This window comes from Oryzias latipes, chromosome 22 (assembly GCF_002234675.1).
Source record: "Oryzias latipes chromosome 22, ASM223467v1".
NCBI lineage: Eukaryota > Metazoa > Chordata > Actinopteri > Beloniformes > Adrianichthyidae > Oryzias > Oryzias latipes.
This window is the reverse complement of record NC_019880.2, coordinates 6,047,335-6,172,853: the sequence shown is the minus strand read 5'-3', so window position 1 is coordinate 6,172,853 and position 125,519 is coordinate 6,047,335. Positions and strand designations below refer to the sequence as shown.

The window sequence follows — 125,519 nt, the reverse complement described above, 5'->3', positions numbered from 1 at the left end:
TTTATCACTCTTTTCGGACTTGGACGCCTCTTTTCTGCCTTACCAGATATTGAATGATTGATGGTAATAATAATTTGGGATACACATCACATTTTTCTCCCATTTTCAAAACAGTTTGGCCTCACTCGAGGGGCGTGTTTTTAGGATTTCTGAGGATTTCCTATGCCACTGTTTGTTGTATTTTGTGTGAAATCCTTGCACAGCAGTGTCTTGAGTGTGAAGGAGGGTTGTTCCTGGAGGGTCTTTGCCGCTGTTGTTCGCATCTGAGGGCCCTTACAGACTTCCACAGACAGCACCTTTCTGTGCAGCAACGGGGCGTCGCAGCTTTTCTCCACCACCTATCAAAGTCCAAGCTAAGAGGCAGAATAGGAGGTCAGAGGGGTGTGTACAAGCAGGAAATGGTGTCAGTATAATAGATGCAATGCTCGACAAAACAGCAGGGCTTTTAGGCAGTAGCACAATAGCAAAGGGGACTGACTGGTCTTTGGGACAACAATTAAACTGTTTGCTTTTATTTTCGTATGCAGAGAGAAAGCATGCATTTGCATACATGTGTTCATGAAAAAAACCCTACATTTTGTATGGATCGTAACGCAAATAACAGCTTAGGTTGTAGTGTTTATGTTTTTTCCTAAATAAAAAGCAAGATCTATGGCATTGGGCAACATTTTGACAAAAGCTATTCCAATTAAATTAACACAGCACAGGTACTGTAAAGTAAATAAGAGGAAACTTTTTGATCGAATTTTTCCTTCTTTGTATTAAAAAAGCAAAAATTAGATAAATATACAAATATTGTTTTGTCTCATTAATCTACAAACTTATGCGATAACGACTAACCTTTACTTTTTTTTATATTATTTATTGAAGAAAACTAAAAGTGAAATGCAAATGCCACTTACAACTGTGCCGTGGTGCGGGTTGCTCAAATCGCACTAAAGAACGTCTCGCTGGATGTTTATATTTACTTAACATTAGAACAGACAACCCTCACCATGCTAGTAGCGTTCGGTGTGTACGCAGCATAAAAGTTAAAATAAAAATATCTTAACAATCTAAAATTAACAGTAAAATCATTCAAACAGACCAGAGTAAAAATAGCAAAAAGAGAACTAACAGATAAGATAAAACTTTATTGATCCTCAGAGGGAAATGATGTCACTGCAGAAGCATGACAAGAAGTTAGATATTACACAATACACTGTATTATTACTTGTTAACTGAAATAAAATTAAATGAGTGACTTCGAAGTATAAATATGAGAAACATAAGACAAAATAAAAAGGAAACAGAAAATATAGTAGGTTAGGGTATTTAGAATGTATTTTGCAGTATAGAGACTTAAAATTAAAGCATGAAAAAATAAGGAAAATAACAAATAACCACACAGACTGTAAAATGGAGTGTTGTATTCATGTATTGAAAGATAAAATGATATAAAAAAAACAGTGAATACATTTTTTTTGACAAAATCTCCCAAAAAAACTGCGGAAACTGTAAATGACCCTTGAAAAAACAAAAACTAAACTAAGATTGATGCTGTATCAAAGTAAAACTGTTTAATTCACCAACCGAAACTATTTCCAAGGAATGACTCGGTATTCCAGACATTCTGTGAAAGCCATCAATTTTCTATTAAAAGCTGAGTATTTCCTGTAGGTATTGTGGCCAGGAGGCAGTTCAGGAAGCTTTCTGAGTATTAGCAATAACAGCCACATGGTTCCTTCATTTGTAGCTTTGTAAGCAAGCTGGCTTACCAAACCACATTTACTCTCTTTGGCCAGATTTTTAATTAAGATTCAAGCCAGACGGGTTATTGTCTTCACTCTGTGGCTGAAAATAAGTTAAAACGTTTCCATCTCCCTGTCGTTATACAAACCCCATGAGGCTATTTGTAAAATAGTCTGGAGTTTTTATGATTTAGAGCGGCAAATTTCTTCAGACAAAAGGCCTGACTTGATTATTGGAGCAGCAAAATGACTTATTATGCAGAGTTGGGAGATGATTCAAAAAAGTTCTTTCTGGTGAAGAGAAAAAAGGCAGGCAAACTTAGAGAGCTTGCTGAATGACCCTGACCACTGCTTGTCACTTACTACATTCTTTCTAAAGGAAAACCTGGATAGTTGTTACCCCTTTGTTACTGGAAATGTCACCGGGGACACAAGTTACACGCTCTTCAAACTACCATAACTGAAGAGCAGAAAAGCAGCTTTGAACCAATACATAAGTGTTCTCTCTGCTTCATAATTCTTTGGAACTTTGAAAATTGCATAAGCATTTCATTCCTCTCAAGTGTTGCATTTCAGCTGTTTTCTTTTTCTCAGCTTCAGAATCTATTGGAATTATGTTAATTGTGTAAAAAGTCAAAGAGTAATGAGAAGTCAAGGAACATTGAAGCTAAAGCTTCGGTGTTAGAAGATTAAAACAATTGAGAACTAGACCGAGTGACCCCCTTTCCACATTCCAAACAGGAAGTACCAAAATCCCATAGAGTTCTATTGAGAAATAAACAGCTGTTACTCAGTCATATATTTGTCAGAACAACCTTTCTTCCTTTGCTACCTTTTTTTGCTACATGTTTTTTCTATTTTTTAATGAGATGTTTTTTTTCTGTAATGAAAATTATACATCATAAACTGAACAATCAGATGCCTTAATCGAAGTACGTGCCTCCTGCTGGCCCCAACATCCAATGTTTAAACATTTGGTTGAGACATTTTCCCGAGCCTGCTGTCAAGTGGTAGGGGTGTGACCTTCCAACAAGCTCACTCCTGATTGACGGGGGCGGATGCCATAGAAACCTTGACTCAGACCTACTCAGACCAAATACTGCTTACTAACATCGTCTGCCTCAAACATGGCGGTATCCATATTGTGTAAAAATGGTCACTGGAATTACTTAATTTCCCTGAAGATGGATGTATGCTATTTTCTGTGGTTGACGTAACTCGATCCAATTCTTTTATGCAGTCAGTGGTTAAAATCAAATGTATTTACTAAACCTCATTTACACTGAATCCGTCTTTTTATTAGCTCTTTATGCTGCAGACAGCAAACTGTAAGTAACTGATAAATTGCCAGATTGAAGACTCTACTTGGGTAGCAACAACATCTACTAATCTACATGTAATATATAACAACTTAAAAAGGTACATGGATTTTTTTTGTTTTTGGCAAACTGTTCCAGGACAAGGAAGGTGCAGGTGAAAAGAATCTGATTTACAGATTCTCCAAAATGTTTTCTGTCAATCACATTTACACTCAACCATTTTTTATGCAGTGTTCTGTCCAACTGATCACTGTCAACTGTTTGAAAGTGCTGAGGATCCTCCATAGATGAGGTCTTAAAGTCGGATCATTCCTGAGATCAGATCGGCTGCAGGAAAGGAAGATGGCTTCATCTGTGCAGGAAAGGAAGATGGCTTCATCTGTGGGCCAAAAAAAAAGATGCCGATGACAGCAGGTGTTATTAAAATGTCACTAAAAACTACAGTGGGAAGGAGAATTGCTGAACGGGGTAAAACACAATCTTCTCAGACCGATGGTCCTCAAAAATGCTGAATGGCGTAATAGAACCTGTGTGTTAAGATGTGCTCAGCTCAATGCAGTGTTTTATTTATTTTTTTAATATTCATTTCAGTGAAGAAGCTGAATAGAAAACTTCAAGCTGTTTCCACACAGACCCTCCTCTAAAAGTGAGCTAAAAGAGGATGAAAAACTCAAGTAGCACTTTAATTTCTGATAGGTATTTCTGTAAAAAATCTCATCCTTTATAAACTTGAAGGAAAAATAGGCCTTGATGTGTTTTCTGTCCTGATCCTTTTGTCTCATTTTACTTGCAGCTTTCTTTCTGTGTCCTTTAGAGGATTCCACCTGTTTGACAGGTGTGAGCCACATTCCTTAAAGTTTAATTTGAGTGGCACATTAATCCCATTTATTAGACTGTTCTGACAGAGAAGGAAAAGGTTTACCTAATCAAAAACTCTGAATGTGTGAACATCTCAAACTGATGACGTTCCTTCATAATAGTGAGTTTAACGGAAACTGTTAGGAAAAGCCAGAGTCCCAACTGCCTTCGTGGGTGGATACAAGCTGTCTGCAGGCAAAAAATGGTCAAATCTGTACTGGGCATGCAGGTGGTCCACACAAAATAACAAGGTTATGGGCCGCTCGATGAGCTTGTAGAAAAAATGTTCATGCACTATTTCTTCTGTGGGCATGCTGAAGGCGACAGGTCTGAGTAAACATACGACACGCAAGGTTAAGTAAAGGAAAAGTAACCCTCACCCAAGGCATTGGCTTTATATGAGAACTGGACCAAGTGAACTCTCCAATACAAATAGGAAGTACCCACTGGTCCCAAAAAGGCCAAATCCCATAGACCTTTATTAAGAAATAAACAGCTTTTACTCAGGCATTTTTTAACATAAACTTGCATAAATATTTTATTTCCTTAATATTTTTTCTGTAGTGCACATTATTGAAGTTATAAACTGACCAATCAGATGCCTCAATTAAAAAAGGGGGTCTCATGTCAAATGTTTGAAAATTTTAATTGACAGGTTCTCCTGAGCCCACTTTCAAGTAGAAAGGGTGTGGACTTCCAACAAGCTCACTCGTGATTGGCGAGAGTGATGGCGATAGAAATGTTGAGTCAGACCAACTCCGACCAATCACTGCTCACTGATGATCTTTGACTCCATCATTTGAACTTAATGACTTAATTTTGTTGGAACCGGAAACAAGTACGGTAACCTTCTTTAGGTGACGTCCTTCTCACTCAGTCCAGTGGTCTGATACAGTCAGTGCTCCAAATCCTGCACTGCCACAGAGCCTATAAGCGCTGTTCATGTGTGTGCTCCGTATGTGCAGCCTGACTGGTTGTGGGGGCGTCCTGTGGGTACTTGCGTATCACCTGCTTACCCTCACCATCACACAAACATTAGAGGTGCATGCAACTTACATTTGTCTTACAAATACTTCACGGTGCACTCATCACACGCATGACAATGGTACGTTTCATTTTCATGACGGCCCTTTAGGTGGCGGCATGAGCCTCAAGGAAACTGAAAGACACACGTGTGCTCCTTTAAAGACGCAGCTGTTCTTCCACAGGGCCCAGACAACTCAAAAACCTGCAGCACCCGTATGGGGGGGTTGAGGTCAACCCCCGCAGGTTTGTGTGACAAAGGTTTAAGAAAGTAATCTGCATTTGAAGTTGGATTGAAATGATAACAGGAAACCTTTTTCCTCTGGCAAAGTTTGTCTAAAGTTACTTCTTCAACCCTTTTATTTTCAGTTTGGTGCATCTGTCCTGCTCACAAACAAAGCTACGGCCTTGTGGCATTATGGTGTGAACAATCAAACCCTCTGTACAGAGTTGGCTTTCTGCCTGCTGGTAAACAACATGCCCTGCAGAAATGGCTGAATCAATTGATGGATGGTTAACATCGTCAGCTGCCGCAATTTGAATGGCACTTTAAAAACATGTGCCAACTTCCAAAACAAATGTAATTGATTTAATTGGCAGTCTTTCTGTTTCTGTGCTAATGGGCTTCACAAACAAACACATTTAACTGGAGCCCACCCCCCAGACACAAACATGACACAATATAGACACAAAACTTTCCAATATAAAAAAAAAAAAAACCACCTTTGGTTTTTACTTCCACTTGGAGGAGTTTGCAGACACCACCTGCTCACCTGGCACAGCTGGGGGTGCAGTAGCTGTTAAAGACCCACTCCAATGAAAATTTAGACTGAAACTACATTTCTGAGTATTTTTTTATCAGAATCGTGGTAAATCTGGAGCAGATGAAAAAATGCAGTTAGAAAAACCTTGTAGTTGTTACGTACAAACTAAAATTGTCAGGCCACAATCTTCCTGCTCTGCTCCATTCTGATGCATCCACTTGTAGTAGACAAATAGATCTATGTATGTCTTTGTTTTCCTCGTCCGAGCTGGTATCTGGCTTAAAATTGTATGGCTGGACAGCTCTGATATTGCTCGCCATTCTTTTGGAGTTGTGAGTGGCTGTAAGCTCGCGAAGACTGTAAGCACAGGGATAATGGGAAATGAGGGTATGCTCACTACCCGCCAACAGTCCTGCCTGCAAATCAGAGGCAGAAACAGTTTTAGTTTTAGTTTTTTATTTATGCTAAAAACAGCCTAATCATAATTAAACACTGGGAAAGCTTTTAAAATATATCAAAAGATGATTTGGAGTGTGACTATGAGTTACCTGGGACTTTGCTTAGAGTTCAGTTCTTGCACTCACAAGGTAAACATGTTTACAGGGAAAATTTCACAAGATAAATCTAATAACTCAACTTTCTTCTGGTCTGAACACCAAATAAAGTCATCAGTTAAATCTAAAGGAACACTGAGCTGATTAAAACAATAAGCATTAGTGTGCAGTAATGATAATGTTGTCACTGAAAGATCAACTATGATTGTTTGATCAGCTTACACGACTTCTTACAGTCTTGTGAGCTGAAGGAGCTTCAAAGCAACAGAGAGACGTTTGTTGGCAGAAATATGAAAACAAGTGTAAAGAGCTCTTAAATGGCTGCTTTAAGTGTATATAATCTTAATCGTGTGTACTTCTACACCAGCAATCATTTTTGAATCTCTTACACATTGAATGCTGATCCTGAATCTTCCTCGCTCCTCTTCACTTCTTTAGTATGAGTAAATCTAGATGATGCACTGATAACATTGAGGCCAGCTCGTCTGAAATGACGGATAAGATCAAAGCCAAGCTTCTCTCTATAGGCTTTATTTTAAGTAGCTTGTGTAGAGCTATATGGTACAAAGACAACCTATTGTCAGTGCCCTTACTCTCAAACAGTCTTTGCATGCCTTTAGACCATACCTTCAACATTTTTTATAAGTTTAATTAATTTATTTTGTCGGCTGAACGCAAGAAAAATAAAGGAATTGGCGAGGAAAAAGACATGTAAATGAACCATGGGGAAATGGGCTCAGAGAAATCAAAATCTAGTAAAAGAGAAGTGAAACTAAAGGAGAAAAAGCTCTTTGGTGTAATATGAGAAACAGGTGTTTGTCAGGACAGATAAAGAGGAAACAGCACAGCATGAATGATTTAAAAAAAAGGAAGAATGCAAAGATTTAAAAAACCACCTTATCCTGTCCCTAATTGCCCCTGAGACTGTGTGGTCATTGGTTTTGAATCCCTGTCACTGAAACTGGGACTTAATACAGAGTCAACGTCTGGTCACAACTGTAGGAGCTTTAATTAGAAGTAAACTAATAAAAAGAAATCAATAGATTTGCATAAAATAAAATAAAAAGCTGAAACTCAACCTGGGGGAAGAAAAAATGTTTCTTAATTACAGATTTGTGAATCGGAGCGTGATAAGTTTTTAATGAATGATTGAAAACCAATCATCAAGGGTAGAACATTAACATCGCAGCATGCCAGGTGACCTTCTCTGTTGAAGTGGGGGAAAAGCGGCATTTCATTGAAAAGTTTTAACCAGCCTCCCCTGTAGTTTTCAATTACACGGCCCCTCAAAGTCCTTTATTTATTTTCCCTAATCTCTCTAGTGCTAAAGTATGATTTTTGTTTTTTCTAAAATGCCATTTTCAATTTAATAGAAGTGTGGTAACGTTCACCTGTGTTTTGAATTAAAATGGGTTTTCTTATGGGCAGAGGTGCATGCAGGCATGGTTGAGCACCTTTTCATTCAAACTCTGTGTACCTTGAAGGTGAGCAGTGCAGTGACTGAACTCCATAAATTGAGCTGAAGTTTTTTTTTTGGTTGTTGTTAGGCCTGCACAATTAATTGCAAATTTATCGTAATCGGGATTTCAAGCTTGGCAATATCCATATCGCAAAAGTCTTGAACTATTTAATGAACTGAATAAATCCCTTTATCCTTGAGCCAATCAGATGGAGCCCTTCACGTCGTTGACCAATCGGATGGAACTTTTATGTTAGATGTTGCCGTCCTAGTTAGACGAGGGTCATTTGGACAATAATTTAAGGTATTTTGACTCTTATTTCAATTAAACTTTTGGAGTGAAATGGAAATGTTTTTGTTCTTTTTGCTATTTGTTAATTTATCGCAAGTTATATTGTCATCGTAATATTGATCACAAATATCCCATATCGCGAGTTTTCCTCATAACGTGCGGCCCTAGTTGTTGTTGAGACGAGGCTCAACATTTACCTTTGAAAAGTTGCACATGAATCATGAATACCATTAGTTCGGATGAGTCCTGCTTTAAGATGCAGATGATGGAAAGACAATTTCATGGCCACAATAAAAGACTTGGTGTAAACTAAGGATGTGTATCAAAACTCGTCAAGTTTGTTCTGCTACCAACATAGCAGAACCGTTCTAGTACAGTATAAAACGCGAATTTTAGTGCTTCTTTTTGGAAATGTCAGTCACTTGTATCCTATTCAATTTTGCTGTACATTTGACCTTACCTTACCTTTGCTGTATCATTTTACCTTTCCAGTGATTGTGGACAGGCTCTTACAAAAAGGGTGAGGCTATGAAAGTGGGCGGAGCTTCAGTCAAAATGCTGAAGATGAAGCGAGCAACAATTTTTTTTTTTAGGATTAGACCTAATGGATTAGAGTGACATGTGCAACAGCCTAAAAAACAACAACATTGTGTTGATAATAGGCGCAATTCGTGTTGACTTCTGCTTGTGTGAAAACGGAGATGCAGACTGTCAGAAAGAAGGAAATAAAGCATCTTAGGCACATTTTAGCGCTCTCCTTTACTCTGCTAAGCTGCTTCGTCACACTTCAGTGTTTTTGGTGAGTTTCTTATACATTTTTGAAGCAACGTTTCAAACACTGTTTTGGCACACGAACTGTTTCAAAATCACTGGTTTGGAACCGGCACTGGCTAAAATTCAAACCATAGTCCTAAACCACGTCCTAAAATCAGCGTATTCTTCTCGTGCAACCATGTTTTAATGCTTTTTTTCGAACAACAATCATCCACTTTAACACATTCCATAAAGACTGCTGATTTAGAGGCTGATGAGGACAGCCCAGGGATGTGTGGACGGGTCTCCACAACATGAAAAGATGCAGAAATGCCTACTAGCCATCCCCACATAAAAGAAGGATACTTTTCTGTGCCTGAAACACTTTTGGAAAAACTCAACATTCCCTTGGAAGAGATGCAGGGTTTCACATCAAAAGCCCCTACAATTTTTCTCCACTGCCGCACAGCTTGTGATCCGCTGTCCTGAAGTCTTTCTTGGGATGAGAAGAAGTATTGAGGAAAGACTAACCGATGTCTGGCATTGGGCTCACAGAGCCCGTTGGTAATCACAGCTGATTGTTTTGTATGTGTGGATGCACAAGTGTGTAATTATTGTCTAAAATTAGTACATGCATCTGTCAGTCTTCAGGCTGGTGCGGGTTGTCATTCATGGTTGGTTAGGCTCGGTTAGTTTGGCCTTCAGGACACATTCCGGCCACTTTAGCCTATGACTGATGGGCTGCCACCCTCTGCAGGTTTAAAGCACCTGAAAATCATATTTTACAGCAAATAAAGAATTTTTTGTTGATCCTTTTTTTTTTTCTGCACACAATACAGCAACAAAATAGAAAAATATCTTTTTTTTTTTTACAGGGTATTACTTTCCCGATTTGGGATATCTTGCAGATTTTAGCATCACAAAATACTTGATTTATACATTTTCAAGAAATGTAATACTTTTTTCAGAATCTAAAATTCCTCAGTGCACCATTATAATATCCCTCCTTGCAAATGAAGCTCTCAGACTTTCAGTAAACTCTCCCCAACTCAGAATGCAGACGTTTTGTTAACAATGCCCACAGCATGAGCCACTTAAGAGAAGTGGGAAAAACACAGAAAAAAACGGAAGACAAAATAAAACAGAGTTATAACACCTCATTTTCTAGGGGATTGACTGCAAACAAGTTTTAAACATGCCCACACCTCTGCACACCCCTGCTGGATCGCTTTGATGCTTTCCCAAGTAGAACTTGTGTTTCATGTCATTCAGTCAGACATGAGAGTGGCTGCCGCAAAGCAAATGTATTTAGAATTTGCAAAATGATTGTTTTCTTCGAATAAAAAAATGAAGAACAGGCTTCTTCTATCATAGAGCTCTGGCTCTTATAGGTTCAGAAGGCCATAGCAGTGTCATGAGTTTTTTGGGTTTTATTTTCACAGGATGAGATGAGATAAAAAAGGCTTTAGAGCTTCAAGTGGATTTGGGGATGGATACATGTAATCACAGTGTCAGGGTAGAGAGCAACACAAAATGATATTAATCCATAAATATTAATCCAAATCTAAATTATTTCATTTTTTTTGTTCTGTCCTTTATGAATGAACAATCTAGAGGTTCGGACCAACTCTTTTGAAAAGGGACAGAAGGTGGTGTTTTACTTTGTCTTTGAATAAAGACATTACAGTATGCTTTTAAACAGATCAAAGACATAAATAGCCCCAGGGAAACTTTATGTGTTTTTTTAGTATTTCCAACAGGAAGCAGACCTATGGCAGATCCAGAAAGGCTGTTGAAATTATAATTCCCTACTGGCGATTTAGGAAAGGCAGGTTGACCTGCTCCAATGAAAATCGGGGTTTTGGTGTTCTTGTGGCATTTTTCTGATGTTGGAGGACATACATTGAGAAAATTAAGATCAAAATTGCATTTCGGGGTAATTTTTCAATTCACATTGTTGTGAGTCAAGAGTAGACGCAAATAAATCGTTTTAAAAAAAAGAAGCTAATTTGTGACAAAAAACTAAACTGGGCGGGCCACATCAATGGGGAGGGTTACAGGTTGCTTCGTGCCAACAGTTCCGCCCACAACTCAGAGACAAATGTTTTAATGAACTCCTGCCACTCTTTATTCTTTTTTTCTCCTTGTTGTTCCACATTCAGCTTTGATCACTGAGGACTCCAGAATCAGGAGGGTTCGTTTTTCAAATGCCACCACGTGCTGTGGTGCAACATGTTGTCGTGGCGCCTCACTCACTGCCGACTCCTCCAGTTTCAATTAAAGGAACCATTTGAAGAATGAAGTGACCGAGGAAGACTTCAAACTTTTAAAACATTTTTCTCTGCCTCTCCCGTAATTCAATATGGCGCTAAATGTTTTAGCTGCCACAGAATTTAAGCCCAATGCTCGGGTCTTTAGAGACTTCAAACTTTTGTAGCCACATTTTATTGCAATATCCAAACTACAGCTGAAACCTAGTTTAGACAACTATTTATGATAAAGCCCTTTGGGTTTCCAAGTATTGCATGAAAGGTGATTCATACATGAATGTACTGACTAATGGATTTTAATGTCAAAATCTTTTGGCAAAAAGTATTCCGTTATATCTGGTGTTAAGACACTGTCTTCCATCCGAGGGACGACATGACACTGAATTGGCTTCATGCAGTAATAACACACTATATAATAATGTGAAACCTTAAGAGTAAAGTGAGATTACAACTGTAAGTAAAGAATTAGCCAGTCAGGCATAAGACAGTTGAACAGACATTCAAAACATAATCTTTACTCTTTTTTTTTTTTGCTGTGTCAGTTATTTGAAAAAGCTTTTTTACTTACAAGTGTTCTGCCCGCCTTGCAGACACCACAGAAAATTTAGGAGATTGTAAAAGCATGACTGGAAAAAATCACTGCTCATCAGATCTGTGAATCACACAAAGAGCCTGAAACTGAACATTTCCTCAAGCAGGCCACTTTGAGATATGACAGGATCTTATTTTTTCACTTAAATAAACAGTGAGTCATTTTAAAATGCAAAACTACAGACTGTCACACATCTTGTATAGTTTTACTGCAATAGATTCGAGGGGCAAAGCACATTTTACCTCCTATTCGAAGCATTTATGAGTCAGCACTGCGTTTGGCCAAATGCATCTGCCACAAAATATAGTTTTGCTTAGGATACATTTGTTTTTGTATGCTTTTTTTGTAAAAAAAAATATTTGGCAAAACAATTTGTCACATGAAATATGAGCCTGCCACATCCAAGGTGTATATTATGTGGAAAGATTAATATTCCCTGACAATTTCTGTGCCGCTGCCATAAAGTCAAGAATCAAAAGTCTTTTTGCCAACACAGAAATGATGCTCTAGTTTCATTTTTCCATCTCTTCCTTTGTTTGATCTGAGTGTCTCTGCTGAAACTGCAGCTTCTGTTAATGATTCTTAATCCCTGTGGAATACTGCTGAATTTCTTTGAAGCAATGGAGGAACGTTAGCTGCCATGGAACAAGACAGGTTTACAATCTGCTTTAATGAAAAAAAGATCTCACTTGACAAAGAAGATGTGTTTTTGTCTTGTTATCTAAAACACTTACAGTTTTACCCTTTAACACTAGCGATGGTGCTGGTAACACGTAGAAAACACCCGCTCTTTGACATGCCGTAAGTCCTCAACCGTTCACACGATCAACATGAATCAGCCGATTTTGACTTGGAGTAAAGTGGTTTTTCACATCTATGTAACACACTATTAAAGTAAAGGGTTGCATTTTGGCCACTTTTCTCTTGGAAACACGTTAAAGACCTACTCTGATGAAAACTGTGCTTTGGTGTTTTTAACATGTTCTCGTGGCATTTTTGACATCATAAAGCAGGGGTGTCAAACTTATTTTCATAGAGGGCCACATCAGCCTAGTGGCTGTCCTCAAAGGGCCAGATATAACTTCTACATGTAACTAAATGTAATGACAAATAAATGTAACTAGTTAATGTTAAATAACTCATTATTTATTTATTATAACATTTTAAAGTGACAATTACAGTATCATAGAAAATATGTTTGCTTGTTACTCTAGCATACATCCTTTTAAATTTTATTCTGTCAGGTTAGGTTATATGGACAGTGTTTAAGTCCTGATGTATAGTTGCCCAATTCAATATTTCAAGTCCAATTCCCCCTAAATATTAATAAATACACACCAATTTCTTTATTTTATTTCAAGAAATTAAAAACTTTTATGCTCTGGGGGCCACATATAACGACATGACGGGCCACATTTGGCCCGCGGGCCTTGAGTTTGACACGTGTCATAGAAGATATATATTTAGGAAAATTATGATTAAAATTGCATTTCTGAGTGTTACCCTTTTTTTAATCTTGAATTGGGAGCAGACAAAAAAACGTCAGTTCGAAAAATATGGTATTTGTTACGTAAAAAAAAAAAAAACTGGGTGGGCCACAAACTACCTGCTCTGGTTTATTCTGATGGATCCACTTTTAGATGACTAGATCCATGTATGTTATGGTTTTCCTCGTCTGAACTATCTGGCTCTAAACTGTACGTCTCAAAAGGTTAGGTGTTGCCCCGCATTTTATTGCACCGGTAATGTTAGGTTGGGGTTGTGAGGGGGTGTAAGCTAGTGGAAAACAGAGAGCTCTCAGTAACGGAGAGAGGAAGGGAGGGGAAGCTCCAAACCAACAGTTCCACCCATACCCCAAAGGTGAATTTCTAATGAACTACTGCTGCTGCAGAAACTATGTCCTTTAAAAGATGATTAAAAAAAAAGATTTTAACCAAAAAAGTGCATAATTCTAATTAAAATATGACTACTAACAATAGATCAAAAGATGATGAGAGCAGCTCTTTAACGGTTGAAGTTACTATAGTCAAAAGAATGTCAACACTGAAGCTAAAGCTCCAATGTAAAAGCTTTAAGAGGATGTGGTGATGCTGTTCTATGTGCTCTAAGATTTACTAAACAATTGAAGGAGGATCGTGAAAAACAGGGACTGCATGTGCAGGAGGAAAGGACACTGAGAAAAGGTAGGGCACAAAAGATCAAGCTGTGCCACTGAAACTGTTGGAACTCAGTGTCGACACAGCAGGAGGCTGGTGAGGGAAAAATCAGGTAAGGGAGTATCATGCTGTCACAAATCATATCGCCATCTCTCCACTGAGATTGAACTGCCAACCTTCTGCTGCACAGCTTTTACACACCCCGAGTTTTTCCCCTCCCCACAATGCAGCAAAGACATTTTTCCGACGCACGCTGTTGTCACCGGGACGGGACTGAGGTAGCAGTGTGAGATCACGAGGTCACGGCTGTGACTGGAAGTGGCAGAGGAGGATTAGCGGCCCAGTGGAGGGAGAGCGCGGCCACCCTGCAGTGGGGAACCAGCTGGTCAGCAGGCTGACTCCATCTGTCAGTCACCTGCTCGACCCGCTGGGAGGCAGAGCCATTCTCTCTGCCTCATACAGCTCCCAGAGATTATGTCATTCGGTTTGGTCGAGTCGCACTTCGTCTGTGGGAACGAACACCTGAGACTTGCTTGCCACTTTGGACAGGCCCGTGTGCATGCACTGACTGGAAATAATGGCTGGCTGTTATCAGGTTCTGGTTAACTCACGTCACATCTCTATTCTTTCCCTTAAAAAACAGGGTTTTTAGATAGATAGATAGATAGATAGATAGTCTTTATTGTCATTGCAACATTGTACAACGAGATTAAGGTGCAAAAATAGTCAAATAGTAAAAATAGTAAAAAATAAAATCACAATAAATAGTATAAAAACAATATAAAATACAGCAGACATAACCCACACACGCGTGAACATTCTGTCATGTTTCCATTTATGGCTTGTTCTTTACAGCGTTTAATGTAGTTATTGCTACGGGATAAAAACTTTCCTTGAATCTGTCAGTCCTTGTTTTGATTGATCTGAACCTTCTCCCTGATGGCAACAGTTCAAAGAGGGAGTGTCCAGGGTGTGAAATGTCCTTAAGAATGTCCTGGGCTTTTTTGAGGCAGCGCGAGTTGTGGAGTTCTTCCAGAGGGGGGAGAGGGCAGCCAGTGATCTTCTGTGCCGTGTTAATGACCCTCTGAAGAGCTTTCCTCTGAGCCACTGTGCATCTGCTGAACCACACACAAACACAGTACGTGAGGATGCTCTCAATAGAGCATCGATAAAAGGACACCAGCGGTCTCTGGGAGATGTTGTTCTTCCTGAGCACCCTTAGGAAGTGCAGTCTCTGCTGGGCCTTTTTTAGCAGCTCAGAGGTGTTTACTCCCCAGGTTAGATCCTCCTCTATGTGGACCCCCAAGAACCGGAAGTCTGGCACTCTCTCCACACAGACCCCGCTGATGAACAGTGGAGAAACAGCAGTTTTCTTCCTCCTGAAGTCAATAATGACCTCCTTGGTCTTTGTGGTATTGAGGAGCAGATTGTTCTCCCTACTCCACATCGTCAGCTGATCCACCTCGTCTCTATAAGCAGACTCATCTCCCCCCGAAATGAGTCCCACCACTGTCGTATCGTCTGCGAATTTGACAGTGGTGTTGCTGTGGTGAGCAGGAATGCAGTCATGGGTGTACAGGGTGTAGAGCAGGGGGCTTAGCACGCAGCCCTGTGGGGAGCCAGTGCTGAGTGTGAGGGCCTTGGATGTGTGTGGGCCCACTCTCACTCTCTGACTGCGATCAGTAAGAAAGCTCTTGATCCAAGAACAGGTGGAGTGTGGAAGTCCTAGTTCCATCAGTTTATTTACCAGTTTGTGAGGGAGAATGGTATTAAACGCCGAGCTGTAATCCACAAAGAGCATCCGCACATAGCTTCCCTGTTTCTCCAGGTGGGACAATGCAGTGTGGAGGGCTGTGACTATGGCGTCCTCTGTGGATCTCTTTGCCCTGTACGCAAACTGGTGTGGGTCCAGGGATGTTGGAAGTAGTGATGTCATGTGACTCCGTACCAGTTTTTCGAAGCACTTCATCACCACTGGGGTGAGTGCAACTGGCCGGTAGTCATTGAGACTGGTGATGTGTGTTTTCTTGGGCAGGGGGACTATAATGGAGGACTTCAGGCATGGTGGGACAGTAGACTGGGCAAGAGACTGGTTGAAAATCCTGGTAAGGACTCCAGCCAGCTGGTCCGCGCAGTCCTTCAGAACGCGTCCAGAGACACCATCGGGTCCAGCAGCTTTCCTGGGGTTGACGGTCCTTTTCTGCAAAGCTAATCACTGTCTGAAGACATTTTTGTTGCTGACTTATGACGTGATTGATAATGGAAGATTATACATTTATCACAGCAAGACTACTGTCTTTAATAAGCACAAAACGTAATGCAGATTGTATTTTTATAAGCGTCATTAACACACAATGGTAAACACAATTTTTATCAGAGTGGGTCTTTAAGTGAGCTAACCTCAGCTTTCACTACCCACTGGTTTAATTTGTAGGTTTTCTTAAATAGGTGATGTTGATTATTTTGCATTTATCTTTTTTTTTCCATCTCCAGTAGGACAATAGGTTTAAACAGTGAAAGTGAAACATTAGCTTTAAATTCAGCATGAGAACTTCTCTTACATGAGCTGGAACCTTATTACATAAAACAGGGGCTTGGTGGCTAAAGGCTCTACCTCTAACTGTGCTTTTACAAATTCAAGGAACCAGAAGCATATGGAGAGAAATTAGACTCAGTCGGCTTTGTGCGTGCGTAATTCTTGCTTTGTGCGTAAATTAGGATTTGTGCGTGATTTGTTACTCACATAATACGTTTTGTGTATAAGTTAAAAAATATATAAAATGAAAAAAATACAAAATGCAATTTATGTATGCACAAATTAAGATTACAACAGCTTGAAACTACTTACACACACACATCTTTAAAAAACATGCATGAACACGCACACACGAAGCCAAAGTTACGCACGGATCTACCATGAGACACGTCTCACAAATTCGTCCGTAAGCGCTGCATTTAAATACCAGTGGAATGCTCGGTCATTAGAATTTTCCTATCAGCAGTCCCAGAAAATGACTCAATCAGTACATGAAGACAGTAGATGTTAGTGTTGAACATAGAGGCTACTTACTTCGGGGCGCTGACCACCGAGATGGGCCGACATTCTTCCCATGACTTTCTCAGTCTGACTGCCTTTGATTTTTCCGGAAGAAAAAAAACAGTGCCCCCTATTGGTCGTTCCTGTTACGCATTTTGTATCAATTCGGTGTCTCGGAGAATAATATACTTTTAATATATATATATTAGCGTTTAAAAGTGAACGTCATATTCTCAGATAATAATTTTTATTTTCCTTTACAGTTTTTTTTAAGCCCTGCTACACCCACTGAAGGAAATACGTTTAGAAGGGAAAGCTGATAGGAAAATTCTAATGACCGAGCATTCCACTGGTATTTAAACGCAGCACTTACGGACGAATTTGTGAGACGTGAAAACAGTCTCACGGTAGATCCGTGCGTAACTTTGGCTTCGTGTGTGCGTAACAAGGGATTCGTGCGTGTTTTTTAAAGATGTGTGTGTGTAAGTAGTTTCAAGCTGTTGAAATCTTAATTTGTGCATACGTAAATTACATTTTGTATTTTTTTCATTTTATATTCTTTTAACTTAAAAAACGTATTATGTGAGTAACAAATCACGCACAAATCCAAATTTATGCACAAATCCTAATTTACGCACTCACAAAGCAAGAATATGCATACACAAATCCTAATTTACGCACAAATCAAGAATTACGCACGCACAAATCCGACTGAGTCTAATTTCTCTCCATAGAAGCAGTCCTGCATTTTGTGAGCAGGACTGTCAACTCAGGTCGATTTTTGCAACAGGCGTTTATTATATGTCAATGCGTGCCTTTGCACCATAACGCCATGAAAACTGTAAACGAAAAGGCCTAAAACATTCGTAGAAATAAACACAATTGGATAAAATGATGCAAAGAAACCAAAAACATACGGAGTACCTTGTTTTTTTGTGTCTAGCAAAGTCTCTTTGAGGCCAACGTTACATTTGCTGCTTGTTCTTCCAATGTGAACTGCTGCAGACATAAGGAGTTGTGGTCAACACAGAAGGCTCAAATTCTCGTGAGATTAATCATATTTGTCTGAACGTATTTCCATCAATATTCATATTACATTCCCTGGAAATACAACTCAAATGACCAGTTTTACAAATTTCACAATCCATAAAAAACAAAAAAAATTATATATCATTTTAAACAGCACTTTAAGTGTCAATATGCACATTAGGGGATAGAATATTAATGCCAATAGCCATAATGACCTCTTTGACTGGGAGGATGGTAGAGAGCGCGCTATAGTTTCAGCTTTATCAAAAATAATTTCCTTAATCGTTGCAGTATGCTGTGTTAATGGCCTTTGGGCAAACAAGTGGACCAATCAGATTTAATCTGGAGGCATGGGGGCATGTGGATGTTTTTCTGTGCACATCATCACAGAATGACCTCAGATCTACTTCCATAAGAAATAAGCTGTGTGTTAACTATAGAGTCGGGAAAACAAATGCTCACACACAAAAAAAACAACACTTATTTTTAAGAGCTAGAACAAGTGTCATGATTAAAACAAATATATTTCCATATTTTGTTTGAGGTTTGCTCATGCCTGCAATCTTTGGGGAGCTTCCTAAAAAAAAACAGATTTTCCCAAGCCTTCATTCACCCCAGTTCTGTCACAGCTTCTGCTTCTTAACCCAGTCAGGTACCACAAACAAAGCATGTTTCTCCCTCCCACTTTAAAACAATGCTGCATTTTGTTTCTACTGCTGAATCCCTCTGACAGCTGTTGTGGGTTGCTGTCAAAAAGTGTTGTTTTACTTTTTTTTTTTTTTTCTCCTGTATTATTATTTCCCAGTCTCAGTCACACAACAAAAAGTGAATTAAGAGAAGGTGAAAAAGCAGAAGCAGCGCCTTTGCCCAAGAGAGTCAGCAGAAATCGGAAGCTATAAGGGTAAATTTATGGCACAGCCTTCTTTAGCAGTTCTCTTCTTCACTCACGCTCAAAGAGTTGAGGAAAAAATTCTACAACACACCTCCTGCTGCAGGAGCTTTCCTCGACAGTTGCGCTGTATCTTCTGCTGCTGCCTTTATCCTCCATGCTGAAAGCTGCTGTCTCCCCCAAACAATAACAGATGTCAAAATCCTGTTCTCCTAAAAGTTCATAACAGATGAGCACTTATTGCACTCGCTCCTGCAGAAAGCCTGTTGTGTTTGATTGACTGTGACTGTGACTGGCAGAAACTAAACTCTATTGTTTGGCCGCTCATGTTATCACATTTGAGAAGGCAGGCTAGCCTGCGGCAATAAAAAGCAAGAGGGATATTGGCTCCTGAGTAGCTGGCATCAAGCCTCTTTTAGACAGGCAATTCCTTGGGAACAATTGTCTGGTTTAATTGCTCCAGAAAAAGAAAGACAGAGAGGCGGCGAAGCTAACAAGCTGTCTGCAGAATCAGTAATTTACAGCCTCTCTGATAAAAACAGATTTCTATTTTTCTTTTATTCCCACTCACTCTGTCTTTTTCTCTTGATGATCCAGTTATAAAATATTTACTGGGTGGGTGAGAGGGCTGGAACAATTTGTAGCTGCATTGTGCTCAGATGAACACATGCAAGCTGACTTCCCTCTCTGGTGTGATCGAGCAAAGCTTTTTATCATTTTATGACCTAGACATTAGGAAACTAAAAAGAACACAGTTGCTGATTATGCTCAAGAAATTACTTGTTTTTTTTCACTTTGATACTTGAAAAATGTGCAAACTGTGGAGTAATATTAAATGTAACATGGTTGGATTTTGATCTGATATGCAGTACTTGACAGTAGTAAAGTGTTTACACAATCAACATAAACATAAAGTGCTGCATAACGAGTCAAAGTTGCCTTTCTCCACGACAGAATCCGTTGGAATTGCATTAATTGTGTCAACGTTGGAAAAGTTCAAAGAGTGTGTTATTTTGTTGTCACCAATGACAGCTCCAGGGTTAAATGGTGAATCCCTTTTTGGGGTCACAGGGTTGCTGGAGCCTTTCCCAGCTACTGTTGAGCAGAGGCGGGGTACACCTTGGACAGTTACTTTTACACCCATATGGTCAATTCAGAGATACCAAAAAACCTATGAAGCATCTTTTTGGACTGTAGGAGGAAGCAGGAGTTGTTGGAGAAAACCCACACATGCACTGAGAGAACATTCAAACTTTACAGAGAAAGAACCCAGCTGGGATTTGAACTAGAGCTAACACGCTGGGTGGTGAGTGCCAACCTCTACACCACCGTGCAGCCCAAAAGTATAGCAGAGGTACACAGAGCTACAAGCCCCCTCAGCCTAGCCCAGCTATTTGTCTTAAAATGACAAGTTGTGCCTAAATGCTTTCTGGAAGTATTTACAGCTTGAAAATGATAAATGAAACAGTTAACATAAGTGTTATCCAGACTAGCATATCAGTTAAAGTTGCTCGTTTAGCAATGAGTTGTGTGCAGATTGTCACATTAGCCATCTGTGAAGTCTCCATCTTTTAATTCGAAATGTAGGAAACAAGCAGAAAAAACAATGACTAACTTCAATGATGAAGCTTTGATTTTCCTATTTAAATGCCCGTTTCCACAGTGTTGTGCCAAAACAGCAGTAAAATATGGAGAGTGAAGACACCACTGACCCATTTCCATTTTTTTTTTTTTTTATTTGTCAAATAGCACATTTTTTTTCCACTTTACAGTAAAAAAATAAAATCAAAATCCCAAAATAATGGGGTCAGTAAATTAGCTGCACTATGTCACACTGACAAGTCATTCCACATTCTGGTAGCAAATCAGCAGTTATGCAACCTATTTGTGCACATAAAGGAAGCTAGTCGTGTGAAATGGAAATAAATTAAAGAAAATAAGAGGCACACGATGTTCTGAGATGAACATTGTGTTCATTTGTGTGTGATACTTTGTAGATCCTTGGCCCACTCTTCTTATTTTGACTACAGCCTCTGTCCATATTCATTTTTGCAGAGACAATAAAAGTATAGAACATCTATCATTTTTGTTTTGTACAATTTAAAGAAATACAAAAAGAATATAAAATGCTGTTAGTACACGTTAGCACTGTCATGTCCTTTTTCTGACTGTGGCACAGAGGTAGACTAGATCTCTGATTGCAGGGTTGGTTTTCCCTCTGGATGCCCATGTGTTGAAGTGTCCTTGAGCAAGCACTCGGTGGCCTGGCCAACACCAACACATGACAGGTCTGCCGCCATCGGCGTGTGTGTATGGGTAGGATCAAGGCTTCTCTGTGATCTTGGCGGTCATTTTTCCGAATCCTACCTAACATCAAAAACAAACTCTTATTCAGCAATTGTAGCCTCCAATAAATGTAAAATCGAGACAAAACCATCATACAACTTATAATTTTTTTATTAAATAAACATTATCTGAAAAACAGAATATAAATTAGTAAATAATGACCTTTAAATTCTTCAACACCATGCATACTTTAATAAAATAAAGTTTCTTAATTCTGTGCCCTTGTGCTATCTTAGATGACCCCACCCTTACATTGACGTGTTCTCCCTACCATGACAAAGGTGGATAAAGGTGGAAATATTTCATGTGATCCATGGACACCAGTGAAGATCAGAAATCATTGAAGAAAAAAGGTTCAGCACACTGTCTAGTGGGTCTAGATGACCCAACTCCCAACGTTAAAGTGCCTAGGATAGCACAAGGGTTACTTTCCAAGTCTTATTTACAAAAACGTGCCCAAAGTTTAATTGGAAACCCAATCATCCAAAGCAATGTAAAATGTTGCTAACGATATTTTAAAAGGAAGCACTAACTTCCAGGATGTTCCTCAAAACGGGTTTAGAAAATGAATGAATGAATGAACGAACGAACGAACGGTATTAGACTGTTTACTCTTGGTGAGCGGTAAAATGCACTCCCTGTCTGTTTTTATCACAGGTGTAAACAGCTTTTGTTCCAAACACCTCGAAACCATCAATGCCGAGTTGACTGGAGTGATCCACTTATTAAAATAAGCTCTGGTAGCAGCAGCAGGAGAAACAAGCTGAATGCTGTTTTTAGGGTCCAAGGCCCTCACACGTCACAAAGTTAACCTTGCCTTATATAGCACTGTGATTTGTTAAGTGCTTTAGGCATAAATGGCAGAAAAGCAATATATAAGCACCACTTATGATCTAAGAAGTATAAAGGTTTGCAACAGTCTTGCAACACTCTTTTTTTAACCAGACTTAAACTTTAATGAACCATTTGAAATCTTTGAAAGCTCAACTCTAATGACTTAGATAACTGAAGGGATGTGAAGACAATGAAGAAACATTTTCAAGCTCACAGCGTTTAGCCCTGCAGTTAAGCTGAAGTGGATGTGAAAAAAACAAACAAGCAAAGCAAACATGGACCTGAATAGAAAAAGTGTATTCATTATTGCTAGCCTTGGGTGTTCTGTTCTGAAATTAAATCTATTATGCATAAAAATAAGTCTATCTTGTACTTTGGTTAAAAAAAAAGCTTGAGATGTATTAGTTCTTCTTTTTTTTGGGGGGGGGGGGGGGGGGCACTTAGGTCATTAATCTTTTTTTTTAAGATAGGAATTTGGTATCAATGTCTTCACAACGTGAGTTTTTGCCCCTTTTTAAATGCAGCAACAATCCCTTCAAAAGACCATAAATACAACTTTTGAAGCTAAGAAATGATATGAACGACCTTGGAAGTATTTCAGGCAGGCAACTCGAGAAGTGCGTTTACCTGGTTACTCCTCCCTGCAGGCGGTTCAGTCTAATCAACTCACCTGTTCAGCGTCCTACTTAAGTTCCAGGTGTGTGGTCCAATCCCTCTTCATCCATTTCCATGAGCTCTGCTTTCGTCACCCCACCTCCTCCCCGGCTTCCTCCTGTGAGCTCCGTTAGGGGTAGTTTAATACCCAAAGTTTTCTATGGAGATCTTTGTTTTATGTATCTGAACGGAGCCTTATGCCAAACTGAAAGAAATATGGAAATAAATCCTCTTTACTGCATGAGTTGTGTGACTGAAATATTTTTATGTAGAAATTGAATGAAATACAAAAAATAGGACACTATGCAAGGTTGGTAAAGCAAATAGGTTTAGCTTGTAAAAAGAACTTAAACTTTAAGAATATGAAGTGTGTGTCATTTATGAAATTGATCTTTAAGTGTTAATGTGGTTTTAGCCACAATATGGCAACTAATCCCAATTTCCACCACTAGCTAGTTAATGGTATAACTAAAGAAAAAAGCATTTGTGTGTAAAATAAGTGTTTGAACAGTAAATGATCTATGGTTCAGGTTACCCCAGACTGGATCCCCTCACTCCCCCAGTGGTCTGACCCCGCCTCTCTGATCTTCCAAACTTTCTTCTGTCCAGTCTGAAGCTGTGGTCAGTTCATCTACCTCCACACAGACAATTCTCATGCACACATAAACGCAGTCAGAGGGCTGTGCTTCTGCTGGTTGGGTGGGTACAAACACTCTACATATGTTAACACACATAGTTGTATAAGATCAGTCTACAATGGGTTGGAGTTTTGGGTATTGTCACTTGCCTGGTTTCTTTGATTTATTCTGAATACCCTTTTAGATCGTCTTCCTTGGGTTAAAGGACACAACCTCTGGTTCAGATCCTTTAACGAAAGGAAGAAGGCCTTTATAAAGCCTGACTCAAATTGGAAACAACTATAATTTTAGTGACCCAGCCTGTGGGAGGGGCCATCTCTTAGAAAAGGCCATTTTCCCAATGTAAAAAGGCAGAAGGTGAGTTTGTAATGTTAAAAGGTGGTTCCTCGTGCACTGTTTTTTTTTTTTTGGCTGGGGGGGGGGGGGGGGGGGGTCTTGGTTACATTGTTTAAGTTTTTGGATATTTCTTTTGGATAAACCTGCAGAGAAAACCTTTTTTTTCTGTTTTTTCCTTGGTCCACAGTCTGTATCAGAGAATGACAGAGTGACAGAAACATTTGCTTAAAAAAATTAGCAATGCTTGGTTCAATGTTACTGTGGCTCCTAGAATGCCACAGTAGGGATCTGTTCAGTCCCATTGCTCTACCCTCCATGTCTCCTCTGATTTGATATTCTGATGTTTTTTACCACCACACATATTTAGACAAATTTCCATCTTCAATCTACAGTAATAAGTTCTAGAGATTTATTTAGAGTTTCTTGCTGCAAAGGTTTCTTCCAAAGAATCCTGTCATTCTTTATCCTTCAGGCATTTGACATTGAGGTAAAACAGTATAACAAGTTTGAAGTTTATATAATAATTGGTGTAGAAGCATCACTTTTATCAACACAGTCGTTCATTTGAAGATAGTGTGCATTCATTTTAGCAGTAATACAAATGATTCACTTCCTCGCTGCATGGCAGGAACGAGCACACGGACTCTGACGCACACGTCTAGCCATGAAATTCTTAGTGGAGCAATTGATGTGAAGTGTGTGTTTTTGTGTTTAAAGCATTTTACAGTAGTCTTTCTTAAGGGTTTTAAGCTGAGCTGACTGTTTGATCATTCACTTGACACTTCAGTGGAGCTTTACTGAGCTTTAGCAGCCCACACATCCTACACCTAGCTCCGGACAACACACTACTTCTGAGATGATCCTAAGCAGAAGTCCAGCATAGTCCTAGATCAGAGGGTAGACAGGGGGGGGGGCATTTTTGCATCAATAGTAGTGTCAGTATTAACAAAGATTAAGAAATCCTCCATACGAGCTTCTTTAAGCATTGCAAAACAACAAAAGCAACATTTTTATATGAAATAAAACTCGTAATAATTATAATAATGATTGTAATAATATAATGATAATAATTATGACAAAACTGTTAGAAATATGAATTTTTGATCCTTTCATTTGTAATGACCTTCCGCTCTGGTGTTTTGCCCCCCTTCCAACGTATTCTGCCTCCCTCCCACTCTGCAAATAAAATGCTCTAGCTCTGTCCCGTTCTAGATAAATTACTTAAATATAATATTTCGTCTTCGCTTTTTAAATGTCCTGGTGATAAAAATGAACAAATGTTGGGATGCTGTTGTCTTGGAAACACATCTTTTCATGCTTATTAAGAATTCAAAAAAAACTATGAAAATGGTTTACAAGACTGCAATCAAGCCAGTATTTAGAGCACAAAGTACAATTGCAATTGAAATGTTTAGTGAAACTGTCCAGTGGTCCGTTTAACACAGAGGGGAAGGTCCAGAACCATCAGGAATGCAGGGTCACGATGATTCTGATGTGGAATTTCTGAGGCAATGATGGGAAAAAGTTCAAATCTTTCACTGGCAACAGCAACCATCATCATCATTTCAGCGTGTCTGATCATTTGCATGACATTGCACTTCTCTTTTGGAAAATTAAAAAATAACAAAAATATTCCTTTTATGTTGACTGCCTTTTTCCACAGATTTTGCTTCATATACTGTACTGTATATTTTGATCTGTTGCTTTCATGATTCAATTCCTTTGTTAATGGCGAATATTTCTCACCCTGCTGTCTGTCCATTCATCCCTCTGTCTGTCTAAAAGACGAGTGAAGGATGATATTGTGAAGACTATTATTTTCACGTCTTCCTCCCACCATTCCTAATCATTTTACCTGCTGAGCATACGCTCAATTAACTTTGTCAAATGCTTCAGGCTCCCTGTGAACCACACAGGATCCCAGAACTCATTGCACATGTCTCATATCAAGGCGAAAAAATACTTTTGAAGCAAGACTACAGCTGTGTGGAAAGCACCGTTTTAAGTCATAGCGGGACCGATCTCTCTCATTTTAGCCATGTCCTCTTTGAGATTTATTCCTTTAATAATGTGTCAGTTAGCTTTTTTTAATCTAGACCCAACAAATATTAACCCTTTAACATTTGTCATGTCACCTGCAACGCCTAAATAACACACAATCTTTGGCATACTGTAACTCTTTGACTGTTCCCGTAATCATTGTGAATCAGCTGGGTCGGATGTGGAGAAAATTGTCTTTTCATATCGGCTCTGCACCGCTGTGCTAAACATTACTAACGTAAAGTGTTGCACAACTGCGCAAAGTCGCTTTTCTCTGTGACAGAATCAGCTCATCTATGTTGACAGAGTAAACACTTCAAGTGTTGCAAGTCAGTTCATGGCTGCATTTCTGTGCTTCAGAGGCTGCTAAAACTGCAATAATTGCGTAAATGGTTGGAGAGTTAGAATAATTAAAGGAATTTAAACATTGGAGATAAAGCGTTGGTGTTTAAGGGTAAATAGGGGTTGAGCTGTGAGTTCAAACTTTACTTTACTTTACTAATATATTTCCATTGGTGTTCGTACCAAAATGAGGGTCTAATGCTAAAAAAAAAAAACTTTGACTTTTTGTTTAACCGAAATTGATTCAAATTAACTTTCATTAATTGTGACATGTTAACAATGTGGCCCGTGCAAACTAGTTCCCAGAGAAAAAAATTTAGATGTTTGCAAAAAATTCTTTAGTTATTGGTCAACTCATGGGGGCTGTATCATTTTAAGATTGAACCCGTCATTACACTACAGGTGTTACCAATGATGGCATATGAGAGCTTGACTGAGTGACCCCTCCCCCCCTTGCATTCCAAATAGGAAGTGCCCTCTGGCACTAAGTAGCCAAAATCCCATAGACTTCTATAGAGAAGTAACTGGCTATTACTCAGTCATTATATTTGTCAACATAACCATTCTAGCTCTGATACCATTTTTAACAGTCTTGCCAATCTGATTTTTTTCTGTAGCTCAAGTTATTCATGTTATAAACTGACCAATCAGATGCCTCAATAAAAGTATGTGGCCTTACGTTGAAAATTTGAGTGACAGATTTGCCCAAGCCCACTTTCAAGTGGTAGGGGTTTGGACTTCCAACAAGCTCACTCCTGATTGGTGAGAGTGGTTGTCATAGAAATGTTGACTCAGACCGAATCAGACCAGTCACTGCTTACTGACAATTTTCTTTCCCCACATGGCGACATCCATATTCTGAAAAAATTGCGACTGACTTGACGTCTTTGCGTAAGCCTTTTTCAATGGGTGATGTCATACTCACTCAGTTCTCATTTACAGTCAATAGGTGTTACTTTGGTGTCTTTGTTTTTTCGGTTTTTTAATACTTAGTAGAAAACAATTTGTGTTTGATGTTTTTGTAAGACAACCTTTTTGTGAGATGGGTGGTAATGGTAAGGTGCTAAAAGTAGGACTTTTTTTCAGGATTGTTCAGTCACAGGCTGCCTTCAGGAACCATGGTTTCCTACTCTTAAGTCTATGGTTTAACAGGAACCACCCTTCAACTGAACATGTTTTTTAAAATGAAGGAAAAAGCTGGAACGCCAAGAATTGCCTCAGCGTTCAAAATCCACAGACCTTTTTTTCTGTATCTTATATCTGTCTTTGTGATCTTCTGCTATTACAAGATGCCTGCAGATATTTGGCCAACATTTTCTCTGGGATCCCACAGTAAAGAGAGCTAGACCTGTATGCGTGTGGGATGTGATGTGCGGGGATCTATTTGAGGCAGCCGCTCTGACACCGGGGTTATGATTTATTTTATTAGCTCCTGCTCAGGGACTGTTGAGAGTCTCACCAGAGAACTCAGCTGTGACACTGTGGATCCTGAACTTCGTCGTTCCCTCTCATCTCCCCCCATCTGTCTCCTGATTTTGATTTTTGCTCTCTCAAATAGCTCAACCTTCATTCGTCTGTGCTCAACTCTTCCACACTTTAAGCCCTCTGTTATTCCTATTTTATTACTCTCGTCTGCTTGGGCCTTCTTTCTGCATCTTAAGGCACTGAATGTCTGTGAAGAAATCCCTTTACACTGTGCATCTCCTGTCAAACAGACTTTTCTCATGACACATGGCTAATTATATGTCACTACAAAAACTGAAAGGTAAATAGACAGTTGATGGAGCCATAAAGCCTTTTGACAAAAGAAAAAAAGACTGGGGTAAAAGGCAGATGAGTAAGTTACGGGTAGAGGTCAGTGAAAGATTGATGAGAACTGGAAAGAGGATAAGTGGATCCAAGGATTGGGCAGAATTAGGAGGCAGGCCAACTGTTGGATGGAAAAACACAAAACGGATTGAAAAAATGAGAATAGATAGATAGAAAGGAGGGGGGAAAGTAACAAAGTGAAAGAAGAGGCAAAGGCCACTGCTGCCCTTCCCTGTGGCCACTAATAAAATTCTCCAGTCAGACCTCTCGTGTACGCTCATGCATGAGGAAACACACATACAAAGGCCAGTTAGACTTCCTGATCGATTGAGTCGTACTCTGCTCTGACATCTCAGCAGGCCTCAAGATGAATGAGCTGACCTACGAAGGAAAAGAAGGAAAAACAAACCTTTGGCTTTTAAATCTCAGAGGTCTATGTCCCACCAGTTGTATTCCATCCACTGTTGCTGCTTTTATTTTGTTTTAGTGCATATTTGTAAAACAAACATGACACCAACTTTTTTAAAATACATGAATAAATAGAAAATCCTGGGTTTCCCTCTTCTTAAATCTTTCCATGCACCCAACCTGAAATCTTAAAAATAAATAACATCAAGTTGTTTTTTATTCTCAAACCCCAATTTTGCTAGTTCTAGTTTTCTTAACCCCTTCACACTGTATGTCGCTAATATGCAACCTACCATTTAGACTCCACTTAATTTAGCATAATCTTGAACAAAAAACAACAAAAAAACACACTGAAAAATATTATTTAATATAAGGCTGATGTTATTCACACGTATTTACGTATGACTGAGCACAAAAGCTGATAGAAAGTCATGTGGGCCACAGTTGGGCACAATACGTGCACCAAGATCGGCATTGCTGCATTAGTGCATCCAAGGCCAAATGTTGTTGAACGCAAGTATTAACCTAACAGTAACCCTTCCCACATGTCCGCAAGGACTCGCACACACTCGCCGCACCCTTTGAAGTCACGGCAAGTCATATGAGAAGCTGAGGCTGTAATTATGTTTCTATCTATCTATTCTTCACTTTTTAAAGATGCTCTCTGTCTGTGTTATTTTATATTTTCTGTCAAAGTGAGTTTTTTCTCTTCAGGGCAGGCCACAACCTGCTCTGAGCTCTTCACAATGGTCTCACCCACAGCTCAGAGGCGATATTTCAAACTCCCCACTCTTGCTAAGCAGAAACTATGGCCTAGAAAACCCAATTTTTATTTGAATTTGGCTAAAAACTAAAATCATAATTAAAAGACCACTGGGAACACTTTTACAATAGATCAGAAGATGCTCGGAGTGGGTTTTCAATTGTCCGCGGCACCTGATTGGGCAAGGATCTACATGGCAGCATTTATATTGAGAGCTCACACTTTTTCTGTCATGGCAAGCTTGGCGAGGCAGACCCAGACGCTGGAACCCGGAAGGAAAACACAGGTGAGTTATGAGGTGAGTAATAAAGTCTATTTTGATCCGGCGTGGCTTTGAGTCATGGCGAAGCAGGAGGCTGGATAATGGCTCGTGGCGTGACTGGAGGTTCGTCCGTGGCTCGTGGCGTGACTGGAAGTTAGTCCGTGGCTTGAGGCATGACTGGATGTTCATCAGAGGCTTGAATTCAGGAGGGCTGAAGGCTCAGGTGACCACTTGTGGTAATGATGTCCTAAAAACGAGGCATAAAACGAGATTAGGACAAGAGAAAGGATACATGAACTAAGTAAACTTAGCGACCAAACTATGCACCATCAGGGGCAACAAACTAGCGATGAATACTGGAACTGGATCTCCTTTTGAAGGCTGGCAGGTGATGAGGTGAGTGGTCACAGCTGAGTCGAATCAGGAACCAAGCAGAGAGGGGAGGGGGAGGAGAGCTGACAGTGGCACCATGACATTTTCTGTGTTTATGTATGTTTTGGTCCTTGTTACATATGTTTATTTTTGTAAATAATTGCTTTTTTCTAAAATAAATAAATACATTAATAAATTACGGATTTATTCCTGGGGTCTTTGTGAGAGATTTTGAATCATTACAACATTTAATCTGTCCTTCCTTTCTTTGTGCTTCGTCTTTTTGCAATCCTCTAGACTGGGATGTAACATGTTAAATGTTTACGTTTTTGCCAGCTGGCCTTTGTGGATTTTGGGTCCTATCCCACTGCTTCCTGACACATAGAAGACATTATTAATAATTAGTATTAGTATCTTAGTTTGGTCGTCGATCATGTTACAGTTCCAGTCTGAACAAATCAAATCTGATGTAGGAGGTGTCATGTGCTTTGACAGAGGTGTTTTTATCAGGGAACATTTAGCTCACAGCCCATTTCACAGGTGGGGAGACTTTTACCGATGTCTCCTATAGATCAACCTTCAAGCTGAAAAATGACACTATAGCTGACTCTGTATGTAGAATTGAAATCATACACTCTGAGTTGGATTTTTTATTTAACTCTTTGTCCTCGGATGACCTTTAGCATGAAATGGTGCACGCTTTCTCACTCCACTTCTGTCCAAGTGTATTTGACCATCAAACAGGCAGTGCACGGAGAGAAGGGATTAATCAGTCCATCCATTAATCATTTTTGAGTGTGCTATTTGCATGCCTCTGGGTCAACCAGTGTTGGTTTCTCATATCAGTGTCCAGTTGTGTGCTTATGTGCTGAGCAGAGTGTAAATATCTGGGTGTCAGAGGCAGAATGGAGCTACTCCTGTTCAACCCTGCACTTGAGAGCCATCCATCACCACTCAGCTGATGGTCCACCGCTGGCTGGCCTGTCACTGCCACTCAGACAGGTTAACACTCACACAACAGCCATGAGAACGACTGCTGTGAGCTGAAAAGGGCACATCGACTTATAATTGGAACTGCGCCCATACTGAGCTTGAGACTAATTAGCTGTGTATCCAGAAGTGTGACTTTCATACCAATGGAGGATATTTTGTTGACGGCTTTTGAGTCTGCAGCAGGTAGCTGAAAGCAGACCCCGCCACACTTCCTCTGGCGAAACAATGAAAACATGATATGATCAGTCAAACAAATATTCAGAGATGAAATTAATTCTTCATTAAGTCAATTAGGAATGAAAGCACCTAATCAATCTCATTAGTGTTTTTTTTTTTTTCATAGAGCTGTTTTTATCTTTGCTCATGAAGTGACGGGGCTTATTGAAGCCATTGCATCGCCATGACAATGCCTCCTCACGGATAGTTTCATATTCATGTTTTAAAATATACGTTTGCAAATATGATAAGATGCCGACAATTACACCCTTTTGAGAGAATGCCTGTAATTTTCTCTTTAGCTCTTGCCTAAGAAGAGCAGCAGACTCTGTGACTAATTCTTTTAGCTTTTTTTATTTTTATTTATTTCTGTCATCCTGTCTTTTACACCCACACAAGCACAAGGCAGACTGGACACAGCTGTGGCAATGTCATTAAAGCAGAAACAACAATGATGGGAAATTTTACATGAGGTTGTTGTTTTATTGTTGGAAATAACTTTTCAAAAATCTGCAGGTGCAGGTGAAGTCTCTCTTAAACATGTTTTTTTCTTTTTTTAATAAAAGTTTTCCAAATGCTTTTCATGTTCTTGTTATATGCTGGAACCAGTCTTGCCTGTCTTTAGATCCTCTTTAGTCTATCATCGGACTACATACAGGTATAGATTAAAATCCATTAGTTAAATTGATTTATTGCACACACATTGACACATTTTTTTAAAGGAAACATTTCTTTTCATTTAAAACAAATACAACTTCCAGCTAGCTGTTACACAAAATTCAGTATAAAAAGTCTGAAAAGACTGGTTGCCTCGGCCGGTTGGCCTCCTCGGTCCCGTCGAGGCCTGACCAGAGCTCTTCTAGGGCCGGCGTCTGGGGGTGGGGGCCTGGGCTTGCTCCGGGGGGGGGGCGACGCTTTCTGGCTCCTCTCTCTCTGTGTGGGGTGGGTGGTGCCGGGCCTGGGGTGTCGGCGCCTCCGGGGGTGGGCCCCTGGGCTGGGTGGCCCTGGCCCCTTTGCTGGGGGTGGGCTGGGGGACGGCTGTTTGACCACCGGGGGACAGTCTACCAGCTGTCCCCAACTTACCCCCTTCCTTATATAACCTCATATTAGGGTGAGGGGGTGGGGGGTCTAGCCTGCGATGCGCCTTGGGGGGGGGCTACTTGGGAGTGGCCCCCCTCCTATGGTTGCCGTATGGAGTGGGCCCCCCCTCTTTCGGTTTTATTTGCACCTTAGACATGTAGGGTCTTTGGTAGGGGGGGTGCTTGGACATCACTGCAAGCAAGCAGCAGATGTCCTCCTGGCACCCTACCCGCCAATTTTAACCGCACCTTAGACATTTAGGGCCCCTTGGTGTGGAGGGTGAGGGGACATCACTGTGAGTAATCAGGAGATGTCCCCTTAGTGCCCTACTCGCCAATTTTAACTGCACCCCCCTTAGTACACACACCCCTCCCCCTTCAATATATACATTCAAACATAAACACACACACATGCACACAAACACCCTCTCAAACACCCATACACGCACACACATTTTACAAGGAAGGTGGGACCTGGGTCCATCTGTCCCCTACCCCTTCCCTGGTGGGGGGTGCGGGCCCCTTGGCGATGGCGGCCGTGTCCCTTGGGTGCCGGCTCCCTGGGCCCGGCGGTGCTCTCTCCGCACGGTGGGGGGGTTCATATTACACCTGAGCCGGGGGTGTTCGTGTCCCTGGGGGGTGGGTCCTGGTCCTTGCCCCTGGGCGCTGGGCCCCGCCAAACTTCCAACATGGCCGAGCCTGGTCGGGCCATATTTATAACATCCCTTGTGGGCCGCCCTTTTTTCCCCGGGGTTCCCCCCTCCTGGGCGGGGGCGGCGGGCCCCTGCCTTGCTCCTACCTGGACCAACCGTGGGCCGGGTGGGTGGCTGCCTGGAGTGCGGAGCGGGTCTCCCTTGGGGGGTCCTGGCTCGTACCTGGGGTCGGGGCGGGGGGATGCCCGGAACTCCTGGGTGGTGGTGGGGTGCTCGTCTGGGGCTGTGGGCGTCCCTCTCCGGTGGGGCCCTGCGTTGGGCTCTTCCGGCGCGGCGGGGGGCTGCTTTCCTGGCTGGGCTGGGGCGGCGCTCTCTTTCCCTCTGCGCCTCCCTGCTCTCTGGCTCTGGGGGCCTCGCGGCGGTCCGGCTGGCCCTGGCCTGGGTGGCGGTCTTGGTCGCCCGGGGGGCGGTTGTTCCCTGCCTGTTCCCGTGTGGCGTTGGGGGAATTCCGGCTGCCGCTGCTGCTGCGGCGGGGGTATGGGTGTGGGGGTGGCTGGGCGCTCCTCCTTCTTTTCACATTCCACCATCCATTTTAGAAGAACATAAACACTCACCTGAGCACAGGTGTTAGCTCACCTTTGCACTAATAGTTTGCATGATTGAATGAATGAAAGATTTCACACTAGTTGGTTTAAAGGCATAGGTATGCGTTCGTGAACACTATCTGTTTTGTGTGCATGTTGACATGTGGACATTTTTGCGGCTAGCAGGTGTGTTGATAATATTTGAGTGTGTGTGAACAGGCCCCGCCCTTTTTGTACTACATTTGAACCGTACCGTAACGATAAACAACCAGTAAACCTGTCTGCTCTATGCTGCTTCATGGTCTTACCCCCCCTTCCCCTCCTATTATCACCCTCCTACCCCCCCTCTCTCTAACGTCCCTCTCTCTTCTTCCCCTCTTTCCTTTTCCGTCCGGTCCAACACCAAAGATTTTCAAACATGATTGAAATTAATACATTTTGGCCTCAATTACAAAAGGGGTTTATTCAGACATACCTTTGGTTTGTCTGAAGATGAATAACCCCTCTTGTTAAAATAAAATATGTCCAACACAAGAGGCCCTCAGCTCTCATCTGTTTGCCTAGCTGTTGGACAGGACAAGTTAAAAAAAAAAAAAAAAAAAAAAAAAAAGTCTGAAAAGGTTCAGTGTTGGAGAAATACGGTGCAACGCTTTAATCAGATAGTTCATTTTAAAAGACTTTCAAGGGCCTTTAAATTGTCTGTCCGGCTTAACCAGAAGACCATCAAATCATTAGAAAAACTGCTTTGCCCATGATTTGATCTCAGACGCCTTCTGAGGAAAATGTAAGGCACAAAAGGTCATTTCTAATTAGCTGTCCAGTCAGAGAGCTGCATCCATAGCTATTCATATTAACGGGAAGTTGAAAGGAGGACAAATGGGTTAATAAAGCTGCACAAGAAATAGGGGGTTAACTAAAGCTTCGAATGAATTGGCGGGAGCTGTCCAATTGGTGCTTCAACCATCAAACAAAGACAGACTAAAGACAAGGACGTCTGGTGTTTCATTCCTTTGGTCAAACCTGAAGCGTCAGACATCTCTACGTAGGTGCAGCAAAAAAATTAAGCCCTTAGTCTCAAACGTCCTTATAGCTGAATATGGGCTGTCTGGTGGCAAAAAATGGGCAAGGCCTACATGAAATATCAAGGTCATAGATCGCTCTGTCAACTCGTAGAGCAAATTGTTCATTCATGTATTCATGTATTAGTTGGATAGGTTTAAGTTATTGTCGGTGAATTTTACCCACGCTACCCTTTTGTTAATAGCAGTGTTACAATGTGTAATAAACATGTAAAATCAACCCACATTTTTTAGTTCTTAGTTCTAATAATGACAACGAAGGGCTGTTTCAGTGATAAGTACGTGCTCCTAGCATGCAGCCCATTGACAAAACCGAACCAAGTGAGTGTGTTGCCACCTATAGAAAATGGTTCCAACAAAATGAAGTCGATTCAGTCACCAGCTTTTCACAATACGGACGTCGTCATGTTGGAGCCAGAGTCCCAGTCGGTCTGAGTCAATATTTCTATGGCAACCACTTTCACCAATCAGGAGTGAGCTCGTTTACACCCTCTACAATTTTACAATTTGAAAGTGGGCTCAGGGAGTATTTATTAATTAAATATTTTGAAGGTTTGACCTGAGACCACATACTTTTATCGAGACATACTTTTGTTATTCAAGTTATTCAAGTTATAACTTCATCAACAGAATAAATATAAAAAAAAAACAAGGATTAGCAGGAACATGTTAAAAACAGATATCAGAGTAGGAATTATTATTCTGAGAAAAAGAATGACTAAATAATAGCTGTTTATTTCTCCATTGAAGTCTGTCGAATTTTTGCTTCTTGGAGCCACTGGGTACTTCCTGTTTGAACACCGGAGGGTAGGGGTCCCTTAGTCCAGTTCTCATATCCAGTTTATGTGCAACCCGACTGTTAGAAATGAGGAAATTAAACAATCAGAACGTAGTTTGTTTGGCCATCCTAATGGAGTCCCAGGGACTCTTACACCTCACGTGTGGCATTCAGAGTGACTAATGACTAGAGTGCAATGTAAGAGCACCACACAGCAGCGTTACCCATATATAATAAGTGCGAGCAACTTAGCCCTACAGATACTCAACAATACGCTGACGACCCCTCAACAAACGTACGTATTTTGTGTTTTTTCTTTTCCAGGAGGACTCTGTGCAACCTTTGGTTATCAGGATTTGGAACAGAGGCTCATCATAAGCAGAGAAAAAGGTGTGTGCCACTTTGTGAAAACCAATAGGGGTAAAATAATTGTGAGTCACAGAGAACATCTAAAGAGAATAAGAGGTAGACTCTCTGGTAAGTAAAGAAAAGTAGGTTTACACTTCATTTTTCCTTTCATTTCATAGTTTCTGGCCAAGCTTGATCTGAATTTGAGATGCAGTTTCTTTAGCACCTTCCTTCATGGAAATCAGCCTGTGTATAGGGATGTATATGGATGAAAGATCACCAAGTTTTGATGTTGTTATCCTCACTCAGCTTTACCTGTAATGTTGACCAGCATTCAAACTTCAAGCCTACAAAGAAATGTGGGGGGGAAAAAAATCAAAATAACAATAAATACTTAATGAGTAAGTTCCGTAACCTTACAGTACATAATGAGATACCAGAGGAGAGCGTGGGAGAAATTAGATAAATAAATCATGAAGTAATGACAAGCTCATCGAGTGTGTGTGAATTGGAACAGAAAAAAAAATTTAAACATACTTTATTAGTTGTTGGAACAAGCTGACTTTGTTTGGAAAGCGCAAAAGTAAAGCACTTAAAATGAAGCCTTTGAAAGCAAAATGCAGGTTAAAAAAACAATTATATAAAATCAGTGAAACAATAAGCAGCAATTAAAAAAGTTGTCAGGATTTAAAATATGATAAAGAAACTAAATTGAGACTAAATCTGGGTATTCTTTAGAAGTAGACAGAAAATACAGTTCAAAACACAGATTTTAATGAGGAGAAAACTCAGCCTAATTTAAGATTAAGGCACACACCATTTATTAACATAGTATTAATGGAGGTGAAGTCGAGAGAAGATAGGAGGAGCTCATAAGCCGAGCAGACTGGGAATCGGGTGGAGGCCTTGTACTCCACAAAGGGATTCTGCCAGCAGAAGGAGCCGGCTCAGAAAGTGCTGCAGGCAAAGGATGATCTGACATACAGGGTTTGGAACCGGGATCCCTGGATGAGGAGGACGATGACAGCAGTAAGCAGCTGGTGGTCTGGCCTCCCCTCCTTCACTCCTGAGATTTGCCACTCATGAAAAAGACATAACAAGCCCAAAGGGTTGAATGGCAGAGGTGATATCAGGTCACCTATTGGTTTTAAGTTGGGTCTCTTGGTGTCTGGTTATCTAAGGTTTTCATAGCTTGAACTGAATAACAGCTATACTGAGATGAACATACTACTGTGATCAAAAATCTGATCTTGTTCATTAAAGGTGAAGTATTAACATTCAGAAAGATATTTAGCATCACTGAACCGAAAAGTTCCAACTGAGCATCATGTCAGGCAGCACAATTTGCAAAAAAATAAGACATATTTCTTTTTTTCCTTTTGCAGCACTGCAATTGTTATTTTAAATGATCTCCTAAAGTCCAATTTCTGTGCACACACGCATGGCAGAAAGACAAAAGGTAACTGCAGGGCCACAGCGACATGTGCTCCTGCTCACTCGCAGCCCTCATCTTCCATCTACACTTCCAAGTACAGTAACCTGGGGGTAACATCACTCAAACTGCTTTAGAGCAACAGGAGGTGATTACCGTGATCGAGCCGCACGCTTCTTGTACCTCAGTAATGGAGCGGGCCACAGCGATGCCTGTTGAGTTCATGTTTTAAGAGCTTTAATGGACTGGTAAGCCGCATATGCCGAGTGCTTTCTGCTGCTCTATTTTAGTGATCCACAAACACACAAGCACACACTTCTGCACGCACTCAAGTTCAGTAACTACCATGAAGCAAGCTTACAAGAGGCAGAGTTTCATTCTTGTTTTGAAGAAAAAGCCCTTTTGTTTAAAATAAAAATAAAAAACTGGTAAAAAAAAAAAAAAAACCTGGCCCAAATTAAAAATTTACAGTTTTTTTGTGTTTATGTTGCCACATTCAGATTGTCTTTCAGGCTGAAGCCAGTTTTTATTTTTTATTTTTTTGGTCCTGTGGACACTGCTGCAAGCGATCTAGGCTTTATTTATTCTATTTTCTATTACTGATAACTCTGCTTAGTTTTCCCAAAGGCTGTATTAGTACTTTGACTTGTTTTGTTTCCACATTTCCACCTCTTCAGTGCTTTCCTCTGTCCACTTTGCCTCCATTTCCTATCCCCCTCCCACTGAGCACACGCTTGTGTAGCTGACTCGTTCAGCTGCTTCAATATTGATGAGGCGGATTGATCTGCGCAGCATCAGCCTCTCCGTCCTCTTACTGTAGGCCTTGGCTGATATCTCTCTCATCCATTATTCTGATACAAGCAATAAATGGCTGCAGTTAAAGATCTCCTCCAGGCTCAGATCACCGTCCCCGGAGCAAAGAGTTTTGACTGCTCAGACTTCACTAAGCAAGAAAATCTTCTACTAAAGGACATGCAATTGTTTGGCCTCTGATGGCCTCCTTCCCCAATTCTTCCACTCTTAGATGTTTCTGGATCTTCTTTTATGAGTTTGAGTTTAATCTCATTTTAGTCCCCGAAGGGACACAGAAGTGATCTGTGGCTCCACTACCTCGAGGATCAGTCATCATCACAGAGGATTATGTGACTGTCAGGCTAATATGGAGCAAGGTCAATATCAGACTGCTGCATTACATCTGCCTCACTAGAAATTTAACTTGATACAAGACACTCACATGATTGCAGTTCCCTTCAGAGGCTCCAAATGGAGTTATTCCACCGCTGAACCTGAGCACCATAACTTACTTTCAAAATGAAATGAAGCGGTCTGCCCTCTCTCCGAACTGAAGCTGATCTGTTAGAGGAGGAACTGCAGGAAATAAAGCTGGCCTTTGAAACTATGAGATGAGAATGACTGTGGATACTTTTAGTTTTGTAAATTAGTAAACAAAAAAAAATCCCAATTGGTTTCTGCACTTAAACCATCAGAAAGATACAGTAAGTTTGATTAAATATCTGTTTGCTAATCGAAAGGCCATGTCACACAGCCACTGTTTTGCAAATGTTGCACGGATGAAAATTGGTCACACATGACAAAAGTTGTGGTCGTTATGTAAAATTTTCACAGATGTATCACAGAAGAAGTATAAATAAACCGCGCAAAGAACACAAATATCTATGTACATGAACTGTGCGTGATTATTGTGGTGTTTATGTGGAGTTCATTACTGATTGAGCATCAGTTATGTCATTCTAATCTGTAACGAGTGCTGTATACGCAGTATAAAAGTTATACTTCGGTGTGACATACGTGGAATGGCCGTGGAAAGCTAAAACTTGCATCTCGCAAAATATCATGCACAATTGTGTTAGATTGACCTATTAATTGCAACTATGTAAAATATGCTTAAACTGCGTAATTCTCTACCAACTAAAAATTTTGAAACTTAATTCACGTAAAAGTCCATCGGCCGAAACCCTCAACATACATCAATTAATGACGAACACAAGAAACAATTATGAATTATGTATAATACGTATGTATCCCAAATGCCCAGAATTTCATACATGGAAAATGTTCACAATGTATGTAGTAGCTCTGTGACATGGCCTTAGGAAAACATCCAAGCGACAGATGTGAAAAACAATAAGTTACACTTCCTAAATGCACATACACACAGAAGGAGCTTGCTTTGAGGGCTCACAGACAGGAGGAGTGCAATGATGAATGGGTTGTATCTTCTGCCTCCAGACAGCTGGTCTGCAGAGCGGACAGAGGGGAAGAGAAGGGCATCGGTCAACGTACACTTTAGCCCAAGTTTTGGATTTGTGTGCACTTGTAGTACGTGTGTGTGCATGTCCATCCTGGCTGCTATCCCGTCTCTTCTTCTGACCGCGGTTTTTCCGATGGAGGACTCGGAGCCCCATTCTCCCTTCCCATCTGCCCAGGCCCCGCCTTTTCATCCCTCGGCTTCCTCACTGACAGGCAGAGTTGTCAAGGTGATGGATGACTGTGCGCTTGGTTTCAGTGTCAGAGTCTTGCTCCTCTGCTACCCTGCAGTGTGGGTCCCTGTCAAAGATATCCTGTCGGGTCAGCTATACTCTCCCAGCCTCCATCGTCTTTCTTTTTTATCCAGCTTTTTGAATACGCCACTATCTCTCCACTACTCTTCCTGCTAGTGGGACCTGTTCAGGAATCAAAGAAAACTTTTAAACTTTTTTCAAGATGGTACCATCATTTTCATCTAAATGACCTTGCAGATCAAAACTTGTATAGAAAACAAAAGTGATTATTGGTGATGGTAAAGATCTTGATGGGAAGCAGACACGTTTTTCCATTGGTGAAAAGCAGTTTTGTGTTCAGACTATTATGGGATGTTTAAACATCTTGTCTGATTGCTCTCCACTGCACGGGCATTGATTTTTATTAGTCATTCATTCATTAGTCAGTTCCTGGTTTAAGATGTCTGTTTTATTCACAGAATCCCCAAGATATTGCTGTGAATCCATTACAATATTTTTGAGAAAATTTGTCAGAGATTTTGACTGTATAGGAGCACTGGAGCGAGTAAGTGTGACATCACCCACAGAAAATGGCTTACTTCCAACCTCGAACGACATAAAGTCAAATCAGTCGCCATTTTTCCCCCCAATACGAACGTCACAATGTCAAAACCAGATGTTGTCAGTGCGAAATGGTTGGTCTGAGTTGGTTGGAGTCATCGTTACTTTGGCAACCACTCCTGGCAATCAGGAGTGAGCTTGTTGGAAGTTCACATTCCTACCACTTGGAAGCAGGCTTTAGAGAATCTGTCAATCAAATGTTTTGAATGATTGACGTGGTAGACAACATACTTTTATTGTGTCATCTGATTGGCCAGTTGTATGACTTGAATAAATTGGACTATTAAAAAAATGTTTAAAAAAAAAGGATGGTTATTCTGACAAGTAGAATAACTAATAGCAGTTTATTTCTCAGTAGAAGTCGATGGAGTTTTGGTCTCTTGGAATCAGCGGGTAGTCCATGTTTGGCACCTGATGGGGGAGGCGTCACTAAGTCCAGTTTTCATTCAGTCAATAGTAGCCACCTGATGTCAGGCCAAACTTATGCCCTATAAATTTAGCATTGCTGTGACACATGCACTGGGATGTTACCATTGTTGGTTTGCTTGTGTGGTCTAGAAAAATGCCCTAAAGGGGTCTTGTGCTGTGCAGATGGAATGCTCTTCTATTGTTGCTTCAGATATTTTTTACTTGCTTGCTCATAAACATGCCTGAAGGGGTTCTAAATGGCTTCCAAAACAAAAATATTGGTCTGTCGCTGTGATTGACTGACAAATGGTTAGGGGTTTTTGCTGCAGCCGTATCCTACCAATTGGTGTCAGCGGTGACATATCCTATGAGCGACGTTTATTAGTGGCAAGCTTTTGAAAATAGCCAGAAGATAACACATATGCTGATTTAAATATATATGTTATTGCACATTTTTGTTTTCTCGTGTCAGGGTGCAACTGGAAGGCAAAGCAGCTGCCCCTATTTATACAGCATTATTGCTGAGGAATGTAGATGCCCACATGCTAATCCTTACACATTCAGTCTTCTCTGTCGCCGCATTAAAGGCTGTTCTCTGTTCCTTCACTGAGAAAACCTGCTTCAAAGTGTTGTGGCAAAGTCCGCTTCCTTAATGAGCTTCATGATGGGAAGTCACCGCTCCCCTTTTTATGGACACACTGTGCATATTTGTGCGTTAGAGTCAGTGAGTGTCTGCGTGTCCGCCCTGAGTGCAAATGCATCTGTCAATTTGTGGCACGTCTTCATTATACACCAGGCTTCCTTAAGAGTGACCCCAGTTTTGCAGCACGCATTTTAAATGCTGGCCCTTTGAAATGAGGGCCGTTAAGAGAGTCACTCAAGCTTTGTCTTTGAATGTAATTAGCCAATTAGTCTCTTCTTTATTCGAGACCAGCAGTTTCAGTCATGCGTCTCTGCTACCAGGGACTAGTTAGTTTGTTCTAATGAGTCTTTAGCTCCCAACCAGAAGCCCCATCAAGCATTATTAATAAAGAGGCCATTTACTCAGGGCTTCCACTGCTGATACCATACAGTCATGCTCATTACGACGTATCAGCAAGAATAATGGGCTGTGGTGAGAAACAAAAAACAAGAAATAAACAATTATTGTTGTTTTATTATGTATGCATTTCTGTTCTTGTATCTGTGAGTCAACTTTCTGTTTAGGCTTGTTCTATTTCTACAATAAAATTTAATCAGAAGCATATTTTATGAGAAATAGCCTCCGGCTTTTTTCACTTTTTATGCGTGCGTCGCTTTTATGTTCACCACATTTGCCAAATGGGTGTATTATTCTGTTACACCGTCAGTGGAAATACAAACAGCAAGGGCGTGGAATTAATTTTATAAAAAGTGAAATAATTCTGTAGGTGTTGCATTGCAAACAGGACAGCCTTGGGGAAAAAAAGAAGTAAAAAGATTGTGAAATTTGATTTTCGAAGAATTAGGGTGTATTCAGACTGGATAAATCCAGTCAGCTTAGTTTGTTCCGGATCGAGTCCGCCTAGTTTGTTCCGGATAGAGTCCCAAACCTTGTGTTTGGTCTGTGTTCCGACTGGCATCAAGCGAACCATTCTGTTCTAGACCAAAGCTTGTAAACAAAACCATGTGAATAAAAGATCTCTTCAGTCATTGGCCAGAAACTACAAGGGTGGGTCAAAGAAACAAGAGAAAGACAGACATGCTGCACTTTACGATTCTTATCGGGACAGATAACTTATTCAAACTTTATATTTCGATTACCAGTTTTGAATGTTGGGAACAACATCTTTTACTTGTGACTTTGGTAACAAGTAAAAGTCCCGCAGCAGGGTCTGCTAGGGTGTATTCAGACTGAAAATGTGTTCTGGATTATCAGGGAAAATGAACTGTGGTTCCCTTTAAGCAGACCAAATGTGTCCAGTCTGCATATACCTTTAGTCAAAAGACATTTCTGACCTTTGAACATAACAGCTTATTGCTGTCAGAGTGTTGAGTGGCAAGCAATGGTGTGGCAAACAAAGCCAGATGAGATTTAGCAAATTCATATATCAAACTAAAGTTACTAATGGACTAATTTAATTCTTTTTTAGAGAAGTGAAACCACAAGTTGTTGGACAGCACATAGAACCCTCACAAGCAAATGAAGTGGTTCACATGGAGTTAGCATTTCTCTTTTCTAGAGCAAGCAGCCCTTTCACCTAATTAGCATTCAATCTAAAGATAGCACCATCACCCAGGTGTGACATGCTTTTGGCTTGGACTGAACGCCATTGCGCTGCTTTAGCCTCTGCGCTGGGAGAATTCCCATAAGGTTGTTTGGCAGCTGTTTTTAAGCGCCTGTGACCTTATTTTCCAGAGTATTTCTCCTAAATGTCTATTGTTGCTGCAGCACAAGCCACTGAGAGGAAAGCTCTATTTTTTGGAAAGCTTTGATCCTTTAAAGGTCACATGGGGTTGAGGGAGGAGGTTTTTTTTGATGGAACAAAAAATATTCAAGAGTGAGCCCCAAAGATTCTGGATTAAAGCTTGTTAGTAATTGGAACCAGGCGTAGCTAACTGAAAAACCGCTAGGGGAAATAAGTCAGTTTTTCGATTCCCTTTATGTGAAACACTGTAACTTTACATTTCATATACATATACATAAATTTCATATTCATATTCAAAACCATATAACTTACTTAGTTAAGATCTACAGGAATGTTCACTGACACAGAGATTAAGGAATCCTCAGTCACCTGACTAAACTGTGGGTCTGGATAGCTCCAATATTGCTCACCATTCTGTTGCACCGATAATGTTACGTTGGGGGGTGACGGGCTGTGAGCTAGCAGGAGAGCGCATAAATGGAGAGCTCTCAGCAACAGGGAGGCACCAACAGTCCCGCCCACAACAGTTTCTGCAAAAACTATCCGCGAAAGCAACACAGATTTAAAAATTTTTGGTTAAAAATGGCATGATCATAATCAAAAGACCGCTGGGAACGCTTTTAAAGTAGCTCAAAAGATGACAGAAGTGGGTCTTTAACCCTTGTGCAATCCTAGGCACTTTACTATTGGGAGTTGGGTCATCTAGACCCACTAGACAGTCCACTGAACCTTTTTTCTTCAATGATTTGTGATCTTCACTGGTGTCCATGGATTACATGAAATCTTTCCACCTTTTTCCACCTTTGTCATGGTAGGGAGAACACGTCAATCTAAGGGTGGGGTCGTCTAAGATAGCACAAGGGTTAAGGCATTATATACAATATGGGCTTGTATTTTGTAAATCCAGAGAAATACAAATTGTTAAAAATATTTTTTAAAAAGTGGGATAAATGGTATTTTAAATCAGAACCTGACATATTTCTGTGAGCATTTATACCTTCATCTGAAAACCTTTTTGAAATCTTTTTGAAACAACTCAAGTTTTTGCATCGTAGTACCAAAGCTCTAGATGAAGATATCACACATGAGGTTTTCCCAGACACTCAGGATTCCTTGTGGTTTGAAATATGAATGCTGCCTCCCATGTTTCTCCCAGTCTGTCTCCACAACACTTGAATGAGTGATGCTTCTGCTGACTGGCAGAATAAACACTATAACCACAACAGTAATACTGGGAGACAAACTACGAGCAACAGCAGACACAGACAGAGAAGCCACAATTGTGACAGGATACAGCAAAGGGAGATGAAAGTGCAGAGGTAAGTGTGGGTGTTCCTCAGTGAGGCATATGCTGATGGGAATGCAAGATTCAGATAGATGTGAAGGTTCAAGAAGAGGTCTGACCAAGGAGTCTTTAAGAGATACTCATCAGAGTCCTTGTGTGGATGTTTTACTTCTGCTTTTATCAGAAAGACTGACTAGTTTTGTATAGAAGACTGGCTGAAAACATCCCAGCATGGTGAGCTGCTGCATGTCTTTACCACAATGGAAATCAAAACTTACTCAAAGAGAAGTCTATCTGCAGATCAGAAATGCAAACAATAGATGGAAATGAAACTCCCGAGGCAAAGCTAGATGACAGACATGTGCACAATGACAATAAAACGTGGCAGAAAAACTGAACCCTAAACACCAGGGGAGAAACTCCAATTCAAAGGTAGAAGTAAAAAGAAGGAAGAGATTGACAGACCCAAAGAAGGAAATGCACAGCATCGCACTAATATTGTTGTTCTGTGCAGTAGCCCAGCTCTAATGTGCTGATTACTAGAAAATCATTGGAGACCTACAACCTTGTTCCTACACCAAAGCACGCCTAACACATTCCTGCTGCCAATCTTCATCTAACTTCGAGCTCACTCAATTGTCATTTGATGAGGACTGAATGTCTGGCGGAGCAAACAAGTTGAACTCAAAATAATCCCTTCAAAAAAATAAATAAAGAGGAAATAAAAGCTTGAGTTGAAAACGAAGAGAGCAATTTGAATGTGTGGAGAGCATAGACTCGATTCAGCTGCAATTAAGGGAGTGATTTTTGTGCCGGGGAATATGCTAATTCCTTCTTTGTGTGATCACTCGATTAGCCGTTGCACTGTACACTCGGCAGGGAGGGGAAAAGAGGGCCGGGACGCTTGTGTGTGGTGTGGCGTTTATCATGAGCCTCGCCATCACAGTTTGCAGCTACGGAGAAAAAAATGCAGAGTCTTTGTGGGAAGTAGAAGGTGAGGCTTGTACAATTAGCAGGCAGTAGAGACACAAAGCAGAGCAAAGACGCTCATTAAATCTCATGTATGACCTTTATTTATAAGATGATCCTCAATCCACCAAAGAACAGTTAAAACCGGAGGGATTATAGGAATATTGCGGGTATCATTTCAATTCCAAGGATTTGCTTTACAACACTTTCTGGATTCAAACATAGAACAATGACCTTTACTAAGTGCATTTTTTATATTGAAGATACATTTTTTTAATTATGAAAGAGCTGATTCTGAATTTCCACATGCACCATATGACTAATATGATTGTCATGGAGCCAGACATGATTATGTAAATATTATTTAAATGATGGTTCTTAATGTCATTGAGACATGTGTCATCATTCAGAGTTTTGCCTCTACAGCATCACATGTAATTAGACTATTGAGAAGAAATGAAAAAAGAAAAAAAAGTAGAGGGAAATCATTAGACGTCAGCCTGTCAGCCGAGTGGTTGGTGATTATCTTTTCCCGTGCAACATGCACACCTGTCTTTATCATATTGCACAGCGTGCACCTGAATGGTGAGATGAAGGCAAAAGGGAAATGCCACGCTGATGAAGCTCTCCGTGCTAATGTCATTCTGTGTTTCAGCATGTGTTTCATGCAACTTTGCTGCAACTTGTCTAAATTCAAGTAACACTTGCTTTCTAATCTATACATTAAAGCAGGGATGTCCCAACTATTTGCAAAGACGGCAAAAATCGATGAGGTGTGACACCGCCTGACACATTCAGCATACATTCTTTTCATAACACTAAGATGCAATCTATTTAATGAAAATGTATTCTGTATATTTTTCATTTTTTAATATAGAAAAGAATTATATGTAAATACGTTTTTTTTTTTACCAAAATAACAGTTACATTTATATTTGAAGGCCAGAAAAAATCTATTAAATAAAAAGTTTGTCTGGGGAAAAAAATCAATCTTTTGTCAACATTAAATGTAGGCTGACATGAAATGTTGGTTTTCCCCACAAAATCCTCTGTATAAACTTTACATTTAAATAATATGTAAAGGAAAATACCACAAACATATAGTTTCTTATGCAGAAGTAGAAACCAGTGTAGTTTTGATCACAAAAGTAAATACATTTTGTGCTTGTCATTTGGATCTAAAGGCTCTAAAGTCAAGTTGCCACAGGTTTGTAACGGCTTAGAACCTAATTCAGCATATTTATATCAAGAAATGGAGTTCTTAGAAAGTGCTCACAGCTTCTTTTTTTTTTATGACAGGAGCCTACTAGCCAGAAGAAATTTCAAAACTAAGCCAGGCATGTCCAAAGTCCGGCCTGTGGGCCACATTTGGCCACGGGCCGGAATTTGGATATGCCTGCCTTAACCCATTTGCGTATGGAACTATACATCATACACTTCTGCTCCAAAATTAAATTTAGTATTTGAAGCAAAAAATACTGGTGATTTTTTTTTTCATAGATGTAAATAAATTCAGCCATCAATGGGTTAAAACTATTTTTTAAGACATTTATAGAGGCATAATTTTGAGGTAAAAATTGCGATTTATATCTAAAAGGTTGGGTCAAAAACAACAAATGAATCTAGTGTGTCTGTGCTGTGGTCTGTACACAACTCGACAAGCGAAAAGGATACAGCAGGTTGGCTCAAGTATGTTTCACACGACAGAATGATCTCAGCAGTTCTGAGAATCTGGAGTTGTGTTGTTTTGAAAGGACTATTCAAAACCACAACCTCCTGTCTTCAACTTGTGGTGACTCAGCAAGACATGGTGCTTTAGAAAATCAGACATTCAATAAGTCACAGGATTGCATTCAGTTAAAGTAAAAAAAAAAAGTTAATTTACTATCGTATTGTAAAAATGGTAAAAACAGTTAATACAACAACAAACAAGTTTAAAACTGCAGGGCAAAAATAATAAATAGAATAAAAAAAGCTTTCAAAATACAATGGAATCTCCAATCCAATAAATGGAACAAGACTTAAAACAGATGGACTGTACCAACAGATAAATATGTAATGATGTTTAGGAAATAAATAAAAAATAGAAATGAAAATGTACTTGATGATCAATTAAAATGTAAATACATTTTAGTTTTTAATTAGGTGAACCGAGTTTTATTTTTTATAATTTGTTTTGTGGCTTAGTAGAATTTTCAGAGATACTGTTGTTGGATCGAACCATTCCGAAGACTCCAGGTAAAACCAACTGTTTTTGTTGTAAACATATGCAGCCTTTTGTGCTGTTTTCATTTTTATTTATTACAGTTCATGAACAAATACGCATCAATTTCAGATCCAGATTCCATTCTCCGACATACACCTTGGTGTTTACTTTCTTTACTGTCATTTTTCTATCTTTTTTTGTTATTTCTATTAAAAAAAAGCAGAATTGTGTAACATAAAATAAACAAGCAAACAAACAAAGTTGCTAAGCTAATCCAAATTTCTCAGCAGTGCTACAGATTTATAGAGAGAAAAAAAACGTGTTCTGGCAACATCCAGACCTGAAACATCTCGCTTATGCGGATGAATTACAACAAAGAGTAAAACTGCTGTTAGTTCAGTGTGTTGGCAATGCAGAAAGCTGCACAAACATGATATTTATCATTGTAAGTCTCCTAAACATAAAAAAAAAAAAATCATCAATCTTAAACACTGTGATATCTTTAAGGCCTTAAAGAGGAAAAACGAGTATCAAGAGATGCATTTTTCACCAGATTTAGCTTCAAATATTTATCCCTGCATGTGTTAAAGGGCAGGTGATGTGAATTACAGAGCTGTAGGGTTTCTATCATTTAAAATTTAATAACACTCTAAGTTAATCATTTTGTCTGTCTCGACTATAAATTATGCAAAATATACAACTTTGACAAGAGTTTAACAATCTAAGCAGGACCTTAAGGGAAAAAAATGGAACAGAAAGAAGAGAAAAAAGTTTTAATGTTTTAAAAACAAATGTAGAATACTTAATAGTAGAAAGTAAACTGTTTTCTTCTCGTTTTCCTCTTGTCTTTGAGTGTTTGTGTCAGAAACAGTCGAGAGGAGCCACTGGTTCCATCACCATCTGGTCCCCAGTAGAGGGAGGCACAGCAGTTTCTCTCACGATGCACACCCACTCACCAGCCCACCGAGCACAATCACACATACTCACCCACTCACGCAACTTCACTCTGAGGCCAAAGCCAAGATCCTGAGGTAGCACAGACATGGACAAGCACGCCAACGCTCATGCTGGCACCACCAGGAGCATTGAGAAGCACGCACACAGGGACAGGCGGGCTCTTCCTCCCACTATTTCTCCGAGGTGCTGTCCATCTGCTCTCCCCATAGATTTAGATTGCATTCCAGTATATGATGTACTTTGCCAGCTTGGGTTTATTATAGTCCCAGCAGGTGCAGGTGTCTCAAAAACCATAAGATATGGCTGAAACTATCTGTCAAATATTTTTCTGTTGCAGAAGATGGGAATAGATTCATATTCTAGGAAACATTGAACAAAAAAAAGTAATTTCACAAAAGGGAATTTTATTTTGTATCAACAAATTTGTCAGCAACTGTATACGTTACATACTATTTCCCTTCATTTGCATGTTTGATTCTGTTTTTTTTTTAATGCCACATACGAAGGCCGTGAACGATTTCTAATGATAAAGACATCTACTATAACGACATGTACTGATTCTCGTATAATAAAATGGATGTATTTATCACGAAATGACATTTCTCGTATACTAGATAATGAAGAATATACTTTTTTCTACAATCCCCAGCAAAAGAAAGCGGTTTGTCAGAGAAAATGTCAAAAACACCAAAAGAACTGATCAATTAAAATTGGTGTCTCACTCAAGTGGAGATGGTGTCAATCATAAACAATGTCCAAATCAGTCATCGTCATTTGAGGAGAAGGTTGGCCCAGCTGTGCAGGCGGCTGCAGTTCGGTGATCCTCAGTTGTTGTCAATTTCATCAGTGATCAGATAAAAGGACCAGTCCATCTATATCAGGCCTGCCCAATCCTGGTCCTCAGGACCTACCACCCAAACCTTTCCAGATCGCACTCCCCTCCAAGTTGCTAACCACCTGGAGCAGGTGTTTTCAGTCAAGCAAGGTGGTAGCTCTCGAGGACTTGGATTGGGCTGCCCTGGTCTACATGGTTACATATTTATTCATGAGAGGTGCATTATGGAGAGCATAGAAAATCAAATTTTCAGGGTTCTCGTGCTAACAAGACATAAAATCTCGGGGTCTAGTTTTCACGGGAATAAAAAAATGTTTTTTCTCGTAACAACAAGATACAAGATATCATTATCATGAGAAAAAAGGGGGGAAAAGAGGTAGGTGTCAATATCTCGTGACGATGATATAGTTATCACTAGAAAACCGGCAAAAGAAGGACTTTCGTAGGGAACCAAGAGCCACCACTTAAGTAAACAGAACGCTTCGGGGTTTGTCAGTCAATCTACCGGAATAACCGTTAATAAAACATCTTCCTCCTGCAGTAGTTTACTAGACTTAACCTCACAGACAAATGCATTAAAGAAAAAATAACATGGAGCTCAGAGCACAGATGAGAAATGCAAACCGCAATATTTTTAATTGTAACTCTTGACTCAAAGTGAGGCAGAATGCCATCAGAGAGCAGAAGAGATCAGCCACCGATGCCGAGCTCTGAGCGTTCAGGTTGCTGCTGCAGTTTAAAACATCACTGGTGGCTGTTTCACCCTCTGACTCACTAAATTAACTCCAAATCCATTTACCCACGTTGCCGCTTAAGCCCTCCAGTTTGGTTTGGGTCTTCAGCGGTTTCTTCTAATTGAGTTTCTAGTAATTACCACAAGGCTAATGCATTGTAAGTGCCGTCTAAATCAGGAGTAAAGATTTTGTTTCAGTCTACAGGCACACAGTGATCTTATACATCAGAATGTAAAAGGGGGCTTTGGGGCTGGAGGATCATTGTGCCTTATGTGGATCTGAACCCCACCTTTTGTTTTCCTGCTTTTCCTTTTAATCCAAGATTTTGGATTATGAAGGCTATCCTGATCTTTGTTTCTGGTGCCCTGCTGTAACGGTCAACAGAGAGAGAGCTTATGAACACATTTCTCCCTTTCACTTGTGAAGTTGCCTGAGACATCCACTCTCTTCGAAGACTCTTTTAATTAGGCTTTAATTGCCTTATTAGCTGCAGCCATCGATGGCGTAGAGAATGCCGGGAGAGAGTAAAAGGTCAGGCAAGGAAGACATGCATAAACAAGGGCGTGTAAAGAAGGACCGGAGAGCACTAGAAAGCTTCCACCTACCCACAGGCACACGTGTGTGTAAGGCGTTGTCAGGAGTACAGATAAAAGTGTGAAGTCAGGGGATATAAAACACAAGGATAAGACAAACTTTAGACACATTACTGCTCCTCCATGAACAGGATCTGAGGTCTAACCGAACAATTGACCCCTCACCCTGACCTCAGTGAGGCAGGGGAGATGGACGAGGTAGCACAGAGAGCTGAAGGCAAAAGGAGGAGCAACAAGAAATGATAAATGAGGGCGGTGCAGTAGAAAAGGAAATCAGCAGGTGGAGAGGGAGGAGAGGGGACACTTGTTCAGGCAGTTCTCTGCATGTTGTCTCTTAGAGGCATTACCAAAGGCCTTCTGATGACAGTCTTTTCACAAAATTTTGTCATAAATCAGAAGAAATTCATTATCAAATTGATCCAATAGTAATTAATCTACCTAAAACATTCTAGTTAAAATCTGCGTTTGCTGTTTCTGGTTGTTCCTATAACAATAGATACGGGTAGTTTGACAACATTGTGCACAGGTGGTTGTGGTCTCATCATCCACCCATGCACCCTCCGGGTCTCTGGAGTGTCTGAATGCTGGGAATCTAATAAAATTAGCATACTGCACACATGATTAACAAGACTGGTTTAGTGGCGTGTTTGTAAATGATTCGTGTAAACATTGAAAAACTCATTAAGATGCACTTTTACACGTTTTATCCTGTTTTAGTTTTGGGTGCTTGTGTACTTTTTGCATGCGTGTTTGCATTGGCCTCTCTTTTTTCCATCATGGAGGATGGAACCAAATGTGTTTGCTAATTTCATTCTCACTCTGCAAGCTGTTGACAGTGATCATGCAGACGCACATCTCCACATTTCATCGCCCTGTGGGGAGTATTTTAATTCAAACATTTTTTCATTAAGGGGGTAGTGTGAAGGATAGTCTGTGTCCAAATTCACTCACTACTACCTTACCCCCTGAAGAAAATGCTGGGAATATCCAGTTCCAACACAAGCTCACTAGTTTGCCAAATATTGCATCAGCTGAAGTAAAAATGCAATGCATTGTGGTTTACATTAGCCAATCTTGTGAGCATCTATGCACATTGGTCTTTTAGAGAGACTTCTGGGAAATTTCTGTGGCACTGGATTTTGGAATTGTTGATGCAGACACCCCACCAAAATGGTAAACTCCTCATATAGTGCACTAGGTGGAGAGTAGTGAGTGCATTCAAACACAGCCAAGGTAGAGTTAAGCATTAATCACAACTGCCTTTATGAGCAGATACGGGCAATCTACAGGCGAATAATGGGCAAACCTGTACGGGGTATGAAGGTGGCCCACACATTATCAAAATCGTGAACTGCTTGGTGAGTCTGTAAAGGGAAATTTTTTTTTCATATTTTCTACACGCCCGTTTCAGGCTCTGCTTTCAAATCATTCGCATTCACGCATCGTTTACGCATAAAACGCCCAGCTGTTGAACTTTGACCAATCAGGGACTCAGTTTGTAGTGATGTATGTTTGTATGTTTAGCATCCTTTACATTTCACGGGAGTGCCAACCGTTTGAAAATTGATCATAAAGGAGGAGTTATTAATTGCATTTTGTGTCTGGCCTGAGCTCTATTACACCAAGTGTACCATTTTTTGCAATAGAGATGGTAAAGAAAAAGCCTGGAACAAGACTCGCGAGATTTGCACCGCCTTGACATTTTTCACTGAGCCCACTTCCAACTGTAGTTACATACATTGGTATGGTATAACGACAGTCCAGTGTGAACACCATATGAAAAACGCCCGTTCAAGAACACGCGTTTTGTAGCATTAAATCATACATAAGGGTAATTAAGGGTGAAGTAGGTCAGATGCAAGCACGCTTTACGGATTTTTCATTTTTTAACCCTTTTCATGATGTTTCTTAAGGTGGCACTAAGAATCTCAAGGGGCTCCTCTCTATGACCCTCCTCAGGCCCGGACAACCCCACCCCCCACCCCCCACCCATAAGGATGCATGTGGCTAAGGCTTTGAGGGCCAGCATGCAATACAGAGATTTGAACTTTTTGGCCAACATTTCTTTTTATGACCGCATATACTTTAGCAATCCATCTGTTTCTGTTTGTAATGCAACTCCACAAGAAGTCAAGTGATACTAAAACAGGATGCAAGTGGGAGTAAAGCTTTCTCACAGGAATATCTGCAGAGGCAACTTGCCTTTTCACAAAAAAGATCATTTTAAGTGTCACCCATTGCACACGCTCGAAGACCTGCAGAGTACACCGTTCGCAGCGCCAACATTGAGACAGAGACTTTTGCCTCATTTGTGTTCACTCCATGCGCTCCTCCACGTTTATGCCGGTGTGAATTTACACCTTTGAACTGTTGCTGTCACCAGCAAGTGTGTCTGCATTTGCAAGGATCCCGCTGAATCAATCCATTGGGGAAACAGAAGAGAGATTTTTTTTTTCTCTAGCTCCTGCACATCATTCCCCAGTCTCATTAGAACCCATTCAGTCAATCAAGCATGAATCCCTAACACAATAACATGCAAAGTGCTTTGTCTGTGTGTAATTGGCCTTGCCAGTGCCGTTTTTCTCAAACGGTTAGCTTCACTTGCCTTTCCAAGTCTGGAGCCTGGAGTCCCTGCTTGAGAAATGCAGCTCGCCGATGATGGATGGAGTTATGAGGGGGAAATAGAAAATTCAGAAAAGAAAGATTTAAAAGATCAAAATTCATGGGTAAGTATGGATCATGAGAAACATGTAGGGTTTTCTGCTTGAGCATATTCACAGACTTGCATGGGTATTGTGAGCAGTCAAGCAAAGAACCTGCCTGTCACACTTGTTTCCAATGATCATAATAAACCAGTTAACGTGAACATTGAAGAGACTGTGCACAAATGAGTGGAGACGGGTGAGACATGGGGCGGAAATATACGTCTCCCATAGAAAAAGGTGTTTGTTTACTGTGATGGGTGACACGGCTGACTGACACCCCTCTCAGAACCCGCCGGCACATTGTGCCGTGACGCCGTTGATTAAACAGACGCTCTCTGTTCAGAGCACGATGGGTTCACTGGTGCAAGGAAATGTTATCTTAGTGTGCATGTTGGAGGCATATTTTTGTATTACATGTTGGCTCTGACAACATACGATTGCAGAAATAAGAAAAAACGATTGACTTTGAATCAGGGCTCGCCACCAATCCATCCAGGTCCGGCTCTGAGGGGGCAGATAAGCATCAGTGGTAGTTTGCTGCCACCTAGTGACAGAAAAGGCTGCATATTATAGAACAAAGACATTCTTTCAATAGTCACCTTTGCTAGAAAACTGTGGTTCAGCTTAGAGCTAAACTTGTATTGAACTTTAATTATTGAGGCAGTTTTAATTGACACAGCAGGAACAAACACCCCCTGCTCCTTAACAAGATTCAGATCCGTGCCCCCTGTGTTTCCCCCCTCGCTTTGCCCTGAATCCTTTCGCCTGCCTCAGATCGATAGCTTTGTTTGTTTCAGCAGCACCTCCCAGTGTTTCCACTTGTCCCTCTTAGCGGGAAGTGAATTGGATGTCCTGTCCTGTGCTGTGGTTATGCTGTGAATCAAAAAAGCCAAATTAAATTGCCTAATTGGTTTCCTTGGGAAGGGTGAAAAAGATTTGAATTGATTACCGGTAATGGCCTTTTGTGGTGCCGCATAGGCTTGTGCTGTTTGAGGAGGATTTAGTAAAACCAATTAATTTGACTCACCTCTTACGCGCCCTACTCTTGTCTTCCTTTGTCTCTGTCTTGGAGCTTTTTCATCACTCGCTTTTTCCAGTCTCTAATGTCCTTTTTCATACTCCTAAAAATAAAGGGACTAATGACATTTATGTCACTGGATAATGATCATTCAACCCTAAATGGCTCAACATTGCCCCCCTGGAGAATGCAGATACAATGGTCTAAATGTAATCCTTCTCAAACGTGACAAAAGATTATTTAAATTTCTTTCAATTACTCCACTCGTGCATGTTTGCTCCCAGTCAGTAACTCTGCTGCTCCGGAGAACAAAAAGTAAGACGTCACAATCCCACTTTGTCACACCAGCTGATTAAACCCCCGATACGTTCCCCATTTTTCATATCCATGCCTCTGTGCAGCTCCCATCAAACACTGAGACAACCACGCCGAATGTGGCTGTACATGAGTCAATTTACAACTATTTATTGTGATTTTTCCAATGCGCTGTAGGAGGAAATCTCTTTCCCAGTGATGATTATTATCAAAGCAATATTAGCTGTTTTATAAATGGCTTTTCAACAGTTAGGATCACTCTTCTATTTCTGTGTTTCCTAGCTGAGTAAAAGAGATTTGTGCACTAGACTCTTTTTTCTGCGGGAAAATTAAATGCAGTTTGGCGGAAAGGCCCATAACAAATGAACAAAACGATTTCAAGCACTGTAACTTTATTTATAGCCAGCTTGGCGGTTTGCTGCAGAATTTATTAACTTTCCACTGGCCAAGATTCAAAAGAGATGTGTGAAAAATGACTTAAGAACTCCTATTTAGTTGGATTACAAGTGAAACCCTTAAGCATCACAAATTACTGTAGAAAAAGGGCTGGATTTCATTATGGGATTACTCTACACAGCATTGGTGCAAGTACTGCCGTTTCTTTCCTAAATAGCAATAGTCCACAGCATCCAAATAAAGTAAGAGCAGCTTTAAATACGAGTGTTGTATGGAGAAGATGCGTGAGGATTCAAATGCATCCTGACTAAGCATCCTGACATTCAGTCATAGGATGACTAGGATGGAAAATCCAATAATTAATAGATGACAAAAAAACACACAAACTAACACTAAATACTGTCTAAAAATGTATGAATCCAGTTTAGCTCTCTGCCAGTAATGGACACAAATAGGTGATGCAAAGGCAGAAATAAAAGATGATCTTCAAGGCAAAAGGAAATCTACAACAATAAATTGACCAGATTACAACAGAAGGCAAAACACAGATTGTGACGTAACTCTAACACAGCGGTCTGCAACCTGGGGCTCCAGAGTCACACGGCTCTTTTATCTCCCCAGAGAGGCTCTTTGACTGAAGAAAAATAAAGAAATAGCAAATTTCAAAAGTAAACTTATTTTGCATTAATTTAAACAAGATTAGTTTAGTTTTTGAATTTAAGGCAAAGGTGCAGTAAAATGAAGTGTGTAATGAGGCCATGTTTGCTCCACCATTTCTCCACAATGCACAGATTTCAAATACTAAGAAAATTGTTGGTAAAAGGTCTGAGTCTGTGTGGTAGACTATATTTTTAAATGAAGCAGTGCTTTGTTATTATTGGATTAAAAAAGTCCAAGTTACTGTTGTATGTGAGAAGTTTTTTGTTTTTTTATTTTTTCTAACAATCTGTGAGGGTATTTTGCTCCGTCTTCAACCAAGACATGCCACATTTTTATGGTTTGAGGTTAGCAAAATGACCCAAATTAAATCTAGTAAAAATTTAATTAAATTTAATTAATGTCTATTAAATGTTACTCCACTAAGAATACCCTGACACATTCATCCAAACTGCATAATAAAAAATATAAAAGTTGTTCATGCCTCTAGATCGTTTTTGTTGTTTATGAACATGATGAAGCAGCATCACAGGCTGCAGGGCAGAACCTGATTTTTTTGTTGCTATTGTCATCTCTCAGTCCATCAGCAGTCTCAACAGTTAACACCAGACACACCCGCCTGTCACATGCACACACATAAATAAACCACTTACATTTTACCTCACCATAATAGTCAATTTTGTTTAATTTTATGGCTGCACACTATGAGTTATTTTCACAGTTCATTTTTCTACCCGGAAGTAAGATGATGTGATCTCTGAAAGTGGGTTTGTGCGTTAGCCTGGGGGTGGAGCTTGCGGTGCAGACTTTCCTGGAAGGGGCTGTTCCTCACTATGTGATGTCACAATGTAAGAACCTGCTAGTTTTCATGGATTGGGAGGGGCTGGTGCTCAGAGAGCAGGTTTTCAGAGGAAAACTCAGAAATGTGTGAATGGATCAAAATACAACATTGGGGTTGTTTTTCATGAAGAATTAACATTATAATACACTTAAAAGCTCCAAAAACGTTAATTTTGCATGATATAGGCCCTGTCAGAGTTTTGAGTTGTAAGGCAGGAATTTGTTCGGAACACGCTTGGTTAATTGGCCTGTGGGAGTGGCTAAGCCTTTTCACGTTAGAGATAGTGGTGCAGTTGCAGTGGTGGCAACCTATCCCAAAAACGGTTCATGTATTCCTTTTTTTCTGTTTTGTTTTGGGATCAATGAAAATCCCATTGTTTTTGTTCCTAAATTTTCTGGGTGCGCCGTCTCATTTCTGAATGTCTTAAATAAAAAATTAAAAAAAAAAAAACGACACAAACAACAAAACAGCTGTGTTTTGGATAGTATTTTTTATTTCTTCACATTTTTTCTCTTAAAAAAACATTTTTACATTTAGTATGAGTCAATTTGAATCACGATTATGCTCTCAGGTGTCTTTCAAAAATAAAAAAATAAAATATTGTTTCACAGTAGAATCAACTTGAATTAGATCTCAGTGTCCTCCTGCTCCTCACAGAGAAATGTCTTGAATCTGCAAATATAACAAACCTTCACTGTAAAAGTCTATGAACAGTCCAAATTTAAATGTTTTTAAGTTCTTTTCTCACCAGTTTAAACCAATGGGTAGCTAGCTGCTGTGGCAATCCCGCACTGGTTGCTTTTGTTCTTGGACATCTTGATATATCCCTGATCTCCCCATGTCAGACCCCAGCTGTGGAGACACACAGTAGAAGTTTTCTTTTAGTTTCATCAACTATAAAAAAAAAACTTAAAACAGCAAATGAGCCCATCTTATTGTGTTCACTGGAGAACCACAAAGAAGATGTTTTCAGAAGATTTAAAGCTAAAATAGGAGACCATCTAATTAAGAGATACCTGTTCTTCACCAGCCAGTAGTCTTGGCCATTTTCTGAACCGTATCCCACAGCCAGGACACCGTGATCCAGTTCTGAGCTGCTGCACTGAGGCTCATCATACAGTCCTGAAGCATTTTTGAAAAATATATCAGGAAAAAGCAGCATTGTAACTCTTCTCATTGTTTTATGGCAACTGCAGTGATTTCCCACCTGACTCATAAAGCTGGAAGGAAATGTGAGATGCATCGATGCCCACAGAAATTGGTCCAATGGTGGCCACAGCCTCTTGCAGCGCATCCTCGTCACCTGAACTCACATCAACATAGCCGGTGCATGTGGCGCCGACTGCATCTGGTTTGTAACGGCATTCCCCGTCCTAATGCAAAAACACAAACGTGAATTCTGTTAGTGTTGCAAAGAGACGTGTTCCTTTTTCCAGTGTTTCTTGTTTTTTCCACAAGATGGCAGCATTTTGCATGAACTTGTCCTAAACGCTTTCTGAATGAAATGATCAGTATCCTTGTCTCTGCCTTTGAGGGATGAGAATTGATTTATTTTCATATGGCCACATTTAAAGAGTAACATTTTTAAAACTTTATAGATGTTCACTTACCTCAGCCTCATAAGGGTAGGACTCCTCTGTGTCTATCCCTCCAGTGGCTTGGATGTACCTAAAGGCATCATCCATCAGTCCACCGCCGCAGCCCATGTTCCCATAGTCACCAGAGCAGTCAACCAGCTGCTGCTCACTCAGAGAAACCAACTTGCCGGTCTTCCTGAAGGTCTGGCCCTCCAGCGATCCAGTCTGAACAGGGACAGGAAGATTTAGGTCAGAGAGCAGCAAAGTCTTCAACTTTTTAACCTATTTATTGCACATACAGCACTGAAAGCCCAGCAGGAGCCGCACTGCTTCTGGTCCTTCACGTCAGTGACATATCCTTTGTCCCGCCAGTCAACAGCGGCAGGCAGGTCTTTGTTTTCAGGCAGACGGAAAAAGGTGGAACCTCGGCGGGGCAGAGAGGCATTGAAGGAGCCCAGGCAGCCCTGAGAGATCAGGCGCTTGTACTCCTCATTTTCCTGATGATGAAGAAACAGAGAACAGTCAATACATATTTATTTCAAGGTTATTCATAAATAAATCAGTTTTATCCATGCATACCATGTCAGCAAAGTAAGTCATGCCGAGGCGATACGACTTGATGCCCTGATCTGCCAAGATGTTGTGCACCAGCACCAGTTTACGGTTGTTCAGCCAGGTCTGCCTTCGCTGAGCCTCCTCCGTTGGAGAGCTGTAAGTCCTCCCTGAAAAAAATCAGAGTTTGTTCGTCAGAAAGAGAAGAGAACGCTGACACACAGTTTCTTTAGGAGCCAACACCACTCCAGATTTAAACTCGAGAATCCAAGCAAAACTCCTTGATGAAAAGTGACACACTCCTCACCAAACTTCAGCCTCCAGGCGTGGAACTCCAGGTCCTCCAGAGACAGGCTGGCACAGTTGGCCACGGCTAGAACAGCAGCTACAGCGAGCAGCACCTTCATCCTTTCTGAACACATGCAGACACAGAAGTGAGGCGCAGGAAATCGCAGAAGCGGTTCTTTCACTTTGGCTTTACTTGGGAAATCCTTTCCGAAAGTTGACGCTAAAGCTGCAGACACTCCTTTCCTTTCCTTTCATTTCCTTCTTATCTGTGTTAATATATAACAGAAAAACATCTTCTTATCAGCTGCCACTTACCTGCTTGTTTGTCAGTGTGGACAAAGAAGACTGCTTAAACCCCTTGCTGGTGATATGGAGCTGCTTCACAGAGGAGTGCTTATATACGTGAGTTCATAAATGGTGACAGCATTTCAGTCAGGTGGCTGTCAGGAGTTCATTTACTGGTCGGGTGAGTCAGCTGTAAAAAGGTGGAGAAAAAGATTTATGCAAAGCTTGCATTATGCCATAACTGCTTTTGAAGTCAGCAAAACAAGGAAGATCCGTAAAACTCCTATAGAGTCTGGAGTTCTTTATGATAAAAGCATGACGTGTTACTCAGCACTTTTGCTGCTGGAAACCAACAAAGTCATGTGCTGGTGTGAAAAGAACTAAGATGTAAGCACGATTCCTGAAGATGTAAAAGCAGTAGGTCATATTTGCAGATGTGGGTCACCTGTGTCTCCAAAACCAAAGAAGCAGAACGCTACCACCTCAAAAAAAAAGAAGAAAAAATCATGTTAATTCACTATAGGAAGAGGCGCTTTTGACACCCACTCACTGAAAGTTGAAAACTCAGTTTCATCTGAAGTGTTGCTCCAACTTTCCTTCTCTCATTCTCAACAATTTATTCTACATAAAAATTGTATTTGTGTGATATATATATGTATATACATATATCCCTGTGTTGACATAAGTTTGCAAATACTGACAATTTTATGGAATGATCACCTTTGATTGATGCTTGAGTGCTAAAATAGATGCATTTGTTTATCTTGTGTTTCCTTCTATTATGTTTCCAGGAAGACATTTTTACATGTTGCATTCAAAGTTTACTGTAAGAGTCATATGAGAGGCTTCAATGCGGTCAGGTATGTATGCAAAATACCAGACAGCATTTACCATAGAAAAGGAGAAACATTAACAGTAGAGAAACGGCTGTAGCTGTTCAACATATGTTCAAAACGTTGCTAAGTAGATGGTTTTTTTTTGTCATTATGACAATGGGATTTCTTTTGGCTTTAAACAGCAGGATTTCAGAAATGGATTGTTTGTCTGACAGAGAGTCACAAGGCTGTCGTGTAAAGCTTCTGACCATAAAGATGCTGAGAACAGAGTAAAAAGTTTACAGACGTCGTTAAACTCTTTGTGTCAGGCCTTTTGGTGTTGTTTGTCTCTTGGGAAAACCAGATCTTTGAGGATGAGCTTAGACCAGGACTTACAGCCTTCTTGGTGTTCTACGTCTAACCCACAGAATACATGACTCAGTAGAAGTCTGCATCTGGGTCACTTTAGCCCGGTTCTCCATGATGTCCATGTTGCTGAAACAGACCTGATTTTCTTCAGGTTTTGCATCTTAATATCCAACAAATCCAATTTCTGAAAACCCTTTTTGCATCCTTTCAATAGCTTTTTTTTTTAGTTTGAGTCTGAAAAAAGGAAAATATTCTAAATATTCATAGTTATGCCAAGGAATTTTGATAAATAATTTTAAATCCTTTTATTTATTTTCCTGTCAAAACTTTTATGATTTAAATTCTTCTTAATTTCGATTAAAATGTGGGTTCCTGAAAATTAAACAGATCCAAACAGGCTGTAGAATTTTAAATCAGCAAACAAGAAAAAAAAATTATATGTGTGTGCGTGTGTGTGGAAATATATACGGGACATGTATATACAGTCCCAGACAAAAGTCTTGTCGCTTATCCATTTTGTAGAAATAAAAGCGTATAACCTCACTTTTAATGAATCCATTGGTTTCAGAAATGTCTCATGTGAAAGCTAAAACCCTCCCAAATTATGTTCAATATACTAAAATAAAATTGCTTCACTGAAGAAAGATTGATCATTTAATGAACACAGGTTACATTTTGGCAAGACAAAAGTTTTGTCGCCTACAGAGAGTAATGTGAAAATTTAACAAATAATTTACTTCAAAAACAAAAATATGTTGCATAACATCAGTGAATTAAGTAGTGCTACTGTTAGATCCATATTTAATATCTTGTATGACTTCCATGAGCTTGAAGGACAGCATCCATGCGGTTTGACAATGATTCATACAATTTATGGATGAAGTCATCAGGGATAGCAAAGAAAGCTGTCTTACATGCCTCCCAGAGTTCATCAAGATTCTTTGGTTTCGTCTTCCATGCTTCCTCTTTCATTCTACCCCAGACATGCTCAATGATGTTCATGTCTGGTGACTGGGCTGGCCAGTCCTGGAGCACCTTGATCTTCTTCGCCTTGAGGGACTTTGATGTAGAGATGGAAGTATGCAATGGAGCACCATTCTGCTGCAGAATTTGACCCCTTTTATGGTTGGGAATGTAAGAGGTAGCTAATACTTCTTGATTTTTTTAGGCTATTGATATTGCCTTCCACCCTGTAAATGTTTCGCACACCCCCATTCTGGATGTAACCCCAGACCATGATTTTTCCGCCACCAAACTAAACTGTTTTCTGGGTGAATCTTGGGTCCATGCGGGCTCCAGTTGGCCTCCTGCAATATTTGCGGCGGCTGTGATGTAATTCAACTGAAGACTCATCTGAGAAATCCACCTTCTGCCACTTTTCCAGCGTCCATCCTTTTAGCTGGCTGTGGGCCTTGGCAAATGCCACACGTTTGTTCAATTGCCTTTTGTTTAGTGCTGGTTCCTGGGCACTGATTCGATTTTGAGACAGAATTCTACAAACTGTTTTGGTTGACACAGGGACTTGAGGTGACCAGGCCTGGTGGAGCTCTGCTGCAGTGGAAAAGGGATTGGCCTTGGATTTTCCAACCAACAAACGGTCCTCGCGAGCAGTTGTCTTGCGGGGTCTGCCGGACCTGGGCTTGTCAAAAACATCTCCAGGCTCTTCAAATCTTTTTCTTATTCTTTGTACTTGACGCTGAGACACATTGAAGGTGTCAGCCACCTCAGCAGTCGATCTGGTCTTCAGCCTCTTGATAATCAACGCTTTGATCTCAGGGTGAATCTTAGGCATGTTGTCCGAGGTCAAGTTACAGTTGATGTGAAGGCCTGGTGTGCTGGGGTTCTTTTTATACACACCCACTATTGATTGATCAGTAATTGATCACAGGTGAGGCTGTAATCTAGGATTGGGTGCATCATATGACAAGGCGACAAAAGCTTTTGTCTTGCCAAAATGTGACCTTTCTGTGTTCATTAAATGATCAATCTTTCTTCAGGGAAGACATTTTATTTTAGTATATTGAACATAATTTGTGACATTTCTAAAACCAATGGATTCATTAACAGTGAGGTTATACGCTTTTGTTTCTACAAAATGGATAAGCGACAAGACTTTTGTCAGGGACTGTATATATATGTCTATTTTTTTAACGTAACATTAAAATATAAATATGAAAGCAAGATTTTTAATTATTTAATTAAAAATGAATTAATTAGTTTGATTTAGATAAAAGAAGAAGTCCCTAAGTCAAAACTAATTTAGTAATAACAGACAGAATATATTTTCACTCTTAGAAATGATTTTGAAAATGCAATTTTTTTCAATGAAATACGTGGAAATGTGTTCATCTGTTGTAAAGAAATAAAGCTACAGGAAATAATTCTTAAGCATAAGGCCTGGGATTAGTTTTGAGTTTTGTACAATCATTGACTGCAAGTATCATGTGGGAACACTAAGTCATGAGTCAGCGCAAAAACACAATAATTGTGCACAGATGAATCTTTTCTGGATAAATTCCACATGTTTCTTTACATGATTACTGTAAAGTAGGTTAGGTGTCTGTGTGGAAGGAAGCTGATGTTTCTGCAAAATAAAAACTGAAACAGCAACAACAAAAAACATCCTGTGCTTTCCAGCACAACTTCTGCATTTTGCACCTCCTCCTTTTTTCTGTCATCATGGTGAGTCACCACAGGCCTCGTTTCCAGTCAGCGATCATTTGAAAGGTCTCTGAAACATTTCTGTTCTTGAACTTTGTGAATTGATTGTCAGTTTACTAACTATTGAACATTGTCAAATAAATATAGATTAACATTTTCCTCATTAAGTAGATTCAAGACGTCATATGACTGTTCATGTAATCCATTAAATGAGGGCCAAGTTAAATTTTTCCAACATTAAGTGACCTAAACCTGCCACCAAGGGATCCCAACCTGCTAAGAATTAGTGTAAGTAAATATATTGGATTTCTCCAGTAACTACCCAGCATTCCTCTGAAATGGTTCAAAGAAACACTTTCAAAATGTGCATTTTTCTTCAAATATAATAGAGCATCAGAAGAAGGAACTCATACACGTAGTTGCTTGTTTTTCCAGTGAGAACATTACATCATCTTAATATTGACATGACATTGTCCAGTAAACTGGGAAATTCAAAAGAAAGTACCAGAATGCCAAACAAATGTAGACTCATCGTGCTGTGAGAAATAGCCTCTTCTCTTTAAAGTTAAAAAAAAAAAAAACCTGGGACAAAAAGACTTTTTTGGAACAATGAGCGAATGAATGTTTGGGGAAATACAGCTCAGATCAGAAGTGATCATGTTTTTAGAACAGGACCTGAACTCTTGTATGAGAGTCATCCTGAGTGACTTGAAGCTTGTAAAAAAGCTTTAAAAGGGATAAGACACAGATGTTTGACTGTTTGGCCAAAAGGCAGACATCAGTCTGACTGTAATTCTGTGCCGGGACCTTTTCACTGTATGAAGTAAATCAAATTAAAACTTGCCTTTTTTCCCAGAACAATAACAGAGATTGTAGCTGTATTGGGTTCAGGCTTCGTTTATTTATTATTTATTTATTTAATTAGTTTTTTAGTTTTTATTATTTTTATTATCCTCATTAATGACTTTTTTGAATTAAATAAACCAAGACTATAAGACTCATTGTCATCAAATGATTCTAAAATAAATGCACACAAAAAAAAATATTTTTTTAATATTTCTTTAAATTTAAGTATCAGAGATTAAATACTAAAACAGTCCCATTACAGGGACTGTTTTAGTCTAAGTAACTGTTTTGAGTCATACTAGAATGGTCTTACAAATGCAATCAGGACAAGCTGCTTCTGATTATTTTTTTTCTTCGGAAATCACATTTTGCTATTGCAGTGTTGCAAACTCACCAGAAGATGGCAGCATTTTCAGAGGCCATTTTTTTGCCATCACAAAGCAATTACACACAAGAAATGTTTTCTTTTTGCTATAAAATTTATTTATCTATATACATACATGCAAATATCAAAAATGTATGCCAAATACATTGAAGGTGTAACATATTACAGATTATTACTAATTGTTTTACATCAGTCCTGTATTTATTTTTCCGGTATTATCTTTATTCATAATATATATAATGTTCAAAGACACAAATTACATATACATGGGAGATGTTTGATGTAAAATTGATTGCTAATAGCACACTTGAAGGGGAAACCCTCATTACCAAAGGAGATGATTAGTTATTCCCCTTAAATTAATGGAAATAACTTTCTGAGGCTGGCTTGCCTCAGAAAAAATGCAGCCTGTTAAAAGCAGGGGTTGTCATTTACAACAAGAAGACATGCAGCTCTGTATAAAAATAAATAAAATCATGATTAAACACACAGTCAGGGCCATAAATATTTGGACAGAGACACATTCTTTCTCATTTATTTTCTGTACATTACCACAGTGAATTTTAAATAAAACAACTCAGATGCCATTGAAGTGCAGACTTTCAGCTTTTATTCCATGGGTTGAACAAAAAGATTGCATAAAAATGTGAAAAACGAAAGCATTTTTAAACACAATCCCTTCATTTCATGGGCTGGACAATTGACTTTCATGCTATTGCATGGGCAGGCATGGGCAATTCCCTTGTTATGTCATTTTGAGTGAAGCAGATAAAAGGCCTGGAGTTGATTAGAGGAGTCGTGATTGAATTTTGAAAGTTTTGCTGTGAACAGACAACATGCGGTCAAAGGAGCGCTCCATGCAGATGAAAGGAGCCATCATTAAGCTGAGAAAACAGAAATGAACCATGCCAGAAATGGCTACAGTATTAGGAGTGGCAAAATCAACAGTGTGGTCCATCCCGAGAAAGAAAGAAAGCACTGGTGAACTCAGCAACACAAAAAGACCTGGACATCCACGGAAGACAACAGTGGTGGATGATCGCAGAATCATTTCCATGGTGAAGAGGAACCCGTTCACAACAGCCAACCAAGTGAACAACACTCTCCAGGAGGTAGACGTATCAATATCCAAGCCTACCATAAAAAGAATGAAAGAAATGAAAGTAGATACAGAAGGAACACTGCAAGATGCAAGCCACTCATAAGCCTCAAGAATAGGAAGGCTAGATTGGACTTTGCTAAAAAGCATCTAAAAAAGCCAGCACAGTTCTGGAATATACATTCTTTGGACAGATGAAACCAAAATCAACCTCAAAAGTATGGAGATGGCGTGCAGAAGGTCATGATCCAAAGACACTACATCATGAGTAAAACACCGTGGAGGCAGTGTGATGGTCTGGGCGTGCATGGCTGCTACTGGCACTGGGACACTAGTGTTTATTGATGACGTGACACAGAACAGAAGCAGCCCAATGAATTCTGAGGTGTTCAGAAACATACTGTCTGCACAAATCCAAGTGAATGCAGCCAAACTGATTGGGCGGCATTTCATAATGCAGATGGATAACGACCCAAAACATACAGCCAAAGCAACTAAAGAGTTTATTAAAGCAAAGAAGTGGAATATTCTTGAATGGCCAAGTCACTCACCTGATCTTAACCCAATTGAGTTGCATTTCACTTGTTGAAGACTAAACTTCAGATCTTCAGACCTTCAGACCTCAGAACTTCAGAAAGGCCCACAAACAAACAGCAACTGAAAGCCGCTGCAGTAAAAGCCTGGCAGAGCATTCAGAAGGAGAAAACCCAGCATCTGCTGATGTCCATGAGTTCCAGACTTCAGGCTGTCATTGCCAACAAAGGGTTTTCAACCAAATATTAGGAATCACCATTTTGTTTTCCGTTATTTCATTTGTCCAATTACTTACGAGCCTATGAAATGAAGGGACTGTGTTTAAAAAATGCTTTAGTTTTTCACATTTTTATGCAATCTTTTTGTTCAACCCATAGAATAAAAGCTGAAAGTCTGCACTTCAATGGTATCTGAGTTGTTTTATTTAAAACTCACTGTGGTAATGTACAGAAACTAAATGAGAAAGAATGTGTCTCTGTCCAAATATTTATGTTCATGACTGTAGATGGAACACAACAGGGAAATTAAAAGGCTTTGGGTCTAAAGGGTTATCAGGAAATTTAAATCATTATGACTTAAATAAAGGTTTTAAATTACCAATTCCAGGCAGAACAATGATTTTGTTTAACCCTTGTGCTATCCTATGGGCTCCAGATGATCCGATCCTTACATTGACAAGTTCTCCCTACCATGACAATAGTGGATAAAGGTGAAGAGGATTTCCTGTAATCCATGGACACCAGTGAAGATCACATATCATTGAAGAAAAAAGATTTAGCCCACTGTCTTGTGAGGTCTAGATGACCCCACTCCCAATGTTAAAGTGCCTAGGATAGCACAAGGGTTATGGCATCTTTGATCTTCAAATGCCACATAGTCTTAACTCTGAACAATAAATTTTGAGTCCATTTTTGGACGTATGGGAAGTAAAATATTACTCAAAAAGCAAAAGCAAAGTCTGAGCAAGTTTGTCATTATAGTAAAAAGGATGGTGTTACTTTTGTAAATGAATTTTACAAAAGTAGATTCTCTTATTCTACATCTAAAGACACAAATCCACTTAGCATTTTGTTTGTTTTTCCTTTGGTGTATTGCACTGTTTTCTTCTTTTTTTTAATTCTTTTCAGTAGCTTTGATGCTACCAATCATTTTTCTATCCATCTTTTATCAGCAGGGTGATGGGGTTTGCTGGAGGTTTTCCCATCTACTTCAGGGCCAAGTTTGGGGTCTACACTCACACTTACCGACAGGGACAATCCAGAGCCACCTATGAAAAGTATCTTAGGAAAAAAAAAGACGTGCCTGGGGAAACCTCAGGCATGCACAAAAGACAAACCTTTCAAAAGAGTTTTATCTTTAATAAAGTTAGAAAGCCCAGCAGAGATTCTGGAGAGCATGCAGACCGCAAGGAAGCGTCTTTGCGATGCGATGTGAAAACAAATTCAAGTGTGAAATGGGAGTCCTCTGGTTGGAAGTTGAGAAGGAAGTTATGCCTTATAAACTCTTCTAATTTCATTACCCTGCGTGTTTCCTCAGCTTTAAGCCAATCACATCGTTGGCTGCTCCCAAGCAGCCATCAGGGGCAGGGTCACAAATAATGTCACAGGCTGTAAGGTGTGACAGCGGCCCAGACCGGCATACCTTAGCACATAATCTGATTACCAGATCAATAACACTCCAGCATATGCTGCATAACTGAGATGGCTGGCTTTGTCTCTGGTTACACATTGCTGACATTCACCACTTGCTCCCACTTTATAGGTGACAAAGTGTGAATGCGAGCAGGAATTCAAAGCGAAGGCCCTTTAAATAAGATGAGTCGCACGGCGGAAGCCTCCCCACATCTGGCTGTGCTACTGTCTCTGAAACATACCATCAGATGTTGGCACAGAGTCAGAAATTAACCCCCATAAACTCTTCACATCCATTAGGGCAGATACTCAGGGTTCAACAATGTACCTCAAAAATATTTATTGACATTACAATTTTATTTGACACAAAAATGAGAAATGTCACACAGAAAAAAAATAACCCAAATATTCAGACATTTCAAGTTCAACACATCTAAAAATGACAGGGATGAAGAACTAGCAGAAAAACATCATTAACCTGAAAGCCCAGTCTTATTCCAACTGGTTTGGGCTGCACAGATTTTGATATGTTCTGGAGAGGTGAGGAAACAAACACAACGAACTTATGGTATGGGCACTTCAGTCAGCTTTTACTTTTAAAAGAGCAACTAAACCACAGAAATTACAAAACACTGGCCACCACATAGAGTTAAAGTCCCACTCCAATTATCTCTTGATCTGTTGTACAAACGTTCACAGTGGTCTTTTAATTATGATTATGCCGTTTTTAGCCCAAAACAAAAAACTGTCATTTCCTAGAATATAGTTTCTGCAGAGCGGCACTAAAGATTCATCTCTGAGTTGTGGGTGGAACTGTCACCCCAATTTCCCATCATCCATCTGTTCACACTCTCTCCCGCTAGTTTACAGCTTCTTACAACCACAGCCTAACATTACCTGTACAACCAAAATGACGAGCAATATCATATCTATCCAGCCGTAGAGTTTAGATCCAGATTCTAGCTCAGACGAGGAAAACAAAGACGTCCATGGATCTATTTGTCTGCAAGTGGATGCATTGGAATGGAGCAGAGCCGGGAGCTTGTTTTCTACTGACTGTAGCTCCTACCTCACTGCTATAGGCTTTTTTAAATGACTTTTTTTCATCTCCTCCCAATTCAACAATAAATAAAGAAATACTCAGAAATGCAATTTTAAACTTGATTTTCTTATAAATGTCCTCCATCATGAGAAAAATGCTACAAGACATGTTAAAAACACAATTTTCATTGGAGTGGGTCTTTAGAGAGGCACAATGACAACAATAAATTAAAAAAAACTACTTAGTTCTTTTAAAAACAAATAAAATAAAAAAAACACAAAAAAGGCTCACAAAAACCAGCAATTCTGCCTTTGGACATTTATGCATTTGTGAAATGCAGATAATTGGATCACAACTGTACTAACAGAGAACATGAGACAGTGATAATAGTGGTGGGAATCCCTGCTTGTTTCCATTCAGCCCACCGTTGCCTTTCCCTTCGCAGAAGTCTGTTGTGATCCTGTGTTTCTCAGTCCAAACAGGTCACTGTGGCTCCCGCCTCGCCAGGGCCTGAACTGCAGCGGGGCTGCGGGAGACAGAGTGGATGGAGGCGATGTAAGAAGGAGAGAGCAACAGCACGGATTGTTGCTGGTTCAGACCCCCCCTCCACCTCCTCTGCTTTATCTCCATGGTGCACACATGTCAACCTGGAGCAAGGCTGTGTAACTGGCAGGGGAAGGTTGAGAGCAGAGACAAGGGGGTGGATCGGCAGGGATGCAGTGCGTGTGGGGGGATAAAGGGACACGCTGCTTCAATAGCAGAGCAGGTCCAACGACTAATTGGATCTGGTAATGGCTGGTCAGTGTGACTGAAGGGCTCGTTAGAACCAGTAGAGCTCCTTCCCTTTCTTGTGCTGCTGCAGGCCTGAGGAAAGCAAAAGAAAGAGAAACAATGAGGAGAATAGAGAATGGCAGTACAGAGGTTGTCATGGAGCCCACTTTGGCAAAACAACCTGTTTTAAGAGGGTTTGGCATGGTTAAAAAAGAAATGATTGTGTTTGTGTGTTTGCACATATGGGGAGTGTGGAGTGTGTCAAAGGCATATTAATTCTATGCATTGAATTTACTTCAGACTCAGTCAAAGTTGACATGCTCTGTTTCATAGGGTGGGCACAAAGATTGTTGGAAAGCGATAAAATAAATTTACTGATTAAAAAGAGTTGCAGAAATTCTCCAAAGAATTAAAACCTTACTTTTGTTCTGCAAATTTGTACTGAAAACAAATCAAAAAGAAGTTAAACCTGCGTCCATGTTGAGCGCCAGAGTCTGGCTCACATCTCCAGAGGGGATCAGACCGGGCCAGGAGGCGGTGGGCTCCAGCTTGCTCACTTCATAGTGACCCGGTAAGGTGGGGAGGTGATGCGGCCGCACAGTGGGCATGAGCAGGGGCCCGTAGTGGGGCTCCAAAGCTGATGGGGAATACAGTTCATGAAGAGGTCTCGGTGGGCCATACGCTTGGGCTTGAGGGTATCCCCAGTTTTCTGGTGGGTGGGAGTGAGGGTGAGGCTGTGGGTGAGGATGAGTGTGGGGGTGGGGTAGACCTGCATGCAGCCCGGATGCATATGGATCCATAGAATATGAGGGTGCGCCCGTTTCACAGTGGGGGCGGCTTTGAGGTGAGGAGTAGTTGCTGTCCCAGAATGACGGAGGAAAGCTCCTCCGACTGCTCGGTGAGTTGGCATCTAGCAGGGGAGAAAGGAAAGGGGTAAAAAATAAACACAGATAAATCATTGACTGTATATGAGTGACTCCTCCCCCTTGGCGTTCCAAACAGGAAGCACCTGCTGGTGTTTGTCAGAATATCATTTTTATCTGATACCTTTTTTAAACACATTCTTGCTAATCCTATTTTCTTTTCTGGTGTTTTCTATAGTGCAAATCAGTCAAGTGCTGAATAATAATCTGATTGGTTGACGTTACAAGTGTCCAAAATGCTTGAGTGACAGATTTTATGTCGCCTGCTTTCAAGTGGATTTCCAACAAGTTCATTCCTAATTGGTGATGGTGGTTGCCATAGAAACGTTAACTCAGACCGATTTGGACCAATCACTGCTTACTAACAACATCTTGCTCCATCATGGCGGTGTCTGTATTGCAAAAGAAAATGGTGACTGAATTGACTTCATTCAGTTGGAGCCAGAAGTGACATCACACTCACTTGGTCCAGTTCTTGTCTATAGTAAATGGTATGAACCAAAACTGTTGCACTACTTTTTAGTGAATCACTTAATTTAAACAAACACACTGAGCCGGGGCTGTGCAAGAGGAGCATCACGTACTAGATGTCACTCACATGACTGCTACACCCTGTGGCCCAGATATCTTCCCCATTGGATCATTCTGTCACACATTCTGCCTTATACCCGCAACAAGACACAGAAATAAACACAACTGCTCTCTCAGACAGAGCCAGAGAGAAAGAGACGCAAGGTAAAATTTAAGGTAGACGCTGTAACCTGGAGGCAGCCCAAGACTCAGCAAGTCCTAAATCACTTCCACAGCTAGACTTTTCAGTCTCATGTCAGCCCTTCACTCCTGAAAGTCTAGCGGCACGTCACAGCTCAGACACATGCATTCAAACCAGCATTTCTGGCCCCTAATGGCACCTCTCTTCTTCTTCCTGGACCCCCACCTGTTGTTTTCTCTGCCCCCTCTCCTCGCCCTTGACAGAATGTCAGCAAGCCATTATAGGTTTTTAGCATTAACTATTTTAGATTTATTCCTTTGAAAACGGACACCGTGCATCACCTAGTGAGGTGGTGTTTCCCATTACCCCCACCACACTGACAACATATAACTCTGACAGACAGGCGGGCAAGAACTGGACCAAGTCATGGAGACGTTTGAAGGGGATACGCTGGCGAGGCTGTCCGCTTACGATCATGTATAAACATAGCATCTGTTGTGAGGCAGGGAGCGCGTGTTGGGGCTGAAATGAAGATGTCCAGCTGAACAAGAACAGCGGCTACAGCAACGGGTGCATAAAGGGGGGAGCAGAGTGCTGCAGGCCCCTACATGGATATTGAGGGAGCATTGTTAGGTCTGCCGCTCTAGATCGGTTCAGAATAACTTCAAGTTGTATTTTTCCGTCAAATTCAAAACTCAAAGTTAATTAATCACTTAATCTGAATCAAACAGGAAGACTTTTGGCTGTGAGAAGCTCCTAACCTGTGTGGCACAAAGCCTTGACCCCATTCACAGACAAAACGTTCTATGTCCTCTTACCACATCACCTGTCTGACCCTCTGCAGAGCTCCCAGCTCACATTTGTGGCATCAAGAACCAGTGACAACTGCAGTCATGGCTGCAAGGATGCAGCTGCTTTGCTTTTGGACATGTGAATGATTTAGAATAGCTTATGTTAACTAAAGTTACTAAACAGATTAGTTTCACTGGTTAGTTTATATTAACTAATTAAATATTGCAGAATCCAACATTTAAACAGTCCTTCAGCTTTGTTGATAGTTTTATTGCCACCTACATAAAGTGTGAGCTGTTCTTTTTAGTGTCAGATACCTGTTCCCTGTGGAGGTGCTCGACGTTTGCCCTCTCCATCCATGTAGGAGCTGAGCGCCCTGGAGAAGTGCTCATCTACAACGCTGCTGATGTCTCCCTGATAGTATGTGAAGAGGACACAGCGAGAAGTCAGATATTCTGCCTCAGGGGCCTCCTGCTTCTCCTTGGGGCCCTCCTCTGGCCTCGAAGTCGCAGGATTGTACAAAGAAGAGGACGAGCTTGTAGAAGAAGATGAGGAAGTTGTGCCTGGGCCCCCAGACATTCCTTCGGAAGCACTGGGATTGTCCATAAAATGCCGGCTGTGGGGTGTATTGCTGCTCAGACCAGTGGGAGCCTAAGGTGGGGGGAGAGGGGAGGGTGGATTTAGACAGGTGTTGCAAAAGACACTTCTGAGGCTGAGCACGAGACGTTTCAACACCATGTTTTCCATTGTGTGGCTGCACAGACATGTGGCAGCTAAAGTTGAGGACACGAATGCATGAGATTGGTAGATGAAAGAGGAACTTAACATCTATGATATGGAATAAACGCATCTCCTAGATAGAAACAAGAAAATGAGCAACTCTGCTTAAAAAGTCATTTTTACGCACAAGCTGCAAAAACAATCTGGGTTTGAAATGTTCTCATTAAGAAAATTTGTTACATGTCGTAACCCTAAAAAATATATTTAATTAATTTCCGAAATCCTACCTGTAATCTGTTTACAAAAGCAGAGGCGGTCGGTGCGTACGGTGCGTAATGTCCATAGGCTGGGTACATAACATCCAAACAGCTCATGGTAAATGAGCGGTGACTTCAATGTTCTCTTGAAACCGACCTTCTAGAGGGGGGGTGCGTCAACATTTCGTATTTTTGTCGAAGAAAATAACGAGCTCGGCGACCGCTGGTGAGCGCAAAAAGAAAGTCCGTGCCAGATTCAACATAGCCACTCCAGAAGGAGCGCGCCTCCTCGCTCCACGCGTGCGCCACGACAGCTGCGGTTGCAAAATGTTTGGAGGGTTATGAAGCAAGCATGAGTGGTGTTCTGTCCTGTAGGCTACATTTCTGTGTCAACCCCTCCCACCTTTACCAGCCCTCCACCCTCAATTCCAACAGCAGAACTTCTACCCCTAGATCTATTTAAAAAAAAAAAAACGTTACACGTTTCAGAAAAGCACCAACTATTTTTCAAAACATCTTAAAGGCAGATGATGTGTGCACATTTAAACGCAACATATGAAGAAAAAAGACTTTCCCAGATGCCTTCAGCGTTATTCTTTATGTAAAACCTAATAGAACATCATCCAATGACAAAAATAGATTTGGATGAAGTCATTGAGCCAACTAGCCACACAACAATGAGCATATGATACATGCAGTTCTGTGACATTTTATTTCTCTCCATGTACTTAAAAAACTTTGTGCTCAGTCCAAGCTGTAAGTCTATCCGTGCTCTTAAAACAGCCATCGGTTGCCAAGTAAACCTTCAAGTCATCAGAGGCATTTAGTGTGTTCCCAGAATGACACATAGATGTCAGCTATAGGTTGCATACACTGGTTACACCAGCATGGAGGAGAAAGGAACTCTGTACAAATCTATGACAAATTATCACCTATCAGCAGAGCAAACAAAAGATATTTTCACATGCACACGTGAGCATACCCGGCGGCAATCACAAACACAAGCTAAGCACTAAAATCATTGTTTTGGGCCACAACCCGCCCCTCCCCTGAAAAACCATCTGTCATGAAAACACAGGAGATTCAGATTTGAGACAGTTTAGCCCTTTTTATTTTCTTTGTAGGTGCAGAAAGTTTGGACATGCCAGTCTTTTTGACAGCCACTTCAGAATACCTGGGAGAATAGTGTGGAAAATATGTAGAATTCCATGGACGAGTGTCAGATGAGGTGGAATGTCTCTGATGTATGCGAGTAGACGAGCTCCTCTGGAAGTTACATCGCCGCTCTGCTGCGTTCTCTAGAAGGAGAACATGACCAACAACTTGTTATGCATACATCACTCATAGTACAAATGAAGACGGTATACTGATTCAACCAAAAATGCTCTAAATACACACTGGATGAAGCTGGACGAGTTTTGCATTGGTAACCGGCTGGGTAGCTCGGTTGGTAAGGTGGGAAGCTACCACGCAGGAAACCAGGGTTCGATTCCCGGAGGGGAATGAGCAATGGTACTGGGGGCAATTACCATATCAATGGCGAGCAGTTAACATCACCCAGTGAGGGTCCTTAGGCAAGACCCTTAACGCTACTGCCTCCCGAGCGCGGTTTCGGCTGCAGCTCACCGCTCCCCAAGGGGATGGGTCAAATGCGGAGAAAGAATTTCCCTTCGTGGGATAAAATACAGTGTATAAAAAAAAAACAAAAAAAACCACCCTGATCCCAGATTTAAGACCCACTCCAACAGATATTGTGTTTTTGCTGTTTTTATCATGTTCTTGCATTTTTCTCATGATGGAGGGCATATATAAAAAGCAAATTGGAGTTAAAATTGCATTTCTGAGTATTTCTTTATTCAAATTGTTGTGAATCAGGAGCAGATGTAAAAAGGCTAAAAAAGCTTGTAGCTGTTATGTGAAATCTACAAGGACACAAGCTCCCTGCTGTGCTCCATTCCGATGCATCCACTTGCAGATGACTAGATCTATGTAAGTCTTCGTTTTCCTCACCTGAGCGGACATCTGGCTCAAAACTTCACAGCTGTACAGCTCCGATACTAATCACCATTTTTGTTGCACCGCTAATGTTAGGTTGGAGTTGAGAGGGCTGTAAGCTAGCAGGAGAGTGTAAACAAAGGAACGATGGGAAATGCGTGCAGTATAGTTAAAAAGGTGACCCAAGTGGGAGTTTAGGCTCTGCAGTGTAGCCATGCACTGTTAGTTTTCAAGTATCAGGTTCTGCATAAATCTTAGGATCATTTCAATAATGCACAACATATTCACAACATTTCTGAAGCATAACACTTTCTTTATTCCATTCCCTCAGGAATATGGTGCAGTTTAGGACACTGGATTCATGTTCAGGGTAATGCAGGGCTGTGTGGGACTCATGAAGAAAGAGTGATGCAATGCTAGAGAGAGATCACTGTTACACCAGTGTGATCAACAGCTGCAACTGACGGAAGAGAGGCCTCTGTTAGTATTAATGGCTATGACCGCATTTTTCTGTCTTTCTGTCTCTCACTGGACTCCCCTGTGTGATGTGCACACCTTTACAGAAACACAAACAAGATTGAGAGTAGATTTCCAGCAAAGCAAGAGCCTGGCAGTGCTCTCAGAGTACCGTAATGTCTGTCAGCCTGGCTGGACGGTGCATTTGGAGGGTTTTGCGTGTGGACATCAGTTCAATCAGAAGTCCTCAGGTGGTCTTGCTCGTGTGTGCATCTGTGTCTGTGTGGAGGTGTCCACATTTCCTTGCAGATGCTTAAAATAAACAGTGGTTACATCATTCCTTGTGACCCCTCAGCACATGGAGACCCCGCCCCCTTGAAAGAGCTGTGACCAGGCAAAGTCTCCTATTGGTTGCAAGGTTGCGGTCTAGTTGGGGTTGCAGTGGCAACCTGGTTTTATTTAGATCAATATTCAAATTGCATCAACACTATTAGCAGTTTATAAACTCATTAACTTTAAATGAAACGCAGGGACGTTGCTGTGCCTCAATATTTACTTGCAAAATTAATACAGTTGGTCTTTAAAGTGGCTGTAACATGAAGCCCAAACCATATAAGCTCCCTCCTGAAACAACAACTCCTTTATTAAGGACTCAGTGTGTCTTGGTCCCAAGGGGCCTGGATGTCAGGATTCCATCGTTGTTTATGTGCCTCTGTGTGTGTGTGCGTGCATGCGTGTGTGTGTCTGTCTAAAGGAAAGATGTACAGCTGCCTCGCTGTCCAGTTCCCCACAAAACTCATCTCAGCTGTTAAAAATCCTCACCAAGTGTCATCAGGAAGACACTCTGGCACACACGCGCTCACAAAGGGCCGCATATGGACAGATCTGGCTCGTTCAACCTTCTACACAAATGTTGGTGATAAATCCTCCTTGATAGAATGTGCAAGTGTGTGGCTATTTTCTTCCCCAACAGCCTTCCTGTTGTCCTCGCGGACCACCAGCATTCCAGATGCCAGAAACCAGTAAAATATCAGAAAATCATCTTTATAAACACCATCATAAATTTAAAAACTTGGTATTTTTTGTTACTCCCTATATTTCACAGCCACTCTTCTTTATTTTAGCAGCTTTATTGCATGATTTTAGTGCATTTGGAAGCCTATACTTAAGGCAAGGCTGATTTTTGAAAAAACTGTGTTCTTATAATCTAATTCTGCTGCAATCACATTTATATTTGATTCCTAGTAAAACAAATGGATAATTTTGGATACCGAAACAGTGATTTTCTTTTCCAAAGGCCTGAAGGTATTGACAGTGTTAACACTAACCCTAAGCAATAGAAATATAATTTTGGATTCTAAGCCGGCAAAACAATTCAAATCTTAGATTGTGAATCAATCATTTCTGGATTCCTTTTCCCAGAATTAGCTTGGTTCTGCTTAGTGTCAAGGAGAACTGGAGCTGATCCCAGCTGTTGTAAAGCCACAGCTCGGGTTTATCCTGGACAGGTCGCCAGTCTAACTCTGGGCCACACAAAGACAAAAACACACTCTTAAATCAGGATCAGTGATCCACCTGGCCTGGGTTTGGAAACCATTGAACCGCTAGTTTTTATGCAGTTGGAGGATGTGCAAAGTCTGCACACAAGTATCCCACATACAATTTGAAGACCTGCTCTAATTAAAAATGTGTTTTTGGTGATTTTAACATGCTCTTGTGGTACTATAAAGAAAATCAAGCTCAAAATAGCATTTCTGAATATTTCTTTATTAATTTATGGAAAAAGAGCTTATTTGTGACACACAAAATAAACGCTGGGCGGGCCACAAGCTCCTTGCTCCGTGCTCTCAGCGGCAGGGAAAGGAAAGAGGGGCGGGGTTGTACCAAATAAACAGTCCTGTCCACAACTCAAGAGTCGAACTTCTGATTGAACTCCTCCTGTTCTGCAGACACCATGTCCCAGAAAACGACACAGGTGTTGTAAATTTTGGCTACATTTTGCATAATCATAATTAAAAGATCCCTGGGAATCATTTAACCATTCAAATTCAACGCACCTTTCCTGTTGCAGAACACCTCAAAGTACTTTACATAAAACATAAAAAGTGTGGTAAAAGCACTACAAAAAAACGCAGTCCACAAAATCAAATTAAAACTTGAAGTTTTAAAGTAGTTTTAACGTTTAAAGTGCATTTTCTCTGGAAACTTTAATTTTGGTAAGAAGAAACTTTGGGATAGAAATCAGATAAGATTTTGAAAACAGATTTTTTCTTTGAAATTATTTTGAATGACTAACAAAGCCTCTTCATAAAGCTGTGAGTCCATCTAATGCAGTCTGACCTAAAGATACCAATGAATGAGTGATTTCACGAACAAAATGGAAAATTTGGTCAACTTGAAACTTTCCTCTCTTTAAATTATAAAGAAGACGTTTTTTTAAGTTTTAACTTTCATCCAAAATCAGGAATCATGCCAAAGTGTCACATTGTTCAACAATGTAACAAAAGCTATTCATAATGTTGTTTAATTTCTCCAAATTTTAGTGGGAAAGACAGAAAAAAGAAGATGATTTTTTTTGTTATGTTTGAGCCTGACATCACATTTTGGGTTATAGTACCACAGTAGTTCATTCTGCGTGGCTACTTAATACAAAAGGCATATCAAACAAGAGCTCAGGTCTAAGAGTTTCATACGTTTTTGCACGATTCAAATCATAAAACCAACAGTGAGCCGTCACACAGGTGACTGTTTATTAACGGCTAACTGACTTGAAGGGACAGAATGTGGATTAACTGCATCCTTAGAGAGGCTGGCAAGTGCTACATTTCTGATGTCCTGTCATTGATATGGTGCTGCTGTTGGCCTCCTGCTGGGTCACTGAAGTTAGCCTCACAACATTTGCTCATATATAAGACAGAAATATGGCCCAGGTGATTGCTCTTTCAGGTTGTCCCATGTCTGGGTCCCAGCCGGAGTGGGGAGCAGCTGGAGGTGTCCTATGGGTGGAGGAAGGATGAGGTGGAGGTTGGGCAGAGGGCAGAATCACAAATTAGGCAAGTCACATGGTCAAACAGGGAAGATTTATGACAGCTCAGGTTCCTCATCGGCAGCATGGTGTTGTGGCTTCAGAATGCCAGGTATGGGAGTGAGATCAGACTCCAGCTTTAGGCTCTCACTCTGGCTGGTGACTGCAGCAGCAGTGATCAGCTGAAGATTGAGGCTCTTCAGTCGCTCTTTTGTTTTAAGCCTCACTTTTTCTGTCCTGGTCTCCATAATCAATACATCTACAAATGTATGCTATGGGATTTTGCAGTGAAAAGAAAGAAACCATAAAAAAGTTGTTTTTTCACAAATTATGCAAAACACCAAACAAAAGAGAATATAAACTAAGGTTTCCGTCATATTCATTTCTCTTCTTCCTTAAAATTCCAGATCAATGATTTACTCGCTGGTGACATCATGGAGACCACAGCTATTTTTATTGGCTGGTAAAAGGCCAGCTTCTTCTGCATGCTCTGCCACACGTCCAATCCGCGGCAGTCATTAAGGCCAGGGGGAAAAAAGGAAAAGTCAAGCACCCAAAATGATTGAGAGTTGAAAGGCAGAACATGATACATGCATGCCATACCACTGTCCCCCGCATGTTTCACAAGTCAAATGTCTTGTCACTGCTACTGGACTGTCGCCCTCCAGACGTTGTTCACAGTGCACTTAGTTTGTCTTCTATTTTCCATCGAACACTTACATCTTCGAACGATAATACTGAAAAATATTAAAAGCACCATTTGGTTTGCTAGTTTTCCATTTGTTTTTACAAAGCAACCTAAATTTTACCCGTATGTCTTATTTTGAAGAACAAATGGTTTGAATGTTTTTCTTTTCAACACTCTTGCTTTAAAAATATACTTTCAGCAAAAGAAACAATTATATCATCTTGGGGGTTTTTATGCTTCAAGTTGTCATAACAAATTACATAAAAATGGTTAATTTCCAGATTTTTGTTCAAAAGCATTCATGTGGGTGATCAAGAAAAGGGTTTCCGCTGGCTATGCACACCCTTTCAAAATAAGAGAATCTATGCTTTTGTCTTGTTTCTTTTTTTTTTTTTTTATTCTTTCAAGTCTGGCCCTGGCTGTCAGTGGGGCACAGAAATGCACTCCAGGCTTTGGACGTGCTTAGTGCGCAACGGGTGCGCCACCTTTGCGCAGCTACTATGCAAAAGACAATCTATGTGTTCAGCATTTACGGGACATGTCATGTTTCTTTCGTCCTTCGAATGTCATTAACAATTAGAAGTTGTGATCTTTTTTCATAATTTGTCAGGTGCGATGTAAGATTAGACGCTGCAGGTCAGCCTTGTAACCTGACTTCATCTGATCCTTTATTGCATGTGCAGTGCTGCAGGCGGACATCCGCACACTTTTTCGCATGCAAAAGGCTTCGTGTTGATCAAGACACCAAACTCCAGCCTCTTTCTCAGCAGCGCAAAACAAAAGCAAAAAAAAACCCAGCTTATTTCAACATGCAATAAGTCTCTCAATGTTTTCAAAGATTATTTTAAAAAGAAAGAGCAAAAGGGCCCAAACGCGCCAATACGCACAGACACTCAGCTGCTCAGCTTTTTGGTGGATTCTGGAGGGGTAAGTGAAAAACCTTTGGAAACTTTTTCCGTCAATAACACGCATTTTTCCTGTTTCTGTCCTCGTGTTGGGCAGCTCTCGCTTCATCATGAACCTCTTCCCTTTTCGCTTTGTTCTCTTTTGTTCAGATTCAGCAATATTCACTTATGAGTCACAGAAGCATCTTTCTTCATCATCTCAAAGTCAGCTCACATTGGTTTATTGTTTTAAAGCTATAAATTTCTTAAGCTTTTAAATTTTCCAAATGTTGGAAGGCTTGTCCAAGTCTTTACAATTTCAAATCAAATTCATGTCTGAGATTAAACTTTAAAGAGTTTTGTAACAAAACGGATCAAGGAACTAGATTTTTAAGATTAAACTTCACTGATGACTTCCATTCAGTCGAGCACTCATTGCTTATTATTTAAATGCACATTTTCCTGTAGTTCCAAGAATGTTTAAAATTTATATAAATGCCATCAGTGGCGGTTTTTGATATGGGCGATGTGGGCGGTCGCCCAGGGCGGCACTGCATAGGGGGCGGCATTTGCTGTGCCCGATGCGTAATGTGGTAATGTGGTACGTACTATATTCAACGAGGTAGCTTGAAACTTTTAAGATGAAATTGCTTCAGTAGCCGACACTTAATGCTTTTACTTTGACACATCAGACTCTTAATAATGTCTTCCTCCTATTTCCTCTTCACACTTATGGTGCAAAAAAAAAAAGAATAATTCAGAGTGAAACAACGTAAAACAGGCACATGAAAAGGATTTAGGCATAACAAACATTCGTGCTCAACCCAATTTCGACAAAAGCAGGCAATGGGGATTATTTCCCACAATTCTTTGCTCCGACACAGCAGACACGATGCGCACGTGACCACCGCCCTCTGCTGCAAGACGCTTGCGGCCACACCTCTTTGCGGTAGTCTTTGGAACATAAGTCAAAAAACTCGAGAGGGGAGCGCAATTCTCCGGTGGCTGGCTGAATCACACTAACAGGGGATTGGGAGTCTTTTTCTATCTGACAATCAACTCTGAGCCGCAGCTGCGCCTCCCGTCATAGAGACGGAGCCGCGTGTGTCAGAGGGAAGGGGAGGGGGAGGGGGGATGAGCGCAGACCATTTTTTATGGATTGAGTTTTTTTGGAGGATTTCTACTGTTGGTGTTGCACAAATTTAGGGAAATGCCAAATATTTTTGGAGTAATCCCACTGATGAGTTCTAAGATTTAGTCTTTAATGTTTTATAAGACCTAAACATATTAATCACAATAAGTTTTATTTTTTAGATCTAATCCCTCTGATATGTTTCACAAAGACACACACAGGGCGTCACACATTAAGAAATTATTGCTAAAAATTATTTGATATGTAATTTCTTATTAATATTTCCAGGCTTTCTTTGTTTTGTCCTGCAGCATGTTCATATTTGTATAATTTTGACAGAACATATTTCTATGGAGAACAAAATATTACAAGTTATTTAAGGTTTAACTTGAGTTATACTGGATTAATGTTCCTGTTTTTATTCATATTTATGTTCAAAAAGTTCAGTTTAAAAGGTTTAAAATTTTAGCTTTAGTGTGTTCAGTAAATGTTTATCTTCTTCGGCCCAAAACCTTAAGCGTGTTTTTAACTTAGGCCCCTGTGTGACTGAGTTTGACCCCCCTGTAATATGAGTCTAGAAAATTCATGCATTTTTTGAGTAAAATGGCTAAATAGAAGATAGGGAACACAACAGGATGTTGTCAAATTTTGTATGTGTGCGGGGGGGGGGGGGGGGGGGCTGGTGGGGTTACTCGCCCAGGGAGTAAGTTAGTGTAGAACCGCCACTGAATGCCATTTATAGGAACGACATAATTATTTTAATTTAAATATAGAGATTTAAAAAAAATGCGAGGCCTGAAAAAACAAACAAACACTGCCCTCTAGTGGACCAAATTCATATGACAAAATACAAAAATGTGGCTGGGAAGCAGAGGTCAGGCAGAAATCTTCAACACCGGACATATTTGATTTGATTTGATTGATGACTTCTATCATTAAAAATAAATTAATAAGACAATACAAAATTACAAAATACAAATATATCAAAACATTTTTTATATATACTTTGCAAAGACACGTGCATACTGGACAAATGATCTCATGTCCCTCAATGGATTCTCCTTGGCAAGCTTGATGTTGCATGTTGGCTCCAACTACACCTTCCTAAAAAAGAAATTTGCTGGGGGAAAAAAGTACTTTTTAGCTATGGAGTAATATTTATGCCACCACGTTGTACACAAAAATTTCTAAGTTGCAAATGAAGATATTAAATATTTCCTTTCAAATTTTCTTTTTTTTTTGCTTTCAAAAAATATTTTTGCGTTTGTAAAACAAATGTTTTAAGCTCTGTTGACTCCACCCACTTCGTGAATAAAACATTGCCCTGAATTTAGCAAATTTAAGCTAAAACAAAGTCAGCGGCTTAAAAATATCCTTCCCTCTACAGCTGTCATCAATAAGAAATAAAACTTATTGATGACACAACAATAAAACAACAATTCCAACAGGAAAAGAATAGAAAACACGGAAATCATGTCTCTACACTGTATAACCTATCAACGGTTTAACAGCTGTTTTGTAGATTTATTTACTTAAATATTTTCTGAACCTTTATGTGTTCATGCAAACATTTACCAGAGTTTCCTTCCACAGCTCCGGCTACAGACTGGGAAGAGCTGAAGCATGATGACATTTTTTTTCAAATGACCACAAAGAGGCTCTTCCATTTTGCAAGCACTCATATCTTTTGTATTCATCAAAAAAATCAAAATCTTGCTAAAATATTTGGAGATTTAAAATATTTGCATATATATATATATATTTTTTCCACTGGATATGAGACAGTGTGCAAATTAGTCATTACTGAAAAAATATATGTAGATTGGAAAGTGTCATAAAGAACACAAGTTTTAACCTCTAATAAACCCTTTAGAAATTCCAAATAAACAAAAAAATCTTTAAATAGAATCTATTATTTGAGTTCATTTAAGTGAAATATAGAAAAATGTGTTTAGGTTTTTGTCTTCATTTGTAAACATTGAAGAAAAAAGGAACAAGGGAGTCTGTGTATCATGTTATCTTTTTATTAATGTCATCTACTTCTCAATATCATCTTTTTTTTTAACAGCAATATCCACAAAATATTAACAGTGTGCAAGAAAACATGAGTTATGGCACATCAGAGAACAGTTACAAAAAATAGGTAAATCTTCTTCATAATCAACCAAGGCAATAAAGATACATATACTGTATGCATACACAGGAGATCAGAACGCAAAAGGTGACGCTCATAATTGGCTCCCAGCCAACCCAGTGATGTTTGATATGAAAGACAGACGGCGGGGAGTCTCGGCTCTCCCCACCAGGCCAGAAATGAAACGCATCAGGCTCACTCTGTCCCCTCAATGTGGATATCCAACATGGAGCCAATGTTCAGCTATAAACTTTTCATTTTGTTGGTCTGATAGCTCCGAAGCCCAGTACTAACACAGCATACGCCACCATATGGCAAACTAACAACCAATCCGTCAGAAAAGCTGTCAGCCAAAGCCGTGATCCAGGCTGGCCGTCTTTGATTGTTGCTGAAAGAGGAATGGAATGAAGGAAAACAGAAAAAAAAACATTCTAAAAAGCAAACCAGGCATTTGTGGGAAAACAGAAGTATTGTGTTGATTTTATATTGTCAGGCTGTTATAATGTTAAGTTGTATTAACTAAATTAATTTGTGAAGGTGCAAGTTTCTGTTCTTTTTGTTTTTTTTAACTCGCAACTTTTTTTTTAAACCCCAATTTTTTTTCTCAGCATAATTCAGATTTAATTGCGACCGATTAAACTGTAGATGAAGGAATCGATTTCTTCATAATAGTTACAAATTAGGTCAAGTTGTCAGCAGCATAACTTATAAGCATCTTTTAAAATATATAACAAAATCTTTGTTTTCTGAACAGTGACTGTTTTGTTGGCAAACATCAGATTATATTTTTTCTTTTCCAAACAGTTCACTCGACCCTGTTACTGATAAAAACTGGGAGCAGAGACCAAACAGGCTCGTCGTACTGCGTGACCTTTGCCCTGGTCAGACCAATCCTGACCTAAAAATCACAGAAGTGCGGAGCTGTAACATTACTGGAAGCTCTGCCTGCTCTGTTTTCTACTGCTCTGCCAAATCCTACTTATCTGCTACCAAATACCATCCCCCCCCCCCCCCCCCCAAGTCCTCAATGCAACCTTTTCCCAGCTGCTGTTTTGGAGGCAATTAGGAAATTAGGAGGATGAGTTTTCCTCACTTCTTGCTTTGATGATTTTAGGAGCCACAGAGGAACTTCTTATCTCACAGCTTGTAACAGCAAAAAAAGAAAAAATCAGAGTTGACATAGCAACAGAAGAGCAACAGCATTGATCAGCATGACCTAATGACCTCACTTTGGTTTGTCACTGCATGCACTGACTCAGCTAAATGCTCAACTCCAAACATGGCTGCTAAAAAAAGAAAAATCCCCTTTTTAAATCTTCTGCATCACTCGGAGAACCTGCAATTTCTTAAGCCTTTCTTCTCATCCCTCCTCAGGCATAAAGAGCACCTAAAGATGAGAGTTTAGCCGTTTGACAGATGTACAATGTTGTCCTTGTTGCCTGGTGCTTTAAAAAAAATCAGCACTCCTGCATGCACCCTCACATTCACAGAGTGGTGTTAAAGGACAGTTTAGGAGGCTGGTTTTCTGCCACTTGAAACAATCCTAATCAAAGTGTTTGTCAGTCATGCGACTGCATTGTTGTCACATTGTTCTGTGCCTAAAACCCACCTCCAGCACAGCAAACGCTCGGTGACACAAAAAGAAAAAAAAATGTGAAACAAAAGAAAAGAGAGAAGAGGACAGACTTCATTCTGGCAGACAAAACAGAAGCATTACTAAAAAGTCCAACATCCACAGGTGGGAGTTCTGTGTTTAGGTTTTGTATCATACAAACACTGTACAGGGTAATTATACTCAACTAACCAAGCTTTATGGACTTAAGAAAAAGGAAACAAAAAATTAATTTAAAAAAAAAGAAAATAACGGCTACTCTTCAACTTATCACTTGTGCACATCAGAAAGAAAGTTTATACAGTTTTTTTTTGTCTTAATGCCATGTTTTTCTTCTTCATTTTCCGTTTTTACAATCAAGTTTGGTTTGTCAAGAGAGGAGGAGCGTTGAGGAGGAGAGGAGAACACAGAGGTGGTGCTGCCAGCTCCTGCAGATGCAGGGTGGACTCACATTATACCAGGGAGAGAAACACCTCCATAAAGGCTGGGTAATTCAATTTGCTGCTTGAGTCATTAGGTGTAAATAAAATTGTGTAGACACGCATTTGCAGACTATTTTCAGTTGTCTTCGACTTACAAAACTGATGTAAAATGATTGAAATATGAGTAAAATGGCCGCTTTGTTGGTTCAGATTTTCTCCCCGCAGCCTTTGCAGGTTGATTCTCCAGTGTGGTCAGTCTGTGACCTCGCTCCCTCTCAGGGTAAAGCACAGGAAGGTTCGATGTACAGTAGAAACCTTTAGTTGGAGGTCAGGTTGGGTGTTAGCCCTGACTCTGACCTCTTGTTATTTTACGAACAAAAGCAAGAAAAGTAATACGTTTTACCCAGGGGTAACACCTTTACGTTAAAGAAAAACGATAAAAAATGTACAGTATGAACTTATCCTGTAAGTAATTCTTAAACAAAATATCTAAACATACAGAGTTCACATACAAGTTGTTGGTTTTTTTTTTTTTTTTTTAAGAAAAATGCAGTAAACGCGCCATGCCGTTCACTGTTTCCTCCTCGTGGATGCGGATCTGAGGTCAGCCAACATCACTGTGACCCGATCGTAGCTATCCTAAACGGCAGTGGCATCGGTGACAGCGGATCGGCACCCAGAGGAGACTTTTTGTACAGGTTGGCACAGCTGGAGGCTTGGCCAAAGGCTGCAGACAGCCATAGTGAGGCCACAGGCAGAGAAAATCTGTTGATGCAGGTTTGGCAAGGAACATGCTGTAGTCTGAGAAAGGCAAAAGGCTTTAGCCACTTGCTTGTAATGAGCCAAGGACAAAGCTGTCAGACTGGATTTAATATTCCCATGAAAAAGTAGCATTTTTTGAGCTTTAAATGCGACACCAGGTCTTTTGTTTCCTTTTTTTTTTCTTTTTTTGGCACAGTTGGCCTTGCACCCAAAACTCATTTTTGTGTCCATCTTGCACCCTTCTATTCACTGCCAATGCCAAACATCGACCCTCATTTCATGGCAACTAAAGGAGAAAAAATGGTTTCCAGCTGATTAATAAAGTCCAAATCCCTTTCAAGTCAAGCTGTGGTTCACCAGCACATATAACTATTACCAAAGCACCTTGGACTATACTCTGAATGGTCATCTAAACCCCTGTGAGCAACAGATACACCTGCCCCCTAGCTGCGACTCTGGGGTATGGCACAATTCCGGAGTGGCTATTCAGGGAATTAGAAAGGGCTGCTTGAAAAAATTAAAAAACTGGGGATCCTTTTTGATATCAGATGAAATCAGACATGTATGTTCAGGCATGAATCAACACAGTTAAGGTCAAAATTATCAGCTGTTCATCAAATCCAACAAAATCTACACATTTCCCAAAAAACCCAACGACACAGAAGGCCTTTAGGGTTTATTTGGTTCCAAATTAACAAAGAAAAGAATTCTACTGACTGTATTTGTGCAAGAACTGATATCAGACAGCCAAAATGATTCTAACAAGTTGACAAATGTATCCTAAAACTTTATACGCCAATACAGATGGTTGTGTCACCACCAGATCACTGCAGTATATTGATTTCTGTTTCTGTAAATTGTTTTGGATCAAGATTTTCTTTAAAACTCTAAGGTGTAACCTAAAGTGAGGCTGGCAACAGTTTTTTGGGGGATTATTTCTCAAAATATGAACACTATCCTGTTTTTTAGGATCCAATGCACAAAAAAAGGCCTAATGCCTCAAGATCAACGTTTGGTGGTAAAATACTTTGTTTTTACGGATTAATTCTATACATTTCCTCCACCAGATTATCCCACCATCCATGCTAGAAAAATGGTGTGAAAAAAGTGACAAACTTTGGTGTTTTTACAAGATGACCTTTGAAGCTATGTCTGTCTTGCAGGCCTAGTTTGTTTTCAACCGTATTGTATTTTTACTGTGATGAGACCTTGTATGCTTTCCAGAGACAGTGAAAATACCAGTATTTTCATAAAAGGGGTTTCTTTTAGTCCAGAGGAGTTTGTCCACAGTTTGATCTCTAGATTGACTTTTTTTCTGGTTTGCACGGCCAGGTAAAGTTTTACTAATAATTAAAGTTAATTTGAAAGTTAAGTCAAAGATCAACCGTCCATCTTTTTGTCCCTAGAGTTGGGGTTTAGATTAAAAATTTTAAAAAGTGTTTTAAGAAAAGGTTTCGCACTAAAAAACAAAAACAAATCACTGTCCAAATCAAATTTTAAAGATAAAAAAACAAAGCTTTGATATGTTAAATCTAAGTCAAATTTTGGGGGAAATGCTTCAAAATTCTTGTGTGGGGGTGATAATTTAGACCTTAACTGTTTGTGCATATGTGTGTGTGTTGGGAGGGGCAGGAGAAGCAGGGTGCAGTTATAGGATGATGCAGGGTTTCTTGTCCTTGAAAGGGTTTTCAGAGGTGGGAACCCCAACCAGCAGTGGGTCGCTACGAGCGTGCTGGTCACAGTAACTCATCAGGTCTGCTGCTGCTTTTGACACCTGATAGGGCAGGGAGAAGGGGGCAGAAAAACAAGGGAGTTGGGTGGGAGTAAGAAGAATGAAAGAAAATAGAAAGGTAGCAGACTTGGAGCGATAAGTGAGATGGAAACAAATGAAAAGATAAAACCAACAGAGGAAAAACAAAGAAGAAAAGTATTGCTTTACCTTAATACGCTCAATCCCTGCCTCAATCCTCAGCTGTTCCACCAGTTTCCTGGCCTGGGCAATGTTATTATTGGTAGACATGATGATCCATCAGAAAAGTCCAACACTGGAGGAAACTAAAGGACAGACAGAAACTTTTCTAAATATGCATGCTGCTTAAACAGTTTCAGGGCAGATCGATTTGGTGAAACCTGCTTATTTGGAGAAATGTGAATGCATTTTCCATGGTTGGGGTCACAGGGTTGCTGGAACTCAACTTCTAAAGAGCAAAGGTACACCCTGAATGGATTGCCAGCCCATTGCAGGGCCACAAAGATACAAATAAAAATAAATAAATAATACATTCCTATGTATTATATTGTATCCACACCTATGAGCCATGTGTTTAGACTGTAAGCCTGGTGAAAACCCATGATTGCACAGGAGCCACATGCAAACACAGGAAGGACCTTTCTGGGATTTGAACCAGAATCTCCTAACTGGGATGAAAAGTACAACAAAATTAAAACAAAAATCTTGGTCATAGTTTCTGCAGAGCAGCAGAAACACGCCTCTAAATTGTGGTCGGGACAACTCAGAGGTGAAGCAGAGGTGGATGCATACGAGGCAATCTAGAAAATTCCAAAGGAAAAAAAAGAGATTAAAATAATAGATTTTGGATAAGAGGCTGGAAAATATGCCATTTATGGGAAGAAACCCCGCCCCCTTTTACAAGCTATCCCTTTAGCTTACAGCCCCTCACACCTCCAACCTAACATTAGCAGTGCAACAAAAATGGTGAGCTATATTGGAGCAATCCAGTCGGACCGTTTTAAGACAGATTCCAGCTCAGACGAGGAACACAAAGGGTTTACTGATCTTCAAATGGAAGCATCAGAATGGAGTGGAGCAGGGAGCTTGCCTTTGCCCACAAGTGGCCGGGATAGGCTCCAGCAGCCCACTGACCCAGAAAGGGGCAAAACGGTTTTAGAAGAGAAATGAATTGCATGTATCTGTGCATCTCATTAAAGAATATTTTCAGAATTTGCACCTTGACATTTAACTCTTGTGCTATCTTAGATGACCCCCCCCCTTACATTGATGTGTTCTCCCTACCATGACAAAGGGGGATAAAGGTGGAAAGATTTCATGTAATCCATGGACACCAGTGAAGATCACAAATCACGGATGAAAAAAGGTTCAGAGCACTGTCTAGTGGGTCTAGATGACCCAACTCCCAATGTTAAAGTGCCTAGGATAGCACAAGGGTTAAAAAGATACTTGTATTTACTACCAGTAATTTCTGAAGTTTCTTCGAGTTTCTTCCAGATAATTAATGGTTTGAATGTTTTGTTGCTTTTTTCTTTTTGGTTATCCTGTATTAAAAACACCAATAAAAATAAGCAAACTATCATTTCCTAAAAATCTAGCATTTTTTTCTATTCAGACTTTATCTAAAAAGCCAGTTTAATTCAGATTGACAGCTGCAAAGTGCTTTATAGTAAAAAAAAATATTTAAAAAAATATTTCAAACTGTTATCAAAGATTCCTCTCGTTTATTTTATTTTACACATGTTCAAGGCCTTAATGTTTTATACAAGCTTGTTAATCACAACTTATGTTACGGGGGCCAGACTGATTTACCATGAAAAGAGTATTCAGATTTAATTCTACCTTTTGGATTCCCTGAGACTTTTCTGTCTGTTTTACTTGTAAAAGCAGAGAATAATTCTAAACTGAAATGAACCAAGTAAAAAAAAAACACATATTTAAAAAAAAATAAAAGCTGGAGGGCCAATCAGATAGAAACCATTAACCTCTAGTTGGAGATCTCATTTTAAAAGATGTTCTGAAAACAACAAGGAGGCCATTACTAAAATCTTAGGTTTGGACTGTAGGTTTGAGAAAACGCTCCTGTTAAGTTATAGCACCATAAAAACTGCAGATAAAACAAGTAGTTATTGTTGTCTATCATTACCTCATTACACTTTACACTATGTATTTTACTTTTAAGACTCTTGGATCGTCTTCAAACAAAATGAGTCATTTTCCTGCAGGAATTGCAGCTGTGGAGCCACGATTCCACTATGAGGTGACTCCTCAGTGATGCAACACAAACAATGAGTAAAACATGGCAGCTCTGCGGCGAAACAACGTTTACAAGTCAGAATTTGCTGAATGAATTACACAGACGCCACAAATAAACAGCGCGACACCCCACAAGTTCGTGACAATATATGAAGTAAATATTTGGGAGGGAGATTTTTTTCCTGCGGGTCACCTGACGAAAAAGAGGAGCCATGAAGGCGGTGAGGCCGCCACCGATGATGATGATGATGATGATGATTAACTAAATGCTACAAACGCGTCTTCACCTGACTGGTGGTGTGCAGACAGGACTCTCTCTTGCTGTTAATGTCAGCGGATGCGTCGGATGGTTTGAGGGATGCAGGGATGACAGCAAAGCTAGGCTGAAACGACAGAGCTGGACGCCGGCTTGGCTTTCATTGGCTTGTCTCTGTGGAGAAGAACAAAGATTGTAAATGAGAAACAACAGCTGCAAACGCTTCACGTATACTTATAAGTTCATTTTAGGGGAAATGTACACATTTCTGTCCAGTGGGAGCCTCGTATGTTACTATTATTACATCTTACATCACTACTACCTACCTCTCAGTCTGCCAGCTTCTCTCAGGAGAAGAGTCCTGCTTTAATTACTCCTACTGTGGAGTAGATCAGCCACACTGGTCTGTAATTAGAGCTTTTGTGTGCCCGAGTATAGGAAAAGACAGAAAAAGAAGTGTTTTCCTTTTATTCACTTAAACTTCATTTATTCAAACATTTTAAGAGGTGAGCTGACTTCAAATCTAGAGTTTGGTTTTATTTGGAAAGCAAACCCTTTTTAAAAATTAGAATGTATGAGAACAAATCTTTGATTTTATCTCGGCACTACATGGAATTTAAATCCCTCCCTGACCATGTTATCAGCTAAAAGCTCACTTTCAAACACTGAGCTTGTGCCACACTGAACCGATACCAGGACCCACCGGATCCAGTCAAACATACTGTATTCCTCTGGATATGATGAATCACGCATTAGTATCATTCAGGGCCAGCAGATGATACATATGGATGTGCCAGACCGATCACTCACTGCTGCTATGGTTTAAAACCAAGTGTTTACAAGCTGCTGCTGAACCTTTGACCCACAAAGAACATTTCCTTCAGGTGGATATTTGCCAACTCGCTCTGGGTGTGCATTTAAGGCATTATTGGGATTTCTGCAGCCCGTTGATTATTAAAAACTTTCTATTTCAGGCACAGATGGAAGTTTTTTCTTTCCCCACCAGTACCACTGGTTTCATTTCTAGCTCTCTCCGGGAGATTTACTGGAAAAACGATGCCACAAATAAAAAGAAAGAAAATACGCACTAAGCTGGTTTATACGTCTCTGAAGCTGAAAAAACATCACCAGATTTGGACAGGCCCCGGTTAGCCAGCCCAGCCTGCGCCCCAAAGAGGCGCTCTCAATACGCGCAAATATGCATCAACCTGTATCGATCCCGGCGCTGATGGGGCCTTCAGGATGATGCCATGTCCTCTGCTACAGGCCCTGCCTGCCGCTCTACCGTGTGAAAACACAATGCGGGTATTTTGATGGATAGAACAGCATGTCCTCTCTCCCATGGCTATCCATGCACATACACGCCAGCACACACGCGCAAACGCACAGGCAGACCTTGTGCACAAATGAAAGCATGAGATGTTTTTCTTTTCTTTCGTGTGAATCCAAAGCAGAGCGCAGCTGATCGGCACAGAGGCCCACGGCCGTGGGAGCGGACTGGTGACATGTTTAGAGGAAGGCGAGCTCCACCAGCGGCTGATCTGAACCCAACTAGCGGGCAGGGACCGGAGCGCACGCCGTTGCGTTCCGCTAATATGCAAATTGATACGCGCTCGGCCCATCACCACATCCAGATCCCGCTGCCTGCGCGTCCTTTCAGCGCGACCCGAACCGATAGAAATCTTCCACTGACCCTTTCCCCAGTCTTCCCCACCCTCACAGCCGACAGAGGGCTGGGGAAATCCGGATTCGTGACACTCCTGAAGCCCGTCTCGATTGCAGCTGCGCTCGGGGAGCAGACTACGAGCTCGCGGAGGCGCACAAAGGGGTCGCGGAGATGAAACACGGGGAGAATATAGCCAAATATCTCCAAACTCACCTCTAAACGCGCTGGATTGGTGATTTAAAGGGCCAGATCCGCTGGTTCCTCGCCCTCTCTGCTCGTTCGCTCCCCGTCTCCGCCGAGCCAAACGCCTCCCCCTCCGTTCCAGTCTGTCCACTCCTCTGCCCCACTCCCCTTCTTCCCCTGCGCGCGCTCTCTCTCCTTCCTCCAACAGGCGGCTTTATCGCAGGTGTTCCTCAAACACGATCAAACATCTGTGCAGCTCTCCTCTGTCTGGTTTTGCGTGATTCCAGTGCAGAGGATCAGTTTATTGAAAGCTCCTTTGTGTGACTGAAACCTCAATTCAAAACAGTCAAAAAATCGCCTCCAACTTATTGATAAGAATGTCTTTTCCGTTTGTAAATAAGCAGCTATTATTTACATTTCCTAAAGATGTATATAATGTGTCAATTTTACATGAAAGATTAATTCATTTGGTGCTTTTTTTCGCAAACAAATGTAAATGTAAAAACACTACCTTTTAAGCACTTGTCACTTAATTTTTCCATAGAGGGGGATCTTTATGGAACCAGATGGTCGCCCTGATTTACCTCGTGAGGTTTTTTCAGTCGACGTTAAATGCCAAAATGATGAAGCTCCTCAAACGCCATGAAGTCAGCTGGTTCCCACCGCACGATGGCGCCATCAAACCACATCTTGTTGCTCTTTTGCTCAAGGGAAGTGTGGGCCTCTTCCTCTATTTCTAACAGACCTCTGTGCACATGCAGCCTCCACTCCTCTGCTGCGCACTCATTGGCTGAGGCTTGTTCTGTGCCAAAGGTGTGACGCGTTGGATCTTATTTATAACCCGGAGCTTGAGGTGCGTTCAGCTCCTGAACAAGGCTGCTGTGATGATCTGAGCATCCACTTGATGAGATCTTCCTGGCCTTTTGCTGACGAGACACAGGAGATCTAATAATAACACGCAACCTGGCCTTGTTTCCACTGATGTGAGAAATGATGGCTGCACACATTTTCATTTCCTTTCATCACCTCACAGTTCTCTTCTTCCTCAGACTTACTGTATCTCCCTCATTACCCTTCATCTGCTCATGGGTTACAGTGAAGTCCATGAGTCACCACCCTGAAATTGCTTTCAGGGCTGGCATCTGTGCACTGTGTTCTTGCAGATTTATCATTAAGCCCATCTTAAAGGCGCACCGTGTTTGGACAAATACAATGGGTTTGCCACTCTGACCCAAGGAGCGAGAACCCAGATCCTCCTCCGATGTCGTACAAGCCAGCAGCAGGCTGGGAGACCTCCGCTTGTCATAACGCATCTGTCTCCACCAGAGTCACCCCACGCTGATGCGACATCCGTCTACGTCACACTGTCTCCATGACAACCACCGCCGGACACAGCAACATCCTCCAGCAGATGTTAGAGGGTTAAATAAGAAGTGAAGGGAGGAAAGGGAGACCGGGGAGCCTCGCCAGATCTGGGATTTTATTACTGCGAGTAATCAGGGCATGGAAAAAGATGTACAGTCAGGTTTTGGCAGAAGAGATTTTTTCTGACACAGTCTCAGAATAAGGCGGTGATGAGAATGCAGAGATGTGGAAGCACAGAAAAAGTGAATATCAATGCTACAGTGTTAACTCAGACTCACTAGAATAAATGCATTGTAAAAAAAATGTAAAATTTTAGGGCAAATCTATCCTAATTTTGAGCTTTTTTGTTTAAATTTAGGGATAACTTTTTTAATAGCTTGTACATAACAAATATTTGTGAACATAAGAGCAGAAAGCAGAAATGATGTCATGATGGAAATTCATCTAAAACCTTTTTAAAAACAATTACAATTTTCTCTTTCAATGCACACACTTATATATATATATATATATATATATATATATATATATATATATATATATATATATATATATATATATATATATATATATATATATATATGTATATATATATATATATATATATATATATATATATATATATATATATATATATATGTAATGTGGACGAACATAAGGGAATAAAGACATTTTTTTATCTGTTCTGGATGCTGGAAGGATGGAAGATGAAGATGCATTTTTGAGAAAAAGAGTGGCAGCTTGTCAGCATAAGATATAATTTTTAAAACTGTTTAACTAGTGAATGAGTTTGAGAGTCTGTCCATGTTTTTTCGAGACCAAACTCACACTGTTTGGTGCTGTGTCTGTAGGGGATGTGCTTTCCATCAAGAAAGAAAAGTTCAAGTACTGAAACACGGCAGTGGGAGTTTCATGAAGTGGGGCTGCTTTAATATAATACCAATTAAACAATAATTTCCGTAAACATAAACAAAAAATTGAGCTTTTCAGCAAGACCTTGACTCAAAAGAAAACTTAAAGCGGACACAGGGAGCTCAGATGTCAGATCAAAGAGGAGCTTAAAATAAAGAAAACTCTGCAGGTCAATAATAGCTGAGACAGTTGAAATGATATGATGAGAGAAAAAGCCAAAAAAATGCCGTTTTGTAGTTGTGAGCATTGACTTTATAAGAGAACTGGACCAAGCAAGTGTGGTGTCACCCATGGGAAATGCTTTACTTCTGGCTCCAACAAAATTTAATCAATTTAGTCGCCATTTTTTTGCGACACAGACACCGTTGGAGCCATATGACATCAGTAAGTAGTGATTAGTCCACATTTCTATGGTAGCCATTCTCACTAGTTAGGAGGGAGCACGTTGGGAGTTGAATTCCCTACCAGTTGGAAGCAGGTTCAGGAGAATCTGTCAAAAATGTCAAACTTTCAACCACAAACCACATACTCTTATTGAGGCATCTGATTTGCCAATTTTTAGCTTGAATGAATCGATCTGCAGGGGGAAAAAAATCACCTGAGAAAAATGGATTTGGCAAAAACATGTTAATAAAAGTATCAGAGCAAGAATGGCTATTCTGACAAAAACAATGACTGAATAATAGCTGTTTCTGCATTGAAGTCTATGGGATTTTGGCCTCTTGGAGCCATCGGGTACTTCCTGTTTGGAACGAGAGGGGGAAGGGGTCACTCAGTCCATTTCTTATTAACAGTCAGTGGTTGAGGGCCAACAACTCTTAGTAGTTTCTTTTCTTTTGTCATTTTAACCCTTGTGGTATCTTAGACGACCCCATCCTTACTTTATCGTGTTCTCCCTACCATGACAAAAGTGGATAAAGGTGGAAAGATTTCATATAATCCATGGAGACCAGTGAAGATCACAAATCATTGAAGAAAAAAGGTTCAGCGCACTGTCTAGTGGGTCTAGATGACCCAACTCCCAATGTTAAAGTGCCTAGGATAGCACAAGGGTAAATTCTGTTCATCTCTAATAAGCCTCTTTATTTCTACACAAACTTTTCAATAAAGTGAATTTGTTTGAGTTATTTTGTGAACAAATACAGAAAATAAAACTCTTTTGAAAATGCTCCCTAATGAAAACAAGCAGAACGGTGTTTTTTTTTTCTATTTTTTTACTTTCTATTTCTTAAAGTCTGAATGAAATGATGCAACTGTGGAGTAACTTCTGCAGGTTTCACTCAGTTCATCAACATCATGGGTATCTCTGAAAATCCGACACAGCTTCAAAAACTCTGTTTCATTCAGAATCTAGTAATCCCCATTGAGAACCAGTGACATGCATGAACCTTGTTCAAATTCAAGCCAGTTGTCGTGCACAAGCTGCAAAATATCACAAGCAAATGATGACAGAAAGTCCTCAGTTCACACTTTTTATTAGAAAAATTATTTTGCAGATTATTGTCATCTATGTATATATTTATATATAAATATTTATATATGTTAGTTTCCATTATTCAGAGGATGCATCAGCACAGTATATCTTAATAGGAAGACTATTGCTAGAATAAATATCTATACATTATAGTTAGTTAAAATAAAAAATACCAACAGAAGAAATAATTTTAAAAAACTGAATTAATAGAAACCAAGAAGTGCTAAAAACTGTTGGAAAACCCAGACAGAAATAAGATCAGACAAAGATTTTAGTAAAAGTACAAAGATGATTCACAGTTTGTGTCCTTGTTCTCATGCTGGCTGGAACACCTATGGGGACCATGCAGGATTGATGGGCCAGAGTGACAGGACCGTACCAAACTACGCTACCTACAAAGCCTGTGTGCCACCAATTCACACTGCGAGAGGACTCAAAGGTGTGAGGGGACCAGACAAAAAGATGTTTACAGATGACCCACAGGGGTCTGCAGGGTGGTTTTCAGTCGTCTGTTTTCATCCTGATCTCTTTCCGATTCTCTCACAGGAAGTGTGACAGATCTGGACTGAAACCTGGCAACTGTTGGCAGAAACAAGAGTGATGAAGGTGAAAATGCAACCTTTTCTAGTGTGTTTACCATTCTACTAACACTCTTTGCGCCATTTAGCTTGGTTTGGACTTCCTGCTGGGAAAGAACAAATATGAAACTGTGGCATCTCAGTATCAGTGACACCCTGTGACTTGATTGATGAGTACAAATCTGAGGTAATACTTTTATTGTCCCACTAAATGAGAAAGTCTATAGGAGGCCTGAAATGTTTATTGTGAAAAGAAAATATTTGGATATATTAAGCCGTATCATAACATACATAAAATTAAATACATTGAAGACATGTTTTAGCTAAATTTGTTCCAAATGGTTGGCTTGAAAATCTCTCTACAAAATGTGAATGATTATATATTTTTAAAAAGTTTGTTTGGGGAATCTCCAGTTAAACATTTTAGGTCTCCATACATTTTCTTGTCTCATGTCAAACAATAATAAAGCAGGGGGAGTAATCGCTGTATAACTTTTGAAAAAATTTACAACAAAAAATGTTTTTTGCCACCTTGTAATTTGATGCACAAGTAAATGATTTTTGCAGAATAATTCAAAGTGAACCCTCTCCTCTGATATCACTGATATAGTAAACCCTTTAGACAATATTTACATCTATCTACAATCAGCTGGCCTGTTTAGTCTCTTCACTAACAAACACATTATGATTTCTGATTGAATAAGAACAAGAACTTGATGAGCTGTTTAGAGAACAGTTCATGCTGACAGATGTGAAGGTTCAACAGCACAGAGCAGAGAAACATAAAATAGAAATGAATTTCTCTGATGATGATAGATTTCAAATCAAGGTTTGTGTACGGGTATCCGCGCAGACGTTTTTCTTCAAAAATCTTGGTCAGAATTATAAACAGTAAATGGAAAAATGTATGTGACTTCAGAAATGAATGCAAATAAATCCAGATGATCAAATCCGTCCTTTTATTTGACATTAAAAACAAAAAAGAACTGTGTCAGTGGAATAAATACAAACAGAAAATATAATTCCATGCAATTAGTGGCACTCTTTACTAATATTTTGTTAGTAAAAATAGATTTGGGCAAACTTTTTGGATTTTAACTTACATTAAATCATCAATGACACAATTTATGGCATGTCTGGTTTATATAAAAATCTTCAGACAGGTAAGCTCTCTCCAGCAAGATCTGCCCCATATTATGAAACAACCTATGCCATGCTTTAATTTCGATTGAGAATTCTTTTAGAGTGCGTTTTTACACTAATCCAGCGGACGTAAAATTTTATTGCTTCAGGCTTCCTTCCTGTAAACACAACGAGCATCTAAGAATCAGCGTTTGGTCCAAACCAGAATTTGTTTCAAAGCTCTGTACATTGGAGTTTGGTTTACTGGTTTATTTCAAGCAATCATGTCTATATTTTTGATTAACTGCTTAAAAGGGAGAAGGGAGAAGTGAATTTGTATAATTCCGTACCACTCCGATTAAACCAGCAAACTCTGCTCCCTCTGAAAAAGGAAGGTCTGGGTTCTCCCGCAGCTGAACTAAACTCTTGAGTGCAGTGAATGCACACGTTTAGCAAATCACACAAGTCAGAAAATGCCTTGTCTGTAAAAACAGGTGAACAAACTTATCAGGGCTATAGCTGGATGTCTGCTTCATTCTTTTTTTTAATCTTGTTTGCCGATTGATTGTTGGTGCAGCCCCTAAATCAGCAACTTATGTAACAGAATGACCTGATCAAGCTCAAAGAAAGATGGGAAATTTGGGATATTCCCCATACAATGGAACAGAAACCAGACAATCCAAATGTTAAAGTCCCTAGAAGGACTTAAATTCAAAACTGGAATTTAACTTTTTTTGCAAACAGGTCATGCATTTTTGTAAATCACTTACACATACACAAATATCTCTAGAATTAAGCTAGACTTTAAATTAAGAATGAAAACTACCCTAATTTTAAATGATCTTTTTAGAGATATTAACCTGTCTTGCTTGTTCTGAATATTTGGATTTATTTCTGAATTTGTGGATAATTCTGACCAGGACTGCATGAGTGAGGAGAAAACGCAGAAAAGTATGGTTAACGTTCTGCAGGCCACAGAGATTACAGACGTGGCTGAGCGTACATGCGTGGAGCTTCTCAAAGGCACGCAAAGACAGCAAGGTGAATATGATTCATTGATAGATGAGACAAGCCACAAGGGGGGGTGGGGGGTGGGGGGCAGAGGTGTTTGTCCCAATTCCTGCAAACATTTGACTCACACAGACCTCAAAGTCAACAAAGACCCTCTGCATGCGCGTCATCTCCTTACATTCAAGCCAGTCTGCCACAGCCGGCACGCTCAAACTGTACATCTTCACACAAGCTCCTTTGATAGTCCAGCTCCCCTCCTGCTGCTCCCGCCTGCTGCTCCATTGTTTTTTTTTCCTCGTGCTGTATCGTATTCCATGCAGGGACATGGACAATGACAGCCTCCTGCTAACGTCAGCAAAACACCAGATTGCACAAAGATACGCAAGCAAACTGGGATCTGCGTGAAGCAACCAGACGTGTCAGGCTGATATATATAAATATGCAGTGAGCACTGCATCCACCATCAGCAGCACATTAGATCAGACCGGGCCAGAAAACCATCACAGATTCCCGCACCTAAATATTTCCCAAATCAGATGGAGTTAAGTTTGTCGCCTTCCTGTCTGAATGAAACTAGCTAAAACATTTATAAATAAGTCATATCTGTATTTGACACCCTCTAAAAATGTATTTGAGAGTGCATCCCTGGCATCTAAAAGATAAAGGGTACGTTTACGATGCAAATCTCAGGATTCAACAGGACCTCACATTAGTGCAAAGTACAACACAGCAATAACAACAGATTCATTCAGTAACAAACAAACATAAAAAAAACACCCATGGAGTGAAACCTTTAGATACATATTCACATTTTGTGTCTATTATGCAATAACTGGATCATAGGAGTGGATGAGTTCAAACTGAAATGTTACTTTACAGTACAAAGCAACACTAAAGCTAAACTGGTACAGGTTTGTGGTGGAAGTTTCTAGTTACTTTTTCCCTAGAAAGACAGCAGAGGCAGCTCTCTCTAGACATGGGTAACATCTTACTTGAAGCTCTTTAGGACATTTTATTCAAGTACCGTATTCTTATTTTTACAATAATTACACCTCTGGAGTTGTTTATTGAAGATCTGCGACGGATGCAGGTGAGTAATTTTAACTTAAATGAGGCAAACCTTATTAATAAGCAAATTTTCAAGTAAAATGTCACCCGAAAGTCACCAGCTGTCGGTGTTGCCGAACACATAAGACGAGAGCAGTTCCTGTGCTTTTCCTGATTCTTTTTGTTTTTTGGGGTGGATATGCAGTGAAAGGGGGCTGTCATCTGTGTCTTTGGGTTTAACAGTACTGAAGCAGATTATCCTCCACACAAGTTGTTATTAAAACCGCCTGAGAAATGTAGAAAAGTGGGCAAATAATCTGAACCTCCTCCGCTTGCCATGCAACCGGTCTCACCGCCATCATACCCTGTTGTTCAGCAGAGCCGCACCTTCATTGTGCTGTGGACCAGACCCCTCCCTAAAACACTAAAACTACAAACTGTAGAGACTGAGCTCAAAACTGGGCGGAAACTGGACGGAAAAGACAACCAAAAAAAAAAGATAGCAAAAAGCTTGCACATAAATGAAGGATGTGTGTTAAAAAGTTGTGCTTCTGGCTGTCTTGTGTGTAATTTGGTGGGAAGAGGGTGTTTTCTGCACCCTAGAACTTTTTGGTGGCTAAAAATGGAAACGTTCTCTCTTCATAAATGTAGAAAATGAAAAGTATGTCTATAAGTATGATATAAAGTGCAATGTGAGGGCATTTCAGTTGAGTGAGCCCTGTTTGTCTTCATGCAGTCAGTCAACAGTAACTATGTTTGCATGGATGCATTTAGGTGCATGCTTCCTGTGCATGTCTTTGTTTTCTGTTCACTAATGGGTGGCTGAGAATACAAGAGGATATGCAACTAATCCAACCGAAGAGAAAAGAGAATTACCAGTTTGATGAATAATCTGTATATAGCAGGTTTACTTGGAGATTATTTTCTTCCTTGTGTGTGCTTTTTCATTGATTTTTTTTTCTAACACATAAAATTAAAGAGCATCTTCAAACAAAAATACAAAATGAAATAAAATAAAAAAATAACAAAAAAGGCATAAAGAGAAACCTCCAAAACAAGTTCTCAACCTCAGAAGAATGTCCCAGTTCCCTTTTATTTTACCAGATTGGCAACGATAATCCAAACGTGTCATCCTTTTTGACAAGGCAGATTTGCTTCTTCTGTTTTGATGAGAGTCCAGCTTCCCTCTGTTCAGAGTTACTCCCCGCTCCACCAGAGTTTTAAAAGGATTGTTGCGTCATATCAGTGTGTGCATACCCTGCCGCTGGATGCCTCCTCCCACCAGATGAGAACATCTGGAGGCTTCAGTGAGCAGTTTTTCTCATCATGACAGTGGGATGGATGTACAGAAGGTTTTAATCTTGGAATGATGGGCTCGGGAATGTGGGTGAATTTGTACTCTAGCGTCAACTGTCCGTTTTGGAGTTGGATAGATGAAAATATCGTGAACAGGGTTTATATACAGCTGAATCTTCTGTTGTAGGTCGATAGGTCGTGGGATTTGTTGAGTGCCGTCCATGCAGTCTTAAAGGTTTGAAGCTCACTAGAGTGACAGACACACCAGGGTGCGAGAAGTGAGTGGATTTAGCTGGGATTTTCAACTTTACATCTACGTAACTGTCATCTATGGTAGGAAAGCAGAAGATGGAGGTGACGGGATGATGAAGGAGAGTTCAGGTTAAAGCGGATGGCCGGGCTACCAAGAGATGGTTTAGAGCACTTGAACGATTCAAACATCCAGATCCTCCTTTTTTGTTGTTGTTGATGTAATTTCGGATATTCTGGCAGCCTTTAACCACCGGTCCGCTCAGCCACCTGTGGATTAAGCAAACATATATGCTCCAGCCTGTTCATGCGCTGCAGTCGTGAAAGAACCAACAGAGAAGGATCCAAAAGTTGAGATTCCTGGTGTTGTCCAGACATTTTTTTTTGATGATACATTTGGGGAACTTCTTTTTTAATCTTTCTGCCACGTTGCCTCTGATGCACCGCCCCCCCCCCTCCCAACCCCCTCTCCACAGCCCTGACCTCCTTCCATCCTCCTCTTCTGGATTCACATCAGGCTGCATTTGCCCTTCAGTCTCTCTGCGCGGGATTGCTTTCCGGAACGTTTACCGTCAATGTTGAGGCTCATGTTCCTCTTCTTGTCCAGGTTGAGGAGCTCCTGGAAGAGCTCGGTGACGTTGTGATTGGTTTTGGCTGATGTCTCCATAAAGGCGCACTTCCACTGGTTGGCCTGAGCCTCCCCGTCCTTGGTCTCCACCTCTCTTTGGGTCTCGTCACTCTTGTTTCCCACAAGCATTATAGGAATCGCCTCAACGTTGCCTTTTATGGCCAGAACCTACAAAGGAAAGCAGAGAAAGCTGACCATCTGTGTTTTCTAAAAGGTCATGTATTCTAAACTGCTCTAAGGACATAGTTTAGGGAGTTTTATGGCTGTGTTTACCTGTGTAAAACCAAAAAAAAAAAATTAAACAAAATTTTTATTTTTTATTTTACTTATTGCAACTTGTGCTCTGGCTTTTTTCCACATTGACCTTGCAAAATGACAAATATTTATATCTTATGTCCATCATAATGACTTCACTTCACAAGTTTATCCACAGAAAAAAAAAAAATATGACATTCACTCAGCATTTTTTACATCCAACTGGAAAATACATGTTATTTGATATAAAAATTAGCCAAATTAATCTTCCATTTTCTTGATTAACCCTTAATAATCTCTGAAGTCACCAGTGTGTTTGCTAATCCCATCTGTTGTTAACGAGGATTTATGACTCTGACCCGCCATTATTATAGTTTTAAATTGAATGTGAAAGTTTAAAAAAAAAAATTAAGGTATAAAACAAACATAACAAAAATAAATGTGTTACCCGTTAGGATAAATGCTTGAACATTTTATAAAGTTATGTGGAGTTTTGCCTGTTTTAAAAAAAAAAAAAAGTTTTTCAAATTACATTGCTTTATTTTTGAATTTATACATTTTTATTTTATCAAAACAATTTAAGTTATAAAACATAAAACAGTTTGATCTCCATTTTGTGATTTTTTTTTGCTGTAAACAATTACGTTTACCACTCGGACTTTAGGTTTTTGAACAGTTTTAGGGTATTTTGGAATTATTGTGTAATATGCACAAAAATGTATAAAAAAAAAAGGAGAAGAAGAAAAAGATGAGTATCAAGCCACAAAAATCTGTGTTAAAAGCAAATTACTACAGCCATATATGAATTTGGTTAAAATCAATAAATAAATAAATAAAAACTTTAAAAAGGCCCCAAACTACTAAAAACGGGTTCATAGAATAATTAAATTCGAAACACACAAAATTCAAAATTAACATTGTTTTTTAAACCCCATCCTTTAAAGGAATTCAAATTCTTGTTTCTAAGTTAGTTAAATAAAAAATGTGTTTCAGCATTTTGAAAACGCTTTTTAAATATTAAAACTAACATTACAATTTATTTTTATGAGTTTATTTTTAAAGTAATTTGAAATCAATTTCTGTTCGTGCAAACATGTTTATAAAACTCCCATGCTTTCCCTTCACATGTCATCATGATTTTTGACGCAAAATACGCATCTGAATCTGTTTTGACCCGCCTGCACCAGCTTTAGATTGGTCAGTTAGAAAGGACCTGCATATACACTTATAAAGCCCTTTGCTATGGAAAAAGTGCTATATAAAGTTGAATTTGACTTCAAAATTACACTTTGCCAAACTGTGGATCACTGCTACATTTCATCCTTACAATACAAGTTATAAAGATTTTTTTCATAAATCATCTTGTCCAGCTTCACATCAGTAAAAGAGATTTAGTATGAGCTGTGTTTTTTTATATTTTATTGACAGAAGGGTTTAAAAAAATCAAAATGTCACATTTTTATGACTGTAAATTACTTTTAATAACTTATTCTCATGTAGGGTGTGGGATTTACAAAAAAACACTTTTTATAGAGTCATGCCGACATTTTCTTCAATGTACAGATCTTTTATGAAGTAATCTGTGTCATGGAATTCCTAAAATAAAAATTCCAAAAAGTTTTAGGATTAAACTTCCATACAGTTGATGTTAATCAGCTTTCTTCTTTTTGTGAAAGGCGTTCCCACCTGTTGATAAATTGGTTTGAGCTCCTCCAAGGACTGCTTGCTTGTGATGGAGTAGACCAGGATGAAGGCGTGGCCTTTGGAGATGGAGAGGCGCTGCATGGCTGGAAACTGGTGGCTGCCAGTTGTGTCGGTGATCTGGAGGGTGCACACGCTCTTATCGCAGCTGATCACCTGGCGATAGGTGTCCTCCACGGTGGGGATGTAGGTGTCCCTGAATGTGCCCTTCACGAAGCGCAGAACCAGGGAGCTCTTCCCCACTCCTCCCGCCCCGAACACCACCACGCGGTAGTCGTTGCTCTGCTCCGGCATTCTGCGCTCTCAGGCTCAAGAAAGTATAAGACCTAAAGGCAGGATGAAGGGAGGAAGTGGTCAGAAAAAGAAAGAGAAAGAGATCCATTTAGAGAGGACTGAATTTTAAACAATTATCATGAATCAATCTATCCTATACGCATTTTTATAAAAATAATCATTTCTATTTGGCTACCAAAATAGAATAAAAAAATTAAATTCTTAATGTTGTTTCTTCTATAATACACAATTAAATCAATGAAACAGTAAGCTTAAAATTAAAATATTAGAAAAAAGATATAAAGATGTTACAAATTTCTTGGAGCTGAGACATTTCTTTACAAAATGCTCAACTTTAAACCTGTTTTTTTCATTATGCACCTTTTTGTACGTTATTTAGGGTCCAAGCATCTACCAAACGAATACATGTACGCATGCCAGTCAAACAATTCATATTACTTCATGAGGTTTGTCAGCTGTTGGGTCCAATCCAGAAGTTAAAGTCCCACTCCAATCAATCCCAGTGGTTTTTCAATTAGCATTATGCCGTTTTCACCCAAGATGTTAAAACTTGCATCGTTTTTTAGGACACAGTTGCTGGGGTAGTTTCAATGAATTTATAATTCACCCCTGAGTTGTTTATATATGTCCTCCATGCGATAAGAGCATGTTAAAAACACCAAAAACACACTTTTCATTGAAGTGGGTCTTGAAAGGTTAAACAGACTTATTTATTAATATATACACATTTCCATTATTCACTACAGTCTTTAATTGTTTTTTAGTTTACACAATTGTAAACTGTTGTTTATATTTAACAAGAGGATCACTTTTAATACAAGTGAAAAAACTAAAGCAGAGGTTGATGTGTGTGTTTCAGTGATTTGACGCTGGTGAGCTCAGATCTGATCAGGATTTTTTTGGTTTTATAAAGTTACCCCGTAATTGTTTTTACTTCAAACCATTGTCTTTTATTATATGCAGGAAGTGCAGCAAATGCTAGGAGAGATGAACACTGTGTTCACATAAATGCTCCTGCGTGCTGCATACAAACGTTCCAACCACAACCTCATGAATAAAAACAAAATCAATGCGCGGATTTTGATTGTCTGAGCTGTGTAGTTACCCCCTTCATGCTTGAATTTATTTCCAAATATATAAAAGATTGTGTTTTTTCTGTTCCAGGTGATGCTACATAAAGTGGAGTCCTGGATTAAATACTGTGTTTTGAATACGATATGAAGGGGGTTAAATGAAGAATATGTACATGAAGCTCTGTGTTTTACATTACATACAAATGAAATTTCACCCATTAACTGCCTGCTCAACCAATTGACAGCATATTTTCAAATTCATTGATTGTGTGTATTTTCTATCCAAGGCAATGAGCAAAAACAAAAACATATATATTTTTTCTTAGTTGGATTTGTTAAAGGGTTAACAAAAAAAATGTTTAGAATAGGCAGAACATTTTTTTTTTTTTTGCTAAATTTCCTCATCCTGAAATCTTAATTTAGCTGAGAACAGGTGGCTGGTTGGGTTTTGTAAATGTCAACACTGGATTCCCCAAAGACAGACTTAAGACAGCAAACTAAAACCCAGCTGTCACATTCTGCTGCATGCTCCGCATCCATGCAGATTATGTTACACATAATCAATGCACCATCATGGCTCAAACAGCTTCCTATAAAAACCTCGCTGAGTGAATTCACTGCACATAAACCAGAGAACTACGACTCTGTTGTAAATCGCGGTTGCAGCGTTCTGCAGCAGACTGTGCTGTAAATATGAACCTGCTGCACCTCATGAATGCATCGGAACAGCAGTCTCACGCATTGTTTACTGCGAGTTTTGAGAGCAGCTGAGCCTCTGCAGTGCTTTCCTGCCTGAATCTCCATCATTTCCTTCACATTAAACCGCTCTGGTCTGCCCCTCGCTTTGAGGTCCCAAGCTAATGTAGGGGTCCGGCAGAAATGAAATGGCAAATAGTCATCAATGTCTTATGGAAATAGGAAGGCTGTGTCATGCCTGCAGTGGCGGAACCTTCTATTGATTGTGCAGTTTATAACTGACTTATCAGGTTCAAGGTGACATCAATCGAGGACGTCAAAGCAAAGAGGAAACACTTCCAGAGATCCTCTGTAAATGCAGGACGTTCACACTTTCAGATGAACTTTTAACATTTTTATTTGCTTTGTCTGAAAGGAAAAAACAGGAAACCGTGCTTATCTGCTCCTTGCTGCCAAAATCTGGTGGACTTTCTCTATCCTTTTTTTTGGTTGCTGAGAACTATATTTAGCAAATGCTTGGTTTTAAAGTAATCTCTGTTCAAAACTGCAGTGGGATGTTATTGAGAGTCAAGCTAACCACTCCACCCTGAGTGCCTCTTTTGTCATTTGTTTCACAGCTTTGTGCTTTCTTTCTGTGAGGAGCAGCTCCTGCATCATCCTGCAGCTCTGAGCTTTCCCACTGACAGACGTATTTTTAGATTTGACTAAAGTCATTTGTTTTTTTTAAATATGAGATCTCTTCTTTTAACATAAAATTAATTTTCATGAATTAAAGAAAATCATAAAAGGAAATTTGACAACAATCAATAGTGTGTATTTGTTGATTTTTGTTGTAACTGATATTGCCAATAATGCAACTCTTTGTGCCTGCAGTGCAGATCAATATAGTGCCCCCATGTGGCCAAAAAAAAAAAAGATCTGACCCCCCTCAACCAGAAAATCAAGTTGCATCTAAACTTGAAAGCCAATCATCTCTGAAAATAACTTAACTGTTTAGATATAACTTATTTTCTTCTGTAATTTTGTTAATCAAGTGCACAGATTCTTTGAATGTCCGAATACCCAGAATGTTAAAGGTTTTAGCATCAGAGTGGAGGATGCTTTTGATGCAGACACACACATTCCTTCTGCATCCAAAATTCAGTTTGTTTTTGGCCTGTTCCTCGAGCTGCCCCCTGCTGCCCCCTCCCCCCTCTCCCTCCTGCCTCCGGTACTCTTACTCCCTTGATTTCCTCACTGTTTGATCAATAGACTCATGCCACTGTGCTTTTGATCGATGCGGCTCATCTCTCCAGACCCTCATCCTTTTGGACATGGATTTAAGCTCCTGCTCATCAAAACCTCGTCTCCTCCCCTCCGCGCTCTCCTCTGGCCTTCTTTCAACCGCAGCTAAAATTAGGTGTCTCCATTTCTCTGTCAGCAGCTGTACAAGCGCACACACAGGTGCAACTTCACACTGACACAAATACTGTACATCCACTCCTTCGCCGACTGTCCTTGATGCCCAGCCTTTGGCACTAGCAGAGCTCTTTTCTGCTGCAAAGCTCTCTCCTTGTTTTGCTCCCAATGAGAGGCCTGCAGTTGCTTAATGATTTAATGGTACCCCATAACTGCATCTTTGGCAGTGTGGCAGCACTCTGTTAGCTGACAGCTATGGCAGAAACAGGCCCGTTCACTTTTCCACCAAAAAAAGAAAAGGAAAAAAAGCACGCAGCCTTCTCCAGCTATCTTTGAGCCTGCAAAGAAATGTCACCTTTACCAAAAATATGCACATAATTATCTTCAAGAGAGCCACTTACTTAGCAGCATAAAGGAAGCGCATTAATCAACATCAAACACAATGCCATTCAAAAGATCAAAAGCCTGATTAAATAGACACCAACAAAGCAATCCCGTGGTATCTTGTTGAGAAGGGGTTTAATCAGGCTGCTCATACTGGAATCCTGTGGATGCTCGGCTATTTGGTGATGACTGTTTTAGAGGATCAACAGATTACAGCTCCAGGGTTTTTTTCCTGACGTATTCTTCTCTCTTTTTGAGCAGGAAAGCGTGCGGCTGGATGAACCCCGCACAAAGTTTGTTCAGCTGTCAGACCGCCGGTAGGTGTGCGACGGTGTGTGTCTTGCGTGTTTGCGTCTGTGCAGTCAAGCAGAAGATCCTCTGTTCTCCCCGCACACATCATCAGCTCAGGCCTCCTGACGTGTTTGGGCTCCGTCGCAGAAATGAATCACGGGTTTTTAGCAAGTCAGTTTACTGACTCTAGAAATTTCATTGGGTTTTTGCAGACGGTGGAGTTTCAGTTTATACGTTTTGATGGACTCTCACTGCTGCTTCAGTGCACTCGCCTGTCACAGCTGGGAAATGCATCAGTCTAGAATTCCAGGTTAGTTTGTCAATGTAAAAACGATTTTATAAAAGTCCCTCAACAATAATACCTCTTATATAGCATGTCCAAAAATGTATAAAGGCCAATTATATATGGAGCAATTTTATTTTAAGTTATTCCAAAAATACTGCAGGTTACTGTGGTGTGGGAATTGTTTCCAAACAGCTTCATACACAAAATACGAATAGATCTTCCCACTTCTTCTTAGGAAAATACTGCAGGTAAAAAAATAGTGGCAAGGTTCTTCCACTAAATCTGTTTCAAAGGCTGCAAATTTTGCAGAATTCTTTCCCTCTAAACACTGCAAAAAGTGAAATGGCTGTTTATGCTTTAAGTTCCACTCCAATCGTCTTTTGATCTGTTTTCTCATCATTAGGATTATGCTGTTTATAGCCAAAGTCAAAAAAACTGTGTTGCTTTTAAGGACATTTTTTTATGCAGTAGTTCATTAGAAAGTTACATCTGATTTGTGGGAGGGACCACTGGCACAGAGCAAACCCACCCCCCCTTCCCCAACATTGCTGAGAGCTCTCTGTTTACTTGCCCTCCCGCTAGTTTACAGCCCCTTACACCCCTAATATAACATTATTGGTGAGCAATATCAGAGCTATTCAGCCGTACAGTTTGATACCAGATTCCAGCTCAGACGCAGAAAACGAAGACGTACATGGATCTAGTCGTCTACAAGTGGATGTATCAGAATGGAGCATTGAGCTTGTGGTCTGCCGATTGTAGTTTCTGTCACGACTGAGCTTTTTCAAATACAACAATTTGTATTAAGAAATTACCAGAAATGCCATTTTAAGCTTAATTTTCTTAATATATGTCCTCTATCGTGAGAAAAATGACATACGAACATCTTAAAAACACCATTTTCATTAGAGTAGGTCTTCAAAGAAGAAGTAAAAAATAATGTATTTTTTTATGTTTAAAATAGAAACAACTTTCTATTTAGATATTTAAATTAAAGGATAAATACTTTATAATCCATAGATGCAAAAATGATTTGAGAAAGGAAAATAATATTTCTACCATTGATTAACATTAGGAAATAAGGAGGTGAAGCTGAATGGAGGGATTTTCTTCAGCCTGAAGAAGCAGCTGCCCTAAGCGGGGTGAAGAAGGCTCCGTGGACAGGGGGCACTCATGTTCTACATCCCTGTGGGCCTTTCAGCAAAGCACGTCAGACACTTGAGCCACACTAAATTGGAACAACTTTTGATGTCGGAAGTGAACAGAAAATAAAGAAATAAAACCTCCAATCAGTGCTTTTAGGATTGCATTCCAGTATTTTTGCATAGTGGTTTTGGCTTAGTAGCTAATCAACAAGCTTAACCTTCTCTCTGCTTGTGGCCTGCTCTGCGTTGACCTAATTCCTGAGACTTATGCTGTCAACAGTCTGTGTACAACCTCTAGAGTCCTGAAGTCCTCTGAGGAGCCTTCATTTTGACTCAGCATGAGCTGATGCACAGCAACGTGTGGTAGAAAAGAAAATTGTGGCAGCAGTTATGAGGGTTTTAGGTTTAACTGAGCAGAAAGTTCTGCAGAAGTCCATCAAAAGTGGAGCACAGCATGAGTGCGCCCAGATTAGTCATGCTGAGGAAACATGAAACGTTCTAAATAGATGAAAGGTTGAAGAAAAAGAAGCAATTTCATGGGGGAAACTTTACACATGAACAAATAAAGTCAATTTCTTTTTTAGAATAATCTGTGTTTTTATATTCCAGATTAAGGTCGACTTTTTACCTTTTCTTTTCAATATATTTCAATCGAACAATGAAGAAAAGGCAGCGTTTAAGTGAGGAGTTTTTGATGGGCGTGTAGGCCGATTGTTTCCAAAAACAGACTCAAACATCATAACCTTTCACCTGCTGGTTTTGTGCAGCGGTAGTTAGGGTTTAGATGTGTTTCTGCACTAAGTGTTTGTGTGACCTGTGGATCCCCACGTTGCTCCGTCTGTTTTCTCCATATGACCCTGCTAATCCCTCAGCCTGCCAGTCTCAGAAACTCCCAGACACCTGGCCTGTAGTAACAGTAATGACATTCAGTTGGCAGGACTTGCAGCAGAGCAAGTATACCTCCACTCTTTTCATTCATTTTTTTTTTCCTTCAAAGAAGCCATTTTTAGATGCTCCTAGAGCCTCAATGTGACCAAAGCACCAATTAAAGACTGAAAGGCAAAGTTTGACAACATTCTGTCCCCCATGACACCAGGTTTTATAGCCTTGGATTGCCTCTACTGATCTGTTAAAGGCAAACCCAAGAGATAAATTATGAGAGTAGGACGACTACAAGGTTACATTCAGTTTTCTCCTCATGAAACAACTGCTATAAAAAAATCAATAACCAGAGAAAAACATTTTTATCCTCAACAAAAGGTTGCACAACATGAGTTGCAGTAAAGTCACGTTCCAACCTGGTTTTGTAGACAAAAATTATTCTTAATTTCACAATGAACATTTCAAAAATGTTGTCAAAAGGGCAAAAACATTCTAGAGGAACCGACCAAAGTGCACTTGATTTGTAAAAAGAAAAGAAGCTCAAAGAATTGTGGCAAACAGGAATGAGCAGAAAAACTGATCTGACTTGTTTTTTCGTTACTTTTGTTTAATATTTATAAACAATTACATAAAAATGACACTTGTAGATAGTTTTTTTGCTAGATCTGTTTTAAAGGCTGAAGAAATGTTTTCATCTAAACCCTGCAAAAGCACAAATTGATGTCCATCCTTTAAATAAACACTCTGATCATCCTTTGATCTATTTTAAAATCGTTCAAAGTGGTCGTTTAATTATGATAATGCCATTTTAGCCAAAATATTAAAAAAATCTTGTCATTTCCTAGGGCATGGTTTCTGCACAGTGGCAATGATTCATTAGATATTCCCCAGTTGAGTTGTGGGCAGCACCACTGCCACAGAGCAACCCTGACCCCCCTTCCCCTCCCAGTTGCTGAGAGCTCTCTGTTCACATGCTCTCCCTCTAGCTTACTGCCCCTCACATCCCAAACCTAATGTTAGCTACGCAACAAAAATGGCGAGCAATATTGGAGCTATCCAGCCATTCAGTATGGAGTCAAGTACCAGCTCAGATGAGAAAAACAACGGCGTACGTGGATCTGGTCATATTCAAGTGGATGCATCAAAGTGGAGTTTGAGGCACCGCCCATTGTATTTGCGATGTCACAAATACAATCTCTTTCGAACAGCATTTATTGCATCTGCTCCTGCGATTCAGCCCTGCGACAGGCTGGCGACCTGTCCAGGGTGAACCCCGCCTTTGCCCAACAGTGGCAGGGTCAGGCTCCAGCAGCCCTGTGGCCCAGTAAGGTAAAGAACGGGTTCAGAAGATGGATGGATGGATGGCTCCTGATTCACAACCATTTAAATGAAGAAATACTCAGACATGTAATTTGAATCTTGATTTTCTTTATATATGTCCTTCATCATCAGAAAAATGCCTCAAGAACTTGTTAAAAACACCAAAAAAGGGGGAAAAAAATCATCAGAGTGGACACTTTAAGAGGAAAGAAGAAATCATACGAAAAAAAATATTTTTGTCATGTTTAGGAAAGAAACAACTTTTTAGGTTTTTTTCAAAGACAATCAATTCTGAATTCAAAGATGCAGAATTAATTTAAAAAAACGCTCATAAAAGTTCTATTAATGGCACCTCTAGATAATAAAGAGCATTTCAAGGTACTGGTTTATAAAGATAACATATTCAGATTGCCAATCCCTAAAAGTAGCGATTTTTTTAAAGAAAAACTGCAGAAAATAAGGGAAACAGATGTATATTTCGGTTGCTTTTTTAGAGCATAATCTTTTAATGTCTTCATTTTTCTTTGTTAGCAAAATAATTCAATTTTAAATGTGTCTTTTGAAGGATGCTTCCGATCCATAATCAAAAATCAGCATCTTTCTGATGTCATCCTCCATGCAGCGCCTCCAGCGTGTTGATATGTATGGATGGATTTCCTCCTCCTGCCTCAGAAAGAGTTCTTATGCAACAGACTGGAGTACATCAGCATCCCCGCATCCCTCAATCCGTCCATCCTACCATCCATTCGTCCACTTATCCTCCAACACATGCTCGCTTTAATACACTTCTTCTCTCCTGCGCTTTACTCACGGGATTTGCATCTCTCTCCTCCGTCTATCTCAGTGCTTACAGGAAGTTGAGTCACGCATGTATGCGCGCACATGCAGATGGGACCTCAATGATATTCCTTCCATGTCCCTCCACTCCCACCAAAAGAAAACACATTTAGCTGCCTGCACAATATGGAGGAAGCTGAGAAAACACGCATCCAGATGGTGGATTAGCCATGACATTTGCCACAGAAATAGGGTTTATATGCGTCATGCTGGCGTCACTGATAGTGTATGGTCCAATGTTGACGTGCGTATCAACCGCGGCTGTAGTCAGGAAGCGGTGGGAAGGAGAGGGCTCGGAGTTGGTCCGCAGATTGGTGCGCTACGCCATTACAGACCACCCTACTCTGCTCGGTTCATTCATAAATACCAGAGGATCGCCATCTCGCAGCGGTGCATCATTTCGCAGTCGCAGCAACCCCCTCCCGCCCCAACCCAACCCCTCCTCCTCCTTTACTCCTCAAACCAATATGATAATCCAAACACCTTCTTATGTCTGCCCCCCCACCCCACCCCGATCCAGCACAGACACGCACCAATATGGCTGTGCGGGCATACATGACACTCCTCAATGCGCGTAAGATTGAAGCCGAGAGTCGTGATCAAGAAGCCGGCATGGAGGGTTAAAAAACACGGATGAAGGGTGGGGGATTCAGAAACACCACCACCCATCTCCTGCGTGTACTACACGATGGCTTAACGCGGCAGCGCCGCCGATCAATGCCAACGTCTTCTCTCCGCGTCGGGATGCGGACACGAGCTGCATCTCCATACCTGCTGGTGAAGAACTGCTCCGCTGCAGGCTCGTCCTCGGCTCGAAGGGTGTCGGGAAAGCGCCACAAGCGTCTTATAGCATTTTTACGCGATCCATGTAAAGCTCATGCCGACCGTTTCCAACCTCACCAGATCTCTCTCAAACACGCGCGCGCGCACACACACGCCCGCAGTCTCCGTGTCTGCCTCTCTCTCGTTCTCACAGGACGTGGGAGGTGCTTTCCCCTCTCTCCTGTCTTAATTTTTCTGTCAGTTAGTGGTAGGAGCGGAAAAAAAGGTAAACCAAGAATCTTTTTAGTTTAAGTTGAAACAAAAATTCAGTCTCTTTAGAGCTGACAATAAAGTTTCCAAACAGATACATTTTCATTTTATTTTCAGTTTCATGCCAAGTGTTTTTAAAATAAACCAGACTGGAATAAAAACATACAAAAAGACGTTTCAAGGCCCGGACGGAATTAAATGCACCAATATGGTCATGAATGAGGCTGAGTGAAAACGCAGCCGCCCATGGAAATCACTGCTGCTGTGGTTGGCTGATCAGCACCACGGACAGCTCCTCCATCCTCTCCGGAGAAACTACCGGAAATGCGTGAAAGCGGTAAGGGTCGGCCTTCACGTGATTGAACGTGATTTTAAAAAATCAGATTAGATAAAAGATAGCTTTAAATGACGAATAGACACTGATATACCAGGGAGTGGCAGCAAATCAATGCGTAAATCCAAGTCATTTAGTCATTTGTCAATCACGTTATATCACACATGTAAACATCCCATCTCTTGATGCGAATATAGATCGAGCACGAAGTCAGGCGAGGCCTTTTCTTTGAGCTTTGCTTTCTGTACGTGACGGTTTCACCGGAATGACTCACCATCTCATCACGTGCAGCTCCTTGTGTTTGTCTCCCTCTGGCGGTATACCGGAGAAGTGCAAGAAACAATTGCCTACTTTAGTTCTCTATGGTTTAACTAAACGAGCACAAAACTCTACACTTTTAGTACAATTACAAAAGCTTAGAATTTATCGAAAGATTTTTACATCAAATACTTGATGTAAAAAGTAGGATTGTAACCCCTGTGCTATCTTAGGCACTTTAACGTTGGGAGTTGGGTCATCTAGACCCACTAGACAGTGCTCTGAACCTTTTTTCTTCAATGATTTGTGGTTGGTCTTCACTGGTGTCCATGGATTACATGAAATCTTTCCACCTTCATCCACCTTTGTCATGGTAGGGAGAACACGTCAATGGAAGGGGGGGGGGGGGGTCATAGGATAGCACAAGGGTTAAATAGTCGGTTAACTTTAACACTAGAAATTATATTTTAAAAATGTGTCAAAAACGTGTTCCTTTGAGTATTCTTAAAACAAAGCCATTATTCGATAGTTCTAGTTCAACTAAAAACAAAAATAAAAAACAAACTATTTTATAAAAGGAAAGAACTCTAACCCTAACCCTTTTTTTTTAACTGAACTTCAGAGAACTTCTTAGATCAATAACTTTTGCAAATCATGCAGTGTTACTTAACAGAAGCTACATGGGTGTGCTTATCTGCGTACCTTGCTCTTACTCAACCCACATTTCCATGGATTACAACAGGCACACAAATATAAAGGGCCTTCTATTCAGAGCTCTTCAAGCATGAAAACTGCACCAAACAAAAATTAATGCTTGGGTGGTTAGGCTCCCTGAAAGATCACAAACATGCTCCAGGATGACATCAAAAGACAGAGCCAACTTGTAAGAATGGAGATATAATCCTGCATTTTCCATGCAAAAAAAAAGGATTTTTCCACAATTAAAAACAAACTAAAAATGAAAAATGTCCTTTTGAAAGACAACTTTTTGAAAAGATCCACAAAGAGTGACTTCTATGAAAAAAAGTTTTTAATATAGCCAATTTAAAACAGCATATTTAGAGGGAATTGCATTTCCAGAAGAAAATGCAGAGTTGAATGCTATTGCTAAATGAAAATGAAATTTAAAGGGTAATAAATGGCAAGTAAATAAATAAATTATAAAGTGTACTTTAATAACCTTTGTGCTATCCTAGGCACTATAACATTGAGAGTCGGGTCATCTAGACCCACTAGAATGTGCTCTGAACCTTTTTTCTTCAATGATTTGTGATCTTCACTGGTGTCCATGGATTACATGAAATCTTTCCATCTTTATCCACCTTTGTCATGGTAGGGAGAACACGTCAATGTAAGGGTGGGGTCATCTAAGATAGCACAAGGGTTAAAGGGAAAACAGAACAATAACAACAAAGATCATTTTTGTGACAAACGCCAGCGCTGTGTATCGAACTAGCAAGCCTCTGCATCAAAGACTCCCCAATGTTTCCCTTTCGGCTTTTCCCATCAGGGGTCGCCACAGCGAACGAGTCGCATGGTGAACTTGGCAATGTTTTACGCCGGATGCCCTTCCTGACGCAACCCTCTCAAAGCAACCGGGCTTGGGACCGGCACAGAAGTAGAGAAGGGAACAGGGAGCAGCCCGGAGTTGAACCCTGGTTTCACGGACGGAAGGCACCGCAAACCAGCACGAGCTAAACCGGCATCAAAGACTCCCCAACATATCCCGGAAATCCTGACATATATTGAAAAGTTCAAGGATTTGAAGGACCAAAAGTCATAGCTGAAGAAAGCTGAAAATATATAGTATTAATATTTGAATGATCATGGCTGAAAAATTGTAGGAGTTCAGTGGCAAAAAATGGCGGAAAATACTATGATAAAGAAAGTGAAACAGGAAAACAATGGGTTGAATATTTTATAGCATTCAACCAAATAATAAAATACGCACATGATCTAAAACAATAGTGGTTGTGTGAAAATTCAGTGACACAGAAGTTTGAATTCATTGATTTAATTTTATTCATAGATAATAACTTAAGAAAGTGAAGACAGACATTTTCCAGAGTTAAAAATCAACAATGGCTCAAAGACAGATTGAACATTTGATGGCACAAACGAGCATTTGGCTCTTAAGAGAAATAACATTTAAATTTAGAGTCAATAAAAGCAAAGAATTAACATGTAGGGTTTCCTGCTTTGATAAGAAACAAAGCCTGAGATCTTTACAGTTACACAGATGATGAGTCACCAGATCTACTCTAAAATGTTTGAGGAAACAACTGCATTGTTATTTTACAAACATTTTATTTACTCTGTTTTCACACTGTCAAAGGGTAAATGCGTGTGGCTAAAAAGGTTAGCCTTTTCTGGGTCGTCGTCTTTGCGCTGATGGAGTTCAGGCCGGCTGTAGAAACAACCTTTTTTATCTTTTCATGAGCTGATCCTTCAGTTCGGGGTCGGTAAATCATCCGTCACAGAAGAAGTGGACAAAAACTCAGACAAACACCAGGCCGTTCCGTCCTCGTCACTCATCCTTGTCATGGTTGAGGGCGCTGCTAACAGCTGGTGGAGTCAACACAATAAAACAACAAATGTTGCACTTATTCACAGTCTAGAAGGCCCACCTGAATGCTTACAGACAGTAACTGACCTTCTTTTGTGACGGTCTCACAGAGGGACTTCGTCCGAGCTTTCAGATCAGTGGCCATGTTGTCCATGGCCGTCTGATGTTTCAAGAAAAATGGCAGAATCACACGACTGTACAGCATGTTGGAGCCGTTCCACTTCACCGGAGCCATGCACCAAACCAAGAACAGACACTGCAGAGAACGCAGAAGAGCAGACCGCGCATGAAATGTGGGGCTGTGACGAGTATCCGAATACTGGGATACTCGTGAGCTGTTCCCGAAATTTAAGTACGAATATTTATGACGTGTGAGATTGCTGATGTTAGATCTTTATAAATCTAATGGAGTGTAGTAAAAATACACCGTAGGCTGTGCAATTAATGCTCTAAAATGCAGAATGTTGGATTTAAAACTAAAACCGCATTCACGTCTGTCACCAGGTGTAAACAAACTTCAAAGTAAAGCGTCGGTTAAACTTCTCATTTTCAAAGTAAAACTATCGAGTACTTTTGTAAATTAAAAAAAAAAAAGAAAGAGACTGAAGTTCAAAATACTAAAATATTTTCTTTAAATAATTATTTGTTTTCAATATATATTATATTATAATAAAAGGTTTGAAAAAAAATCAAATTAAAAATATATGATTTTAAAAATACGACAAAAATCTTGTGATTGATTTCTTCTAAAGATAAAGTCTGTTTCTAAAAGCTGTCTGTTGGAAGCACTGGGGTCAGTTTGGATTCAAGTGTGAGAGGGTTTTCTAGTTATTCAATAGGTGTTTCTGTGTTTTCTTGTCTTCATCTACTGGAACTGAAGCAACAAATCTTTGAGAATAAACATCTGTGCAGAACATTTTCTGGATTTGTTGTTAAACGATGCAAAGCGTCAGTGATGTTTAGGTTTCCTTTACTGCTGTGAGTTTTTAAAGTGATAAATGTTTCTTTCTCTCAAAATCTTTGTGTTTTTATCCATTACATTTTGTGGATTTCTAAATAAAAGTATAAATGATTGTGTTTAAGGACATTTTAAATGTTCCTCATCCAGTAAAAAGACATGCATATAGCAACCATCCAGACATATTAAGATTAAATAGTATGAATTGTGGTTCGATCTGTGATCCACAGCCCTCATGAAAAGGCTGCTGTCCAGGATTAACCTAAGAGGTGTCGTTTTTGGACTGAACAGAAACAGTTAAAGTTAAAGGACTAACACACCTTGCCAACATAGTAAAATGGCAACCAGAAGAGAAAAATGTCGGAGAAAGCCTCAACAACGGTGAAGAGTCCATAAACAACCCAGTAGGTCAGCCACTGCGTGTCATCCTCCTTGTTCTTGCTCTCAATGGCTTTGATGCTGAGAAGAAGAAGAGGAAGAGGAAGAAGAGTTTGAAATCCACAACAGAAGCACATGGTTGACATTTACAGTGAAAGTCTTTCCACATTTATTTCACCACATTTCTGCTTGTCTGAAAGTTACCAATAATGCTGAATTAAGATCCGACTATTATAGAGAAATGTGGGCGTCTGCCATCACAAGACTAGACCTTCACAAAAACAGAGCATGACCTTCATGTTCAAATCAATGACTGCACAGGTATGGAGGTTCTCCTACTCACGAGAAATAAGCTGGATAAATGAAGCCAATCAGGTTACTGAGTAACGAGGCTCCGTATCCAAACAGCAGGTACAGAACGAGAAAACCAAACAAACCTGCAGGGAAAACAAAACCAACGGTTAGAGGAGGCGGGGATGTGAAAGCCGCTGCAGGAAGAACCAGGCGGTGAGATCCAGTTACACAAGCTCAGTTTCAGCTCAGTATGTGGTTCAAAATATCATTTCAGATGGTTGTGAGGATAAGAAATAACAATGAACATTTTTTTTTTTAAATCAGAGAAGGGTAAGAAGTTGGATTTTTGGAAAGGACACATTTTTAAATTTTATGAAAAATTCAGACGGATTCTTATGTGAATGTGAAAGTTTTTCCAAAAGCTGTACATTTAATGACAATAAATACATTGCTGTTGGTTTAACAGTTAATAAGAATGTTTTTTTTATTGGGACCGTCTCCTATTTAGATTCTTCTTTTTTTTTTTTTTTATTCTGACCCTTTAGCAAAAAGAGTCCAATAGTTTCCAACATCTGAGTTAGCATATTTGCTACAGAAATAATCAAATAAGCAACAGTGCTAAAGAATGACATAATACACAACTGAAAAATATAAACGGACATTTAAGTGAAATCTAAGAGCTCTTTTAAAGATTTATATTTAAATCCAGAATTAAACATGGCGTGCATTCATTTGGATTCCTTCACTTTCAAGTTGCCAAAATCCCATGTTACCCACTTGGTGTTGCACAACAGCGCCGCTCTAGTGGCAGCTTTTCAAACTCAGCTCGTTTTAAGATTTTGTATCAAGGTATATTTTAAATACCACAGAACTTTTTTAAATTTAGTCAAGATTACTGTCTTTTTGAAATATTTATTTATATTCATAACTGCAATAACATAAAACTGTTTCGTAGTTGGAAATCCTTATTGAGTTTGTTCTTGAGCCAGAATGAAACCAAACAAGCTGAAGAGGATGAAGCCGAGACATTGGGCAAGAGAAAAATGAGAGGAAGGAAAGAAGAAGGGATTCTTTTCTTCCCTCAATTGTGATGCAAGATGACAGAAAAGTTAAAGGAATGAGGAACTCTGAGGTCGTTTCTGCAGAAATATTTTCCAGACTTTCCTAACAAAATTTTGATAATTTGCTTAACCGGACCAGGAGGAACAAGGAAGTGCTGGCTGTGAGCGGCCGTCCACGCAGTCAAAGGAGATCGGCGCCCGCCTTCCTGGGCTGCGTGCAAGCTCAGCTGTTGCCAGGATACAAAGGAGGCTTCACACTGGTGTGGCTCCCTGGAGATTTCTACTGTCCGTCGTGCTGACTGTTCTGACTTCAGAGTTTTCTTCATTTCAGATTATTTTTCCTCAATAATTAATGAATAGTGATAAGGTTTTCTTTTGGTAGGTTGGGAACTGAACTAAGTCAAACCTGTCTAATCCTCCACCATATGGATGTGAAGCCTAAAGCCAAAAGCCACACCAACCTCTTTAGAATAATAAATGTATACACCATTAAAGGCATTAGCTTTCTTAGCGTTTCACATAGACGTAGCATCAGTGGAGGTTGCAGCTGTTTGCACGCCACAACACACAAAAATATATCCTGCACTCTTCACAAACTCTGACCAAACTAGAAGAACTGGTTGAATATAATGTAAACAAGTCAAACTAGCGCTGTAGGCTATGAATGTGGAGGTAATGTTCACCAGTGCATTAACTGACACTGTACCAACAGAAGCTGTTCTACAGCAAAGCACATTTTTGAAAGTTTTACACAGAACAGGAAGTTAACCTAAACAAGGTCGTTTCAAAGAACATAAAGACTGGTTTTCTCTGTTAGCTGCAGTGAGATTAGCTTAAAAGATGACAAACTTTGAAGAAATTTCAGTCTGCACATCCGACGGATTCAGGATCACAGGAGTTTGCAAGAAATCCTGAGAAGTTTCATTTAGAAACGTTGTCAAACACAGATGAAACACAAAGTACACGGCAGAAGGAAAAGCACGTAACGCCACTTTATCAGCGCGCATGGGGCACACATGGAGCATACAGACTTATGCTTCCAAACCTGCAGCCTGTTTCAGTCATACAAGAACTGAAAGTTGGAGAAAATTCCCCTGAAAGCCAGTTTGATTCGTGCAGCAAAACAAACTGTTGACTAACAACCTTCTGGGTGTTTGGCTGATTACGAGTATAAAAAACGGTTTCCAAAGAATGATTCAATCCTTATTGATAAGTGTGGCTCTGTGGCAATAATCTGAAGTGCACATCTAGACGAGCAAACTTTGCTACAAACCACTAAAACAGGAAATGTCTATAACCTAGAATCATTTCTGGTAGGCGATGTTTTTCTTTTTGTGTAGAAAACAAAAATAGAATCTTATAAAATAGCTAAAAAACATTTCAACGAAGGCCAACATCTTCTCAAATCAAACCTTCTTCAATGAAAATTGTGTTTTTGGTGTTTTTAACATGTTCTTGCAGCATTTCTCGTGATGGAGGGCATATATAAAAGGAATTTAATATTAAAACTGGTTTTCTGAGCATTTCTTTATAGGAGCAGATAAAAACCTGCCTGAGCTGAAATGGGCGGGTCAAAGTCTTCCTGCTCCTGCGCCAAACTGATGCATCGACTTGCAGACAAGTAGATCTATTAACGTCTTCATTTTCCTCGTCCGAGCTACCATCTGCTAAAAACCGTACCGTTGGATAGCTCAGATATTGCTTGCAGGTTTTGTTGCACCAGTAAAGCTAGCTTGGGGTTTTATGGGGCTGTAAGCTAGCGGGAGAGAATGCAAACAAAGGACATCAGCCGAGGGTTACTTCTGCGCCAACACTCCACTCACAACTCAGAGGTGAATTTCTGCTGATCTGCAGGAAATACACCTTATTTGTGCTTAAAACCACATAATAAAATTCACTTTTACAATAAATAAAAATATATCTAGAGAGATAATAATAATTATAGAGTCCAAAGGGAGTATTAAAGGGAGTCACTGCGCATGTTCACTTCACCATTGAAGAACTTTGTTTCCGCATAGGAAAATTTACAGCGTTAATATATACGTTGCTGTCCTCACTGGGATAGCTTGTACTGTGATTTTCATTTTCATTTGGAACAAGGTCCAGTGGACTTAGTGGACATTTGTGCAGCTTTCTCATGGTTTTGGATCGATTTCACAGCGTTGTGAAAGGTAATTAGGTCCCCAAAACCGGTCCCTCAACATTGAGGAAACGCGCAACATTCGCCGTCGCAGACCAGAGTCTCACATGTCAATATAAACGAATGCAGTAAGGCGCAGTCACAGGTTCAAGCCCTTAATACAGAATAATAAACTGCATTTGGCAGGCCTAAAGCATGTAAAAATTGCAGAAAAACTTGAATAATGTCCTGTGACAAAGTGATGGTGTTCAGAGCACAGATAGGGAAGATGTGGTATAAAAAAAACTTGATACCTGTGATTACCAAGTTTTCCCATTGTCTTCTAAAAACACTAAAAAACAAAGACGTTAAATATGAATAACTTGGCTATTTAATGTATTTCTATCTTCAGAATTAGATGCTCTATCATTTGTCACCAACTTATATCTTTGGACCTTACAAAATCGTGGCTAGTGGTCCCTAATAATTATAAAGGTTTATTTCATAAACCAAAGGTGACCTTACATGACTTTTTGGCAGACTCCTGCAGTAACAAGTATTAAATAATCACCAGAGACACTTGGCTGTCTGAACATGCAGTATTCTGTTACCACGCATCTGTTTTCATCAACACTGGGTACAGATAGAGGGTTTGAAAGTAGGTCACATATATACATTACCTGCATCTGTGTACTAGTACAACAAACCCACCTGAGGTGTCAGATACCTATTGACTTACACTGTGCAAATTGACTCAACTCAGCTATCTCAAACTCTACTAAGGGCGGAAGAGGCTTTAGCAGGATGACCAGGATCCCCTTTCATTTCTGCCATGCAAATGATACGTGAAGGCTGATAAAAATACCCCTGCAGACCAGCTGCTGCTGCTGGTTTCCGGATATTAAAAGCAAACCTTTTACCAGCAATATTTCGACACTTAAAAACACTCCTAAAATCTGCGGGTGCGAGTTGGCTGCCCTTTGGCTCCCGGAGAGCCCGAAAAGGGCAGTAAACCGAGGCAGTGACACAGGATCTGAGTCAGTGCCGGGGATGTAACCACAACACGGTGACACAACAGGAGAAGCTAGCATCACACGAGGAGTAAAGTCAACACGGAGTGTGTTTAAGTTAAACTATCGAGGCAAGAAGAAAAAAAATAAGACAAAGTAAAACCTACCCAAAACGATAAACTCCTTTTTCACGCCGGTTTTTTGTTCCAACGTCGCTAACTGATCTGTGACAAAGTTCTTTTCGTTAAGAAAAGCAGTAAAGCGCTCCTTCAGCTGGTTCATTTCGGATGTTTTTTTCGGGAGAACCTGTGTCGAGTCTGAAACAAACAAACACAACTGTGTTAAACAAAGAGAAGAAGTTTAAAAAGATAAAAGTAGAAGACGAAAAACTTTACTGACCTGAGCTGAAGCGGAATGAGCCGCAGACCGCTGCTGGCTCAAACTTTGTTAACTGCAGCGACGGCTGGGGGCGAGGGGGAGGGGTTCGAATCCAGCCTGTGCTGACCAATCACAGCGCGTCGCTGAGAAGTGACGAAAGAGCACGGGCGGTTCGTTATAAAAAAACAAAAATTATATCAAATTTATAGGGTAAAAAAGGAAATACAATTTAAAAATATACAAAACAAAACAGAAAAAAAATAGCACTTAACTGAAGAATATTAGAATAAAAAAAATCAATAAAGCTTTATTTAAAAAATAAAATTGAATGGAAACCATAATGTTTGATGGAGTGTTTTTTATTTATTTTTTATAAAGTTGTCTTATCAGTGGAACACATACTTGAGGATCAGTGTTTTAAAGAACAATTGTGACATTTTGTTACAACAGAGTCCATATCTTTAATGTTCTCTGGAGACTTGAACTTGTAAATTGTGACTTTTTAACATCTCTGCTTTTACATTTGTTATCTCAGAGGTTGTCGCTTTGTCAGTATTTGCATTTGTTAGGATAACTTGTCTGCTACTTAAAAGCTGGTTGAACTTTTATTACTTTTATTGTTTTGCAGATTGCCCATTTGAAGGCCACAAACTGTAATATTTTATAGATATTTCTAAATGTGGATCATAAACATTTGTTAGAATGAAAAATAAAATTTCAAATCTCTACAAGCCTTCGGATGAAATGACTGTCTTTTAGCTGGGTAAGCGTTTGTGGCACATTCACCTGTGTGTTTTGAAATGACACGCCTTGTGTTTAGTGTTTTAAATAACCAGATACACAGAAAACAGATCACAGTTTACACGTCAAACTTCTTATCCAGAATTTTGAATAAACTCCAGTTTTTCTTCGTTCTTAAATTTTCAGAATATTATCACCAAAGTATTTGTGAAGTTTATCCTTCAATGGCAGCATTTAAATATTAAATTTTTAGATTATCCACTATTTTTAGTATGTGTTGATAATAGAACATCATCGTTCGCTCTCCTTCCTGTTCACAATTTCACAATTTTCTGAACAAACATTATTCAGCATGTCACCATTTACATGCAATCTGTAGGTGACGCGCTATCCTGTTCAGATTATGTAAGTAGAACAAAAAAAGATTACACAATGGTAAATGTTTTACATCTTAACAGTCAACTGTGTATTCATTTTTACCTGCTAAAGACATGAACCATGTGGTTACATAGCACTTTTCTTACCTTTATTAAGGCCCATAGTGCTTTACTTTTTAAGTCTGTCATGACCCATTTGACATGAAAATTAACATAGTTAATTTTAACATCATTTGACTTGACATTTTGTTTATTTTCTTTCTTTCAAAGACTTTGACAGGCAGAGGAGTTGATGATTGATAGAAATGTGATTACTTCCTGTGATGTGATTAAGTTTAGATCATCTCTCTTCAGAGTCGCAGACTTGGATTTGAGTCACACGTAGAAACTCAAAGCTTAACTTGAGACTCGACCTCAAAGACTACAGACTTCAGGTTTGGGACTTGCAAACATTGTACATTGGTTAAATCATATTTTTTAGCTGCGCTGTCAAGTCTAAAAATAAAAGGACTTTTTACAATGCTTCTGTGTTGAAAATACAGAAACACCCATTGCCACTTATTGCATTTTCATGAGTCAGATCCACAAGATCCACAACGGTTCAAATCCCATCACTAGAATGTCCCCTAAGGGATCCTTTATTTGATATCTCCTTAGAAATACTTTGTGTTGTTTTCAGGTGAAGCACCTTAAAATTATTAAGAAAAGGTTTCCAAACAACTGCCAAATGGATCTACACCAATGACTAATTTTTCTAACCTCTTGATTTATACAAAATTCTTCAATTCTAAGGTCTTGAAGGCCTTTTTAAAGCAATTGGTTTTCATTAATCAGAAATGTTTAAGTTAGAAAAAACACGTTGGTGTTTACTGTTCCTGAAACTTACTTCTGCTATAACGAGAGTGATCTGATTAAGCTTCATCACACAAAGAAATTAGAACTACAGGTATGATTTGGATCCAAATGGTTCCAAGTTTCAAAACTGATTGTGTGTCTGTAGTAATTTGGTTATATAGGACTTTTCTTACCTTTATTAAGGCCCACAGTGCCTTACACCCATGTATAAACATAACAAATAATCTTTATTCCTATAATCTAACCAAAATGATCTGTCTGAGGCAAATTGTTAATCTGATTGAATAGAATCAACCTTAATCATAAAATAATTTCAAGATTAGATAAATCGATTATAATTGATGTTGGAAAATACCATTTGGATTAAGGCATGGCAGGTTTATTTTACTAAAACATAAAAACGACCAAGTGCATCACAATGACCCACACTCATGCAATGGCAGCAAAAACTGATCAAGCCATTATTCCAGTCCAATGTGTGGAAACACTTTGAATTTAGCAAAGACATGTGACCACAGTGTGCTAGAATGTTCCAATAATGTACCATTTGGATTTGTCAGGAATTGATGGTGGAGGACCCAAAAAGCAGGAGACCAAGCTTGGTGACAGGAAATAAAACATTTAATAAACAAACTGAAACATGACAAAACTATGGGGAGAAACAAACCGGTGACAAAACAGAGCAGATGACGTGACAAGGATGAACAGAAACCAAGACACTTAAATTAACTGAACTGAAGACAGCTGTGGATCATGAACCTGAAACTGGAGTGACTGACAAGAAGGAAACCAAAAACATGACAAAAAAAACAAACCACTGAATCCTTACAGGATTATTTTGATGTGCAAAACAACAGTGGGCTGAATTTACGAAACAAATATGTGAATGGATTTGCCAATAATTTTTGTTTACTTGTTTTTTTGTACACATATTTAATTTACACTTGAATATCTGGCGAGAAATAACTGGAAAATGTCAGTACCCAGGTATTATTTTTCTGAGTCACACTGGTTGAATTTTAGGGTTAAGATGTCCTGGATCAGTTTTTGGTCACTGAGTCGTAGGGTTCAGAATGAACAAATACTTTAATTTGACTTATTTTTTTCAAGCATTAAGTGTATAAGTATATATCGGCAATGAATCATATTGGCGACCAACAATTGTAAAATGAATCATATCATTAAATTAAATCATCACACGTTTTCACACATACACACTCTGACGGAGGCAGATCTGTCATGCAAAGTGCTAACCAGACCATCAGGAGCAGCGTGAAGTTCATTATTTTAACCATGAACACTTGGACACATGGAA

At 40.0% G+C, this 125,519-nt stretch overlaps 5 protein-coding genes across 8 annotated transcripts; all 5 read right to left on the bottom strand.

The window, feature by feature from the left end:
• Nucleotides 1–56,590: 56,590 nt before the first annotated feature.
• Nucleotides 56,591–58,956, bottom strand: LOC101171789 (cathepsin L1). Its single transcript, XM_004082183.4, has 9 exons — nucleotides 58,852–58,956; nucleotides 58,556–58,660; nucleotides 58,276–58,418; nucleotides 57,996–58,193; nucleotides 57,730–57,921; nucleotides 57,327–57,492; nucleotides 57,136–57,241; nucleotides 56,868–56,971; nucleotides 56,591–56,791 (listed from the first exon to the last, which is right to left on the bottom strand). Exons 2-8 carry the CDS (start codon nucleotides 58,653–58,655, stop codon nucleotides 56,872–56,874), a joined length of 1,005 nt encoding a protein of 334 aa, XP_004082231.1. The 5' UTR covers nucleotides 58,656–58,660; nucleotides 58,852–58,956; the 3' UTR covers nucleotides 56,591–56,791; nucleotides 56,868–56,871.
• A 7,914-nt stretch (nucleotides 58,957–66,870) lies between these two features.
• On the bottom strand, nucleotides 66,871–72,729 carry LOC101171539 (transcription cofactor vestigial-like protein 2). Its single transcript, XM_004082182.4, has 4 exons — nucleotides 72,409–72,729; nucleotides 71,719–72,052; nucleotides 69,444–69,884; nucleotides 66,871–69,067 (listed from the first exon to the last, which is right to left on the bottom strand). The coding sequence occupies exons 1-4, from the start codon at nucleotides 72,493–72,495 to the stop codon at nucleotides 69,024–69,026; spliced, it is 906 nt and encodes a 301-aa protein (XP_004082230.1). The 5' UTR covers nucleotides 72,496–72,729; the 3' UTR covers nucleotides 66,871–69,023.
• Nucleotides 72,730–82,560: 9,831 nt separating this feature from the next.
• LOC101171292 (guanine nucleotide-binding protein G(I)/G(S)/G(O) subunit gamma-7) lies at nucleotides 82,561–91,763 on the bottom strand. Of its 3 annotated transcripts, XM_023951397.1 has the most exons (5): nucleotides 91,444–91,618; nucleotides 90,077–90,167; nucleotides 89,782–89,924; nucleotides 87,428–87,543; nucleotides 82,561–87,262 (listed from the first exon to the last, which is right to left on the bottom strand). In XM_023951397.1, exons 4-5 carry the CDS (start codon nucleotides 87,506–87,508, stop codon nucleotides 87,137–87,139), a joined length of 207 nt encoding a protein of 68 aa, XP_023807165.1. In that variant the 5' UTR covers nucleotides 87,509–87,543; nucleotides 89,782–89,924; nucleotides 90,077–90,167; nucleotides 91,444–91,618; the 3' UTR covers nucleotides 82,561–87,136. The 3 variants fall into 3 exon arrangements, with proteins under 3 accessions (XP_023807165.1, XP_023807164.1, XP_023807166.1); XM_023951396.1 differs by lacking the exons at nucleotides 90,077–90,167; nucleotides 91,444–91,618 and adding an exon at nucleotides 91,630–91,763; XM_023951398.1 differs by lacking the exon at nucleotides 90,077–90,167.
• Nucleotides 91,764–96,873: 5,110 nt separating this feature from the next.
• On the bottom strand, nucleotides 96,874–112,811 carry LOC101171042 (GTP-binding protein Di-Ras1). Of its 2 annotated transcripts, none has more exons than XM_004082180.4 (3): nucleotides 112,615–112,811; nucleotides 103,223–103,563; nucleotides 96,874–101,449 (listed from the first exon to the last, which is right to left on the bottom strand). In XM_004082180.4, exons 2-3 carry the CDS (start codon nucleotides 103,529–103,531, stop codon nucleotides 101,162–101,164), a joined length of 597 nt encoding a protein of 198 aa, XP_004082228.1. In that variant the 5' UTR covers nucleotides 103,532–103,563; nucleotides 112,615–112,811; the 3' UTR covers nucleotides 96,874–101,161. The 2 variants fall into 2 exon arrangements, with proteins under 2 accessions (XP_004082228.1, XP_020569121.1); XM_020713462.2 differs by lacking the exon at nucleotides 112,615–112,811 and adding an exon at nucleotides 111,818–112,032.
• A 2,668-nt stretch (nucleotides 112,812–115,479) lies between these two features.
• On the bottom strand, nucleotides 115,480–122,385 carry LOC101170803 (receptor expression-enhancing protein 5). The gene is made up of 6 exons (XM_004082179.4): nucleotides 122,253–122,385; nucleotides 122,021–122,170; nucleotides 117,713–117,806; nucleotides 117,312–117,450; nucleotides 116,121–116,289; nucleotides 115,480–116,032 (listed from the first exon to the last, which is right to left on the bottom strand). The coding sequence occupies exons 2-6, from the start codon at nucleotides 122,133–122,135 to the stop codon at nucleotides 115,995–115,997; spliced, it is 555 nt and encodes a 184-aa protein (XP_004082227.1). The 5' UTR covers nucleotides 122,136–122,170; nucleotides 122,253–122,385; the 3' UTR covers nucleotides 115,480–115,994.
• Between the last annotated feature and the right edge of the window lie 3,134 nt (nucleotides 122,386–125,519).

Bases quoted from the DNA above. Each gene is read 5' to 3' on its own strand.
- LOC101171789 (XM_004082183.4), bottom strand. From the start codon at position 58,655: ATGAAGGTGCTGCTCGCTGTAGCTGCTGTTCTAGCCGTGGCCAACTGT. The intron at 58,419-58,555 runs GTGAGGAGTGTG...GATTTTTTTCAG, and splicing joins CGCCTGGAGGCTGAAGTTTG to GGAGGACTTACAGCTCTCCA. The intron at 57,493-57,729 runs GTAAGTGAACAT...TTTTTGCATTAG, and splicing joins CCTACCCTTATGAGGCTGAG to GACGGGGAATGCCGTTACAA.
- LOC101171539 (XM_004082182.4), bottom strand. From the start codon at position 72,495: ATGAGCTGTTTGGATGTTATGTACCCAGCCTATGGACATTACGCACCG. The intron at 69,885-71,718 runs GTATCTGACACT...CTCCCCTGCTAG, and splicing joins AGCACCTCCACAGGGAACAG to ATGCCAACTCACCGAGCAGT. The intron at 69,068-69,443 runs GTTTAACTTCTT...TGCTTTCCTCAG, and splicing joins GGCGCTCAACATGGACGCAG to GCCTGCAGCAGCACAAGAAA.
- LOC101171292 (XM_023951396.1), bottom strand. From the start codon at position 87,508: ATGTCTACCAATAATAACATTGCCCAGGCCAGGAAACTGGTGGAACAG. The intron at 87,263-87,427 runs GTAAAGCAATAC...CTGCCCTATCAG, and splicing joins CAGGGATTGAGCGTATTAAG to GTGTCAAAAGCAGCAGCAGA.
- LOC101171042 (XM_004082180.4), bottom strand. From the start codon at position 103,531: ATGCCGGAGCAGAGCAACGACTACCGCGTGGTGGTGTTCGGGGCGGGA. The intron at 101,450-103,222 runs GTGGGAACGCCT...TTTCCTTTGTAG, and splicing joins TCAAACCAATTTATCAACAG to GTTCTGGCCATAAAAGGCAA.
- LOC101170803 (XM_004082179.4), bottom strand. From the start codon at position 122,135: ATGAACCAGCTGAAGGAGCGCTTTACTGCTTTTCTTAACGAAAAGAAC. The intron at 117,807-122,020 runs GTAGGTTTTACT...TTTTCCCTGCAG, and splicing joins AAAGGAGTTTATCGTTTTGG to GTTTGTTTGGTTTTCTCGTT. The intron at 117,451-117,712 runs GTGAGTAGGAGA...TCTTCTTCTCAG, and splicing joins ATTTATCCAGCTTATTTCTC to CATCAAAGCCATTGAGAGCA.